The sequence below is a fragment of the Danio aesculapii genome, chromosome 1 (genome assembly GCF_903798145.1).
Source record: "Danio aesculapii chromosome 1, fDanAes4.1, whole genome shotgun sequence".
In the NCBI taxonomy this organism is placed as follows: Eukaryota; Metazoa; Chordata; class Actinopteri; order Cypriniformes; family Danionidae; genus Danio; species Danio aesculapii.
Genome location: NC_079435.1, coordinates 35,005,920 through 35,150,098, shown reverse-complemented (window position 1 = coordinate 35,150,098; position 144,179 = coordinate 35,005,920). Strand labels below are relative to the sequence as shown.

The 144,179-nt window shown below is 38.6% G+C and overlaps 1 protein-coding gene across 1 annotated transcript; it reads right to left on the bottom strand.

Moving 5' to 3' along the window:
* Positions 1-64,355: 64,355 nt before the first annotated feature.
* Positions 64,356-103,372, bottom strand: cxxc4 (CXXC finger 4). The gene is made up of 3 exons (XM_056479103.1): positions 102,998-103,372; positions 100,866-101,804; positions 64,356-65,505 (listed from the first exon to the last, which is right to left on the bottom strand). The coding sequence occupies exons 2-3, from the start codon at positions 101,688-101,690 to the stop codon at positions 65,461-65,463; spliced, it is 870 nt and encodes a 289-aa protein (XP_056335078.1). The 5' UTR covers positions 101,691-101,804; positions 102,998-103,372; the 3' UTR covers positions 64,356-65,460.
* Between the last annotated feature and the right edge of the window lie 40,807 nt (positions 103,373-144,179).

Sequence of the window (144,179 nt, the reverse complement as noted above, 5' to 3'; positions counted from 1 at the left end):
ATTCTCATGGCTATTATATTAAAAAATGCATCTAAAATTCAAATGCAAAAAGTTTCTAAAATCCAATCTTACTGCATTGTCAAGAAATATTAATTTGATATTATTGTTTGACACTATCTATCTAATGGTGCCTGTAACAGATCTTACACAAGGACCAAGCCAGATCTCAGCCAGATCTGTCTAATAGTATCTGATTGCAGACTTGAATATGCAAGCTGAGACACGCAATCTCAGACATGCACTCAATGGAGTTAGTGACACTGTGAAGGGTAGGGTTTAGTTGTGCACAATAAAAGCATTGCATGTTACTCAGCTTGCATCTGCATCAGACTTGGGTCACATAAAACATTACAGCGTTTTAACAGGGATTGGGCCAGATCTAAATGTATGGCCCAGAGGTGTCCTAGATAGATTTTGCTGTGGTGTCTGTCTGCCTTGTTTTTTGTGTGCCTATTGTGTCTGTGTGTCCTGTCTCTTTGTGTTCCCTGTTCAGCTCTGCCACTTGTGACTCACTGGCTTCAGAATTCCCTTGCCTGCCTGAGACAACAACCCTCAAGACTGTGCACTGCTGTGCTCTTTCCAAGACCCCTTTTACCTCCTGCTTGGTCCAGTCTCCAGTCCAGTTTCCCAGCCTGTTGCCATGAGCTGCCATCAGGGGCTGTCTTGCACTACTCACTGTCATCATCTTGTTGGACTGTTTATATTAATCGCATCCCTGTTTTCCCTGTCTGTCAATAAACCCCCTTAGCTCACTCTGCATTTAGTCCTCCTTCCAGAACCATGACAAACACATTCAGTTGATATAATGAGGGCCAGTTAAGAAGCAGTAAACATTAACGAGTAAAAGCATGAAGTTACAAGAATTTAATATTAAGCAGATCTAGAGTCTGGATAAAATATCAGCCTACTAATTCAAACTCATTTGTAAGAAGGTATAGATCCTACTTAATGTATCTATTAATGAGTCTGGCACAATGGTGTGGCTAAAAATGGTGTGGCATCTTCCTCTGTAACCTCCAACTGATTTCACACCCTTAGGAGCTGGTGTTTTGTATTAATGAAACCTTCACTATTTTCAACTTAGATGCACATTTTGCTTCACATTTTAAATGTCCCTTCTTGAGTGTTGGGTGTCATCTGGGCTTTTAGTTTTCCAGTTGGGAAAGTGGCAATTCTGCGTTATTTGTTCAATAACAAACTATTTTATGTCTGATCTTGTCTCAGATGCAACAAATGTTTACATTTGATGTTTATTCTATTGTTCATTTTGCAGTTTGAAAGAAAATTTAAGAGTGTAACTGCATTAATCTATGTTCATGTAATGGCTGTACGTAAAAGTGATGTTATTTTATTTGAGGAAATGGATTACAAAATTCATGATTTGTTTTTTAAGGGTCTATGTAATAATGTATGCATATATGAAACTTAAAAAAACAAGACCCTAACATTGTTCAGCCTTTATACAGATTGCTTTTTATGTGAAAAGGATGTGATGCTTATGTGCACTTCTGAGAGCATCTCTTTGTTTTAATTTTAAATGATAATCCAGATAATATCAAAATGACTTTCTTCTGTACTAAATAATTCCATGAAGAAAAAAACCTACATTGCAAAAGATGCAGTGGTGAACCATAGACGTGCACTCCCATTTACAAACTCTGAACAATTAAATATGGAACCGATCTGTTTTGTGGTTCCATGCTCTGCTACTTGCTTTCAACGTAAACAGAGCATCAACATTTAATTGGTAAAGTAATAAGATTATTTCAGAAAAGGTTTGGCAATTCATTAAGTTATATTCCTTTTTAATGATAATTTAAAATTTAATAATTGTGTGGCAGAGAAATCAGGATATGCAAATACTGTCACCACTAATTGGTGCTTAGTGACAAATTGCTTTAAAGCATATTCATTTAGTAGTTTTCAAATTAAGATCAAAAATGAAAAATAAAAAGCTTAATCGCAAACACAGACAATGCAACATTAATGATTTCTATAGAATGGCCAGATATATGTACTTCAGATAATGGTGTACAACCATCAATGCTACAGGTTTTTTCTAGATTTTTGTTGCATAATACAATTTAGCTTAATATTATACAAATAGTCTCATAAGTGAACAAAAAGCATATAAGCAAATAGAAAGTATTTGTGCCTCTATTCATCTTAACTGCAGAAATGATGAAAAGCAGAGGCAGTCATTCAAACAGAAAGCAGTGACAGAGAAAAGAAGCGTCATTTGGAGATATTTCACTCTATACTAAATAACAGTGCAGTTAAATTTGACATTTATTATGAAGTTATAGGTTTTGGGGAGTTTGTTACAAATGATTTGATGGCACAATCTGATAGGTCCTTGACATACAATTTGCCAGCCAATCATCTGGTATACTACCTCTGCGTCTATACTTGTTTGATTTCTTTTTTTTAATTACTATTATTTCAGAGCTTTCTTACTAACAAATAACACTGACAAATTCCATCCATTCATCGATCGGCTTTCTATGCAGCACTTTTGCAGCACAGTAGCCTAATTTCCATGAAAGATTTGCATGGAACTTTTTCTAATTGTTCATACAAAACAATTGCGAAATGACATTGTTTCCATTAACAATGATACACACCTGAATCACTGTGAATTTTTGGGGGGGTATTTTTACATGATTTCACAGCCACATTTATACTCTGGATAGCTCATATTCGACATGCCTATATGAGACTATAGTTCATTCTCAGTAATAAAGGTATTAAATATGTCAGTGGGGCAGTTCCTTTTTAAAAGTACAAAAGTGCACATTTTAGAGTATTACATATTAAAGTCACTTTGGTACAATTCTAAGAATTGAAATCTGCAAAACAGTTAAATAACGCACACAAATAGCAAAACATCATGGATTACCAGCAAAAGCCAGTCTCTTGCTCAAAATCCTTAGTTCATCTCTCAAAAATAAACACCCTTGTGCTAATGAATATGTCAGTACAGAATATAAGACAGTCAAATTACTTAATCATGTTTTCAATACAGTGTAATCTAAAGGGATGTTTTGATATAAATCATGGTTACAATTTTGATTACAAATATATTATAATTTTTTGTCTACACCTTTTGTGGAAATTTCATTGCAAGATTCACATCTTGCTTTTACACATTATGCTTTTACTATTTCTACTGTAATTTGTTGACAGACCATGTCATTACAATACAGAAAGCAAAACACAGCACTGCATTGCACAAAGAAAAAACTAAATTAAATGTGAACATAGGACGAACTCCTTAGAGAAAACTGTATAAAGTGCTGTATAAATTACAGTGCAGTCTTCTTCCACTTCCTTACTTTTCTTAGACAAAGAACGAACTGACCACAGGAGCTTAAATACACTGGACATAGTTGAACTAATTACACACAGGGGTGAGACACAGGTGGAAACACTGAAACATTTGCACACAGTGGGAAAACAGAACAAAGGTTTCACATGACATGAACACGGTACCTGTAACACAACACAGCACAGACACCCAACATTATCCCCCCTTTTGAAGGTGCATCCTCGCACCTTCATTACAAGAAATAATACAAAGGAGCCTAGAAGGGGAGGAGGTCAGGGATGAGTCTTAGGAGGAAGGAGCAAGGAGAGAGCTGGGGAGCCCTGAGTGGAGGATGAGGCGTCGAGAGGAGCTGAAGAGATAGGAGTCGAAGGGGAGACACAGGAGGGAGGAAGGATGCTGAAAGACAAAGAGTGGAGGACTTGTCCAATGAGGGGTCAAAGGAGGGGGGAACCAGGAAGGGAGCCGGAGCATACAACCAGAGGTGTAGACAGGGCGATGACGGAGGGACGAGGGAGCCTGGCAGAGCTGGTGGGCTGATGGGCCACGGAGGAGACACAAGGGAGGAGCGAGCCAACGTGAAGCCGTAGGGTCGGAAGGCCAAGGCGGAGTTTGCAGCTTGGTGGCCGGAGGTGACATTGCTGGGTGACATCTAGGTAGGCCAAAGCAAAACTTCCCCTTTTGGAGCTTGAGGGTAAGCTGAGGGGCTGGCTAACGGCAGAGTAATTGGCGCTGACCCTGGAACTAACATCTTCGGGGTTGCGAGACACTGGAGACAGGAAAACAGCGAGGAAGGGCTAACTTTGCTCCAGAAGTCAATGAGCATTGATTCAGTGTCCAGCACCAGCTCACCCTCAGCAGTGGGGAGGTGGGCGGGATCTCTCGCTCAGTTCGTCAACACACCTGCTCAGATGGTTTGCCGAGCTTCTCCTGGTCTGTGTAATTCCACTCTGCCGTTGAAAGTGATGGCTTACACACCGCGGGTGGCTCTCCATATGCGGTGGGCTCTGGCACACATTCCCTGCAAATGGGTGTTGGGCTGATTCACAGAGATGGTGAACAATGATTCACTCCTTGCCAGTGTCAACTTCACATAAGCGGTGAAATTGCCTCGAGGACCATCATCAGTCGACTTCGTCTGAATAGCTGGTGTAGTTGGCTAGGGACAAGTACAATATTGTATGGTCCATGAGGCTGCTTTCCCCTGCTCCAGCAGGAGGAGAATAAACTTGGGATGGTAGATGGGGTCTGTAGGAAACAAGAGGGGATGGGAAAGAAAACAAAGGGGCAAAAAAGACTATAAAAAAGACAGGGGAAACAATACCACAACTTTCAGTTTCGTTCTGGTCTTTTGTCACATTCTCTCTCCACAAACACACGAAACTCGAGAATTATCAAAATATACTGATTTATTTATTCACACTTCACACACTTGAAACGATGGACATGCCGGGATACACAGGGTTATGACAATTCAAGACAAGACAAAGTAGATGACATGACATACACGATATTTGGAACACAACACAGCACAGATACCTAACACTGTTGCTGCAACAATGGCCATGTTAATTTTATAATATTGTTAATATGTTGTGTAGCAGTGTTTGTATGCACCAGCTTGGCTCAGTGGCTAAAATAGCTAGTACTTTTTTTTGCCCATTTTGAAAAAAGAAATAAAATATACAAAAGCTGTCACTGGGGTAGTACCTTTTACAGTTTTGATTTTACAGTGACTTTGGTACATTTCTCAGATCAGAATTGAAATTCTTAAAACTACCTGTTCAATCTTCACATCAATGTGTTACTTGTGCACATCAATAAACAGTTTCTCATTTCTTTGAAAATACCTGGCTGGGCCAGTTGGCATTTCTGTGTGGAGTTTGCAAATTCTCCTGCGTGGGTTTCCTCTGGGTGTCCTGGTTTCCCCCACAGTCTAAAGACATGCAGTATAAGTGAATTGGGTAAACAAAATTGGCCGTAGTGTCTGGGTGCTTTTCACAGTAATATGTTGCAGCTGGATAGGGCATCTGCTGCTTAAAACATATGCCGCAATAGCTGGGGGTTCATTCTGCTGTGGTGACCCCTGATATATAAGGGACTAAGCTAAAGGAAAATGAATGAATGAATTATTAAATGATTACAAAATTACAGAAGTTTTGGTTGAACTATCCCTTTAACTATAAAACCCTGTCAGAATTAACTGTTTCTAGCAGACTAATTTTATATTTATTTCAAGAGTTCACATTTAGCTGATGATTGATTATAAAGCTTGGCATGCTGTTCCGGGAGAGAGCCCTGAGCTCATAAGATCCTCGAGCCCGGGGCTCCTTCCCATTTGCAAGGCAAGAGGGGAGTTTGAGCTCAGGTAGATCTCGAGAACTCCCCAAGATGCCTTAATAAGCTCGGGACAGTAGCCACATATTGAAGAACCCCCAAAATGCAATAAAGGTCAAGCAATAACCAGCTGCGGAATGGAAAGTGTTATAAAGATGGATAGAGTTTGCTGGAGCAAAGATGGAACCGGTGTAGAGCGTGAAATGTTTAGGTTAGAGCGATCACTATAAATGAAGGGGTGTATTGGCAGTCGATGTTGCAAATGCTATGTGTAATCCAGTAGCAGTGTTTAACTGCCGTGACTGGATGGGAGGGTGAGACAGATGTTATAATTTGAACACAGAATGAATGAGCTCTGCTAGAGAGAAAATGACAGTGATGAAATGTCAGGACAAGGTCAGCAGAGTGTCTCTGCTGCTGAAGAGGTGCAATAGAAGTCAGTATCAAAGAACTCTTACGTAGGCATTTAAACAGCTGTGACTGCTGGGGAGTGTAATAGTATAGATAAATGGAAGTGGATGTGAGCTCAGGTAGAGCGTCCCTGCTGCGGCAGTAGTGCAGAGGAGAATTTAAACTAAGCGGAGCATGCCTGCAGTTGCAGAGGTGCAATGGAAGTCAGTGGTGCAGAAGAGAATTTTAGCTAAGCAGTGGTGCAATGGAAGTCACTGGTGTAAAGGTGCAGAGGAGAATTCAAGCTAAGCAGAGCATCTCTACAGTTGCAGAGGTGCAATGGAAGTCAGTGGTGCAGAGGAGAATTTAAACTAAGCGGAGCATCTTTACAGTTGCAGAAGTGCAATAGAAGTCAGTGGTGCAGAGGAGAATTTAAGCTAAGTGGAGCATCTTTACAGTTGCAGAGGTGCAACGGAAGTAAGCGGTGCAAAGATGCAGAGGAAAATTTAAGCTAAGCGGAGCATCTCTGCAGTTGGAGAGGTGCAATGGAAATCAGTGGCACAGAGGAAAATTTAATCTAAGTGGAGCATCTCTACAGTTGGAGTCAGTGGTGCAACGGAGAATTTAAGCTAAGCGGAGTGTAAGGGACCAGGGGTCAAAGGAAACAGAACACAATCTGAAAATCCTCCATTTGAGATTTATTTCTCAACAGATAGGTTAACAGATAAGTCCTCAAAATAATATAATTCAACAGAAAACGAAGGAACATGAGGCCAACATAATCAACCAACACAAAATGACCTCACACAATGGAGAACCAGGCTTATAAAGGAAAGGATGAGCTCATTTAAATTACAAAGGGGAGAACACAAAATTCACGTGACTACATACAACACAAAAACAGAATAAATGCAACAATAACATCACAAAAATAATAAAATAAAACATTAACCATTATAAACAAAATCAACAAATTCAATGCAAAAATATTTAAATCAGGATATTTCAAATATCTTCCCCTCCTGCATCACTCAAGCTGTTTGTTTGCCCAGGCGGAACTATTTTGGATAATACGGCGTTCCTGCCCGGACTCCAATCTTTGTCACACCGGAGGCCACCCGGCCGCTACTTCCTGTCTCCAGCGCACCACTCGGTAGCTCAAAAAGAAACAAACATTAACATACAACGAAACTAATTTGTGTGCACTCCAAATTAATAACGAAGTAACAAAATGTATGGTTTCTATAAATAAAGAATAGGAAAGAAACTATTGTGTATTGTGATTACTATATGATATGATTACTATGTGATCTTGATGATAATAATTGTGGAACCAACATTACTACTTGCCATACACTTTTATACACATATACACTTATTTAACTACACACTTGCATGCCAATTTGCACATAACAGCTGCACATATAACGTTGTATATAGTAATCTGTATATTTGCACTCACTACTTCTATTTTTTTAAATATATTTATTATCTGTTTTTTTTGTCCTGTCTCTGTTATCCTGTTGCACTGTAGAACCTCTGTCACGAAAACAAATTCCTCGTATGTGTGAACATACCTGGCAATAAAGCTCTTTCTGATTCTGATTCTATAATAAATATGGAAAAAGAAACTATAAATGGAATAAAATGTCATGTCTGATCTGCATAGTTGTGTGTATGTTTGCGTGCATGGCTAAACACTCCTTTTCAATTGTAGAGTAACGCATCTCCCTTGGAAACAACTTTCAGCTGATAAAGGCAACTGGTCGTCTGGCCTCAGGCATACCCTGCAAGAGAACGGCCCCCAGGCCCCTCTCGGAGGCATCAGTCTGTACAACAAATGGCAGGTTAAAGTCAGGATTATAAAGGACAGCATTGGTCGTTAAAGCTCCCTGGATGTCTCGGAAAGCCCTTAACTTTTCCTCGGTCCACTGCAACTGATTCGGGCAACGTATCTCCAGCATATCTGTCAATGTGGCAGCTCTACTAGAAAAAGTTGGGTATGAAGCGATGGTAAAATCCTGCCATACCCAAAAAATATCACAAATCCTTGCGTGTTTGTGGCACAGGACACTTCTCCAGAGCCTGGATCTTCCCTAATTGTGGTTGCACCATCCCTTGACCTATGACATACCCCAAATATTCAGTTTCTCTCTTGGCCACAGCACATTTCTTCGGATTAACAGTCAGGCCTGCACTCTGAAGACACCTAATCACCTCTTGCAGATTCTGCACGTTCATCCCAGGTGTTGCTATACACAACATCATCAATATATGCAGCAGCAAAAGTCAATCCATGCAATACCTTATCCATTAATCTCTGGAACGTCGCACCAGCTCCATGCAATCCAAAGGGTAACACCTTAAAATGAAATAGGCTCCATGGTGTTCTGAAGGCGGTGAGCATCCTAGAAGACAAGCTCAGGGGAATCTGCCAATAGCCTTTAGAAAGATCCATTGTTGTTATATATTGGGCTCGTCCTAATCGGTCAATCAGATCAGTGATATGTGGAGTAGGATAGAAATCAAATGGAGAAACTGAATTTAGGTACCTGAAGTCGATACAAAATCGAATATTCCCGTCTTTTTTGGGCACGAGAACAACCGGATGACACCACTCACCGTGGGATGGCTCAATAATTCCCAGATGTAACATCATCTCCACTTCTTCCTTCAACTTCTCCTGGAGTCGCTCAGGCACTCTGTAACTTCGACGTCTCACAGCTGCATCAGATTTTAATACTACATCATGCTGGACTGTTGTACCTCAGACAGATGATCCAGTTCAAGATCTCCCCCATTTGGCTCAGGCAAATACTGCTCATCTGATTCCTCCTCTCCAACTCGGCAGATCATCAGTGACTTTAACTCTTGTGTAGCTCGAGGAGTCCAGTCTTTCAACAAGTTGACATGCAAGATTCGACTGGCCCGTGCTTGACCAGGAGTAAAGATCTCATAAGTCGTGGGACTGAGTTTCCTCTTAACCTCATAAGGCCCTTGCCATCTAGCCGACAACTTACTTTCCTCAGTAAGCAACATCACAAATACCTTCTGGCCAACTTGTAAATTTCTCTCTCGTGCTGCAGGATCATACCAAAGACGTTGCTGTTCTTTAGCTTTTGTCAGGTTGGTTTGGGCCAAACTGGCCATCTTCTCGAAGCGTTCCCTCATCTGCAAGACATGGGAGGCAATATTATTGGGCTCTTTCTGATCAGGACCGTCTTCCCATACCTCTTTGAGCAGAGCCAGTGGCCCACGAACATCATGACCATATAGCAGCTCAAAAGGAGAGAAGCCCGTAGAAGACTGAGGAACTTCTCTATAAGCAAATAGAAGATAGGACAGCCATTGGTCCCAATCCTGGCCTGTCTTTGTTACAAATTTCCTGAGCATCTGTTTCAACGTCTGATTAAACCTTTCGGTTAACCCATCAGTTTGATCAGCCGGTAAACCTGTTTCAGCAGTGTTGACATAAAAATGGTACCCTGGTAAGTTAAGATTTCCATAAGGAAACCGACTCTGGAGAATAACTGGACCAGTGAAGTGGCAACAGATTTCACCTTTACAGACCTTAACAGGAATACTTCTGGGTATCTTGTGGCATAATTCGTTATCACCAACATGAACCGGTTCCCTGATCGACTCCTTTCAAGGGGTCCGACAACATCCATCCCAAGTCTTTCAAATGGAGTGCTGATAATAGGAAGGGGTTACAAAGGTGCTTTCCTAGGACGCTGGAGTGAGACCTTTTGGCAGACAGGACAACTTTTGCAGAACTGGGCTACTTCTCCCTCCAAACCAGGCCAATAAAAGTACCATTTGATTTGAGCAGTAGTCTTATTCTTACCCAGGTGGCCAGCCCATGGAATGGAGTGGCTCAGATGTAATACAACCTCTCGAACACACGGCGGAACCACCAACTGTCTCCGTGGCCCAATCTGGCGATAAAGTATCCCCTTAACCCGCACAAACGTCACAGTCTTGTCACCCTCAGGTTTCTTCTCCACCTCAGGATCTTCAGATCTACTCAAACACTCCTCCAGACTGATATCACTCTGTTGCATCTGGATGATGTCTATTGGCAACTGGAAGTTTGCAGGCAAATGACATAAGACAGAGGGTTTAAAAGCATTGTATTTTACCTTTTCTCTGATCTTCTCTCTCCTTGACTTCCTCCTCTTTGCCACATCAGTCTCTTTTTCGCTCTCAAAGAAAGGTAACGTACTCAGAGTATGCACATGCTCTTCACTCTGGTGCTGGATGCAACAGTTCAAACAATATAGGCACATCACAACCCAGGATTATTGGAAAAGGTAAACTGTCAGACACACCCACCTTCAGCAAGAATGCTTGCTCCTTTACCTTCATAACGACACTGGCTGTGGGCAGCAACCTCTCATCTCCATGCACACAACGGATGGGCAGCTGATTTTTCTGGTCGATCAAAGCCGGTGGCACAAATCTCCTGTCCATCAGAGTCTGATCACAGAGTCTGTCTATTAAAGCAGACAAGAGTTTACCATCTGTCTCCACAACAGTCATCCTCAGAGTGGTTGAATCAGCTGGAACAGGGTTTTTCTCTGGGACAAAACAGGTGCATAAACTGTACAGAATTCTTTGGACAATTGGGTTTGATGTGCCCTTCTTGCCCATACAAGTGACATATTGGGGGTTGTCTTGAAGTCAGACTCGAATTGCCAGGTGCTTTACCCAAATAGGTTTTACCTTGTTCCTCAGGCCTCTGTCGGCCCTGCCCCATACCAAGAGAGCAATTCTCACCACCAGACTTCCATGTCCAAGGCTTACTCCCTCTAGCTGCCACAAAAACATCAGCCCATGAAGCTGCCTCTGAAGCCGAACCAGGGTCACGTTCCGTTATCCACACCTGTAGTTCGGGGGAGAGCATTCTGAGGTATTGTTCAAGTATAATAACTTCACTCACCTCTTCTATCGCCTACCCCTTAGGTTGTATCCATTTAGTAAACAGCTCTTTAAGGCGGCTATAAAGCTCCTTTGGACTTTCGAATGGATTTACAGCCAGAGAACGAAACCTCTGTCGATACGTTTCAACATGGATGTCATATTTCTTCAGAATGGCAGACTTAACTTTTTTAATCAGCTGACTCGGTCACGTCCATATTAACATAAGCTGCTCTGGCCTTACCAGTCAACAGTGGAATCAGATGCCAGACCCAGTCACTCCTGTTCCCTCTGCAAGCAACAGCAATACGCTCGAAGATGACCAGACAGTGCTCCACATCGTCAGTCTCACTTAACTTTTCCAGCCTTGGCATTAGAGAGGAGGGCAGGCTTATATCATCCACAGTTTGATCAAATTTATTCTGACGCACCTGAGTCACTGGCACTCTGAATTTAAAGGGTTTGCATCAGACCATCCTGAGGCCTCTTGATCATCACCCAGCAGATGAGTGGTTGGAGGAGTGTGGGCTTGAACCTCCATCTGTCACAAACTGAGTTGGTGATGGAGAGCTTTAAAGCGTCACTCCTGATCCACATACTCTCTCTGTCTGTCGGTCTCTCTGCCCTCTGTCCTGGCCATGTGTGCTCTAAGTAAACTTGCAAGCTCAGCCACTGAAACTTCAGTTACCCCTGTTGGTTTTCCTCCAACAGCCTCTTCAGCCACCACTTGGACCTCCTCATCATTATCTTCTCCTTGATGCAAAGATGGATTCTTTTTCTTTGTTACACGACTCATAGTGAAAAGGGGAGGGGGAGGAAAAAAACTGCCACGAGGGGCAAATAAACTAGCTTGTGTTCTAAACCAAACTCAACATCCCACTTCTGACACCATCTGTAAGGGACCGAGGGTCAAAGGAAACAACACAAGCCGAAAATCCTCCATTTGAGATTTATTTCTCAACAGATAGAGAAGTCCTCAAAATAATATAATTCAACAGAAAATGAAGGAACATGAGGCCAACATAATCAACCAACACAAATTGACCTCACACAATGGAGAACCTAGCTTATAAAGGAAAGGATGAGCTCATTTAAATTACAAAGGGCAGAACACAAAATTCACATAACTGCATACAACACAAAAACAGAATAAATGCAACAATAACCTCACAAAAAATAATAAAATAAAACATTAAGCTTTATAAACAAAATCAACAAATTTAATGCAAAAATATTTAAACAAGGATATTTAAAATATCTTCCCCTCCTGCATTACTCAAGCTGTTGGTTTGCCCAGGTGGAACATTATGGGTGCTCCCACAGGAATGCTAAATACTGTCAGTAGTGATATGTAGAGATGAAAGTGAATAAGGGCTCAGCTAGAGCATCACTGCAGTTGCAGTGGTGCTATGCATGAGTGTAGCTCCACAGAGTGCCTCTGCAGTTGCAGAGGTGTAGTGGTGGTTGGTATTGGGGAGTTCTGAGTGCTCCCGCAGGAATGTTAAATACTGTCAATAGTGATATGTAGAGATGAAGGTGAATAAAGGATTAGCTAGAGTGTCACTGGGTCAGTATGCAGGTGATGTGTGCTCCCGCAGAAGCATTTACTGCTTTATTAGTGCGGGGGAGTGTGACAATAGTGGTATTTGGAGTTGTAAGTGTATATGAGCTCGTTTAGAGCGTCACTGCTGCAGCAATTGAAACTTGGGACGACCCCTAAATGGGTCGGAGCTGTGGTGAATGAGAGTGAATAGTAGTATGGGATAGTTTAAGTTTGGAGGGAAAAAGTTAAAGGAATAAAAAAGGAAAGGGTAGTGAAGGGTTACTTTAATAAGAGGGGGAATAGGGGTATATGGCAGAGTCGTGCTTATACCTAGAAATGCATGTGGGTGGATGTTGGCTGGAGAGGATCAGCTGGGCTTCCCTGAGGTGGAATTGGTCTCCTGTGGTGTAAGAATGCTAAGAGGGTTTGGAATGGGTGTGTGGGGGAGAGGATATTAAAAATGTATATAGAATGTTTGAAATTGATCTGTTTGCTTTGCTTAATAAAGAAAGATTTCTTGCTCCTGCAAAGTAAGATCAGATATGGTGAGGTGGATTGTGGGATTGAAATTTGATGTTAGTTCAGAACATCTCAAAAACTAAAAAGGCTAGTGTGAATATGGCATCGAGGATGTGCATTTCCTATGTGAATGGATATGTATCCTTTGCGTAGAGTGTGAATGTATTTGGAATAGATGTGGAGTGTAATAGGTTGGATGAGGGTCAGCTTCTGGAGACGGCTGTCATGATCTCTGAAATGAGAAACAAGAGAGAATCAGAAATTAAATCTTTTACAACATAGTACATGTTCAGCAGACATAATAAATTGTTTTAGCTGATATCCATGCGAAGCATCTTAATAAGGGCATGGACATGGACAACTGTGAATGGAAGCGCCTTTTGTTAATGCATGGTATGCATGTTAATGCATGCAAAGATGGTGCAAAGAGGTGGGCATTCGTCCCCCCACAGAATGGCAGATGGATGGAGAGCTGATGATATGGGGTGTGGCTTGTATGGTGGTCCTGGAAGTACCTCTTAAAGACTGAGTAGGCGAAGTGATAGTGAAGTGGAGTATAAACCACTTAGTGATATAGAAATTTGTTTAAAATGCAAATGTATCTAACGCAGAGTCAATGGATGAAACATTACTCCAATTGTCAGAAATGTCCTCCTCCTTTTCATAAAAGTCCAACGAGAAGTTTGTTTCTTTTGCTGTTTTCACATGCAAACAATTTGCCATTATAAACTTACATATGACACTTTGAGTGTGGACATATGAGTCACTATGGCATATTACGATTGGACTTCTATGCTTGATGTGTTGAATGTTTTTTACTAGCTGGGTAATAATCTTTTCAGAAGTTAAATGGCTATCAGATGTGGCAGAATTTTATTTATTTATTATTTTTTTAATGAATTAATTTTATTTTTTAATATATCCACTGCCAACATCAAACCCTGAACTTAAAAAACGATGAAGTCACTTAGTAGAAACTGTGTGAATGGGATGTTTGTTATGGGCTTTAATTCATGAATAAATAACATTACATTTGGAATTGTAACATTACATTTGGAACATGATTAAAATCACAAGCATATCTGGCTCAATTCATTCACAACTGAGTCCATTCTTAAACTTTCAAGAGAGAGGGCGGGACTATCTTAAGTTTGTTAGAGCTTATTGGATGGTGACGCTTCTCCTTTCAGCTATTGGCTCAAAGGAGTGTCAATCAAAAGTGCAAAAGACCGGCGGCCATTTTGTTTTTCTCTCGGCTGCTGTTGTGAATTTTCCTCCCATCTCTTTTCCTCTCGGCTGCTGATGTTACTTTTCCTCCCCTCTCTTTTCCTCTTGGCTGTTACAGCGATACTTCTGGATATAGGTCTGCATTCCAAATAAAACACGGGAGCGGTCGGTAATTCTGGTGTAATTTTAACAGGAGTGGGCGGTCTCACAATATCGCTCCCGAGCGAGCGAGCAAGCAAGCGTGTGTGTGTGTGTGTTTGTTTGGTCCTGTCTATGTTTGTGTATGTGTGTGAATGAGAGACAGTGTGGTGCTGTGTGTGTGTGTGTGTTTATACAGACAGATTGTTATAGCCACCCCCCAAATTATAGCACTGTGTATGAAAAGCATCGTCAATGCACTGTGATGCCGAATCGATGGCATGATAATCGTAAGCGAACCGAACCGTGAGACCAGTATAGGTTCACGCCTCTATTCTATACAGTATGAATGTAAGAAGTATGAATGGAATTCGGACATACTACATCCGCCATTTTGTCATGGTCACCTACCAGCGTCAGTTGCGTCGCTTCACTCCCATTCATTAATTCTCTCGTGGGGCATCATGGGATAGCACAACATGCATGGGATGCACACTTCAGAATCTCGCCGGAAGTAGTAAGTCATCCAGTTACTTCTCGCATACTGATTTTCAATTTCTATGAATTCGGACAAACTACTCGGCTCACATACTGATTTTAGCGTACTGTATAGTATGGAAGTATGCGGTTTCGGATGCAGCCTAATGTTTATGTGTGAAAGACGCTACTCAACTAAACGCACTCCAGCGACTAGTTTGGATGATAGCAGTGCATTCCATGGATGTATATCAATGTATTTATATGTTGTGGACTAATGTTTTACGGATTGGATTGCCTGGAGCCTTGCAGTTGAATTAATTCATGCTGTAAATGTTATGGATCTGTGGACAGGCGGTAGGCTTGAGAGGTGAGTTTCTTTGATAGAAATTATTCTATTCACGCTAGTCTCGTCTTTCAAAAGATTTGTATAATGTTTAGTCTTTGTTGAAGTGTAGTTTTTGCAAGGCTTCCCCTTAAGGCGTGCTATGTAGGTTACTGCGGGTTCACCGCTAGGAGAGTGGTGAAAGTTTGGCTTCATTGCAATTGCTTGAATTGCCGTTGTCTTGAGAGTTTAGGTGGAGTTTGTGGACGGTGATCGAGTTTGGACTGTGATCTTGCTGGAGAATTGGGTTGAAGACACAGATGTTGTTGTTGATGAAGTTGTTGTTTGAATTGTAGTTCGAGATGTAGTTATTGTTGTTTTTGAAGTAGTTGTTGTAGTAGCAGTAGCTGGCTGATACGGAGCGGTCTTCAAAACAGAAATGGCTGTTAAATGGAACTTAGGGTATTTATAGTGTTGTTACTTTTACAATTACTTTTTTGTACCGTTAATATTTGTGTTCTGTAAATGAACAAAAGACATTGTGGTTTAATGACCTGGGGGTAAGTAAATGATGACAGAATTAAGATTTTTGGTAAAACTTATTTTTTTAACTTACTCTTAATGTATCCCTACAGCAATGGACATTTTTGCACAATATATTAAACAAGTTAATGTTATTTGTAAATATACTGTTGTTAGCTTATGCTTCTTCATTATACATTTACATTAACGAACATTATTGCATGTAACTTGAAAAATATATATTTAAATAAAGTAACTTAATAAATATTCTTCATTGTTAGTTCGTGATTCTCTGTGAATTACGCTACGGTTACTAAAGTTGTTGTTGCCCTTGTTCCCCGAGGGGGTTAATGGAAATGCTAAGTGGAAACTTCCACTATGAGGATTTCATCAGAAACCAATCATCTGAAAGAGTATAAAAAATGAGTTTGGCGGCATCAGCGTGCACAGCTGGCATCAATGACAATCAGTCATGCTATAAAGACGCGGCTAGTGCAATGCTCGACATCCTTTTCTAGCTGAAGAGACTTTCACACTCAACAGCTAAAGGACAATCATTCAGGCGAAGGAACATAGCATTTCCTGAGTTAGTTGCATGCTCTCTCGCTCTGCTAACGCGAGACTGGTAAAGATTTAAGCGTATTTAATGAGTTCACTGTGTTAATTCATGTGACAGTGGATGTATAAATGTGATAAAGCTATGATGTATCGAGAATGAATGTTAATAACCACATTTTGAGTGTTTAAAGTGACTTTCCTTTCTAATTGGCAGAGTGGAAAAGTTTTTCAGCATATTTACTGTGCTGTTTTTGCAGGTATTTTTACTATGTTTTGTTAATTGATGTTTGAAATCTTTGTTTTACACGAGTTGTGTAAAATGAGGTCTGTTTGCAAAGCAATATAATTATGCGTATATTAATGTATTTTATTTTATATTGTAATTTAAATGTTTGTTTTTGTATCATTTTTAATGTTTGACACTATTTTTCATTCTATTGCTCACTAATTTAGTGACCAGTGAAACATTATATTCCTTTTACAAGTTATCTGATGTATACTATAATGTTTGGTCTTGACTGCTAATTTTTGTGGTCTAATTATTTGTATTTATTTTCTTGTAAATTTTATTTTTGTCAATTTGTTTGCTATTGAATCCGCCGCTGACTGAGTTAGTTGCATGCTCTCTCGCTCTGCTAACGCGAGCCTGAGTGGAAAAGAGAGAGACCCGTTTTTCAGCATATTAACTGTGCTCTGTTTTTGCAGAATAAATCAAACCTGAGACCTCCAACGTTGCTGTCGTCTTATTAAAAACCACACAACCAAAGTAAAACTGCTACAGTAGCCCACAGCTCTTTTTGGGGATGATGAAGTACGGGCTGTAAAACCCGCTCTCCATCTCGACTGGAGGGACAGGCTCGATTGCATCCTTTGCCAGGAGGACAGCAATCTCCTCTCAAGATAGGTGCGGAAGCAGGACTGACCCTGGTAAAATACACGCCCGTGAACCTGGGAGGCTGTTTCGCGAACTGTATCGCATAGCCGAGTCTGATCGTACGGATGAGCCATCGCGATGGACTGGTCTGCGCTAACCAGGCAGACAGAGCCCTCGCAAGTGGTCCCACCCGCAAGATCGCTGACGTGCCAGCGGCGGGGCAGCGTGGAGTGAGTGGGCTCACCCGGGGAGCGCTGGGGTCCCATGGGAGAGTAGGAGACTCGTCTCGCACCCAAACTCTAGAGGAGGGGCTGGAAGTGGCAGAGAAAGGAGACCATTCTCTCGCACTCGCACTTCGCCATTGGCAAATTCACTGATCCTGAGAGCTGGAGGCCATAGCGTCCCAGACTGGCAGTGCTTGGGCTGTCACATCCGGGGAAGGGGAAAAGTGCTCTTTCATTGGAATTTGAGTGGCGTTGAAAAACGCCTTTGATGTTATTTGTGGAGCCCGGACCTCCGCCGGGGAAAGAGCAAGTTCCTTCTTCTCCGGATGGCCCATCTCAGGGACGCTTTGGGGTCGGTTTACCGGACTTAACGGCGCCCTGGGGAGGGGGCGCTGGATGCCTGTGGGGTGCTTGGCGTGGCTGCTTGGCTGGAAGCGCAGGTGAGCGGCGGAGCAGGTCAGAGGTGGCATTCCTGGACCACTAATGTGGCCATCGACCTTCCCAGGGCACACGCAGTCGACTTGGTGGTACGCAGAGCATAGTCAGTTGGGGTGCGGAGCTCATGGAGCAGGCCTGGGTTGAAACCTCCCTCGTGCAGCTGGGCCAGTGCCTGCACTTGGTAGTGCTGGTAGGTGGCCATAGCGTGCAAGGTGGAAGCAGCCTGGCCCGCAGCTCTGTAGGCTCTGGCTCAGAGGGAGGCAGATAACCTGCATGCCTTGGACGGGAGCTGGGGCAGACCCCGCCAGGAGTAGGCGTCATGCGGACATAAATTGGCTGCAATGGTGCGCTCGATTTGGGGAGTCTCTTCATACCCCCTGGCTGCTCCGCCATTGAGAGAGAAAGGTGAGAAAGAGAAAGGTGCCCTCCAAGACTGCGTGAGCCTACTGTGCACCTCCGTGAAGAAGGGGACGGGAGGTCTAGAAGGCTTAGCCTTCTTAGTATCCTCCATGTAGCACCCATCTAGTCGGTCCGGCCGTGGAGCTGGGGGATAAACCATCTCCAACCGCACGGCCAAAGCAGCCTGGGAAAGCACGGCTAGCATATCCGCTTCTGGATCTGGGGCCATGCTCGCCACCCCAGATGGGGTAAGCAGGTCCAGATCCTTGTCGGATAGTGATAGCCCCCCCTCTGATGCAATGATGGACATCTGGTCCTCGGTGTCATCAACCGAGAGGGCGACTAACCGTGAGGATGGATCACTACTCTCACTCGAATTTTGGATTGAGCGCGCTGAGGAGTGGGAGGTCCGCGAGCCAGAGGGCAACGGATTTACTCCTACTGTAACCCTCAGATTTGCCCGAGTGCCAACCGGAGAGCGGGGGACAACTGGGGTGGGTTGCCCTTTTGCAAGAGCGTTAACATGCTGGACCATCATCCGGGGACAGGGAACAACCACATCCAGAAACGCACAGTCGGAACGACATCTTTAAAAAGACGCGCTACCCAACCATATTGCTCTTTTAGGAAACTTGCTTCCTTATACCAACCGCTCTTGGAAGACCGGACCCAAAGGTGTCACAGTAATAAGGTACGGGGAAGGATCCAAAGATGCAAGTAAAAAGTTTATTTGACACAGTCAAAATAATCAGACAGGACAGGGAAAAATGAGTGAGAGAACAAGGGGTAAGGGTGGTAGCAACCGGGAGACAGACAGACGAAATCAGGTCCAGCAGACACTCCTCACAGTCCTGAGCACAGACAGACATACATGAGCAAACACAACGAACTGACAAGGAAACATAGAACTGTTGCCCAGATATAGACACACTAATGAACCTCAGCTGTCAAGCTAATCAAAACAGCTGAGTACCGGCATGACACGTGACCATAACAAATACACGTGGACAACCAAAACAAAATAAACCCACGTGACAAAACAGACACTCCGGAAAGCGCACAAACCTGCAACCGTGACAAAAGGATGCTAGGAAAGGGAGAAGAGTCCAGCTCGACTGTCTGCCAATGTGTATACGTGCTCTGGACCGGGAGAAGCTGCTTCTCAATCTCTCTCTGTGTTAGACAGTTTGGAGAAACCCTCAGTGACTCTTTCAGAAGCTCGTGAAAGGCTCTGAAAGCGAAAAGGATGTCGAGCACAGATGATTGGTTTCTGATGAAATCCCCTTAGTGGAAGTTTCCACATAGCATTGGAGTTCCCATCCGAAGGGGAAATAATGTTAGCTTGAACTTTATAGTTTTGACAGAACATATTGAAATAGCAAAGCTTAAATAGTATTCCTTAAATCTCATTCAAAGTTTATAATATTAAAAGTTATGGCATCTTTTTATATTAGTAGCAAATAACCTTTCAAAAATGTTAACAGCAGTGTGCAACTTTGCAGAAATGTATTTAATCACACTAGAATGACTGTAATTTGTCTTCACTGTATACTGCTGTTGCCTTTGCCTTTTAAGATCAGTTGCAAGCCTGTCAGTAAAGTAATTTCCTCAAAGCCTGCTCATCATGGACACATAGCACAAGCATGTTTGTATGCTTTGATGGCTTTATTATCTCTGTAGAAGCAGGGGGCAGACATAGTAAGGTTAAAGGGCTTGTGCTAATGTGCAAACAGAAATAGACACACCATCATTAGTGTAGCAAGCAAAAGATTTGAAGGTTAACCTAAAAAAGCTAAAGATTCATTAAGCTTCAGTGTGATGGACATAATTCTGACTGATAGTGATATGTTTTCACTGATAGAAAAGCATTTACTAAATGGTGCAAACTGCTGTTTTTCCTGTATTTCATTTAATATATTCACACAACACTAACTATAATTCAAGGATAATACTTCTTGAAAACAAATGAAAAAAATAACACCCAAAATTGTGGAATGGAATAAGGAAAAGATTTATATTCTAAATTATAGTGTTTGCGACATCATGTTTGTTGTACTCTAAAATAACTAGTAAAGATTCTCCATATTTTGTATTCTCCAAGTATAAAAATCAAAAACTTATATAAGGATATCTTTGCTGTCCTATCTTCATTTATAGGTGCGTTTCAACTGCATTTTAAAGATTGGACTACACTAAGCCAGGGCTTGGTCATTGAGCCAAGGAATGCAACCAGCTATTTGGATAAGGAAAATGGCTTGGTTTGTATTGTGGTAATGTAGTGAGTATTCATCAATCGGAATGATGTTGTTAATGCTGGGAAACGTAGAATTGTGTGTGTGGAAGAGAGATCGATTATAAGAGTTGCAACGCCTATTGAGCTAATGTGGGAAATGCTAAATGGCGGGGCAGAGAACGGCCCAATGATAAAATTATTGTCAATCTCTTTTTTAATTAATTGATTGACTGTTTCAGGATTGGTTGCGGATTGTAGATTAGGACAGAAGAGATTATAGGAGAGGATTCCTGTGTGGAATCCGTGGGTAACGTGGCTTGAGGTGACCAGGTATCCTGGGGGTGTGGTGTTGAGGGTGTGCAACTAGATATGTGCTTCTGCTTGTTTTTTTCTTTCAGGTTGCTGATACGAAGTGTGGAACTGGTTTTCTGGGTGGATTGTCTTGCTGGTGGAATGAGTCCAAGGTGTGAGTCTGAGGTGACATTGGTGTAGTTTTATGAGTTGTGGTTTATAGGGTATATGTCGAAAGTCACGTGACCAAACCGGATCCCTGGGTGGAACACTTCCGCTCATCGCCAGTTCATATGCACCATCGGTTTGTTATTGACAGTAGTGAGTAGTAAGTAGTGTTTTATACGTTATATAATAGGGTATATGCGCAACTTTTGCGTTCCAGTCAACCTGGGTAGAACACTTTTTCACTCTCCGCTAATATGGCGTTGTTTTATACAAGAAGCCTCCAGGAACTACCAAAGCTAAGCATCACAGATGTCCACCGGATATGCTCATTATCATCTAAATGTCCAGCCACCAAATTGGACAAAGGATTTAAATTGTATGCTTCATCATACATATTCGATTATGAAGGTATGTAAGCTAGCGGAATTGAAATGCTGTACAATGTCACTACGTTAACTAGCTAATGCTATAACGTTACTTAGTCTGCCGTATGGATCTACATATTCACATTAACACTTTGTGATTTTTTGCACCAGTATCAAATAAAGACAGGTTGACTGGTGATGTCAGCATTAGGGCAACCTGTCACAGGTCTATGAAGAAGTCAGAGAAGCCACACAGTCTGAGAGTAACGTTATGGATGGTGTGGGAGTTCTGTTTGTTCAAGTTCAGAAACTGTTCACGTAAACTATTGAGGTTACGTGGAGCAAGGATGCAGAGATCAGAAAGAAGTTGACGGAGTTCTGTGATGGTGATTTTCTTGACCGAGTGGACGGAGGAGGTGGCTGAGACATGAAGAGGTGGGTGAAGTGTTCTGATGTCTTGAAGTTGATGGTGTAGGTGATCCATGAAGGTGATGTCTGGCAGTAGCAGACCTCCTGCCTGGTCCTCGGGCTCTGTTGGTGCTTGGTGTTGTTGTGCTACCGCGGGCATTCCAGGAAGAGCAGTGTTCTCTTGTAGTTGTTGATGTTGTTGGTTATGATGAAGGCTAGTTGGTTGCTTTGTCTGAGAATTTGCTGTATATAGTGAAATTTTCAAGACAAAGATTCTTCAAGACGAAGATACTGACGTACGAAACTCTGGTTATTTATAGTTCTACCAGAAAGACTCGGGAGGCAAATAAACGTTTTAACATTTATTGAGAATGCATAAAACAATTGAAATTTCAGTTACTGTCCTTTATGTTTAGTCCTTTGGCCTAAGCACCATCGATGATGCAGGTCTTGTGAAGAGCTGGCAAATACTGCCTGAAGATAAACGAAAGGCGGAACCAACCTTTAAAAAAATATGTGATACCAGGACTCTGTTTTCAGGTGGGGAGAGGCTTGCATTTTAATGCTATCGAGAACGATTCCTAAGAATTCAAGAGACGTAACGGCCCCATCTTTTTTTCATTAAAAAGCAGAACGTCTATATGCGAAAAGACACTTTTGAGTATTCAGAGCACCGAGCTATGAAACGATGGATAATCAATAAGTAGGAAATCATCGAGAAAATGGAGCACCAAATCCGGTGTACAAACATTCAATAGAATAAAGCATAGGGCTTCTCAAAGGCAGTTGAAATTTTTCAGGCTGCTTCAACATCTGAAAGTCAGTCTCACTGCGAAGTAGAAATTAGATTGCCATTTAACTCCGAACATCGGCCAGTCAGAGGGATGGATTGGAATGATAATTTCATTCTATAATTTCAGCTTTAGCAAGCAATGCACCATATCCAGCTAACTTAATTAATTTAATGGCGCCATCGACTGAGGCGTAGTAAAGGGAAAATGCATTCGTTTACACTTGCGGTGCTGTTTGAATGATGAGAAGGCATATCAAAAATCAGGCGCTTTTTATCGGAGTATTTGCATGTTGCTAAACCTAAAGAATTGAATCTAAGTGGCGAAAAAGGGGGAGTTCCTAAAGGTCCAATCAGATAGCCTTTATTCAATTCCCTCTCGAGAAGGAAAGTAAAGACCTCCAGTTCAGTTAAGACCAACTGTTGATTTTTGGCAACATACAAAAAAAATTAAGAAGAGAGGTTTTTAAATAATCTGCGAAAGTTGGATCAGGATGGGAAGAGAGATTTTTAGTGAAAATTTCAACATCAATTGGAGTAGAAAGATGGTTGCTCAGAGTTATGTGGAGGCATTTTTCCTAGTGCTGAAGGCTGAAAGCGTATCGGGCAAACGCATTTCGGGTGCCGGTCCTTGCAAACTGCAAACATGAGAAAATCTACAATTATGAAAATGACATACTGATTCGTTAAAATTATTACACATTGAAAATCCATTGAACTTAGTAATAGGTTGGTCTTTTTATGTCAAACTCTGCTCTTGAAGGTTCAGCACTACGGACAGCAGCCAATTCTTTGAAACCAGTTGTTTTTGGACAAAAAGACGCCAAATGACCGTAAGCACTGGATACTACACAAGTCAAAGCTTTTTGTCCTCCAAAATTTCAAACCAGCAGTTCAGTGGCTACAATGGAACAATCTAATTTAGAGTTGAACATTGCAATGAAAGATACGGATTTTGCGGAAAAACTGTAGCTTTGTGATATTCGTAAAAGAGAGTACCTCTGTATCTTAAATACAGAGAATTAAGGCCAAGTATACTCTAGGTCCTCCCTGCGATTAGGAAATGCCTGGCAAAAGATAGCTCTATATATGCCGAAAGCGATTACAAATTTGCTAAAGGAGAGGTTGCATTGCAGTTTTTAAAAAGACTGTCACGTCACCACAGTTAACCATTTGCCTGTCATTCGCTGGAGTGGAAAGCAGCAAAGCGGCTAAGTTAATGTTCTTTCCTTGAATAATGTTGGTTCCCATTTTAGAGGAGATAGTAATGGCAGCAGGGTGAACGAAACGTCTACCAAATACTTTCACAGGAATAGATGTGCTCAGGTTGCAATCTGGAGATGGAGTAATGAATGTTTCTTATGATGAAGTTTGCGTAATCGGATGGTCCAGTGTCAGTGAGTCGAGCTGCATAGCAGATATAGACAGAATATTAAATCCGAGAGAAAGGGGAGCTGTTGACGCGGAGCCAGAAGAAGTCGATGGCATAGACTGGTATGGAGGCAAAGGCCAATTCAAAAACTCCTACCTTAGACTCGAATTCTTTGACGATATTAGACAGACTTTGAACAGCCTTTAGAAAGATTGCATTAAAGAGGTCGCTGGCTATGGAAGGTGTAGGAGAAGCCGGTGATGAAGTTTTAGATTTTTTTGTAGACCTGGGCGAAGACTTTGCGGTTCTCTTTCTGCTAGTTTGTCTAGGCGGTACTGGCGGAGCTGAAGTTGGAGATGTGTCCGTGAGTGTGTTAGAGGGGTATCCCAATATATTGAAAGCCAGTAGGAGCGGCACGTCGTGATTAAAAGGTGTGCCAACCGCTTTGTGTGCCGCAATAATTTTTTCCGAAGGCCAGTCTGCCCAAGAAGAGTCTTTAGATTGCAAGCGGGAGCTTCGGCGCACAAGAGTTGGTGAAACAGTTTCATCGTCCTAATTGAAAATCTCAAAATCTATGAGTGGTCTCTGAGACATGTTGGCTGACTTAAGGTTACAAGAAGCTATGATCAGTGAAGGAAATTGTTTAGATGGCTTATTTATATGACTCGCTTTATCATTATTGGCTGAATTGATAATTATGAAAAATGAAGTAGAATTAATCTTTCTGGTAGAAACTTCACTGAAGCTTACATTGAGTTAGGAATCATCTGATTGGTGAATCAAGCATTCGCTAATAGGGGACCAGTCGTGGACAATTATAAGCACTTGATCCTCTTGAAATTAGTTTATAAATGAACTTCTCAAATTTACAATCAAATATAGGTTATTATACACATAGTTATCCTGCAGTTTTTTTGCTTTTAGGTCATGTACACATAGGTCTATCTGTTCATGTTTAATGAAGTGTACTAAGTGTATGTGTTGTCCACGAAGTAATCAATGGTTGGCATCATTTCTTCGTACGTGTTGTTCTTGAGGTCCTCGATGGTTGGCACCATCTCTTCACAGGTCTTAGATAACATCAGTGGCGCTGCACAATCTCTAGTGGCCTCAGGATAAGCATCCCCAGGTGGAAATAGAGAACAAAGAAAATAATTAGTGTAGCTGCTGTTCATAATGTATTTGAATAAGAGATATTAAATATCAATGCGAATATGACGTGCTATAAGTGAAAATAGCAGTTATATAAACAAACATAAAAACATACATGTAAAGCATACAAGTATTTTTAACAAAATGCCTGGTGCATTAAGATTGAAGAAATGTATCCTACAGGTGGTTTGTAAAGCCCACTCACCTACACGAAGCACACTCATGCGTCATACCATTATGTGATTTATAGTGTGTATGCTTTACTGAAAAGATAGGTCTTTAATCTAGTTTTGAACTGAGAGAGTGTGTCTGAGCATTGGTCATTATCAGGAAGGCTATTCCAGTGTTTATGAGCCATAAATGTAAAGGCTTGACCTCTTTTAGTAGACTTTGCTACTCTGGGTCCTACCAAAAGCCATTAAGTTTTGAGAACTTAAAGAGTGGGTTGGATTGTAGTGAGACAGAAGATTGGTTAGATAAAAAGGAGCTAGATTATTCTCTAAAACCGACGGGAGCGCCCCCTCTCCGGTTTGCGTGTCTCTGTTTAAAAGCCAATAAAAACTGAAAGCATATGGGTAGAGCAATATTTTTTTTGTCTATGAAATCAGAGATGTTATACTTTCAGATCAAGCCTCCTGTTGCAATGTTTTCTCTCTTTAACAAGTTTACATATAAAGCCTAAAATGTTTACAACAACAACAAAAAAAAAACACTTTATTTGCATTACATTGCATGCCTTTGCATGTGTCTTTTATAAAGGTTGTTAGTGGTTGCTATGCATATGACATAATCACATCATGTGCACTGTGAACCTATCAGGTTTGTCTCTTGTGATGATGTCACACACAGCACGCTGTTTGATACAAAATATGTGCTCTTCTATGTATGTATGTGCGCTCTTCTCGTCGTAGTTTCTCGTCATCCGTATCGGAATATCATAATTTCTTTCACACACACAACACACGCATCCACATTTACACATACATGCACGATCACACACACACTGACACACTGAAGTCATGACTGCACAAAAAAAACCCCAAAAAAAACACAAAGCCCGATGTTTTGGAGTTATTACTTGCGTCTAACAAAGAGTAATTCTCCGACTCATCATCTGCTCCAGATTTCCAGTAAAGACGAAGCTGACTTTTGTGAAGGATTAGATCCATTGCAAGACACGTTAGTATATATATTATTTATAAATGCTTTGCTTTTGAGTATTATATGTTCATAAAAAATACTTTGCTTTGAGTATGAATATAAACAAAACAAACAGAATAAACCCGATCGTATGATGCGCTATTTACTCTTGCCATTTCACTTTATGCCTAGAACATCGAACTTTTCTACCTTTTTATTTACATTGTTTGCTGTAGTGCTGAAACGTGCTTATCATTTTACTTACCTTGAGGTCATTTTGAACACTGAAGCCCTCAGAAAGTCAAATTATTCTGTCTAAACTGTTTATAAAAATAAGTGTATCTCACAAACGAATTGATGTAATTAGTCCAATTCAGTTGTATATAGTTTCAAACTGTTTTATGCATGTTTTTTACATTGACAAGTTTGAGGTTGACATTTGTGTTATTTCTGTATATAGTAAAAACTAAAAAACTAGTAAAAACTGAGGTTTATTGCACTTTTAAGCTATTTAACTAGTTAATGTGAATTTATGACATACATAAACTTCAAGTCGGGCATGTAAGGATTTTATTGATATATGGCATTTGAAAATACTGAGATATATGGCATTCGAAAAGAATGACAGCACAGCATGTAAAATACTAAGATATACCCTGTCGGAATTGTTCTAAAGCAGGTCTTAAAGGGTTAAAGCTTTATAGGTTTAAGAAGCTATATTACATCAATACATAACTTAACAGGCAGCCAGTGTAAGAGGGTAATAGAGAATGCTGGGCAACCAGCAAACAGAGCATTACAGTAATCCAGTCTAGAAGTCGAAAAATCATGAATTAGCTATTGTGCATCTGAGATAGATAGCATGCTTCTTAACTTAGCTCTCAGTTAGCTTAGAAAGTTCAGACGTCTCATCAGGTTTTGTTGAAATATACAGTATAATTGGGTTTCATCTGCATAGCAGTAAAAGCTGATCTCGTGTTTTCTAATAATGTCTCCCAGAAGTAGTTTGTATTTTAGAAACAGCAAAGTGCCTAAAACCGATCCTTGAGACACCCCATACTTTACTGGCCCGACTTGTGAAAGCTGTCCATTCATATTTACAAACTGGTAACGGTCAGTAAAGTATCGCTTAAACCATTGTAAAGCCTTTCCCTGGACATATGTAAAATTAAGGCAATATATGAGGATATCATGGTTGATAGTGTTAAATGCAGCCCTGAGATCAAGTAAAATCAGTAGCGAGAGGCAGCCTCTGTCAGCAGCTAAGAGTAAATCATTGTTATTTTCACTTGACTGAAACACTTAAAGACATTGTTCATCTGTAGAAAGGAGTATAATTGGGCAGAAACAACTTCTCCTAGAATTTTAGACATAAATAAAAGATTTGAAATATATATATATAATTAGCTAAGTTGCTGGGATCCAGTTGTGGTTGCTTAATAATAGGTTTAATAACAGCTAGCTTGAAAGGGTTTGGAACATGTTTGCCCAAAAGATAAAGAAGGGTTGATAACATTAAGAAGATGTTCTCCTACTACAGGTAGCTGCTCTTTTAGTGATTTTGTTGGAATGAAGTCAAATATACATGTAACTAGTTTAGACATATTTATAAGTTTAACATTTTCTATTTTCTGTCTAAAGCATTTTATTTTATCACTGAAAAAATTCAGTCATTACTACTAATATGTGGTGATTAGATTTTTTTCTGAACAAATAACCAATTATTTGTTGGTTTAGCTATGGTGTTAAATAAAAATCTAGGATTGTTATGGTTATTTTCTGGTGGAGGTGCTCAGCCTTTTAGAGCCGTCTTATAGCTGGACATACTTTCTTTGTAAGCAATTCTATATTGAACGTTCTATGTTCAAGGGTATGAGTTGTTGTTTGGAGAGCGCGAGTATGATTGTTATACCATGGTGTAGTTTTATTCTCTCTAGTCTTTTTTAATTTGATGGGTGCCACAGTATTTAGTTTGTTTGTGAAGAAAAAAAGCATCCATTCTACTAGTTACTACATAAAGATCATTTGCATTTGTGGGTGCATTTAGAAACAGAGAAAGTTCAGGTAAGTTACTTGTAAATTTGTCTTTTCACGAGTTCACACTTGCAATAGTTTCAGAATGAAGCGTATTTGGCGTGCTGTCCGGGGAGAGGGCTCTGAGCTCGGGGAAGACACCCAAACTCGAGTTACTCCTCTTATCAGGAAACAGAGAGGAATAAGGATTCGAGCGAAGTATCTAGCCCGGCCCCAGAACGCTCCCCCCGGGATTGTAATGCTTAAGAGGTGAGGTGACGGGGTGGTGGAGGGATGCTAAAGTTGTAAGATGCTGCAGGTAAGACAGCTTTGGTATATATAGGGGTTTGGTCTAGAACTGATTGGATAATAGAATAATTGTCAATGACGTATTTGATACTGAAACTTCTGCGCGTGCTCCTCCCGAAATTTGTTTATAAAACATCACTTCACGAGTTCACACTTGCAATAGTTTAAGAATAAAGCGTATTTGGCGTGCTGTCCGGGGAGAGGGCTCTGAGCTCGAGGAAGACACCCAAACTCGAGTTACTCCTCTTATCAGGAAACAGAGAGGAATAAGGATTCGAGCAAAGTATCTAGCCCGGCCCCAGAACGCTCCCCAAAAATTTGCTTATTTGGTTACAGGACAGCAGCCAGACAAGTGTGTGAGCCGGGTGTGTGTCTCGGGAGGAGGCAGTTACTGTATTAATGGTGATGCGTTAAGTGTCTCCAGCAGGAGTGATTGCTCCCACGGGAGACAGGCGGTTACTGCACTAGCAGTGGTGTACAATAAGGTGTACTTCTCCCATGGGAGCTGACACTGCACTTGCAGTGGTGCATAATTGTAGGGTGTACGTCTCCCATAGGAGCGGTCACTGCGCTAGCAGTGGTGCATGATAAGGTGTACTTCTCCCATGGGAGCTGTCACTGCACTTGCAGTGGTGCATAATTATAAGGTGTACGTCTCCTGTAGGAGCAGTCACTGCACTAGCAGTGGTGCATAATAATGAGGTTTACGTCTCCCGAGGGAGTGGTCACTGCACTTGCAGTGGTGCATAATAAGATGTACGTCTCCCGTGGGAGCGGTCACTGCACTTGCAGTGGTGCATAATTATAAAGGTGCACGTCTCCCGTAGGAGCGGTCACCGCGCTAGCAGTGGTGCATAATAAAGGTGTACGTCTCCCATAGGAGCAGTCGCTGCGCTTGCAGTGGTGCATAATAATGAGGTGTGCATCTCCCGTTGGAACGGTTACGCGGATGCTGTATTAGCATTATTGAAATATATTATGCAAAGTGTATTTCGAAGGAAGTGCCTTGTAAATTATCAATGAAGGAATGTGTTGCAAGATGTGGTGGGATGGGCTCTAGTGGATGTGAAATTTTTATCCTAGAGGGGTTTTTGAATAAGGGTTTGATGGGCTTTTCTAATGTGAGAGCGGTCGGCTCGAATGTAGCACTTAAAGGCCTGTGAGGACCAGCGTCTGAGTGTTTGGATCTGCTACACTGATAGACCATTTTGTGCTGCAGTGGGGGCTGCGCCTATTCTGAAGGAATGGCTGGAGAAATTGTCGGCTGGAAAGCCCGACTTAATTAGGACGCATTTAAGATGCTTCTGGAACCAGAAACGAGTGACTGGGCGATTGCTATCGTCTGTAAAAAGAGGGTCTGAAAGGAAAGTGGCTTGTGATCTCCTGATATGTGAAAATGCTAGCAGTGTTTGGTATGGATGGATAGGTGATTGAAGGTTGAAAATGTAAATGTAATGGCCTCTTTTTGCTTGATCAGTTTTGCTTTGTTTAATGAGAAAAGAAATGGTTTCGTTATCCAGCGTTACTAGATCGGATATGGTGGGATGAATGTTTGGGTTGAACCCGGATGTAATGGTGAGTTCTGAACACCTTAAAAATCCAAAGAAGGCTAAAATAAACATGGCGTCGAGAGTACGTGCTGTGTGGATTGATTCGTATCCTTTGCGAAGAGTGGATATGCATTTAGTGAGTGTTTTCAGTGTTATGGGTTGTCGGGTGTCTTGATGTGTGGGGTGGGTTCTCTGTATGCCTTTCAAGAGAAGAGTTGTTTGCAAATTAGCTATGTGAGGTGCAGGGGAGCCGTAAATTAGTTTGTTGAAAAATTGAATTCCACTCAAATAGCCTTTAATGGAATTGATCTGGAGTTTTTTGATAATTGTGAGGTAGGATATGTAAGATAAAATGGAAAGTAGGGAAAAATCAGGAAACAGTATGTTATATCATGCATGGAATGTTTTAAAGCTTTTCCATGCTGTTAAATATGACTGCAGGGTTCTAGGTGCCACTGCCTGAAGGATAAAGTCGAGAGAGGCTCCAAGCAGGTTTTTTAAAGGATGATCTATGGAAATATCAGCTCTGAATAAGGAGGGACTTGGATTGGAAACTGATCCGCCTCTGGTGCCATATGTCTGAATTTCTGGAAGGCAAAACGAGAGAGAGAGTCAGCAATTTGGTTTTTGGACCGAGAAATGTGATTTGCAGTTAAAATAAACTGGTCACATGCTGAGGTCCAAGTTAGGCGTCTTAGTAGGGGAATTAATGCTAGTGAATTTGAACGGCCTTTATTTATACAGTGAACGGTTGCTTCATTGTCACAGTGAATTATGATGCGGGAAGCGGGCCATTCTTTACCCCATAGAGATGCAGCGACGACTAGTGGGTAGAGCTCGAATAGCGCCGATGATTTTAGTGGTTGCGGCAGGTCTAACAGCTGAGGCGGCCAAGTGGACGCGAACCAGCGTCCTTGACAGTAGCCTCCGAATCCGATTGACGGGGCAGCGTCGGTGAATAAATTAATGTCTGCTGGGGAGGATATTAGGTCACTGTAAAAGAAGGAGAGACTGTTCCATTGTTTGAGGAATAATATCCATAAATTGAGTTCGTTTAGGCTACTGTCATCGATGGATATTTTATCCTCTAAACCGTGAGCTGAGGACGCGAGAAATAAGAGATGAGAAATTAACGAGCGGCCTTGGGGAATTATGCGCATTGCGAAATTCAAATGGCCGAGAATTGATAATAGATTGCGCTTAGATGTCTAATAGGGAGGAAGCTACCAGGATCGTTCGATCAATTTTTTTCTTTTGGTAGGGACGCTTGGAATTTATTGGAGTCTAATTTGACGCCCAAGAATTCGATTGAAGTGCTTGGACCGGTGTTTTTTTCCTCGGCTAGGGGAATCCCGAGTTCAGCGAAAACCTTCTGAACTGTCAAAAGGTGCTGGGATAGCGTCTGGTGGTGAGATGATTAGGAAATCATCTAGTAGATGAATTAGATGCAGGATTTCCTAGTTGTTGGAAAGGATCCAGCAGATTGCTTCCGACAGCGTATCGAAAATCTTTGGACTACTTCTGCAACCGAAGGTTAGGCGGACCGAAAATTAATAATTTTTTCACCACAGAATGCCGAAAAGGTGCCAAAAGTCAGGGTGGATGGGCATGACTTTAAAGGCGGATGTTATGTCGACTTTAGCCATTCAAGTGCCGCGACCCGTGATTTTAATTAATGAAATAGCTTGGTCGATGTCATGATAAATCATTGAGAACTCTTCGAGAGGGATGAGACTGTTGATACTAGGAAACGGAGAGTTATGCGGGGAGGAAAGGTTGATTATTAAACGTTTTTTATCGGAGAATTTCCTAGTGCAACGCCAATGGGACTGACGCGATAAACTCTGAAAGGATGTGCGGAGAAAGGACCAATCATGAAATTTTTGTCTACTTCTTTTTTGATTAGACGGTGGACGACGTCGAGTTCGGCGAGAGCGGACTGAAGATTTGGACAAATAAGACTACAGGTGGGTAGGCTAATGACACCTGGATGAAAACCTGAAGACAGACCCGTTAATAGAAATTCGGTGAATTTGGGATCGGGATGTTGGAGCAATTCCGATCTTAGGCGAGAAACATTCACAGGAGTCGATAGGTACTTTCTAGCATTTTTATTTTCAGATTTTTTCACTGGACATACTGTGCGGGCGCTCACGCCTCCGCAGAAATTGCAAACATGCAAAAAACGACATTTCTGTCTCCAGCACCTGCCGCTATTGAAGCCGGAGCACGGGCTGGCGGAGGCTAGGACAGAAGAGCGGTGATCAGAAAAAAGGGGTGGAATATTTGGGTTTGAAGGGACGTAACTGGTATATCTGGGCTGGGCTGGGTCGGGGAGGGGAGGAGGGATGGGATTTATGAATGGGCATGATTCTGTGTGGTGGGTGGTGGATCGACAGACCGCGCAAGATATACTGCGGCAACCGAGAAAGACTTTACTATGAAGATCTGTGTCTATGGCTCCCCAGAATGAGGTCTGGTTCCATTGTGAAATGCGAATGGCACATTTAGCGGAGAAAAGGCGGTGGTAGGTATAGAAATGGAAGCCTCCGTATGAGAGCGCGAGCTCAGCGACTATCGCGAGATAATCATTGAGCTCACGCCTCCTGTGAGGATAGACAGAACAAATGACGTCTGTATATCGTGAGAATGCTATTGTAAATTCTGCGAATGATGACTGAATGTTAGCTGTGTTTTTTAAGGTTACTGAAAATTGGCCGCGATCTATCTGGCGGTCTGCCGATGTGGGTGAAATGGGTGAGAGGAGAGAAAAAAGATCTACATCCGAACCTGACAGGATTTGTCTCCTGATGGTGTTGGAGACGGGTGGAGGATCCAGGGCGAGGGCGTTGGGTGAAACGGGTAGAGGCGTGGCTGTGGACAGAGAAAAAGACTTAGTGTGAAGAAGTGGCTGTGGGATGTTGGAGGCTAGAGCCGTTCGCGGAGGCATGCTTGCGCTACTGCTGGCCCTAGGATCACCGGTGGAAGGAAAAGAGAAAAGAGGAGGGGCTGCCGACGTTAGTGACATCAGCGGAGGCGGCCTCACGCTGGAACTTGCGTCGGGGCCTGAAGGAAAGTTGTAAGCTAGGGCCGCTTGCGGAGGCATGCTCGCGCTACTGCTGGCCCTAGGATCACCGGTGGGAGGAAAAGAGAACAGAGGAGGGGCTGCCGACGTTAGTGTCATCAGCGGAGGCGGCCTCACGCTGGAACTTGCGTCTGGGCCTGAAAAAACCTGGGGAAGAAGAGGAGGAATTAGAGGAGCTGGGGTTTGAGCTGGGAGCGGAGGCGGCCTCGCGCTCGCACTACTCGTGGGAGCTTGGAAGGGATGGGGAGGCAGGATATGAATTTGGGCCTGTGCTTCCTGTAGCGACCCTGCGCTTGAGTTTGAGGGCCGCGGGCCAAGGATGTAGTTGGGGATGAGCTTCTGGTGCCGCTAGCGGAGGCAAGCTCACGCTATACTGGCGGCTCGAAGGAACGAGCTCAGAACCGGCGTGGAGTCCAACTTCCGGGGATTGAGATCCTACGTCATCTGGACCTGGGGCTCTCCCTAGACTCGCTGAAGGCCTGCTGCTGCGTCTGGGTCTGGAAGATGGGTTTCGATCCGGATGCTGGTATGGAGTTTTTTGGACCTGGCTGGATTTTTTCATGGGTTTGGAAAGTGTAGTGATGAAAGGAAGTGGTGCTCCGGATTGCAAGGCGTTATACATGGCCAGGAGGTCCGCCTTGGTGGTTCGGCGCGGAACGATGACGCCTGCGCTGGCCAATGCTTGGTGGAGGTCGGAGACGGTGTTTATCCCTGTGGCCGGGACGGAGGACATGGCTGAGGCAAATGATGAGGCTGGAGAGGATTGCCTTCTGGGAGATGGAGATGGTGAGCCCCGTCGTGATCGGACAGCCGTGATTCTGGCTGAACGGCAGCCTCGAGGTGGAGCCGCGGGCTGAGCTGGTGCGCTCTGCGGGGCTACGGAGCTCTGGGTACCGGCGGGAGATCTCAGAGGAGCCTCGGCAAGGAAGGCGTCGTCCTCTGCGAAGAGATTAATCTTAGACATTGTTCTGCGTCGTTTAGTTTGGATGCTAAAGTCGTAAGATGCTGCAGGTAAGACAGCTTTGGTATATATAGGGGTTTGGTCAAGAACTGATTGGATAATAGAATAATTGTCAATGACGTATTTGATACTGAAACTTCTGCGCGTGCTCCTCCCGAAATTTGTTTATAAAACATCACTTGTTGTTTTGGAATGTTCCACACATCACCTGTCATCGGGTTAACCTTGGAGCTCATTGGCCCAATTCAGCATGTAGAATCGGTGTTGGTTGTTGGCTGAAGAAAATGCTCTGGTGACTGGTTATTTAGCAATGAATCAAAGCGTGAAGTGATGTAGTAAACACTTAAAGTCAAGGTGAACTACGAATTAGCCTGCTGTAAATTTGCTACATTTCTCAATTTTTTGCAAATGATATGGAATATTAAATCATCAGACATATTTGTCAGAGTAAATCTCTCCTTGGTGAGCGACCATTACTTTGATAATGGAACTAAACAATAATGCACCAGAAGATGTGATTTTTCCATTGTGAACGAGATAACAGACTACTGCCACCCACAAGTTTAAAAAGACACGTCCTCCCATGTAAGAATGCATATCTGTAACCCATTATTTTAAAAGTTTATTTCAGAGCACCGACAATGCCTTTGTTGTGTGGGCGAAAGACTGAAACTACATGAAACTTTTGCAGTCAGATCTAAATTTATTGATGTATGAATGAAGCGTAAGGTGCTATTTACTTATTATTGGGTTTTTGTTTACAACTTTTTAAAAAATGTTACGACATTATGACTGGCATTTACACTACTCTGGCATCTTGACCCGCAAAAACAAGGACGAAGACTCCAAGACCGGAAAACACCAAGTTGATTGTCAGTCGACAGCGTTGGAGATCCTGGATGTGTGTCAGGCCAGTTTGTTTGGTGTGTTCCACATGATACCTCACATCAGGCTCACATTGGGAGTAATTGGCCGGATTCAGTATGTTGAATCAGCACCAGACTTCAGTGAAAAAGAGCTCTCTGATTGGCTATTCAGCTATGAATCAGAGCATGAGAACAAAAACTGAAGTGACAAAATATAGTGGTTACTGTCGTAACCCATGTTCCCTGAAGGAGAGAACAGAGATGTTGTGTTGACCGACACACTGGGAATCACCAGATGACCAATGACTCTGAAGAGTAAGAAAACAGGCCAATGAATGCCTATGAATTGGCAAAGCGCAGCTCCTCACAGTTTTATTGCCCACATGTAGAGGAAAGAAAGCCAGGTTTTTAACCAGTGAAGAAGCCAAATGCTCAACTACCAACTGGAGACCCAGCTGCTGTGGCAAGGAGATACGACTTATTTTTTCCCTCCTTCAGGGAACATGTTTTATAACAGTAACCGGGACATTCCCTTTCAGGTTGGGAACTTCATGTTGTGTTGACTGACACATTAAAAATATGTATGAGATATGAATATGTTTGGTTGCCGCAGTGGTATGTTGTTCCTCTATTGCAATGGGGTTCCCTAGTCTACAGGAGGACAATCTCAGTGAGGAGCTGCAGAAGTAGATGGAACCGGGAGAGGAGCAGTTTTTCAAGCTCACTGGTAGATGACGAGAACTCCTTGGTAAAGTCCCAGATGGTGTCACTGGCGTCTTCCTGGGATATAGACGCATTAAGTAAGCTAGTTTTGTCGACACCATGCATATTGGCCAGGTTTATTCAGAGGTGGCATTCCTGGACCACTAATGTGGTCATCGTCTCCCCAGGGCATGAGCGGCTGACTTAGTGGTCATAAGAGCATAGTCGGTCACTGTGCAGAGATTATGTATGGTGCAATAGTGCTCTCTATCTAGGGTATAGTTTCATACTCCCATCTAGTTGGTCCGGGGGTGGGGCTGGGAGTGATGACACCAACAGCAGGGTTGACTTGCCCTTTTGCAAGAGCGAGCTGCAATCTCAGTTGTGCAACAGACATCCTCTTGCAGTGAGCGGTCCGCATTCATCGGTTCTGCTGGACACCACCAGATATGTGGGACAGGAAACCACTGCATCCAGAAACACATGGTACAAACATCATCTTGAAAAGGATGGGTTGCTTTACCGTGTTGCTCTTTAAGATAAATCTGCCCATTTATTAAAACTGCTCTTTTTGTGAGACCCAACGAAAAGCCCAGGGTACGGGGGATCAGATTCAGCTTGACTGCTGCTGCCTGTGTTGCCACTTGCACTGGATGTAGATAACTGCTTTCTCTCAGGAATCAGTTTGGCTGAAGGTTCTCTTCAGCTGCTCGACAGGCTTCTGAAGTGAGAGATCTGGCTTGCTCTCCTCCACATGCGGGCGATATACTCAACTGATTATAATTAGCTGCACCTGTGAGGAGCCAGTCGACACAACTCAATGTTCCTGACCAGAAAGGGAACAATGCAAACGTTGCCACGAGGAAACATATAGGGACAAATAGTGTTGCCATTCTAAAATGCAATTTTAAAATGCAAACCCGCTTGTGTAAATACAGTCTAATAGGCTTTTGGACAAAGGAATCAACCTTTGATTTTGTTTGCATTTGCAAATGAGTGACATGCAAGTGAGTGCTTGAATATGCCAGCTCAAATCAACAGTAAACAATTAACAGTTTTATTATATTGTGCACACATTATAATATTGTGCACCCCAAAATAAAAATACAGCTGCCAAACATTTATTGTACTGCACAAACAGGCAATAAGACAATACTTTAATAGTAAAAAAAATTTGGCAATAATTAAGAAATTTAAATACTCTGGGGATGTTGACAATCAATTTTGGGGTCTTTTATGGCTCGTTTTCACTGACTGGTACGGTACGGAACGGTTCGGTTTGGTACGGGTCACCTTTATCAAGCTTGCGTTTCCACTAACAAGGGTACCCTTTTGGTGGGCGTGGTGTATGACAGAAAGTTTCAGTCGACGTCATTCTCGCTGGAGGAAATACAATAAAGCTGTACGGGTCATTCACATATCATATGAAAAGCACTTCTCACCAAACAGATGCTTCATACACATAAATACTTGTGTAGAAATGTTTATTACTAACCTTTCTATAAACATGAGTTGATTATAACAGCAGATCAATGACAGTGCGAAACAGCCTACTGTAACGTTTGTAATTATATTAAATAACTAAATAAATGAACATATATAAACACAAACAGTCCCTTACAGTCTCCGATATATTACCAACTACAGAAGAACTACACACAACAGACATTTCGTCCGTATTTAGGTTCAAAAACAACACAATATATAGCCTACAGTCAGCGTAAACCCCTCTTCCCTGTCTATAATCTTCAGCAGCACATGTAGCCTCTGTTAGAGAACAATTCCATCATTCTGAGTACATATTAGTCCAAAAGGTGATAATAACAATAATAGTTAAACAAGGCAGTTTGTTCACGTTTGCTGAAAAAATAATGTGCTCCTTTTTTTCCGGCTTCTCCTTTGTTTTTTCCACGCTTCACTCTCGCGTTTGTCAGTGTCTGACAGGATTGGGTTTCAAAAGCACGTCAATAATCAAGCGCATGTTATTATCATCAGCTCAAGAAGTTTGTTATTTCAGATATAATGTTAGACACGCGCGAGCGCAAGGAAGAAAGCGAAACCGCTCGCGCCTCAGACTGCCTCGTAAAAAAACTATGCAGCACAGGGTAAATCTGCTCTACTCCATGGCTTTGTGGCTGTTTATCAAGACGACGACAAGGTTTGTTTGAGCCCGGGTCGACCATGGCTCGTTATTATATGTATAAATCATTCCGCTGTTATCTCTCGGCTGTGCGTGTATTTCAAACATGGCGTTTTTTTTTGTTTTCATTCTGGCTTGTTGCGTAAGCGAATGACGTATCTCTGTAAACCAATAGCGTTCAGCTGCGCGTCTAGCTCCGCCTTTTGGTGCCCTTTCTCGTGTTTGGTACCCTTTCGAAAAGGTGCCGAAAAAGTGGTACGGTACGGTTCGGTACGCTTTTTGACAGTGGAAACCTCCCTGCGTTTTATCACTGCATGGCTCGCGAGCCACATGTGGCTCTTTGACCAAGAATATGTGGCTCTCCAGCTTCAAAATCATCTTCCGTCAAAAATATTTTAGAGTTTAAAAAATATAATCCTCACTAGTTTCCTATTGAAAATACAATTACAATTCCTTTTATAGTAATTTTCATAGAGAGAAATGAATAAAAACTCAGTGAACAATAGAAGGATGTTTCCAATCAAATCAATGTGTGGTGCTGTGGATGAACTTGAATAGCTACATCAATAACAACTTACTCTCCTGGAGCATGTAAAATCAAAAAAACATTGATGGCGAAAAAGAAAATCTATAAATTGTCCTTTCTTCATTCATGGACTTGCTCAACATGTGATACTTTCTATTTTTTGTTATGTATGTATATATATATGTATGTATGTATGTGTGTGTGTATATATATATATATATATATATATATATATATATATATATATATATATATATACTGTATATATATACTGTATATATATATATATATATATATATATATATATATATATATACTGTATATATATATATATATATATATATATATATATATATATATATATATATATATATATATATATATATATATATATATACAAATACAAACCCCCAATGGCTATTTAAAAAAATGCATCTACCAAAAAAAATCTAAAAAGGATCTTGCTGAAAAAAAGGTTCCCAACACCTGCTCTAGAATGACCATCAACCAATGAGAATCAAGCATTCACCAAACCAAATGTCAAATATTTCTTTATAACCTTTATGTTTTGAGTTGAAATGAGATAAACGTAATAATTTTTTTCTGACTATTATATTTATTATGTTGATTACCCTGACCTTCACATGACCTCTGACACAATCATTTTAGAATACATTCTGCATTTTTATATTAAATTACTATTCAGTGAAAATACTACATGGTATATGATACACACAATATGAACCACTCACACATGCACATACTCACAAAAATGCAAACACTATATTTATCCTTTGAGATGGTACGCTGCGGAGACTAAGTGTTTCAAAAGTGGTGAATCTCGTGAAGTGTATGCAAGGTCATGTCCAGTTTAATTGAAGATTATTTGCTTATTTACTCAAGCGCAGTCAGAGTTAAATACCTTGAGTCAAAAAGAGCACACGCTGTCAAACCCTGGGGTTCAGTGCTTCACACAATTAGAGATTATTGCTGACAGCACTTCCAATTATTTCACAGCTTAACTGGAACTGGATAGAACTTGTCGTTTCTCACTCAACATAGATGGTCACTTATGGGTTAACTAACACTTACATTAGCACTAGTGTTGATGTAATTTGACATATACTTGCAAAGTTTCTTATAGTCAGGACAATGTCTGTTGGTGGAGCAGTATCATCAGATATTAAGCAGACACTGACTCTACTAATACTCTTGAGAATCATGTAATTGCCAGGTAACTTCTTGTCAACAAAACTTCTAATAAGGACCATAAAAATTAAGTAATTCTAAATTTATAAGTATATTTAAATAAATAAATAATAAAAATAAATAAAATGTATAAATAAATTGATAATTATCATCATTGCCTGCTGAAGATATCAGTAGATAAATTTGGTTAGTCACAATATTTAGACAGGACACACACACACACACACACACACACACACCCACATATATATATATATATATATATATATATATATATATATATATATACATTATAGGTGTCCATAGATTATTATTTTTTAAATCTAGATTAATCTCATTGTAATCTTGGAATTAATCTAGGTAAAAATGGCTCATTTGAATTCTGCTGAAGGCATTCAGAATATCTGTGCTACCCAAGACTCAAGTACGAGTTTCTCAAGCCAGGTGGTGCATTAGACCAGGGGCTCATCTCCTGTTTCCAAAATGCATCACAAACTGCTTGAGAAACTGTTCTACTATGATACATGAATTTTGTACTGTAGGCCTACATAAGCTCGAAACAGCGATTTTTGATTACCTTAATCTAAGTAAAGTCATAACTTTACTATACAGAAATGGAATTAAGATGTGGAGTATGCATATGTTAGTGGAACTATTGAAGTAAACACCCTGATCAAACTATCACCATCATGTAGGACTTTTCACCATATTTTCCGACAAGATCCACACACGTGGCTGTCAGTAAAGGACCGCACGCACACACAAAGTTTTTTCTTTCCAATTGGCATGCATAATTAAATTCCATAACACTCTCACCAGTCCTTACTCCTTATTTGCGTCTAATACACCAGTTTGTCACGGGGCATGATTAAAATGGTCATGAGTGAAAGTGGAACTGGAACTTAAACAGTGATAGAGCTATGCTTTGGGGGTTTCTGCTTAGCAGCAAATAAAACAAAGCCTTCTTTATACTCAAAACCAAAAAGCTGCTTATAAAAAAATAAATGTAGTATTGTAGTAGTTAAACAAATAAAAAGAAAAGAACAATTTAGTTTTTATATGGAACTCATCAATTTTTAAGTATTTTTTTATTTTCATAAAGACGAGTGTCCACCTTTTCTTCAGACAGCACAGATCTGCTTGATTTGACTGTCACCTGCCATTTTAGTGGATCTGAAAGCAGGAATTATCTCACTGAAATGGCTTATGAAGGAACGTAGGAGCGCGGGGCATAAAGTAACGCGAGGTTAAATGTAACACAGAGTTTTAAGGTATACACAGAGGTTTTCACCACAGTGTCGGCAGATGTCTTCCTGCCAATTATTGAAAATGTTCGGTGAAATTTGGATAAGAAACACAGGAGAAACCATTTTTGCAGCATAAAAGTATTTTTTATTATAGTCAATATTTTTTTATTTAAAAAAATCTGTGAAAGTATGAACATGAAATCTTATATTGTTGTGATCACCATCTTCTTGGCTAAAAGATGAAACCATTTTGAAAGATGTAAAAAACACACAGTGACTGCCAGCCGGTTTTGAATCAAACACAACACAGTGGGGTTAGTTGTAACAGGGTGTTACAATTAAGCCACACACTGTTGAACACCAATTAAATTAACACAATATTTTTTTAATTTTGTGTGTAATTTTGAGAACTTTTTAAATAAAATGATTTTTAATAGAATTTTTAAAAAATATATATATTTTATTACTAATACTACAAATAAATGCATTGTATAATTAATAGATAATAACCCAAATAAATTCAAACGTGTTTATCCAATAAATAAATAAACATACTGTGCTATGTAGAATATAAAATAAATTGAGCTAGGTACAGAGAAAATATAGCTAATATTTAAAGTAAACTAAATTTAAATTAACTGTGTGTAATCTGCCTTTTTAAGCATGTGTTGTTACAACTGTCTGTTACAACTTGCCCCTCAGGTGGGGTAATATAAAATAGTAAAATTTTTAATCCTGGCACTTTTGGCAACACTGCACAGAACCATAGGTCCGGCGATCATACTTTCAGTGCTCATTTGTAGGAGAGGCTTGTGTTTTGTTGGTAAAAAACAAATGGTTTGTCTAACCCCAAAACTTTATTATTTGACCAAAACCTAGAAGTGTTACTTTGTGCCCTGCTCTCCCCTACTGCAATGGAGCTCTAACAAATTTAACATTTTCTAAAAACCGGACATTTCCACTACCTATTAAAGTCTCACAGGGCTCGAAATTACCCTTTTTTTTGGTAGCACCAGTGCTTTTAACTTCAAAAATTTAGGCGCACCAGACAAAATTTAGTTGCACCCACCAAAAATGATGAGCACTGTTACTACACGTTTTATATCAACAGATTCTATTATATATTAACACTCTAATCACAACTAACAAAAACAAAAATCTGCATGCGCTCACCGGCCCTGCACGCACTGCTTGACGTGAATGAGATGAACTGAATTAACAATAATAACTGTGCTGTTCTCACGGGTGGTGTCTGATATTGCACAGATGATATTGACACACAACTTATTATTTGCATACGTCATCTTAATAACTGTAACGGTCTTTTCATTTGCTGCAATATTAATTTTATCTCTGTAAATGCATGCTTTTTAGCGATGGTGAACGCGGTGTCAGTCGCACGATTGACACTATCGTGACGATTAGATAAAGGATTAAATAACGTTATAACATCTCGTGCTTAATGTGTAGATTCAGTGGCAAACACTGTTACCTGAAGACTCCGTCCCACCGGCTTTACAGTGAATGCTTTAGTCATTTTCACAGCGGACTTTAAACACTGGAAGTCTTTTATCCACTCTTCGAAAAGGGTAAATGCTCGATTGACATTCATTACATGATCACTGATCAGATGTGCCATTATTTGTAACTTTGGTGGTTTCTAAAACTAAATCTGTCAGTTTTGTTAATATTCTCTGGTATCCAGCCCTTTACATTTTCATGGCTTTAGCTCAGTCATCTGAACTGAGTGATTGACAGCTGGTATTAACCAATCCATTTGCATTCTGGTCTAGCGCAATGGGCCAACAGGAAGAGCTTGAAGGCGGGGCAAGCATTGCGGGCTGTTTAGAGCAGCAAGTTGACATGACGACTGTTTTAAACCATTCCTGAGTCCTGCGTTTGGTGTTTTTAGGTGCAAAGATGCTTAATGTGTTAATGCCTCCTAATTCCGTGCATGTGGTGAACATTTTGTGTCAAAACTAGTTGCACGACCTCAGGACAATTTCGAGACAGCTATAAATGTACCGATCGCCTCAGTGATTTGTTTTGCCCTGTTGAAATCTGTAGGAATTGCCTGTCTGAATGCTGCGGGGATAGTTGCATGTAGTGCGTGTGTTTCCAGTTTTTGTCTAATTTTAGTTAGTGATTCCGTGATGTCAGTGTAAATGAGTTGACATGCTCAAATATTACCATTAAAAAAGCTTGCTGTCATAGCAGATGTTATTGTTTTTTTCCACCACTCTCTTGCCATCACCCTCATAACTTACAGGGAAACCAAATTGCTCCCAAACACCAGACCCGCTGTTGGTTATAGGAGGATAACATTAATGTTACTAGCCATTTTTGCAAGCTAGTGCAGCGTGTGCCTGACTGGAGTGGTGTTTGTTCGGAGGTGGGCGGGGAAGGCAACATGTCACAGGATTTGGGAGGCCTTGTTGAGCACTGTTGCACTGAAAACATTATATTTTGTACACTTATTCTCTTTTATCTTTTTAGATATTAGTCTGAATCGTTCGGTTTGTAATGCGTACCGAACCGAAAGTCTCGTACCGAACGGTTCAATATAAATATGTATCGTTACACTTTTAATAAATATGTATATATATATATATATATATATATATATATATATATATATATATATATATATATATATATATATATATACACAGAGGTGGAAAGTAACAAAGTAACGAACAGTATAGCCTGAAATGATCATAAACTGCTCACAAATTTGGAGGAACTAACAATGTAAGAACTGTAATATATAGATTTTTTTCAATGAAACAATACGGCCGAAACAGTGTGTTGTGATGACGCAACCTTGTCTAAAACACTTCACTGCACTTGATCCGCGATATAAAGATCTTTACTATGCGGAAATAAAGCAGTGCGCACATGATATGATCCAGACCGCGATGGATGCGGGAAGACTTCTTTCCCACTTGCGCGTGTGCAGCGCATAGGTAGCACAGAAGCAGCGCACGCGTTTGCCTTTCACACCGGCTGCATCAGTAGCATGCACCTGATCGGCGACTTGTGCACAGATAAATCTATCTCTGTCTATGTTACCTATCTATCTACTGTATATAAATACACTTTAAATTATTACTTTTCAACTTCATCCTATGCTGTTTCCTTAACCTGCAACTCTTTATTTTAAAAATTATATATATTATAAAGAACTGTATGCATCTCAAGCTTTATGAGGTGTCATTCATGTCTTTTCAGGTGCACTCAGAGGACAATCACCTGTTAACATGTAATTTTGTTTTTGATTGTCAGCATGATGTAGGCCTAGTTTTAATAAAGTTTTGGCGGTGTGCTTTGGGTCATTGTCCTGCTGGAAGATGAACCGTCACCCCAGTCTGTGGTCAAGAGCACTCTGAAGCAGGTTTTCATTCAGTTTTCATTCGGTTTTTCATTTCATTCATCTTTCCCTCTATCCTGACCAGTCTTCCAGTTCCTGCTTCTGAAAATCATCCCCATAGCATGATGCTGCCACCACCATGCTTCACTGTAGGGATGGTATTAGCCTGGTGATGAGTGGTCCCTGGTTTTCTGCAAACGTAACGCCTGGCATTCACTACAATGAGTTCAATTTTAGTCTCTTCAGACCAGTTTCTTATGATCTGAGAGTCCCTCAGATGCCTTTTGGCAAATTCCAGGTGGGGAGTGACTTCTGTCTGGCCACTCTACTATACAGGCCTGATTGGTGGATTGCTGCACAGATGGTTGTCCTTCTGTAAGGTTCTCTTCTCTCCACAGAAGAACGCTGGAGCTCAGACAGAGTGACCATCGGGTTATTGATCACCTTTCTAAGGCCCTTCTCCCCCGATCACTCAACTTAGATGGCCAACCAGCTCTAGGAAGAGTCCTGGTGGTTCCAAACATCTTCCACTTATGGGTGATGGAGGCCACTGCGCTCATTAGAACATTCAGAGCAGCAGAAATCTGTAATTTCTGTAATCTTCCTCAACCTGGTGCCTCAAGACAATCCTGTCTCGGAAGTCTACAGACAATTCATTTGTCTACATGCTTGGTTTGTGCTTTGACATGCACTGTCAATCAAAAAAAAAAAAAGTTTAATTATTAATAAAAAAAAAAAAAAAAAAACGACACCCATAAATTAAGCTCAAGTACATTCTATTTCTTAATTTTTTTTTTATCCTTTTTCTGTTCGTCCTTGTAAAGCGCCATTGACACAATCAATATTAAAGGAATCGCTTCAGAAATAAAGGTGACTTGACTTGAGCAAATGCTTTTGAGATTGGCATCAAGTACTACAACACTAGGATTTGGTGTAGTGTGTTTAAATTCTACATTATATTTTTATTATCTTTGGCAATTGTTTTAGGCTACAAAATTCCTAGAACATGATCAGGATGGAAAAAAAATTGTTAACAGTTAAGAATCTTAATATTTTGTTATCAAAATCAAAAGTATGCCATAAGAACCTTTTTTTTTAAGTTCACTTTGTGTCCAATGTATTTTAAAGTTAGATCTAAAATGGTTTGTTAACTATCATATTGCATAGGTAAAGTGCTCAGTGTATAAATACAGTTGGGCAAAGAGCATACAGTGGGCAGTGGACACCTCTGCCCAGAGATCCAGGCCTGGAAATTGGTTTTGATAATATGTTATTTGTTATAATGGATGTCATGGGTAAGGAAAAAATGCTGATCCATTTGAAAAATTGCTGCCAAATCCAAATTTTCTCAAAGCAAAAGGCCAGCTGACCCTATAAAACCTCCACTGCAGACTGAGCTATATTGCTTCAGACTTGACACTTAAAGAAAACAAGAAAGTGCTCCAAAAATAAGTACCACATATCAACAGTTGAGTCTTCTTATTTATATTTTAGAGTCTTCATATCTAATGAAAGATATGAAACCATCTATTAAAATATCTAATAGGCTGATTACAAAGTTTTGATCAGGTGTGAAAATATACTTTTGTATAATCTAATTTTAAGCAATTTTTTTATTTTTATAAAATACCAACTTATTTAGAGTTGTGGGGATCCTGGATTTTTTCACTGTGTGCACAGCAAGTAGAAACTTCATTTAGCATGTTTTAAGTCAATTTAGCAGAAACTTTGAAAGATATAACCAGTTTTAAATCGTGTGATTTGCACCATCAAAGACTAAAATCAAGACCAAATCTGAACTTTTTGTATCACAACTCATTCTCATCATTTACAATATGAAACATGAGTTCATACTAAGAAGGTCATGTGCCCATTCAAAATAATTGAGAAAATTATGGGTTCCAGCCATAAAATAATACTATAATTCTGATCTAACACTTTCGAAATGCATGTTGTTATGATCCTTGAATCCAGCAGCATTCAGCAGACAGTGATCTGTGAGAATGTAACAAACTTCTATCTGAGGGAAACTTTACTATATTTTGTCTTTATCTTAAAATTGAGACTTTTAATATGTATTTAAATTATTTTGTCCTTTATATGTCTGACAGGATATGTCTAGATCCAGGTAAATAAAAAGAAAAGTAAAGTAATAGTATAACAAATTTACCATCAACTACCCAGATAGCAAAAAATATTTGGCCCACCTTTAGGGGGGCCATGTATACAAGGCACCAATCCCACAAAATGCTGTTTGAACAAGAGGGCATACAACACAATGTAATTGATAAAGCACCCACCTCTAATGAGTCAGGAGTTGGGGGCCCTAGAGGAACTCTTTTGGGTTCACCAGTGGAGAACTCACTAGAATGGCACAGCAAGCATTGACACAAAGTCAGTTCTCTTCCGATTAACTGGTGTTAGGCAGTAAAAGCGAAGGAATCAAATCTACCCTGAAATTATAGAATCATATGAATGTGTTAGGTGAGTGTGTCAGGCCCAGCCCACAGCTCTAGAAATGTTTGAGGTGCCACTGGCTAACACCCAGGAGGAAGCAACACTCATTGTTGACTGTGCTCTCACCTCCAAGTAGGCATTGCAGCAGTCAGAGTAGGCTGGGCCACCTGGGTGAGTGACTGAAATGGGAGGGACTTTAGGGACTTTAGGTGTGGTACACATTAATAAAACACAAGAGGTTACTGTGAGGTTGGGGTTAGGGTAGGGGTAGGTGTAAATGTTAACAAAACACAACAGGTTACTATGAGGTTGGGTTTAGAGTAGGGGTAGGTCTAGACATTCATAAAACACAATAGGTTGGACTGTGTCATGTAAAAGAACTGAAAGTTTAACCCATTTGGAGCTGGATTCAACCTTCTTATACGCTTCTCCTCACCACTGAGGGGCATGGCTATGGAGTGAAATTTGTGACAAATATATCACAAACAAATTCACCATTTTGCAAACATATGCAATCTGCTTTGCAAAGAATCATAACTCGCAAACATAAAACACTTAATTGTACTTAAATACACTTAAATACATAATTGCATGTATAATTTGAAGAAATATCAAATCTAGTGCATACAGCTGCATACCTGCTGATTTTCTAACAAATGCATCCAGATTGATTTTCTCACAAATGCATAGAGTCAGATTTTCTCACAAATGTGCTTGGACTGTTTCCTCGACCAAAACTGCAGATGGCCCCATAAGCCTTCTTGCACCTCTCCTGAGCAGAGATGGTGAGTGGAGATGGCAGTGACCTAAAACTTTAGTATGGAGGGTGACAGCTTCCACTCGAATCTAACCTGAAGAAAGTATGGCACAACACTAATCGGTCAAGTTCAGGGGTTTTCTCATTGAGAAGTACACTACTCAGTGTAGAGAATACACTCTAATGTCTTTGGTGTTTCATCTATGGACCGTAGGTGGAGTTTGCACAAATGTTAATGTGTTCGCTGAACGGGTCTCCACAGACAAGCCCTGACTTGGAACATGCAGTAGAGAGCCACACCACATTTATGGGCTGTAAAACCCACATTTCATCTTAGCTGAAGGGACCAATTCAGTTTCATCCTTTGGCAGAAGGACAGCAATCTCCTTACACAGGATAGGGGTGGCTGTGGAATGCACAGTCTAAAAAAAAAAAAGGGGTGGCTGTAAAAAACAGTCTGAACTTAGGAAGCTGTTTGTCAAACTGAATCGCATAGCCAAGTCAGATTGTCCAAATGGGCCAAAAATACAGGCTGTGCAGAACTAACCCACCTGGCAGAGCCCATAAAAGTGACACCAAGAAAGCAATTGCTGATGCACAAGTTGGTGTTGCACCAAACAGGAGTGTGTGCGCACGATCTGTGTCCCAGAGAGAGGCAGGTGAGTGCACTACAGTGCTTACCTTGCTCCCAGGATCCTGCAGAAAAGCATGAGAGATGCATAACACTTACATGCTTGTAAGTTAACCCCAATGGCCTTTTTCAACTGAAAACAAATTGCCAGCCTAGGAAAGCAAAGCAGTCATGTCTGATACAAGCCCCTCATGTGCAAGCGCCACAGTAGGTGAAAACATCTCCAAACTTTTGCCAAACTCTTCTGAATGTGAACATGCATTACTCCACGAGGACTCCATCCACACATTTTATTCCCAGACGTGTGGATGTGGACAGCATAAAGAGATTATGACCATCATACACTACCACAACTATGTGCACAACTAACATAACGTCTTGAAAAAGATGTAATTGCAAAAAGGCCACACATGAATATTGCCCTCATGAATTACATTTCATTGGCCCTTTTTCATACTCAAGTCTGAGTGATTGGTCTTCCAAGTGATTCCTCATCTGTCAGTTCGGAAACAACTCAAAGTGACCAACTATACAAAGAGCTTTAAAATTAGCATAAAAAGGCCATTTAAATGTAATACAATAAGGCAAATGATAAAAAATTAAATGACTTAACTAGAGTATTAAAATGAGCCAATCTAATAAAAGATAATAAAAAGTGATGAGTTAATATTCAAGATTATTATTTTTTTATTATTTGGGAAACCTTTGGGGGAGGGGGAGCTAGAGGGGGACACTTCAGATGCTGTATTGCCATTCAAATTTAAAATCAAATCTAACAAATATTAGCATCCTCAATTCGGTTGTAAATGGCACACGACAAAGCAACGCACTCAAACAGAGGAACCAGGCGAAGGTCAGCACACCTCCCTCCCCCTCCTCAATCCTACATCTCTCTCTCTCTTTTATCTCTGCCTGTATTTCCTTCTCTCCCATTCCACACACAGACGTTTTGACAAACAGTTTTATCGGTTACGTCATATTTCTTCCCTGTTTTAATCAAACAGTTGGGTGGCAGGCTGACTGGCAAGCAGATTAATATCACCATTGATCAGATTGGAGGGAAATATTCTCACACATGTTCTCTTATGTCCTCTCCTCTCCAGAATACCCATCCCCTGTAAATAATTTGACCATTATCTCTGCAGTTTCTGAACCCTTTATATTGTAAAGTTAAGTTTTCATAATGCATGAACGTACAAGTGAAGTCCTATTAACTAATTTAAAGAGAATCATGTGATATGATTGATCGCGGCTGATCTTTCATCTGCAATCTTTGATAAACCAATCAGATTAATCCAAACCTACAATAAATAGCCCATTTCACCTTTCTTCCCTTATCTTCATTTTTGAAGAATCCCCCATCCACCCCATCTTCCCATTTTTTCTTTTTTATCAGGGGAAACTCTCAAGAACTACCTGATCTCGGACCCCCTCACATGCTAATTGACCAGACGGAAGCCATGGGCTCAATTATCTCCAAGCTCAGGGTTCTCTCCCGGGACAGCAAACCTGCTATTAGTATCAAACAATATCTAAGTGTGAGCTCTTGAAACATGTTAAAAAGTTTGGGGTCACTAAGATCTTTTGAAACAAATTAATCCTTTTTTGGCATAATGCAAGGATGCATTACATTGATTAAAAGTGACAGTTAAGGCATTCATAATGTTAGAAATTATTTATATTTTAAATAAATAAAAGCAACAGAGCACAGTACAGAAAGAATGTGGTAAAAGAAAAAGAATTTTGTCCACTTGCATTCATTTAGAATGCTATAAGACAATGTTATCTAAACATATTGATTAGCAAACCACACTATTTTACATTTTCACTGCTCTAGGTAGATTGTGCTGTGCAATGTGAAAATTAGTTGTCTCTTGAGTTATTTATTTTGCACATATCTGCAGAACTTTCTATTACCATTTGTGCTTAATAGGACAGCATTCTTACGCTAATTTGACCTGCTTTGTAATGTTTGCAGAGTAAGCAAAGTTTGATTGCAGATGCCTTTTATAAAGACATCTTGTTCCTCTCATCTGTTTTTGCTGTGCCATTTTGATGTGACATTGAAGGCATGACCATTCTGGTTTCTGCAACTCTGTCTAATGTGATGTTTAGGGGTCAGTGACAGCAGTGAGGAATGTTCAGTGATCTGGGGAAAGACAGGCCTGCACATAAGAAATAACCCAACATTTTTGGTTACTAAGTGTACAGTGAACCAATAACCAGGGCCTTTGGCAAAAGTTAACTGCAAGGCTCGCAGTGTGTGTGTGTGTGTGTGTGTGTGTGTGTGAGAGAGAGAGAGAGAGAGAGAGAGAGAGAGAGAGAGAGAGAGAGAGAGAGAGCTTAGCGAGGACAGATCTGGCTGGTGGAGATTGTGAAGACAATTTCAAGAATATACGGTATAGGTAAATTGCACTCATACTAATGAAAGGTGAGGAGTGGTGGAAGAGAAAAAGAGATTGAGCAACCTTTTTCAGGACTGAGGGGAAAGCACCAAGAGCTTCTTAACTGCCTGTTATTTGTGCCCTTGTGTCCTTGCCACTTTTCATTAAATATTTTGGATTTCTTTTCTCAAATTTGAACTTTAAGAGGACTGAGAGATGTGTTCAGTTTGTATGGAAAGGAAGAACAGAACCAGATAGAGAGAGGAAGAGTGAATGAGAGAAAGAGAGGAGAATAAGATTCCCCCCACCCCCCAGGATTGAGCACCTGTGTCATTGTTATGCTTGTTGCCTAGTAACAACATTCTTCACCGCCCACCACAGAAAGAGTGGAAGCCATGCATGAAGACCGGGAACAAAGAATCTCATATTTCATGGACATTTTTAAGGAGTTTATGTTAGGGATGTGACTGAATGGTGTCTGCGTTCTGGTTTTCAAGATTTATGACTGTAAACAATCACATTATTTTAGTTTTACTTTTAATGTATTACATTTTAGTTTAAATAAAGAATTGATTTCAGTAAAATATCTAACTGGCTATTTAATTGTAAGATAAAACAAAAATAAACAATTAAATATTATAAAAATGATAATATATATTTTCGAATATTTTCAGAAAAGCAAAACGCGTGAAAATATGAAGGCTAGAATGACTTTAAATAGTTAGTTTACATCAACGCTAATGGTCTCTCTATTTATGTTTTGACTTACAAGAGTTTTGGGTGAATAGAGAGAAACAAGAGGGACAGAAATCCCTCAGATTTTACTCAATTACCTAATTATTATTGGAAATTAGTCTATTTTTATTTGTGGTCCTAATGTTAACTTAAATCTTTAGGGGTTGGAATGACAATATTACTGAATGGGCAGCAGAGGTGAAGGTATGTAAATATGAAGCATGTCACTGTGACTGAAACCACATGTCTTTTCACATTTAAAGAAAGTGAAAAACTATTTTTGAATGGAAGTAAATCAACACATGGTAGGTCATGTAACAGTAAAAGCATGAAAAAATGCAGTATATTTGATTTTACTCTAGGCTGATATGTTATTTCAGTTATTAAAAAATAAACTTAATTGTTAATAACTATAATTAAGATTTATTGCTTTCCTGATTGTTTGCAGAGAGAACCATAGCAGGCCCTGGTTCCCACACACAAACACACACATCATACCTGTCAACCTGTTTTTCCCGGGATTGTCCTGTGTTTTACCATTCTATCTCATTCACATTAAGTATTTTCCTGTTTTTCTACTGTAATTTTATTCTTTCTATGAAGGGTGGCAATAAACATGATCAAGGAGTAGATCTTCCAGTAAAAACTAAATTAAAATAAAAAACGGAGCAGACCCTCTCTAAACACATGGGACGGCCAAACAACCAGTGGACACTCCTTGCTCTTAAATGTGAAGGGTGGTTCAAGACAAATATGCTTTTTCATTTTATTAAGGCTTGAAAATATTTTGAAATAAATATACAGTAGTTTTCCCTTACAGTTGCCATAGACCTTCCTATGGAACCTTCAGATCAGTCAATGCGTGACTGTTAAACGTGCTCTATAGTGATAAAGAGATGCTGTTTCCCAAATGCCTTCTGTACACATAATTTGAAGAGGAACAAAAGTGGTCACTTTGCATAAGGGTGCATCTTTAAACAAACAAATACACATAATAATAAGTAAACATCACCATGTATGTCTTTGTGTGTTTTATTTTAAACACAACAAATGTTATATTTATATGGGTTTCTTTCGGGTGACGCAGTGGTGCTTTAGGTAGTGCTGTCGCCTCACAGCAAAAAGGTTTCTGGTTTGAGCCATGGCTGGGTCAATTGGCATTTCCATGTGGAGTTTGCATGTTCTCCCTGCGTTTGCGTGGGTTTCCTCCGGGTGTTCCGGTTTCCCCCACAGTCCAAAGACGTGGTACAGGTGAATTGGGTAAGCTAAATTGTCCGTAGTGAATGAGTGTGAATGAGTGTGTATGGATGTTTCCCAGAGATGTGTTGCAGCTGGAAGGGCATCCGCTGTGTAAAACATGTGCTGGAGAAGTTGGTGGTTCTTTCCGCTGTGGCGACCCCCCAGATTAATGAAGGGACTAAGCCGAAAAGAAAATGAATGAATAAATGGGTATTTTCAGTTAATTATTTTCATTTATTTATTTTTCAATAATATATATAAATGGTGGAGGCTGGTAGCGTCTCGTTCCGAACGTTTCTGGAAAGACACTATGGGAGATCGCTAGATGAACAATCACTCTGAAGGGTAAGAAAATGGGCCAATGAATGCTAATGAGTTGGCAGAGCTTGGCTCCATAAGTGCTGGTGGTTAATTATTAGTAGAGTATATAACCAGGTGGAGTGAGCAGTTACATTTTTAGCCACTGAAGAGCCGAACACTCAGCTATCAGTCTTCCACGCTCTGTCTATGGACCACACAGGGAGGGTCCAGAGATTTGGGCGTGGGTGCCAGAGGGTGCCCCGTTCGTAAAAGAGGAGGTCCTCTCTCAAGGGAATATGCCAGGGAGGGGTCGTTGCGAGGAGTATGAGTTCAGAAACCCAGGTCCGGTTGCGCCAGAGAGGTGCAACTAACAAGAGCTGCTTCTTGTCCTCCCTGAACTTGCACAGAGTCTGTGCAAGTAGGCCCACTGGGGAAAATATTTTTGCATCCCCAGGGCCAGTTGTGAGCCAGCTCATCTGTGCTGAGGGGGGCCTCAGTCAGAGAATAAAACAACTGGCAATGACTGTTTTCAGGAAAAGCAAACAGGTTGACCTGGGTTTCTCCGAAGCACTCCTATAACAACTGAACCATGCCGGGGTGGAGTCTCCATTCTCCTTGAAATAGTAGCTGCCGTGAGAGTGCATCGGCTGCACGGTTCAGCTCACCCGGTACGTGAATGGAACACATCGATTTCAACTGCGTATGACTCCAGAGGAGCAGATGGTGAGTGAGCTGAAACATGCGACGGGAGCGTATACTGCCCATACGGTTTATATACGCCACCATTGCCATGCTGTCCCTCCTGACCAGCTCGTGTTTCCGTTCCAGAACTGGTAAAATTGCAATCAGGGTTCCGTCCACGAATCGCAGCAGCATGCTCATTGCACAAGGCCCCCTAGCCCATTCTTGAGGCATTCATCGATACAACAACATGCCTGGATAGTTGTTCTAAGGTCACCCTAGAAAGGCAAGATCCGGACTGAGGGTGCAGTGGCACAGCGGGGTCACATGGTGCACACCTGCGTGACAATGCCCGTCTGGAGACCCGATTGGGAAGCCATCGCTGAAGTGGTCTCATATGAAGCAATACAAGCTACATTGCAGCAGCTGTTGATGCCATATTCCCCAGGAGCCTTTGAAAAATTTTCAGGACAGGACCAGCCTGGTGCACTCATCTAAAAGATCTTAGAGATTGAGAGATTAAGAGAGATCTTAGAGATTGAGTCCAGCTCCATCCTGAGATAGGAGATGCTCTGCACAGCGGAGCGATTGCTCTCCTCTCAGTTGACTCAAAGCCCCAAATGGTCAAGGTGCCGGAGCATACTGTCCATGTGTATAATTAGTTGATCTCGGAATGAAGCCAGTATAATACAGTCATCGAGATAACTGAGTATGTGTATACCCGCAAGCCGAAGAGGTGCTAGGGCACCCTCCACAAGCTTGGTGAAAACCCACTTTCTTCGCGGTCCTTTAACCGGACTTAACAGCACCCTGAGATGGGGGTGTCTCCATCCTGCAGGGGGCTCGATGCTGCCAATTGGCTGGTGAAGTGGGCTGCAGAGGTGGAGCAGGTCTTGTGGCCGCAGGAGGATGCCCTCAGCGAGGAGCAGCCTAGGTGGATCGGGCAGTGAGGAGAGCAGTTTTCAGAGACTTCTATTACAGCACGGATGATCGTAATGCCAACCCCTCAGTACGGAAGGGACAGCCTTAGCTCCAGCCAGCTGAAGGAGGATAGCATCACACAGATCTGGCATGTACATGGTCCTTCTCGGAGGTGCGGGATGTGCTTCTGCATGAGAGTGGCTGCTTGTAAGGCAGCAGGTCAAAATGCTCAGAACTAGGATTGGTCATTACTCACTGCTCTTTTTTTAATGAAGTACAGACTAAAAAACCCATAAAAAGCCCAGCTGGACGGACCAACTTGATTGCGTCCTTCGCCAGGAGGACAGCAGTTTCATCGCGCAAGATGGAAGTGGACACAGGGCTGACCTTGGTGTAATATATGCCTGTGAACTTGAGGGACTGTTTAGCGAAATGAACCGCATTGCAGAGTCTGATTGTCGGAATGAGCCATTGCTCTGTGTTCTTCTTTTAATGTGATGAACTCCCTCTGGTGTCGCTGAACAGGCCAATCTGAGATATGGGTGTGTTAAGAAAGCAAACTTTGTCAACGTCAAGCATATCTGCCAGGTTTTAGCCAGAGGTGGCATTCCTGGACCACTAGTGTGGTAATCGTCCTTCCCAGGGCACTCGCAGCTGACCTGAGGCCTCATGTATCAACGCTGCCTGCGCACAAAAACTTTGCGTAAGCCAGATTTCACGCTCACGTTTGGATTTAAGAATGTGCGTTAGTTCACGGCAACTTCATGTCTGGGGTATGTGCATTTCTTGTGTGTGTTTGTTTTATTTCCATTGGCGACTCCTCGAGGCAATTATGTTAAATTGCACACTACAAAGTATCTTTGAGCCGTGCAATGGCAGCTGTATTGGACGGGATCATACTCATGTCTAGCAGGTATATAAGGTTTCCATACCATGCAGTTGACCAGCCAAACATTAAAGCGCAATATGCAGTGATCGCCGGTTTTTCCAATGTAATCGGAGCGATCGACTGCACGCACATTGGAATAAAGGGGCCATCTGAAGATGAATTTGGATGAATCAGAAACATTTCCATTCAATAAATGTGCAAATAATATGTGAAGCTCAAATGCGCTTAACATAATACACACACATATTAATGATTGCTACTTGTCTTCCTCGTGATGAAGAGTGGGCAAAATCTGATATGTTGTGGGGAAAAAAATAAGAATGAGTTCATCAGACGCTGGATTCGAACCGAGTCCATGATCGAATGTGTTAAAACATGTTGCCATGCGCTTTACGAACTCCGCCACTCACGCTGCTATTGACATTACAAAATTTTACACATTTACAGCTTTGTGCGTACGCAAAGTTTTAGTATGATTTCAACGCAAGTCTTCGTACATGAGGCCCCTGGTGTTTTCAGAGCAAAGTTGGTTGCAGTGCCTAATTAAGCCTTAAACCTTTTAAAATTATATATATATATATATATATATATATATATATATATATATATATATATATATATATATATATATATATATATATATATATATATATATATATATGTAACTTCTTTAATTAGTGTAGTCTGTTGGGAAAACTAGTGTGTTTTGTCACTTTAAGACAAATGGATTAGTTCTTTGTGTTTTTATATTCATGAGATTATATGATAGATACTTTCTTGGTGGTTCAAATCAAATAGTTTTCTACTTTTAAACAATGAATGTGTTTATGAATATAAATTGATCTGTGGAAAGCAGTTATTCCTATTCAAATTGTACACTGACGTTTTATTCAGAACATAAACTTGTTTATGTGAAAGAATATGAGAGCAAACATTTAACAAAAGTGAGCATATTGTGCATATACAATTGTGCATTATTATTCTAATCTGTACACAGTTGTTGCGATTATTAAAATCCTAGCAACAGACATTTTGGTTTTATTCTGTTCAAATTTCATTCTGGTCTTTTACTGGGAGTTTTTTTTTTTAAGGGTGAGTGGTCATTTGGGGTTTTAAATGTTAAAATATGGTTCTAAAGAAGTTTGGGAATTACTGCTTTAAAGTATCACCAAATTTCCTAGGCACACTTTGACATAGTTCTTCAGCATAAAAATAAAGTTGCAAATGTTTGTTTGTTTGTTTGTTTGCTTCTTTGCAGCAAATCATTTTGATTTTCCAAAACACATTGATGGTGTTTAGAACATAATTAATTTATTTAAATAATTGAGTATTGTGTGCCTTAAAGATGCAAATAACTATTCTAAACAAATCTTTGTTTGTTTTGTTAAGCGTCAAGGATGCCTAAGAATTTAAAACAGTACTCTATATATTGTAACTTTTTAAATCCCCAAAAACTTATGTCACTTGCAAAAACAATACTAAAATGCTAAACTGTGCTTACAAACATGTCCAAGTTTTTGCCATCTCCACACTTTGACAGTAAACACTACAATTCAGTCATTATATGTTTAAACCGTTCACCTTTTTACCTTTTGGAGATGTCTGTCATCCAAGTGTGAAGAGACAACAGCATTTTCTCCCCTCTTCTTTGCTGTACCTGCTTGTGATCACAGAGCGGCACTGCTAGGGCTGTCATACAGGATCAGAGCTCCACTGATTACTTCCACTTTGTCACCTTCATCAGGAAATGATTCTGACGCACACTCACACCCCAGTCTCTCCACATCAATATGTGTGCTGTGGAAAAAAACTGCAGACTGGAAATAAATAATGAAAAAGAAGACCATGCTCTAGCTTTGCACACTTTCTGAGCCATGTCTTGGCTTTCCCCCTACTCTCTCTCTCTCTCTCTCTTTGTCAGCACTTATATCACCTTTTCTGTTAAAATTAAAATCTTAAAATGAAAGCTGTACTGAGAAACCCTGGGTGGACCATTTAAAAAAAAAACATTGTTTATGTATATCTGTAAGCAGATTCTTTATGGCTGTTATTATAACACTCCCTGTCCTATGTCTCTATTTACAGTATTACTGTTTAGTGCTTTGCTTTCATACGTCACACCCTATCCCTTTAGTTTTTCCTTTTTTTATTAGTGTTTAATATTTGTCCCACACTCTTTTAATCTTGTCATCTTGTTTAGCCTAATTGTTTCACACCCTATATATCCTTTCATGTTAACCTTTGTCGATAGTGTGTTTCTTTTGAAACGTCCACGTGTTCCCTGCTTTGTATTAGTTTTGTAATATTCTGGACTGTTATTAAACCAGTTGAAACTGTGTTAGGATCATCACCTCTTCTCTCAATTTTGCACAAGAGACATTGGACATTAATAATTATATAATTTTTTTGTGATCTCTTTAAGGCAATGGTTTATTTCCTCGTTAAAACCAAATTAATAGACTTTTGAGACTTTGTTAAAACCCTAATTTGTGATTTTTTTGTTTACAACTGTTAATAAAGGGGCAGCATGGTGGCGCAGTGGGTAGCACACTCACCTCACAGCAAGAAGGTTTCTGGTTCGAGCCTCGGCTGGGTCAGTTGGCATTTTTGTGTGGAGTTTGCATGTTCTCCTCGTGTTTGCGGGGGTTTCCTCCGGGTGCTCCGGTTTTCCCCACAGTCTAAAGACATGCAGTACAGGTTAATTGAATAAGCTAAATTGGCTGTTCTGTATATGAGTGTGTGCAAGAGTGTATGGGTGTTTCCCAGTTTTGTGTTGCGGCTTGAAGGGCATCAGCTGAGTAAAAACATGTGCCGGATAAGTTGGCAGTTCATTCCGCTGTGGCGACCTAAGATTAATAAAGGAACTAAGCTAAAGAAAATGAATGAACTATTATTAAACAAAAAATAATAATAATAAAGCATATTTAAAAATAACGACTACCAGTTGTTCTTAATGTCAGGCTCTGTAAACTGAGTGAAAACAAAACAAATTATTTAGTAAAAATATTGATAAATGTGTGTTTTTACAGTTTGCACACAGCTGATCAGTTGTAGTCCATGTTCACAAGTAACATGAATTTTGTACCTTATGGTCTAATGTTATATTTGTAACAGTAGTAATAAACAACATTGGTTACATTATTTTGATGGCTTACCTTTACATTTTTACATGTATTTGTTTAGCAGATGCTTTCCTCTAAAGTAGCTTACAAATGAGGACAAAATAAGTACTTTAAATCAACAGGAAATCAACAATATGTAATTGCCATCTTGGTTGGCATTGCATGTCACCTTTTAATTTTTATTTAAAGAAACAAACAAACAGAGACAAAGTAAAAATGGGGAGTGCTATTATTGGAGGAAGACATGTTGACAAAACAGATGTGTCTTCGGTTTGTTTCTTAAAAATGACCAGAGCCTCAGCTGCTCCCTTAGGGTTCAGTAAGCCTTTCAACTAAGATGGAACATTAAAGGTAAAAATTCTTGCAATTTATTTTATGCCTGAGTCTGTTACAGCTATGTGAAGGAATTTTACCAACTCATCCTTGTAAAATTGTTGCAATTCAGCCACATTGGAGTTTTTTTTTTTTTTTTGCATGATCCACTTTTTTAAGGTCATGCCACAGCATCTAAATTGGATTCAGGTTATGACTTTGACTAGGCCACTCCAACATTTTTATTTAGTTTTTATTTCCCTTCAGCCATTCAGAAGTGGACAAATGGCCGGGCATTCTCATTCAGGATATTTTGGTACACAGCAGAATTCATGGTTCCATTTATCACAGGAAGTCTTCCAGGTCTTAAAGCTGCAAAACAGCCCAACACAATCACAGTGCCAACATATTTTACTGTTGGTATGATGTGATTCTGAAATGCTGTGTTACTTTTTTTAAGCCACACAAACCTTTATGTTCTTTTGGCCTCAGCAGTGGTTCTAGTCTTGGAAATTAGAATTATTGGCCAATCTCTTTCTTAACACTCATCTTAACTTAGGAATGTGAGGCCTGCAGTCTTTTGGATGTTGTTGTAGGATATTTTGTGACATCTTGGAAGAGTTGTCACTGCTCTCTTGGGGTAATTTTGGTCAGTCAGCCACTGCTGTTCGCCACTGTTCAGTGTTTTTGCCGTTTGTAAATACTGGCTTTCACTGTGGCTCTCTGCAGACCCAAAGCTTTAGAAACAGCTTTTCCAGACTGGTAAAATTAAGATATTTTAAAATTAATCTGAAAGTTCCTTCAGAATATTGACAATGTTTTGGAATTCTTTTCTGAACATCTCATGAACCTTGCTGTCTAGAGAAGGGAGAGTCAGAGAACTATCAGATCTCATCTAAAGTTTGTATCGAAGACGAACGAAGGTCTCAGCGGATTGGAACAACACGAGGATGAGAAATTAATAACAGAAATTCATTTTTGAGTGAACTAACATTTTAAGGTTTACACAATGAAGCATTTGCCAAATTGTCAATATACAGTTATTTCAACCGGCACAGTTTCAACCGAGGGTGCTCTTGCTCTTGTTTGATAGTGCTTACACCCTCTAGCATCCTTCTGGAACTGGGCCTGAGGTTAGTAGAGTAAGATGACATGGACTTGTAAATTTGCATATTAGGAGCATGTATGTTGGAACACTATCAAATTTGTTGCTGACATTAAGCGGGCAGTGTACTGACACCTCCAGCACTGACTGCTATTTGGCACGCAATTACTGTTCATTTTCTTATCAACAACAACACAATATTGAAAATGGACCAATGAAATTAACTGTTAGCTGAAGTGGTTTCAAACCATTATGAGTTTTCTTTTTTATATTTTGGAACATTAAAGAAGATATTTTGAAAAAAGGTGTAAACCTGTAACCACTGATTTTCTAGCAGGAAAAACAAACACTATGGAAGTCAATAGTTGCAGGTTTCTAGCTTTCTTCAAAATATCTTTGGTGTTGAACAGAAGAAAGAAACTCAAACAGATTTGGATGAAGTGAAGTGTGAATAATTGATAACAGAATTTTTATTTTTTGGTGAACTATCCCTTTAATAATCGCTAATCTAAGTGAAGTTATTGATAAAGTTATATTTATAATTTTACAACAGTATTTGTCTTTTTCTTGACTCCTCTCCCACATTAGGTCCATCTTTCTTTTTTCACATAAACCCCCTTGGCGCTCTAAAAGTTGTGTGCACTAAGGAAATGCCAGTATTCCTAGCACAGCACAGCATGATCATTCCCTGCAGAATCCCTGAGGGATTACTTAGACGACTGCACCATCCCTGGGGTGGGCATGCCTGCAGGAGACACTGGGTTCAGACCCAACAGAGCCACCACAAAAGAACAAAAAAATCATAGACTGAGAAGTATCTTCCTACACTTTTTTTGTTGCTCACTGGTGTATTTATTTGATATGTTTTATTTGTTTTAATATGGATATTTTATGTGGACTGCTTAATTTGTTATCTTTAAAAACAAAATGTATAACATTCTAAGATCTTTTAACTTTAAATATTTCAACATAATAGAATGAGATTTTTATGAGCAGTCTAGAGTGGGCATCAAACACTATATGTTTATGTGTTTGTTTATTTATTTATGCAATGCAGAATTGTAGAATCAGGGAAAGTGTTTCTTCAAATCAAGGTGTGTGAATGGGCTGAGGAACAGAAGAGGATTAGAGCCCCTTCTGATGTGGTTTATTAATCGCAGCATTCAACATGTTCTTGATGGCTCTTATCACCTTGTGATCACTGGCTGAGAGGATTTGGCACAGACGAGGCTGCCGCCAACTGCAGTCATATTCCTTAGGCTCTCTACTGCCAGCTGTTCAAATGGTTCATATTCTTCTGTCATTTTTCAGGAAACATCCTTTCCTGAAAAGCAGAGAGGCTTGTGAAGAGTCGATAACAAGTATTTAACGTGTATTTGACACTTTCAACAGACACAAAATAGGTTAATTCAGAAATATTAATTGAGGTAAAAGCAGTTAAAAACAAATTAGGTTTATTCATTGCTCATTTGTTAGTAATGTTTGAGAAAATGTGTTTAAATACTGAACAATAAAAATAGATTTGAACAATGAATAATAAATTACTAAAACCAAGCGAAAGGAAATGCAATTAGAAGCTATCTGTTACTATAAATAAGCAGAAAGTAATAAAAATAATAACAATAATAGCAACAATAACAAATTAATTAAAATGCAGTAGATACTGTGGTCATAGAGATTCCAACAGGCTCAAACGTGTCTTTAATAAATTTTTTTTACTGTTACATGCCACTATTAACTGGAAAACAACAACAATAAAGTGTAGATCAATGCCCCATGCATGATGCTGTTTGATAGCCCAAATAAACTAAAACACCTGAAACCCATGAAACATGAATAACGATAAGATTTGTCCTCTCTCTCAATATATATATATACATACATACACACATATATATATATATACACATATATATATATATATATATATATATATATATATATATATATATATATATAGATAGATAGATAGATAGATAGATAGATAGATAGATAGATAGATAGATAGATAGATAGATAGATAGATAGATAGATAGATAGATAGATAAAAATGTATTTCATGAAATTTGAATGATTTTTAAGTTGCCTTGCTAAGACGTTAATTTTACAACTTTGAAGGCGATTTGCTCAATATTTTGAGAACAATATTGAGAATACAGATTCTAGATTTTCAAACAGTTGTACTTTATTTCAGGCAAATATTGTATTATATTAATAAACCATACCTTAGTGGGACGCACGCACACACAGTTGAAGTCAGAATTATTAGACCCCCTATTTATTTTTTTCCCCAATTTCTGTTTAACGGAGAAAAGATATTTCCCAACACATTTCTAAACATAAGTTTTAATAACTTATTTATAATAACTGATTTATTTTATCTTTGCCATGATGACAGTAAACAATATTCATTCATTCATTTTCTTTTTGGCTTAGTCTCTTAATTAATCTGGGGTCGCCAGAGCGAAATGAATCGCCAACTTATCCAGCATATGTTTTATGCAGAGGATGCCCTTCCAGCTGCACCCAATCACTTGGAAACATCCACACACACTCATACACAATGGTAAATTTTAGCATACCCAATTCATCTATACCACATGTCTTTGGGGGAAACCAGAGCACCCGGAGGAAACCCACGCGAACACGGGGGAACATGCAAACTCCACACAGAAACGCAAACTGACCCAGCCGAGCCTCGGACCAGCAACCTTCTTGCAGTGAGTCGAACATGCTACCCACTACGCTATCGCGTCGCCAGTAAATAATATTTTACTAGATATTTTTCAAGACTGTTCTATACAGCTTAAAGTGACATTTAAAGGCTAGGTTATTTAGCTTAACTAAGGGTAATTAGGCAGTTGTTGTATAACGATGGTTTGTTCTGTAGACTATCAAAAAAATACATAGCTTAAAGAGGCTAATAATGTTGACCTTAAAATATATTTTTTAAATTATAAACTGCTTTTATTCTAGGGGAAATAAAACAAATAAGACTTTTTCCAAAAGAAAAAATATCAGACATACTGTGAAAATGTTCTTGCTTTGTTAAACATAATTTGGTAAATATATAAAAAAAAAAAAAAAATCAAAAGGGGCTAATAATTTTGACTTCAACTGTATTTAGCAAGTGCATGCGGAAAGTTTTCATTGAGCTTAAATTTTTTCACATTTTTTTATGTTACAGCCTTATACCAAAATGGATTCAATTTCCTCGAATGTGTCAACCCTGGGACCTTATATAGACAGGTGTATGGCTTTTCAAATCATGTCCAATCAACTGAAATAACCACAGGTGAACTCCAATTAACTTGCTGAAAAATCGCAAAAATGAATCTGCGGTCATACTGGGCTTTTGTCCCCATAGACTTCCATTCATACCCACGCGAATGCGTCAGACCGGAAACGCAGGGTCATGTGTTAAGTTTCGCAGTTCGCTGCAGTGCAAAGTTAATGCTTGGTGAACTCTGACCTGCGAAATCGCATCACTTGACATTGTGAGACCAATCAAGGATCAAACAATGACCTCTCTGAACAGAAATTTAAAACATGGAGCAAATCGCTCGCTTTATTAATGTCTAATCATCTTGTTTAAATACTCCCCTTTTCGCAGCACCGTACGACAGAATTTCGCACACACTAAAGCTACGGTCACACTGGGCTTTGTTTGTGTGAAATTCTGTCGTGCAGAAAAGAGGCGGGATCAAACAAGATGATTAGACTTTAAAAAAAGCGAGCGATTGCTCCATGTTTTAAATTCTGGCCAGAGAGGTTGTGTTTTGATCCTAGATTGGTCTCACGCAGTCAAGTGATGCAATTTCGCAGGTCAGAGTTCACCAAGCTTGAACTTTGCACCGCAGCGAACTGCGAAACTTAACGTATGACCTTGCGTTTCTGGTCTGACGCATTCGCGAGCGTATGAATGGAAGTCTATTGGAGGAAAAGCCCAGTGTGACCGCAGCTTAAAGCTACGGTCACACTGGGCTTTGTGTGTTCGAAATTCTGTCGTTCGGCGCTGCAAAAAGGGGCGGATTAAACAAGATGATTAGACATTAAAAAAGCCAGCGATTGCTCCATGTTTTAAATTTCTGTCCAGAGAGCTGCTGTTTTGATCCTCGATTGGTCTCACGCAGTCAAGTGATGCGATTTCACAGAAATGAATGAATGAATGAATAACAGAGTTGCTGTTTACATTTTAGACCAGTAAAGGCTTGCTAGTTTGGAACCATGTGTCGAGCTATCAATATCATTATCTATTCCAGAAAGCATTTTCTTTCAGTTTTCCAGAAAGAAGGTCCTTTGTTCCATGTTCCACACAAAAATTATTCCATCCTTGCGATATCCTTGATTCCCCCAAACCACCGCCTGCCCCCAAACCCACCCGTTCCAAGCATTACAAACCGCATGGGATTTCAGTGTCTCTTTAAGGCTTAACGCCTCTGGGAGCCATTCTCTTTTCCATGTGACATTTCTGCATTCTCTGGGAAGATGGGATGACAATGTCTGTTTTTTTCCTGTGTTTTCTTCCCACTTTTTTATCCCCTGTGACAGCCACATAGAAACAGAGGAAATGTATGCTTATATTAGGATAAAAGATAGAAACACTATACAGATGTAAAAATTGTTCAAATTATGGCATCAAATAATGTTTTTTTTCCACAGTTTTTTTGTTTCCTTTATTATTTTAACACATAAAAGCATCACAACAACAATATACAAATTTTCAATAATCTTTAAAACAAAAACACACTTACACATGCAACATTAGGGTAAAGACAATGAGCAACTGATTGGATAATTCATATCGGAATGTGTCATTTACTGTGTTGTGAGACTTAAAATAGCATGTCACAAATCTTACTGTGATTTCCATAAACGTTTTGTACTGGCTCGCTACCTACATTTAGGTAGGCTTTTTAAAGAATTTCAACCAAAACTAAGTGGAATGCTATCGAACTTTGAGAGACTATACAAACAACCTTAGACCACTGTCTCTCAGCATTACCAAACCTTTAAAAGTGCACCGTGGCAACAAGATAATGTGCCACACAAAAACTTAACACAGCTGAAAAGAAAGAAAATTCCTGGCTTTTGCTTACTGTTCATACATAGTCTGTCAAATACAAAACACATTAATCAGAGAGGTCACAATAGCTATGTTTCCATTCAAATTGATTTATTGAAAATTGAATTAAGCTGGAATATCCAATAATAAAATATAATGCATTTTTTCTAATCAGATAAAAAGTTTATCTTAGTTGTGCGTATACGTTTTTAGCAAATTTTCAAAATGATGGTGATAGTATAATAATAGATGGATGAAAACATAGCTAATGTGTGTCTCGAACTTGTCGGTTTGGGTGAAAAGAGGTATTTTTAAGATCATTTCTTAGAAAGGTGTAACGTGGTGGCAATTACGAGGTGAACAATTACCTTTATGATTATTGCTCCAGATTTAAAAATATGTTTGTGATCCTGTTGGCCATTAGCCCACTGGCTGACATTATTTTCCTCTGTTTGTAATGATTGTCTACTCAGTTCTTTACAAGAACACCTGCAACTTGCACAGCCAAGACACTGAAACACATTGATAGACACTGAAAAATATACATTTTGATGCTGCCAAAAGGTACAATAATAATTACACAGGAAATAAAATTACAAAGTTTTTTTGTCTTTCTTCGTTTAGCTTGTCCAACCCTCTCATGCTCTGTTATCCACAGTCTGGGTTTTGTTTTGGGTTTGTAGCCCTGCAAGTTCCTTTTGTGGTAAGTCTGTTACATCACTCCATATGATGTCACTTATTTGAGAGTCCTAAAAGAACCATCGAAATGCTTCCCCGCTGTTTACTGGTGTTCTCTGGTAAAAACAAACAAAAAGTACAAAGAATCAGTATCAAAAGTTTACAATAAGTTGCATGGCAAGTTAGTTACATTTTCAGGTTTTCCGTAAAGTACATTTAAATTTATTCTCTCAGCTCATGTAATTCTATAAATAATACACTGAATCCTACATCTCAATGTTTTTGTCTCGATGTCCCAAATAAACATTATATTTCCTCACAACATTTTACACAGACTGCACAATCAAAGAGTTGACTGTACTCGAAATGAAAATTCTGCAATTATTAGCCATCATGTAATCACAAACATTATAAGAACTTTGATTCAATTGGAAACACAAATTGAGAAATGTCTGTTATTTTGTTGAATTTTTTTTATACCCCAACTATTATGCTTCTCACCTTAGATAAACAGCACAGTGACAGATGAGAAGGATGCTGATTTACAATTAGAGATACTACAGTAAGAACTTTTGCAATGGTCATTTGATGTATTTGTTGTGTAGTTAATTCAAGCCTTTCTGCAACAATCAGTCACACACTATGTCGTTACAAAGTTCACACGCACACACACACACACAAACATCTTGAAACAACAGAGTTTTGGGTGGTTTGACATAAATCTTTAGGAATTCAACTTAATTAGTGTTTTGAAGGTGAACAAAAGGTTTATGGGTTTGAAATGACATGAGGAGAGTAAATGATGGCAAAATCTTACTTTTGGGGTAAAGTGACCCTTTAATGGGCACTCTAAGTATTTTATCTATTTATTTTTTGACCTATTCCCTCCGAGCAACTTTTCAGTTGTTCTTGTTGTTGTTGTTTTTAAGATAACTTTTGCACAAAAATTATATCATGCAATGCACATAACATAAAGCATGTGATGATCAGTGGTCATTGTATGAAATTCTATCTGAGGTAAAGGAAGGCCTATATGGTCAGTGTGAGTTATGTTTTATGACGCACATTGGTATTTATATTCAGAAATGTTGGTTTTTCAAGTGCCACTGATTCATATACAGGCATTATAGCTTGTGCTCTATTAGGCTATGATTTGGAAAAGTAAAAAATAAATAAACACATATATAAATAAGCATTTTTGTGGATTCTGTGATAAATATGAATAAGTAATCAAAAGGTTAAGATAATGAGAACATAAACCTAAAGTTTTAGCATTCAGTGGAGCATTCACCAGCTTTTCTTAATCAAAGGACCCTTTTTCATCTACACAAAAAATTTACACAAGTAAACAATTCATCTACACAAGTAAATTAAAAAGTGTTCAAGGCCAAAGATGATATAGGCTTTATTAGTGGATGGTTCATAATTAATAAACAGACCATGAGATTTTGGAGTGTAAGGACACCATACTCAGCAATCCAGTTGAGAGACACAAAAAAATATAACGAACAGTAGGAGTTTTATTGAACAAATGTTCAGGTTTCATTTTAACATTTCTATTTCTTGCTTTTACAGAGAATGAACATGTCATTCCTCTCATTAAAATGCACTTCCACCTAAAAAATTTATAAGAAAAAAACTAATCTTAAGCATCTTAAACAATGAATAACCACATGACACTTGAATTAAAATAACAAGAATACCCTTAACAGAATTGAAAATGTAAACAGTAAAATAATAAAGTAATCTGCTCATATTATTCACTGTGCATTGCAGAGAAATCACTATTACTGAAGACATAACCTAATTAAAATGCACAGGCTTCACAATTTCCTCAAAAAATGTTTACTTATCAACTCAACATTCCTGTTCACACTTGCTATTCATGAAAAAACCCCAGCTCTGCTGGTATTTAAGTCCCTGTTGTATTTATTGACAAATGAGATTTGAACTTCTGAACTTCTTGTGACCTCGTACTCAAAAGCAATTTCAGAAGTAACATGAAAAAGCTAATATATAAAAATATGTAGTATTAATTGAATTAGCTATATAGAATTTAGAACCCCTTGTTAGCAACATCGGTGGCCATTCAGATAACTCCTTAATATAAACATAAGCGTGAATCATAAAAGTAAACTAATTTAAAATTATAATGCACAAAACTGAAAACTTAATTCAAAGTTTTCCAAATGGCAAACAAAATCAGTATTTCTGCTCATATAAAAGTAAAAGTGTTCTTATATGTTTTCCTTTTGCTCTCGTTTCCACATTCTGCACTTGCGTGATGGCATTAAAGTTTCAGTTGAATCCCTATGGGCTTTAATGTCAAAATTGTCTATAAACAATCAGTCTGAGATGGAGTTTTTTTTCTACGATCAATTCCATCCATTTCCACCTGGAAGTTATTTACTTTCTCGCTCTTTAAAACGTTACACTAATATGTTGAGAAAAAGAACAAAGTTTTTAAAATGGACTGACATGAGGTGAAGTTGTAACAGTTGAAGTTGTAAAATGTGAGTGAGAATGTAGCCTGGGAGAAGTGCCAAAAAAAAACAACTCGGATTAAACATTCCATGTCCTTTAAAGAAAAGCTGGAGCATGCATAAACTGACACTAATCTTTAACAATGTTGTCAAATGGAGAGCATCCAAAACAACTGCTGTAAAACCTTCATTTTCACTGTCTACACTGTGACCCAAAAACAGTGTTTTCAATTTTACACACCTGGGAGAACGTTTTTAAAAAAGGTCCCTAAAAATGTCCTCACAATGTGGAAGAAAGCTGAAACAGAGAGAAAAATATTAATTTATTTCTTTTCTTTTCGGCTTAGTCCCTTTATACATCCGGGGTCGCCACAGCGGAATGAACTGCCAACTTATCCAGCACATGTTTTAGACAGCGGATGCCCTTCCAGCCGCAACCCATCTCTGGGAAACATCCATACACACACTCACACTCATACATTACGGTCAATTTAGCCTTCCCAATTTACCTGTACGGCATGTCTTTGAACTGTGGGGGAAACCAGAGCACCCGGAGGAAACCCAGCCAACGCAGGGAGAACATGCAAACTCCACACAGAAACACCAACTGACCCAGCCGAGGCTCGAACCAACAACCTTCTTGCTGTGAGGTGACAGCACTACCTACTGCGCCACCTTGAGAAAAATATGTTTTCAAAAAAATTTTTTTAAGTAAAATGTATTCATATGGACATGGACTAAGGCTCCATTATACGTATGATATATTGATATAATAAACAATCAGATTGCAACTACACTTCTTCTGAAATCGACGTTTAGATGAATATGCAAATGACAGTTGAGAAAACAGCAGCTAAGCAGCAATGTGGATATGTTTGCAAAAGCCTTGCACTTAACCACATCATTCATGAATTATTGTCTTGTGGTTGTTGTTTTTATTTTGTTTGCTTAATGAAAAATTATTCAGGTAAAACAGTTATGTACATGACAAAGTTTGACCAAATTTTTCAGACAATAATAATAATAATAATAGAGTCGGTTCATTCCACTGTGGCGACCCCAAATTATTAAAGGGATTAAGCCAAAAAGAAAATGAATGAATGAATAATAATAGAACCTGTTGAATATTTATATATTTTTAAAATATATTTTTTGAAAATTCAGCAATAAACAAACTAGAATATATATATATATATATATATATATATATATATATATATATATATATATATATATATACACAGACACACAGTACACCTGTCTAACTGCTCGTTAACCCAAATTTCTAATCAGCCAATCACATGGCAACAACTCAATGCATTTAGGCATGTAGACATGGTCAAGACGATCTGCTGCAGTTCAAACCGAGCATCAGAATGGGAAAGAAAGGTGATTTAAGCAACCCAGGCTCATTCTGAAAACGTAGTCCCGTGGACATTTCTGGAGGCCGCGAAACACGTGCAGGGAGGTACGTATTTTTGCAGTTTTTGTTTTCGCAAATCCTCGAGAGGCCGCTGTGCGTGCTCAAATCACGTCCAACTTTGAGGCGGATGGGCTACAGCAACAGAAGACCACACCTGGGGCCACTCCTGTCAGCTAAGAACAGGAAACTGACAATTCAATTCGCACAGACTCACCAAAATTGGACAATAGAAGATTGGAAAATTGTTGGATTGGATTGGTATTTACATTCGAAAGGTAGGGTCAGAATATGGCGTCAACAACTTGAAAGCATGGATCCATCCTGCCTGGTATCAATGGTTCAGGCTGCTGCTGGTGGTGTAATGGTGTGGGGGATATTTTCTGGCACTCTTTGCTCCCATTAGTACCAATTGAGCATTGTGTCAACACCACAGCCTACCTGAGTATTGTTGCTGACCATGTCCATCCCTTTGACCACAGTGTACCCATCTTTTGATGGCTACTTCCAGCAGGATAACGTGCCATGTCATATAGTGTAAATCTTATTAGACTGGTTTCTTGAACATGACAATGAGTTCACTGTACTCAAATGGCCTCCACATTAACCAGATCTCAATCCAATAGAGCACCTTTGGGATGTGGATATATTGGAAATGGGAAATTCGCATCATGGATGTGCAGCCGACAAATCTGCAGCAACTGCGTGATGCTATATGATGTCAATATGGACCAAAATCTCTGAGGAATATTTCCAGTACCTTTTTGAATCTATGCCACAAAGAATTATTGCAAAAGGGGGGTCCATATATAAAACATACTTAACAACATAATATTTATATAACCTTCAGTAATTCGATACATGATCTAACTAAAAAGGGATCTAATTTGGAAAAAAAATTATGTATTTAAAATGTATATAAGTATTAGAATCGGCCATTAGTTGCTATCACACATAGTACACAATCACAAATAAAAGGTTTAAATAAAAAAATCATAAAGATCTTCAAAAATTCTACTAGTGCCTCAAAAAGAAAAAAGCTTATTTACACGGAAAAGCCTAAATGTTTTTCGTCAATGTGCAGAATCAAGAGACTAAAAACTCTTCTAAATTACAAGTCCTTGTGTCATTACAGGTTGCAGGAGGATGACATCTTCAGTAAACAAATACACAAATGTCTTCATGCAAGAGCAGTAGAGGAAACAGAAAGAAACATGGACAAAGGGTTTGATTTGCATACCGTGACTCCTTTCTCACACATATTTTGTATAACTGCCAACCACAAAAAAAATAATCCCGCCATTGATATTTTTCTAGAAGTGAGAAAAAAAACTATTTTTTGAAAGAAATATACTAACACAAGTTGTGGCGTGGAGTAAGAAAGAAAAGAAATATTTCTCCAAATCCACATATTCCCCCATTGATCAGTCCCCAGTGGAAATGTGGCTCGCTATAGACAGTAATGACCCTGATGTGCGTGGCCGGCATGTCTGCGTTTTGTTAAGTCTCGCACTATCGATCTGGTTGAGGCTTCCTGAGTGCTGCTCAAATTCACTTCCAGCCGTCTCTCCTCGCCTCACTGCTGTGACCAGGCACAAAGAGAGCTCAATTAGCACAGCTCCACGACGGCTCTCGGCCGCCTGCGCACTCCATCAAAATCACTCCATCAAACCACCCAGAGAGAGAGAGAGAAAAATGGGGGATGGAGAACCAGATACAAAAGGAACATTCTAGTAACTTTAAGCTTTTATTTCCAATCCAAAAACACCAGGACAAAATTGGGAGCATACAAACTTTAGCTTTTGTCAGAGATACAGGAGAAATTGTTTTCTAAATATATCCATGCCCAATGTTTTTTTTTTTAAGTCTCTTCTGCTTATTAAGCCTGCATTTGTTTGACCCAAAACAGTAACATATTGATTTGGGTTTGGTGAAGAGAAATGACTTCTTTAAAAAAACATTCAAAATCTTTGAATAGAGTTTGTTTTTATTTTTAATTTGGAATATGAAAAGTGATTAAATTTTCGTCTAAAGATATTTTGTCTATAAAGATATCAGTAATTTCACTTTCATAGCAAGTAATATGTTATTTTCAATGTCTTATATGTGAGAAAAATTAACATAAACACATGTTTTTGAATTTGAACCCTTCATATTATGACATGTAATTTATTGCTGTAATTTCACAGCTGAAATTTTAGCATCATTACTTCAGTCACATGATCATTCTGATGTTTCAGAAACGTTTAATAACATATCAATATTTAACCAATAAAACTGACCCCTTCGTTTTGTTGTATATACTGCATGATCACTGTGATAATGCATCAACGACCAAATTTATTGATGTCTAGTTAATTTGAAGTTTCATTTGCATTTTATTCTGAGTCACATTTGGCTTTACACAGGATCATGGATTTTCTACAATAAACAAAAGTTAAAATCAAACATTTCAGTAATCGTTTAACTGTTATTTCAACACAGCAGTTTGTCTGGAATATGATTTCACTTAAAAAAAAATTAAAATAAAAACTCCACAAACCTAAAACATTTTTTTCTTGCTCTGTAATCCAAATTTTACATGCACATGACTATGTTTTATGATACATATGTTTTTGTTTGCATATATGTGTTTGTTTTTTGTTTTTTTGTGAGGAATAGAACCCTATTCCAGCCTTTGGCAATTTTTATCTATTATCTCAGCATACCAACAATCTCATAAACATTTTCATATTTATTCAAGAAATGCCCCCAAAAGAAGCATTTTAATATACAATGTACATGCAAGTCAATGTAATATATTTCTGTTTATCATTATTATTATTAATAATGATAACAATAATAATAATGGTGAATATTATTGTTAAATCGGAGCGACAGAGTGGGTAGCATGATCGCCTCACAGCAAGAAGGCCGCTGGTTTGAGCCTTGGCTGGGTCAGTTGGCATTTCTGTGTGGAGTCTGCATGTTCTCCCCGTGTTGGCGTGGGTTTCCTCTGGGTGCTCCGTTTTTCCCCCACAAGTCCAAAGACATGGTATAGGTGAATTGGGTAACCTAAATTATCTGTAGTGTATGTGTGTGAATAAGTGTTGCATGGATGTTTCCCAGTGATCGGTTGCAGCTGGAAGGGCATCTGCTGTGTATAACATATGCTAAATAAGTTGGCGGTTCATTCCGCTGTGGCAACCTCAAATTAATTAAAGGTACTAAGCCGAAAAGAAAATGAATAAATGAATTATTGTTGAATATACAGTGCATCCGGAAGGCATTCATAGCACTTCACTTTTTCCACATTTTTTTTGTTTCAGCCTTATTCCAAAATGTATTACATTCATTTATTTCCTCAATTCTACACACAATACCCCATAATGACAATGTGAAAAAAGATTTTTTGAAATTGTTGCAAATTTATTAAAAATAAAAAACCTGAAAAGTCACATGTACGTAAGTATTCACAGCCTTTGCTCAATACTTTGTTAATGCACCTTTGGCAGCAATTACAACCTCAAGTCTTTTTGAATATGATGCCACAAGCTTGGCACACAAGCTTGGTCTTTGAGAATTTTTGCCCATTCCTCAATCTCTATCAGGTTGGATGGGAAGCGACGGTGTACAGCCATTTTCAGATCTCTCCAGAGATGTTCAATAGGATTTAGGTCTGGGCTCTGGCTGGGCCACTCAAGGACATTCACCGAGTAGTTGTGAAGCCACTCCTTTGATATTTTGGCTGTTTGCTTTGGGTCATTGTCCTGCTGGAAGATGAACCTGAGGTCAAGAGCACTCTAAAGCAGGTTTTCATTCAGGATGTGTCTGTACATTTCTGCATTCATCTTTCCCTCTATCCCTCTATCTTTCCCCCTATTTCTTCCAGTTCCTGCTGCTGAAAAACATCCCCACAGCATGATGCTGCCAACACCATGCTTCATTGTAGAGATGGTATTAGCCTGGTGATGAGCGGTGCCTGGTTTTCTCCAAGCGTAACACCTGGCATTCACTCCAAAGAGTTCAATTTTAGTCTCATCAGACCAGAGAATTTTGTTTCTTATGGTCTGAGGCCCCGTTTACACTAGTACGTTTTAGTTTAAAACGGCGTTTTAAAATAAAAACGATCCGTGCACACACTAGCGTTTCACCCAGTGTTCCTGAACAACTCTCGGTCCACATTACACCGCTGGAAACGCACATCACGTGACCACACACACATTCTGGCATGCACTGCAGCGTGCTTTGAGCACATACCCATATGAAAGCTGTTGGACTGTTCATCAAGGATCTACCCCTGGATCTAATCTCACTATATTTGTTTAACGTGATATTTAATTCATCTTGTTGTCTCTATCTAACGACATATTCCCTGACTTTGGTCTTTTGAATCTATTACTTGTTCTCAGGTAATATGTTGACTGAGCGCAAAGATAAGTTAGGATAGTATATTCATGAATGTAACTGCGTACACTTTATTTTCTCTATTGTATAAACTTACTGTACATTATACTTTTATAATGGTCATTATTTATTATTAAAACTGATATTCAATGAAAGAGAGGGTATGTTTCGTATTTTAAATGAAAATGAAAGGAGGCAGAAATTTTATCGGCTCCGTTTTGTTATAAATATGCATGAAAATGACAATCATATTATGCAGCTACACGACACCTCAACATTTTGATGTCTGTTAAGTTGATAATATCAAAATGAAAATAGTCAGTTCATCATATCATGTTTTCATTTTATTGTTAAGATAATAACATAGCCAGGGTGATGTGAATGACTATACTTGGGAGATTGTTTTCCATATCAAACGTGCAAAGTCTGAACTTAAAAGGAGAGGATGCAAGACTGAACTGTGTGTAGGCTACTTAATATTGAGGAAAAAGCCCCAATCAAATAGGCGAATGTCTGCAGCCCCGCCTCCGTTTTCAGATGTCTCCGTTTTCCCCCATCCACACTGAGATGGAGCAGCAGCGTTTTAGATTGAAATCGGCCTCTCCAGCGTTTTCAAAACGCTCCATTTTCTGGGCTCGAAAACTCCAGCGTAGTGTGGATGGATGGCATAACCGTAGCAAAACTTAAGCGTTTTAAAACGAAAATGCATTCGTGTAAACGGGGCCTGAGAGTCCTTGCCTTTCGGCAAATTCCAGGCAGGGAGTGGCTTCTGTCTGGCCACTCTACCATACAGGCCTGATTGGTGAATTGCTGCACAGTTGATTGTCCTTCTGTAAGGTTCTGTAATCCTCAGACAAAGTGATGATCGGGTAATTGATCACTTCCCTGACAAAGGCCCTTCTCCCCCGATCACTCAGCTTAGATAGCCTGGTAGCTCTAGGAAGAGTCCTGGTGGTTCCAAACATCTTCCACTTAAGGATGATGGAGGCTACTGTGCTCAATGGAACTTTAAGAGCAGCAGAAATTTTTCTGTAACCTTCCCCAGCCTTGTGCCTAGAGACAATACTGTCTCAGAGGTCTAAAGACAATTCGTTTGTCTTCATGCTTGGTTTGTGCTTTGACATGCACTGTTGACCCGGGGACGTTATATAGACAGGTATATAGACATGGCTTTTCAAACCATGACCAATCAACTAAATTTACAACAGGTGAACTCCAATTAAGCTCCTGAAACATCTCAAGAATGATCAGTGGAAACAGAATGTATCTGAGCTCAATTTAGAGCTTCATGGGAAAGGCTGTGAATACTTATGTATATGAGATTTTTCTGTTTTTTTTTTATTTTTAATAAATTTGCAAAAATTTTAAAAATATATTTTTTCACATTGTCATTATGGGGTATTGTGTGTAGAATGTTGAGGAAATAAATGAATTTAATCCATTTTGGAATAAGGCTTTTGTAACATACAAAAAAGGAAAAAGTGAAGCGATATGAATACTTTCTGGATGCACTGTACTGTTATGAAAATGTAATGGCTTAAATACAGTTGAAGTCAAAATTTTTAGCCCTCCTGCAAAATTGTAATTTTTAAAAAATATTTATTAAGTGTTGTTTGATGGAGAGAAGATTTCTTTAACATAATTTTAAACATAATAGTTTTAATTAAGCTTAAAGTGCAATTTATAGACTTAACTAGGTTATTATGTTAATTAGGCAGATTAGAATTATTAGGCAATTTGTTGGATAACAGTGGATTTTTCTGTAGACAATGAGAAAAAAAATCTTAAGGGGGTCTAATAGTATTGACCTTAAAATTGTTTAAACCTTAAAACTGCTTTGATTCCAGCCAGACTAAAAGAAATAAGACTATTGACCTTATTCTTTGCGTATGAGCGGGTGCAGCCATTTGAATCTCTTTGGCTGGAGACTTACGGTCTCATTCACTTTCATTCATTTTAAGACATTAAAAACAGCCCGTTATGCTGCTTGATGTTGCAAACTGATATTTTCTTATTATAATATTCTGCTTTGACTGTATAGTCATGGACACAGTTGTTTATAGAGCAAGTTTGTTTCTGCTGTTTATTATTCCTTGTCATTTCTCCCATGGGCAACTAAATCAGAAGTTATAAAACAATCGCAAAAATGAGCACACTTCCGCATTTTAGAATAGGATCAATAAAATATTATAGAAAATACTGATAGCATTTCCTTGCAACATCACTTGGAAAATATTTGAAAAAGAATACAAATTTTGCAAGAGGGCTAATATTTTGGCGTCAACTGTATATTCACAATAACATCATAATAAAATTTAACCTGTAACCACCCAAACATACAAAAAAATAAATGTTGCATAAGAACACAAACACATAAACAATGAAACTCTCATATGTTAACATGAAAATATTACTCCAACACTACACATTTACAAACAAATGCACCCCAAATTAGTTTTACCAAAGGGATTTGAATAATCCGCATGACTGAGAATTGAATTGATTGATAAAGAATAGTCTTACATTCTTCTCACAAAGGAAGACACGTCAAAGCCAAAATCAGGCAGACTGAATGAAAGCGAGTTGTGCATGCGGTGGGGGTCCTAACAGCCATTGACACTGATTGTGGATGGCAGGTGCAGTTAATGACAGGGGCCGTGCATGTCCTGCTCTGATTGAGCTGAGCGAGACTGGAAGGATAGAGAGGACGGATGAGGCTGGAAGAGATGCTGACTCATAATCAAACACTAATCAAATGCCAAACACACACACAAACACACACATATATATTCACCCAAAGACACATGCAAAAAACGAACAAAGATTCTTTCTCTGCATCTTATACACACACACACACACACACACACACACACACACGCACACAAACATCTTATCCAATCCTGTCCTGTCTTCCCAACCCCCAGCAGCCCTGATATGGTGATTCGTGGAGGCCACAGATAAACCACTCAAGACCATGAGGATGATAATGGCAGATGCTGCAGAGACTCAAATTCAATCAGCACTGGGCTGTCAGCATGGATGAGCTGAAGAGTGAAACACACTCGCTGATATATGTTAAAGACACATCAGCTGCAGTAAGCTAAAAACAGCCCTTCATTTACTACAAAATTATGGCATCATGTACTCATCCTCCTGTTGTTTTAAACCTGTATGAGCGGAACACAAAAGAAGATATGAAAAGTATTGCATGCCCATACAAAATAAAGAAAATGTGTCCAAGTTTTTTCAAAACTTCTTCTTTTGTGCAAGACCAGTGACACAGGTTTGGAACAGCATAATGGTAATTCAATTATATCATATTCATTTGTTTATTTATATATGAAAATGAAGTAGTGTATCCAAAGTTAATGACACTCAAAGTACATAAAAAACAAGTAAAACAAGTAGTCGCAGTATCATTAAAAATATAGAAAGAAAGTTGCCCAGCAGGCACAGGACGTCAACGGGACATCAGATTGACATTGTACCCCAACATCATGGAGGCATTGTATTTTGTTTGGAAATGAAAATCAGGTTGACGCCAGAACCCAGCGTCAGGTGGACGTCAATGCCCCATGTCCAATCTAAAATCAACCAAATATCACTGTTGTTACAGCTGGACGTTGTGTGGACATTACCACTATGACGTCTCTCAGACGTTGGATTTTGGTTGCCATACCTGACGAATAAATGTCAGTATTTGATCAATGATTTCAGTGCGAAATAGCCTACAGTAACTATGTAATTTTATAAAATAAATAAATAAATGCGACATACAGTATATGAACACATACAGACCCTCACAATCTCCGATATGTTACCAATTACAGAAAAACTACACACAGCATACATTTAGGCCTTATTTGGGTTCAAAAACAACATGAAATATAGCCCACAGTCAGTGCAAACCTCTCATCTGTATCTTTAATGTACACCAGCACATGTAGCCTCTTGTTAGAAAGTAATTGCATCATTTCGAGTTCAAAATGATCCAAAAGGTGTTGATAATAGTTAAACATGGCAGTTTGTTCATGTTTTAGGTTGCTGAAACAATCATTTGCTCCTTTGTTTTGTCTGGCTTCTCCTATAATTTTTCAAGCGTCACTCTTGCGTTTGTTCGTTTCTGAAAGGATCGGATGTCAGAAGAACTTCAATAATCATGTGCGCATTATTATCAATAGATGGCCTTGTAAAAAACAATGGGGCACAGGGTAGATTCTGCGCTTCTTTTTGGCTTTGTGGCTATTCATCAAGACGATGACAAGGTTTGTTTGAGCCAAGATTTGTTGTCCTAGGTACCCTTTCGAAAGCATACCCAATAAGTGGTATGGCTTTTTGGTACATTTTGACAGTGGAAACGGCCCTAAAAGGGTACCGTACCATACCACTCAGTGGAAACGGGCCATAATTGTGGAAAAAAGACTGCAATTTGCTAGGGAGCATAAAGGTTGTACTCTGGAGCAATGGAAGAAGGTCAAGTGGTCTGATGAGTCCAGATTTACCCTGTTCTGGAGTGATGGGTGCACCAGGGTAAGAAAAGTGGCAGATGAACTGATGGACCCATCTTGCTATTGCCTGCCAAACAGGCTTGTGGGGGCAGTGTTGTGATCTGGGGATACTGCAGTTGCTCAGGTCTTGGTTCAGCAACATTATGTGCCCAAAGATTGAGTCTAGGGTTGGGTATTGTTTTCATTTTAATGATTCCGATTCAGATTAATCCCATGTTGAAGCAAAAGTTGCATCATACTAGAGGTAATTCCTCGCTTGCAGAAAATATATTTGTCACGTGTATTGGATTTGGCAATGCTATCATCTTTTTTCACAAAGTTTAAACAAACTTTTGAATGTTTGCTGAGGTCAGTTATAGTGCTGATTTTAATGAACAGTGCATGTGTGTAATAAGATAAGGTCCTGGCAGATAGATACAACTGTAAAATGGTCACTGAGATTCTCAATTCAAAAAAGACAGGAATCGATAAACAGAATCAATATGTGTGCATTATAGGAAATCCCCATTTCTTTTTAAAGTTTGGAACAGGTTCCTAAATACCCAACCCTACTCACTATCTGAATATACTGAATAACCAGGTTATACCATCAATGGATTTTTTTCTTCCCTGATGGCACAGACATATTGCAAAATGACAATGCCAGTATTTATGGGGCTCAAATTGTCAAAGAGTGGTTCAGGGAGGATGCAGCACCATTTTTACATATGGGTTGGCCACCACAGAGTCCAGAACTGGAGAAGGCTGGAGAAGGCTTTGTACAGTGGTCAGACTCTCCCATCATTTAGTAGAAGCATTCAATTAAGGCATGCAGAAATGTAATAACCAAATAAAGTCAATGTGTACCTATGAATGTTAAATTACAGATTTTTTTTGAGAAAAAGTATTGGGATATCACAGAAGTAGAGAACCTCAAACATCTTCATGACAATCTATCACAAAAAAAATTTGGTTTAATATTAAGAAATAGTGACAGAAATGAAGGCCTATAATATATATATATATATATATATATATATATATATATATATATATATATATATATATATATATATATATATATATATATATATATATATATCACAATATATAATCACAATAATTATTTTAATTGATAACACAATTCAGTGGACTATTTTAATAGGAATACAATGGAATTTGAGATAAATTGAAGAATTGTAAAAAATAATATTCACACAATTTCACAATTACATACAGTATTAAAGCCATTTGGAAGTACAAATAACATTTGTTTTCTCACAGTAACATATTTAAAAAAATTATGTGGAGTGGTCCTCCACATTGCTTTTCTATTAGTTCTAAAAGGAGGGAAAAGTGTAAGAAAGCGAAGGCTGATAAGGAAAGAGAAGAGAAGTGGGGGGTTTGGTTCAGTGACAGTGGCTCAGACCCTCGTCTCTTCACCAGATGAATACCAGTCCAGGCAGAGTGCTGATGTGCTCCAGAACGCTCATTATAACGCACAGCCCATACGTTGCCCTGACATATCCATTATTTATTAACGTATGGACTGGGAACCAGGCCACCATTCATGACTGCAATCCTTTGGAGGCAATTCTGACAGGTTCTTTCAGAAATAAATAAATAATCCTTCACTTCTCTCTACCTTCATGGCTTATGCTCACAACACAAGAATAGCTCATATCCTCAGACTGTTTCTGCCGCTGAACCTGTAAACATGTTTCACATGCTTTCACTGCTCAACCTAAAATTGAGAGATAGTAACATCATCCAAGCTGATTAATCCAAGCCATATTTTGTTAATATTGTACATAATAATATTGTACATTTTATATGCAATTATTAAACAGAGACTAAAATGTAATTATAAACGTATACTTTGTCAACACTTTCAATAGTAATTTTGCTGAATTTGCAATAGATGCTTTACATCAGTGATTTATTCTGAACTTTGATTTTCTGGAAAATTTATTCTGAAAAATTTATTGTTTATGTATTATACACACAAAATTAAACAAAAAATCTAAATAGATAGTACATTTCACAAACTTCTTCAAAGGATGGCAAGAAAGACACTGAAATAAAGGTCAAATTTTGAAATTTTAAAATTATTAGTATAAAAAGTAAAATTAATGCAGTATGTTGTTGTAAAAAATATATACCTCAGCATTTGTTTTATTTTTTGGTTATTAAAATATTTTTAAAGAAAAATTTGAAATTACATTTCTCACAAATCAAAGGTAAAATTTTGAAGTCTATATATTGATAAATCAGAGACTAAGCCAAAGGAAGATGAATAAATGAACGAGAACGTTTTTAAAGAACATTTTAAAATTACTTTTCTCATAACTTATTAACTTGGTTATATTTTTATTATGAATTTGATAAATACAATTTAAAAAATAATAATACATAAAAACACAAATAAGGAATTCTATACACTTCATTCAACATAACACAAGAATATACTTAAAAATTAAAAGAAAGTATATTATAAATAGATATTTCCAATGGTAATATTTTTTTAATACACCTGCTATATTGTTTTTTTTCAGCCATAAACATCTACACTCATACTCCAATAAACATTTTAGGAAAAATGTATGAATAATTAATTACATACTGCTGTCCTGTGATAACCTGTTAATTGTTGACCTGTTAATCGATAACCTGTTAATTACCGGTTATTACCTATTTAGATTATCTGCATTATCGTGAGTCCAAAAAAAAAAGATAGAACAATAAATGTTTAGCTTAAATGTATTTGCATACATTAATACATCCTATTCAATTAATTATTGTTTGAGCAAAAAGCAATGATTAATGTAATGTCAATCAGTGTTCAAAAACAATCATTAATACTCGTAAAATATTAAATATTGTTAATTTTCAGCTCTGGGTTCACCTTTGGGCCGCTTCAGCCAATAACAGATGTGGGGATAAATAGCAAGACTCCTTTTGATTAGACAATTAGATAAACAACAAATGCATAAAAAAATGTAATTTATCGCGCATGTCTGCTATACATGTACGCATATACTATATGTAATCACAATAATTTTGCAATATATTACGCATGCCACACCAAAACACTTGTAAATTGTCAATTAAAATCTTAACACTTTGCTAGTATTCTTCAAAACACTTTGAACACAAGCTTTACCACTTGTCAGCAAATAATTTTAATGAACTAAAATATATAATAAGAAATACTGTGAAAAATTTCCTTGCTCTGTTAAACATCCCTTGGGAAATAATTTTGTAAATCTATATATTTTTTTCAAATGTAAAAATTGCCAGTCAACATCATTAGCCCTCTTAAGTTTATGTCTTATGTCTTATGTTTGAGTTTACTCAAAAATGAAAATTTTGCCAATATTGACTCACCCTTGACTTGTTCTAAATATTAGTATCCTGCAAAATAACTGGAAAAATATTATGTACAGTGACCATGGCAAAGACAAAATAAATGAGTAATTAGAAATTGTTTATTAAAACTATTAGGTTTAAAACACAAGCTGAAAAAAACTTCTCTCCATTAAACAGCACTTGGGAATTTTTTTAAATAATTAATATTTCATTCATAATGATTTTGTCTTCAAGTATATACCAAATTATGTGCAAAAAGTTCAATTTGATGTGCACAACAAAATGGGACGTCGTGTCTTTGATCCATAGGTGATCAATCTGGCCTGTCAAACATTAAACTGAATTATCAGTACTTTTATTTTTTCAGCACAGAATTGTCCTTCAGCCAAGCTCCTATCTAAACATCATCACTCAATAAGGTCTAAGATCTGAAAGTGCAGGTCTCATTGTTGTCTTCTTTTTTCTTTATATTATTCATCAATATCTTCGCAATGACAAAATGCTGACCAAATGAATCAATCCCAGCACTTGACCCTTAATGACTGCATGTAAAAATGTATAACCGATAACCGAAACAAAATCCCAGAAGGAAAGGGAAATTCTACAGATTCGAGCAGTTTAGGATTGTGAGAGCGAGCCGAATATTCAGGGCTGCTTTTCAGACAGGGAAAAATAAAGTTTCTGTGGTGCAGTCAGCCCAAACTGATGCGTTATATATTGCCTGTCACTCCATTCTGCAGGAATATTGGGGCGTTGCCGAGCTCAAACCTGGAAGGTACAGCAATCCATCACCAACATTCACAGGAGGAGATCTCATCTCAGTGTTGGTAGCCAATATCCCAGACGCGCGAGTAGCATATAATGGAGACCTGGTTCAAGGCTGCTACAAACACACCGTTTATCTATACTGTCCATGATCTAAATGAAACTAAAATCGGATCACAGAATGATTCAAATTAAATGGGTAAATATAAAGGCAATCATATTGAAGCACTGTTTGCACATTTTTTTTAATGATTGATCTCACAAGTAAGTTAGCTATTTTAATCACAGTAAAGTCAGCATGAAATGGTAGTTGTGAAGATATTTTGTTGCCAAAAGCCCTATTATGACAGATTTCTCAGTGTGATAAATGACAGAAATTGAATTTGTACAGAAATTATAAAAATTTTATTATATTCAAAATAACTAAAATGGAAAATAATAACTAATTTAAAATTATTAATAAATACTACATATTTAAATTATGTCTTTGTGCCAATGATTAGAAAACACATAAAAAAGAGGAAGATTGTAGGTTATATTATAAATTATTATAATATAACCTATATATTATTATTATTAAATATTATAAAATAATAATTAATTTTTAAAGTTTCTTTAAAATATGAAATTTATAACTGTCAAAATGTTACTACTAGGTCTACTTGAGAATTTTTGTATGCATCTTTGTGATGCTGTTGGCAACACCACAACAGCATAGGGCCAGATTTACTAGCAAACTATGCCAGCATAAAACACTTTGCATTATGATGTAATTATGTCAAAAGTGTGGACTGCATTTAGGCCACACAAAGTTTAAATGTATTTAATTTTAATTGATAATTTGTTTGATGTGTTTTCCCTTTATTTATTTATTTTCTCCCTTTAAACAGTTTTGAATATTTATTTGTTTTAATATGCTCCCAATTAAGGAAGCTTATGTTGTTTCTTGCACATGAAAAAACAGCAGACAGCTCCTATAATTTGGTATTTTATTTCTTTGTTTTGAATGATATGTAAGTGAAGTCCTGATAATGATGTGGTTCCATTAATATATGGGCCGGGTTTTGTTTAACATCTGAGCACCTAAAAACTGTTTCATTTACTTATAGATTGAATTCATTTTCGTATGGACAAGTGCATTTTTTCTCTTGTTTATAGTTATTTCACTTTAAAGGTAATGCAAAGAACCTATTCTTTGACAAAATGTCTTTACTGAACATACACAGTGGAGCTTGAGAAAAATACCCATTTTAGAAGAATGTTTATGCATCTGTATCTATATATAATTATTTATTTTGTTTTTGCAAATAATGACTTCTACATTATGCTACATTATATTGGAAGAATGCTGATTTACCCACCCCTCATTATCATCAGCTCTGGTCATCTTGGAAATGAATTGCTTTGTTCTGAATTGTTGACAATTATATTGTCTTTTCTTTTTTCATTTGTGCATTTGTGGATTGGTACATTTAGGCTGTACCAAAGCCCAGAGGTTAGAGTGCATGCTGTAGTATTTTACACAGCATGACTAAACCTTATAATATCCAACTTTACCCGACTCAGGGTAAAATGATGTAACAAAACTCTAGCATTTTAAATGCTAGAGTGAATAAAGAACTGGTTACTGAAACTGAAATGAACTGAAACTTTGTTCTAGAAACATATCTATAAATGCCAACCTTTAATGTATTTGAGGAGCAGAGTTTTAGCCTCAAGTCATCTAATCTATGACTTAAGTAACTTTCATGTTCAGCTCTTTTTTATAACCTTATATTATGGCCACGTAACAGACACACAAACAAAAAAAATAATTGAGTACCCAGACAGATACAATACACTAAAGCCAGAAGATTGACGAAAACATAATGTGGCACACTTACTGCCTCTGACAGATAATATAAAGTCCATGCTTCCAATAGATTCAAGATTTTGTAAAAATGTTATCATTTTTAAAGCCAGTATAACAATGCAATGTTTAATAATATTTTTTTTTTTAAAAAGCAGCAACTTTCCTAGAACTTTTTTTTGACAACAAACTACATTAAATAAGCAGAATAACAAGTTTTAGTACTTTCGTGGGACTGAACCCTCATGCTAATTTGCCATTTAGCAAATCTGTTCTATAATGTGTTGAAGGCCAGTGCATCTCATTCACTAATAACTGTGTTGAATTGATTATTTCATATTTCTGTATGCTGCTTAGCAGATGACAAAGTATCCCAGTAAAATGCAGAAGTTATTTTTGAATAATATTTGAGGACCTGGGCGACACGGTGGCACAGTGTGTAGTGCTCTCACCTCACAGCAAGAAGGTCACTAGTTTGAGCCTCTGTTGAGTTAGTTGGGATTTCTGCGTGGAGCTGGGCCAGATGTGTGGAGTTTGCATGTTCTCCCCGCGTTCGCGTGGGTTTCCTCTGGGTGTTCTGGTTTCCCCCACAAGTCCAAAGACATGTAGTAAAGGTGAATTGGGTAGGCTAAATTGTCTGTAGTGCGGGAAAGAGTGTGTGTGGGTGTTTCATGGTGTTGGATTCATACACTGGGCATACACTGCGTAAAACCTGTGCTGGGTAAGTTGTTGGTTTGTTCCGAAAGAGTGTCTTATTTACTTATTTACAAATGAAGCTTGGTACACGAGCTTATCACAGCTATCAGACCACAGAGTAATGAAGAAAAGTGGAATTGTCTATTTACTGTAAAACATCATCTATTCAGACAAGGACAGAAAGAAAAAAAAAAGAAATACTGAGAAGTGGTGTGAAGAGAGCAGTTAGGAGAATTTCTAGAATGTACAGACTATCCATGGTGTCTCCTTAGCACATATTTGACCTTGTAAAATAAAAAAGAAAAACCATAAAGTACATCTGGAGGTCATGGACTATGATTCACTCATTCAATACTTAACACACAGTCAGACAGGAGCGATGATACAATCAAGATGGAGACTTTTTCAATGCCTCATGAGAGCAAGTTTAGATTTAAATACACTGAGAACATGATACAAATCCAATGAAATTCACAAACTCAATTTTTTGTTTTAATTTAGTGTATTTATTTATTGGTTTAAAATGAGGGCCATATTTCACACGTTTCTTAAGAAAAAGTGTTGTCGAGTTTAGTGCACATGCTCTCCATGTTGAGCTGTGGTGCTTATGCTTTTGATACAAATTCAAATCTGGTTTGTGTATTTTCTTATTTATTATGCCCTTCCCATTGCTCTTTCTAATTATGACTATATGCATACAACCTAAATGATCCATCATCAGTGTACAAAAAATGTAAAAGTAAAATGAAATTAAAAAAAAAACTGTCTACAGAAAATTGCTGGTTTAAGTAAACATGCTATGCATATTCTCTTAATCACTACTGACCTTCTCAGGATTCTTTCTGTGCTAAAATTATTCAAATCAAATCAACTTAAATAAAAAATAAGTAAAAAATAAATAAATTTGAATCTACAAAAAATAAAATAAAATAAACAAAAACAATCAAAAATAAATAATTAAATAAATAAATAAATCAGACACCCTAGTTTTTCATGATTTTTTTTCGCATTTAAATTCCCAGAAATTTGCGGCGGCACAGGTGAGACGTCCTTTTCGAGAGACACTCAAATACATCATTTACGCTGTGTAAGCAACGACTATAAGTCACGTCATACATTTAATTGCAAACTGAAATAAATATAATTTGATAATATGGTTTGGAATTTGATGTTTTATAAGATTATTTACAGTTTTTGCTATTATTTTGCATTTAGTTAGGAATTTTTCAGGATCGCAAAAATTTGTGACTTTTTGTTGATTTTGCGTTGGATTCAGCGATCGCGGATTCGCAAAAAACTAGGGGTCTGATAAATAAAATTGGCTATAGAAAAATGCTGGTTTAAGTACACATACTATGCATATTCTAGCTCTCATTTTTTCTCATCAATAAAATAAAATTAAATAAAATAAAGTGATATAAAATAAAATAAAATAAACCCGGTTTTCTGTGAACACTGTCTGAAAAGGCCATTCTTGTGTAACCAAGATTTAATTAAGAGCCCTTCATCATTATCAGCATTATCATCATTGCTCGCAGGACACGACCCCATAATCAGCGATTAAATAGCTAAAAGCACGTGAAAAACTGAGAAATGGGTTTGACGTCAGTGTTGGCTGTTGATCTACATCAAGAATATGAAGAAGAAGGGTATAAAAAGAAAAATTCATTTTTAGAATGAGGCGGAGAGACACAGAAAAGGTACAAGAGGGGATTGTGAGAGAGTGAAAGGAAGACAGTGGCAGCAGGGTGCTTTCTAAGGGCTCTCAGGGGACATTTTGTGGAAAGCTTCCCTCCCTGTGGCGGCCCGCAGGCCTTTAAAGAATGGCAGCGGGACGTCAGTCACTGGCATCGGCGCAGGAGAGCGAGAGAGTGCAGCATAGCGATGAGCCATGTGGGTGTATCGGTGCGAGGGCTAAGCGATCTGAACAGATTGCCTGTTCTCTGAAATGTTAAATCAAAATGCAAAGCAGGAGTTGACCAGCCTTCCTCTCTAAACAGATTCGCCAGCATATGTGTGGAAGCGTGGACAGCTTCTTGGGGAGCGCTAATATTTTAAGGTAATTAAACTGAACTTCTCACTGTCTGTGAAGCCCTTGGTCTGTCTCTTTGCAACATCCGCTATTTAGCCAATTTGAAGACAGAAAAAAAAGCCCAAGTATAAAAATAACTGTAAAGTTAAGCTAGATCTATAGTCACAAATTACTGTCAATCTGGCTTGTAGATTATGAATACATAAATCCATTTATTAAAAAAAAAAAATGCCATAGTATAAAATGACCTCGTTGAGATCTTGAGTAATAGCTCAAGATTTTTTTTTGGAGAATCATTTTTAGTGAAAAACATCTCCTAAACTTAATATTTAATGAAGGGAAAAATGTGGAGATGAAAAATGAGAGAAAACCCTACTATGTACTAAATAAAGAGGTTGCTTAGGTGTCCTACTCCTAACAGGTATATATATATATATATATATATATATTTTTTTTTAAATTAGCATTACAAGCCACAAGCTGGAATATCTACCGGGTGGGTGAAATGTAACAAGGCAATATTTAATGGCTACAGAACTTGAAGTATCACTAGAGTCACACATTTGAACACATTTCATTTTTAAATAACACAGGCTGCCATAAAAGGGAGTGTTAGAAATATGGACTTTTGTTACCAATTTTTAATGGCTTGCTACTTTTCACCCACCCTGCATACTCTGATACAAACTATAAACAAAGTATAAACAAAGAACTCTCACACACCTCCAAGTTAATCTGGCACCTATTAATCAGTTAATTTCTTTAATTATCTGACAGACACTCATCTATCTTCCTATATTTCAAGTTTACAAAAGGTTAGGTGTTCTAAAGTGACTGAAAGCCTCCAACAGGTAAAGGTCAAAGGGACAACCCTTTCAGCCATAGCAAAAGAAGTTGGTAGCTTCAAATGTGGCAGTGTTTTAAAACTCAAAATCTCAGATAAAATGCTAGTTGTCCACAAAAGACAAATGCACAGAAAATTAACAGCACGGCTGGAACTGCTCACTGGTACAGCTCTAAACAGAGTAAGGATCTGCCTCAGCGTACAGTGACTCAATATTTAGGAGAATGTGGAGTGAAAACTCCTCTGCAGTGATCAAACCTCACATCAGCAGAAAGAATCAAAAGACTTGAACAGTCATAGTTTAGCTTTGGTTTTCTGCAGCAGGAGTTTGGCTTCTTATACAGCTACATGACACAGTCAATACCAGTGCTGCACAAAGTACATAATCCAGGCACCTGAGTTAAAGTTCACACACAATAATTAAATGTTTCTCCAGTAAATTAATTGTGAAATACTTATTGGCGAATGTTTATGCAAAAAACTTAAACCAAAAGCTGCCATATGTCTACTTATAATTAAAAAAAAAATTCAAGTGTGCTAACAAGTACAAATAATAAAATATATAATCTACCAGGCGGCATGGTGGCTCAGTGGTTAGTACTGTCACCTAGTGTAGTGTATGTGTGTGAAAGAGCGTGTATGGGTGTTTCCTAGTGATGGGTTGCAGCTGGAAGGGCATTCGCTGTGTAAAACATGCTGGATAAATTGGTGGTTCATTCCACTGTGGCGACCCCTGATTAATAAAGGGACTAAGCCGGAAAAAAAAAAAAGAATGTTAGTAAAAAAATAAATAAATTCATTTTAAAAAGCCTTGCCCAGTTGGTAAATTCAGCGTATCATTTACTGCAGACTCACTCTGAATGGATCATTTGAATCAGCAAGATTTTGTTTACTGGTGGAGAAATGGATCATTTGAATCTGTGAGTTGTTGACTCGAGAACAGATGTGGTCAGAAAAGTCCAATTAACAAATTAAATGTTCAATACAATTTGTGCACTGATTTAAAAAAATGTGTAAAACAGCTCATTGAAGCTAAAAACATTGAAATAATGAAATGACCTTGTGTCCTGATCTAAACCTGACTGAAAATCTCTGGAAAATCCTTGGCAGCAAAGTTATGGCTAAGAAAATAACTAGTCAATGAAGAGCCTGAATAAGACCAGGATCAGAGCAGAACAGTGTGACAGACTAGTGATGTCCCTCTACACTTCCTACTCATTATTATCTGGTGTAACCTGTTTTAATGTATCATTGTGCAACAATTGTTGCTGGTCTCTATCACTGTGATTTCCACAAAACAAAGTATTTCGTGCTTAAATTATTTTTTTAAACATTGTTGTGATGTAGGCATTACTACCTAAACTAAAATAGGCATTACAAATAAACATATATATATAATCTGTGTTGTCGAAAAGAATCACTCTTAATGTACTAAACAATTTTTTTTTTTATTAATTGAATAATTAAGGCGGTTTATAGTTGCGGTTTATTCTATTGTGGCGACCCCACATTAATAAAGGGACTAAGCCAAAAAGACTGAATGAATGAATAAATGAATAATTTAGTTTCATTTTCCAAAAATATACACTAAATGGTCCTAGAGTTAGATTGGATGACACACCATTTTTAGAAGCGGGATATACACTCACCAGCCACCTGCTCCTTAACGCAAATTTCTAATCAGCTAATCACATGGCAGCAACACAATGCATATAGGCATGTGGACATGGTCAAGATGATTCAAACCAAGCATCAGAATGGGGAAGAAAGGTGATTTAAGTGACTTTGAATGTGGCATGGTTGTTGGTGCCAAACGGGCTGGTCGTAGTATTTCAGAAACAGTTGATCTACTGGCATTTCATGCACAATCATGTCTAGGGTTTACAGAGAATGGTCTGAAAAAGAAAAAAAAATATCCGGCGAGCGGCAGTTCTGTGCACCCAAAGGCCTTGTTGATGCCAGAGGTCAGAGGAGAATGACCAAACTGGTTCCAGCTAATAAAAGGCAACAGTAGCTCAAATAACCACTCGTTACAATCGAGGTATGCAGAAGTGCATCTCTGAATGCACAGCTTGTCAAACCTTGAAGCAGATGGGATACAGCAGCAAGAAAATACCACAACTGATGCCACTCTTGTCAGATAAAAACAAGAAACTGAGGCTACAGTTCACACAGGCTCACCAAAATTGGACAACAGAAGATTGGAAAAACATTGCCTGGTTGCTGATGAGTCTTGATTTCTGCTACAACATTCAGATGGTAGGGTCAGAATTTGGCATCAGCAACAGTTCAGGCTGGTGAAGGTGGTGTAATGGTGTGGGGGATATTTTCTTCGCACACTTTGGGCCCAATAGTACCAATTGAGCACTGTGTCAATGCCACAGCCTACCTGAGTATTGCTGCTGACCATGTCCATCCCTTTATGACCACAGTGTACTCATCTTCTGATGGCTACTTCAAGCAGGAGGCATTACTAATCAAAATGCTGGCATTAGTAATCAAATGCAAGTTCATTTAGAACCTTTTCCACTATTTTATTTTCTTACATATTCAACTTACAAAAGCTAAACTTTTAGCATCTGGCAGAGGCTTTGAAACAGAATTCACCATCTCTTCAAGGAACACATTTCAGCAATGCATTGTATTGTGTTTCCTGGGATAGAAACTCATAGTTGTGGTGCTATAATGCAGTGAACGTTACACTTATCTCATTTTTTTTTGCACTGATGAAAGGGAATTATGCATTATAGCCTATATTAGTAAATGATCCTTTGGATTGTACTGTATTTCAGGAAAACGACAACCTACATGGCTATATTGGAGGACAGGATGTTACTTACAAAAATAAAACTGCTAATCTTTAAATGACAACTGAAGATATTTTAATCAAGACAAATTTCTTCCCTTTAATGAAAGTCTAATCTCCAGAAAATCGTGATGCTTCAATGTTACAAAGGCATAAAAAAATCATATAAATTTAGAAGTTTAATCCAAGCCTTCAGTGGTCTTCCTTATATGATGAACAGGTTTAATGTAGGTTTTAATTCATGTCTCTAACCATTCATCAGCAAACAATTTTTACAGAATTCAAATTTCGTCATGTGAGCTCAGCCATGCTTGTTTGACATGCATATAATGTGAATAAACTTTTTTAGAGATTAGGTGAATAGACACAAAATTTTATTTAAAACATCTTCATTTGTCTCTCGAAGATAAATACATTTATTTAAAAAGATACAAAGGTGAATAAATGAATATTCATTTTGTGGTGAATTAGCTACCAACCACTTTATTGTATTAACTGTCCAAAAAAAAAACTTTTAAAAAATTAGGATATTATAATAATACATAGCTCATTTTCCCCAAGGAAAATAGCAAGACATAAAGCGCTGAGCATGAGCACACGACAGCCAAAGCCATCACACCACAAAATATCTCTGTCAAAGTCACAGCAACACAGTGGTAAACCACAGACTAAGGAAGGGAAAGATTTTGAGGCAGCCGGTTACATTCCCATGCAACCCACAAACAGCGTAAAAAATTGTTGGGACTGAATCCAATAACGTCAGTTTAATTGATGTATGCTGTAAAAGATAAGAAATAATAAAAACATTGAAAATTATGTGCTAAGAAGCCATAATTCATTACAAAAATTGACAAGGATTGGTTTTATGGTCACATAGGCTGATCCTCTCAAGAAACAACAGCAAGACACAAAATCAGAAGATCCCCTTACATGCTGTATATATAGCCTAAGCAAGCAAAACATACAGAATCATTAAGGTCCCTATCCCCCAACACCCATTCAATGTTTTGCACAATTACCATGTGCGATCAGCTAGAACCTTTCTGTATTATTAGAGACTCAGTTAAGATTAGGCTTTCAATGCTTTCTTTGTATCAGTAAACACAAAGTGCATGACATTTTTTCATCACCTGAGCTCATCAGACAAAAAAGGAAAAAAAACATAAACACACAGCCCACTGTGAAGTAGAGGTCTGTGCAGGACTGATTTTTTAGTCCAGCTCCCGCCAGGTTTTATTCCGCAACTGACCGCTCCTGATGTATATTCTTTGTATTCTTTGTATAGTCTTCGTTCACTCACTGCAAAATTTAAATTGGGTACCACCAAAAGACAGCAGTAACAGACAAAACTTTAGGTTGTGCAAGGATTGTAAGCTAAATGAGAGTTTTGTTTGTCCCTTTGTGATGAGACAATAGTGCAGCCTTAAACCTGAGGTTCCAGTCTTCTGAAGCTGGTCGCACACCAAATGTGTTGATCAGCACCGCTCTGCAATGTACATATGACAGTTGGAAGAAACACAATTGCCGGACACGCACATTCAGATGTTATTTAAAACGAAACTATTCAGATGGTTTCTTGAGTCGTAGATGCATCATCTGTCCAACCAAATGGTCTTTAGAATTTGAAACCCAATCCCTACATTGAAAATTATGTTAAAGCTGTGTCAGAAATCATTATTCACAAAGTTATATAATGTATAGTGAGCGAATATGACAAATAAATATGCTATCTTCAGGAGCCACTGACGTCTAGTTTATGTAAAGCAAACCACCCCACTGGTTTAGAGACAACATATCACACGACAACATATCACACTGAACGTGATAGAATTTTTCTATGTTTTTGGTTGCTTTTCTGGACATAGAACATCACGTGACCGCTGCTGTAAATGGACAGTAAGAGAGCTCTGAACATATCTAAATTTGTGTTCTGAAGATAAACAATATGAATCAATATGAGGGTGAAGTAATTAATAACAGAATGGTAATGTTTGTGTAAACTAACCCTTTAAAAGTATGAGATGCCAATTTTCTACAGAATGCTGCTGACAATTTCTCTTTGATAGCGAGTTCACAGACTTGAGTTCAATATCCAGTGATTTAAGCAGTTCAGTGCAGCTCACAGTTAGTGATGTGAATTCAAAGCATGATTTTAAGTTTTGTCAATTTCAACATTAAAGTGATGGAAAATTAAATAATGAAAACTTTTCATGTGAGAATTTTTTTTATTTTTTTTATTTCAAAGTTTACAATTGAATAAATGTTGGGTTATGCTCGTCTACAGCTGAAGTATTGTTATTGATATCAACAGCCAAAAATTGATCAAATGCTTTAAAAGAAAAATTTTAATATGCAATTTGAATCTATTCTTTCCATTAGACAGACAAAAAAACATGAAAAGCCAAAATACCTCTATCTCTAAACTGAGCAGGAAAAATATATCTTTTTGCCTGCAGTATCTTGACTTAATTGCAATTTAACACTAAACATATTAGCATTTGTTCAAAGTACTTTTATTAATTTATTTGTTAGAGTGTACATTTAACAGAATCTGTAAATATTACTGAAATGCATTTGAAAATGCATGGCATGTTGTTATGTCGCGTATGGTCTTCCATGTAAATCCCAAGACCCCATCTGCGTTGACTTTTCTCACATATTTTCAAACAGGTCACTGCAATGATGGGAAACCATTTAACTTCTCAGCCAGAGCCTGCCATCAATAATTTACCGTCAACTGTTTAAAATTTAAAGGGCCACACATTAACGTTCCCAGCACCTAGACTTTCACCCTGACCATCCTCCACTGATCTGCCACCCTCCCCATCCTATAAAAGGCCAGTGATAATGAGTTGCTTTCCCCACTCAACTGGAGATGTTAAATCAAGCCAGGTCACAGGACAAACAGGCGTCATGGGGAAGGGCACAGGCCAGGCTTGTACGATTACATTTTGGTCTTATCCATTGGTTTAATGAAAACAATATTTTTTTTAAAAAAGGAAAAACTATTCTAATATTGATAAAGGGGAAAACTTAATCAAATTTAAGAGTCCAAATTTTGTGAATTGCTTTTAAAGGGTAAGTGCTTTGGTGCTCTCGGTCCAACTACATCATACATCTATATTGCACTTAAAGAGAATCACAGAAAAATGAAAGGTATGCCATTTATTTTCACCCTTATGTCAGCTCAGACTTGTATATATCAGTCTTCTGCAAAATATAAATTTTATAGATATTTTGAAAAGGGTTTTTAACCAGTTTGGACAGAGAAAAAACACTGAGAATATCTTAATCAGCATTCATTCATTCATTCATTCATTTTCTTTTCAGCTTAGTCCCTTTATTAATCTAGAATCGCCACAGTGGAATAAACCGCCAACTTATCCAGCATATGTTTTACGCTATGGATGGCCTTCCAGCCACAACCCATAACTAGGAAACACCCATACACACTCATTCACACACATATATACATTACGGACACTTTAGCTTACTCAATTCGACTATACTGCATGTTTTTGGACATGTGGGGGAAACTGGAGAACCAAGAAGAAACCCATGCAAACATGGGGAGAACATGCAAACTCCACACAGAATTGCCAACTGACCCAACTGAGGCTCGAACCAGTGACCTTCTTGCTGTGAGGCGACAGCACTACCCACTGTGCCACCGCGTCACCTTAATCAGCATATGCTCTATAAATATCTATAATATTACTCAAAGAAAGAAAGTCACATAAGTTTCGAATAACATGAGATTGAGTAAATGTTGCTATAATTTTATATGTCATTCACTTACACAAATACAGTGCCATATTACACTTAAAAAATTTACTTTTCTGCTTGTTCAAACGAATTAAATTGTGTTGAAACAACACAAATCTTATGTTTTTTGGGACAACTTAATGGTTTTATATTCAATCCATTTAAATTGGTTAAAATTATTACGTTAACTTAATCAATTTGTATTTGGACAACATGAAGGAATTGTGTGGAACCCAGCATTTTTACAGTGTAAAAACAGACCATAGATCTCATACTATATTTATACTGTAGTATTCTCGCAAGTTGTTTCTCAGCTCAAGTAAAGTGTTTTACAGCCAAAAATAGCCCTATTCACAGAAGAAACAAAATACTTTGTCTTGCACTTAATTTCCTCGAGCAAAAATTCAATAATTTATGCAGCATTTAAGCAGCGGAACCTCTTATAATCACTGAGGTGCAAAGCACTGCTGTAGTATTAAATCTCTCCTGATGTATTATAATAATAATAAAAAAACATTTTACATTTTACACTACACAACAGTGTTGTTTTTACAGTGACAGAAAAAATGTCTTTAAATGGTGATTCATATCTTTAAGTGGTCATAACATAGACAATCAAAGTTCTTTTGACATAAAAGAGGTCTTTGAAAGCATAATGCAAGCAAGTTTAAAATGTCCTTAAAACATTTAATCAAGCTGCAAAGTTTGCTTTCAAAGCAGCCTGTTATGTTACAAGCATGCATACTTTTACATAGCATTGAGAATTCCATTCAAAATGTTACATCTTTATAGCCTATACTATACTATAGGCACTGCACACTGGCATTCACTGGCCATATCGGATGTGAGCGCTACATCACGTCGTAAGCAAACAGATCTGATTCTAACTGTATACACATGAGCATTAATTTTCTGATATTCTTCACATGATTGAATTTACTGACAAAGACTGAGAAGTGAAAAGGCTTAGGTTTAGATGTGTCTAATTTAAATAGCTCATTTGCATCTAGTTAGTAGATTTCAAAAAAGTGGATTGTTTAATTAAAATGATGTCCCAGATCACATTGGAGGATTAAAGATGAAGCAGTCAGTCAACTGTACAGGATCTGACAGCAGCCACACTGCAAACTGTAAGTAAACAATTTTACAAAGCTAAAAATGATGTTTTACTATAAACGAATGATGTTGTCAAAACACTGATGCATTAGTGAAGAAGCCTTCATACTAGGGCTGCATGATATTGGAAATATATGTGATATTGCTGTTGAGTATTGCGATAACGAGGTTCCTAATGATAAAACATTTCCCCAAAAATGCTATTTTTATTAACTTTAAAAAAAATAATTTATCTATGTAATGAAATTACAATGAACATGTAAAATATATTTTTTCTAATTAGTTCTAATTTACACTAAAAAACAAGGTGCAAACATTCAAAACGCTATAAATGAATGAAAACCTCAGCAGATATTTTGACTCTGATTGGCTGTTGTCAATTTTCTCTCTTGTTCTTACTTGTTCTTACTTGTTCGCCATTAGTATTTATTTTCAGCTCTGGGTTCACCTTTGGGCCGCTAGAGCCAAAACCAGAACAGCAACTACTGGGAAAGCGGGAATAATGATAGGCCCCATCTGATTGGTCAAGATTGAATAAACAATCAATGGATAAAATAAATGTAATTTGCCATTGTTATATTGAAAATACTATCATTGTGATAACGATAATATGGGCATATATTGTGCAGCCCTACTTCATTCTATTTCCTATGCATAAAAGTGTACAATTACTGAAAAGCCATTTATAATAAATCCAATAATCCATATAAACAATGGGACATTTTAGTAAGAGGTTCAGATTCAGATCAGAAGTGTGTACATAATCATTTTCCCCATAAATATATATTTTGTTTAATTTTTTAATCACATACCCGCACACACAAACATTATTACCATTATAAGCGAGCCTCATGTAACAAAAAAAAAATAAATATCTATGTCATGACCCCTTAAACATACATTATATGTGACTAATTACTGTAAATAACAGAGAAACCAATGCCTTGGCTAAATGAATCATGGTTTATGTATGCACACTGCATCTCGATCAACATCTTCAACAAAATAAAAATCTACCACAGAACCAATCCTCAAACTGTCTGACTAACCTGGAGCATTACTGGACCCAAAGCAAGCTCAGGAAGCGTTAGGAAAGATAAGATGACTCTGCTAGACTAATCCATTCTGGTGTGTGAGGCAGAGAGAGAGCGAGAGAGAGAGCGAGAGACTAAGAGAGAGAGAGAGAGAGAGAGAACAGCAGAGCAGTGACACGGGGTAATCCTCCGGGGTCTTGCATTAGCGCGCTAAATTAAAGGCGGTATTAGATTAAATTGGCTCTCCGATTTCAGGGGTGTAAGTAAAATTCTAATTTGCATTTTCCACTGCCGCTTAAGATATAATTAGTTCAGGGTGATTCCCAGGTGCAAAACACTGACAGCAACATCCAGCTGCTTACTGGGAGTTTATCATTTATTAGCAGCAAAAGGTGCAATCAGCTGGGTCTACATATATGTGTGTGTGCTTGTCTGGGTGTGAGTCGGTGTGTGTTTCTGTGTTGTGTATTGGAAGCAAGTCCGTTATTAATTGAAAAAACAACCAAACAAAAAAACAAGTGTTTAGCCTATATGTGTCTGCATCTGTACAGGCATATGGGTTTCCTATGCTGGCCATTACACATGTTGGCTCAATTTAAATTAATGAAGGAGCTGTGTGTGGGTTGAGGATGCAAATCAGTCTTACTGCAAACTCAGATCATCCTACATTTCCTCACACAAAGAACACAACAACAAAGAGTGCACTGAGTATTCAGAAGATCACAGAAAACACCTTAACATTATTTATTTGATCAGGTTTCTTCCTATATATGACATGATGTCTTGCAAGTGATTTTACAGTATACAGTAGAGCTGCACAATATATCATTTTAGCAACAATATCTCAATGTGTGAATATGCAGTAGTTATTTAGTCATTTCAGTTTATTCAAAATGAAGTGACAGTTGATCAATTGCTTGTGTTTTAAGGCCTGTGTAAATTATTTTTTTTTTATATTAACAAAGATGAACTGTATTGAATTATTTACACAATGAAGTATATACAGCTTTACTGTACATTTGATTCTTTTATTTCTGTACCTGTATAATGTTAGACTGCTTTATTTGTATAATTTACTTTGTCTCAGCTGGTAATTTGTGTTTATCATATTTTATGCCCTACAACATCATCCCAATCTATCTAAAATTATGAATTATGTTATCTTGTGAAATATCACAATATAAATTGCAGAAAATCAAATTATTGCAATCTAGGTTTTTTCCAATACCATGCAGCTCTCGAATACTGTATGGATACTATGACTTAAATATATCATTATGCTCACTAAAGCTTGACTTAGTAGTAGTGTGTGTGTGTGAATGAAAGAGTTTATGGGTGTTTTCCAGTACTGGGTTGCAACTGGAAGTGCATCTGCTGTGTAAAACAAGCCAGCAGGTACATAACGTGATAAGATGTTAATATGAGGTTAGATTTAGGTTGTGATGTCAGGTGACCAAAATTCAATGTCTAGTCAGCGTTAAGGACAATGTTATTTTGACGTCACATAACGTTGATAATTGGTTTATTTTAGGTTGTATTTAAAAGTGACCAAAATCTAACGTTGAGCCAACATCTTAAACCAACGTCATATTGACGTCAAATACTGACATTTTTTTGTCAGGTATGACAACCAAAATCCAACGTCTGATAGACATCATAGTGGTAACGTCCACACAATGTCAAGCTGTAACATCATTAGACATTGATATTTGGTTGATTTTAGGTTAGACATTGAGCTCGGCCTGACATTGGGTTCTGAACCCAATTTTCATTTCCAAACAAAATGCAAAGTCCCCAAAATGCTGGGGCTCAACGTCAATCTGGCATCATGTTGGCCAGAGTAGTTGGCGGTTCATTACGCTGTGGCGACCCCAGATTAAAAAAGGGACTAAGCCGAAAAGAAAATAAATGAATGAATGAAAAGTGACCAAAATTCAACATCAAGTCAACATCCTTAACCAATGTCATATTGATGTCAAATACTGACATTTTTTCGTCAGGTATGACAACCAAAATTCAACGTCTGATAGACATCATAGTGGTAACGTCCACACAATGTCAAGCTGTAACATCATTAGACATTGATATTTGGTTGATTTTAGGTTAGACATTGAGGTCCGCCTGACATTGGGTTCTGACATCAACCCAATTTTCATTTTCAAACAAAATGCAACGTCCCCACAATGCTGGGGTTCAACGTCAATCTGACGTCATGTTGATGTCCTGTGTCTGCTGGGTTATGCCAGAGTAGTTGGCGGTTCATTCCATAGTGGCGAACCCTGATTAAACAGGGACTAAGCTGAAGGAAAATGAATGAATGAATGAATGAATGAATGAATGAAGTAATGTTTTCTATCGTAGAATATTTTGATATGTTGTTAATTCCTTTGATGGCAAAGCTTAGTTTTGTAATTAAATTAATAATAATAATAATAATAATAATATCAATAATAATTTAAATGTACTTTTTTACTGATCAGTGACTGTATATATATATATATATATATATATATATATATATATATATATATATATATATATATATATATATATATATATATATATATATATATAATAGTCTATTGTCTTTCATAGCTCCACAGGCGACAATTGTGGGACATAATCTGTGAAGTACAACTTAAACAAAATTACTATTAGCTCTTCTGTATAGAAAGCACCAGACATTCCCATATCAATCAATAAAATATAGCAGTTAATCTCCGTATAAGTTTATCTAGACTAAATAAAACAACTTCATTACTATTTCCACTAATGGAGTTTGTGCTTCTGACCTCAAAACTGTGTTTCACAATCCCAAAAAGACAACTTACTGAAAGTTACAGTAATAAAGTTCCAAAATTTGAAAACATTAAGCCAAACATTAAACATATCAGAAGAACAACAAAGACAAGGACTTGGTTTTAAGAATACAATAATTCCCTGACAGCACCAGGACAAAAGGCTGTATTTTAAAAATAACATTTCAAAATCAAATAATGGACACACCTTTTACTCCTGTTAACCACACCAACAAAATCTGTGTTTAGCAGCTTGTACATTCAGGGTTAATCAATGTACATGGAATTAAAACACATCTTTAACCTAGCTGCATAAACACTAAAACACACAACAATCAACCTTAACCTGCCCTCAAGTCAGCACACAAGAAACCTGCTGATAAAAAAAACACAAAAATTTTGATTCAAAGCACTGAGTTGACCGGTGAAACTACTTACATAAATAATTTTGTAATATATAAGTACTGATGTGAATATGCTTTAGGCCAAGAGTGGCCAAGTTGGGTCCTGGAGCGTAAAGTTTCACTCCAGTAACTAAACATGCATAAACAGGCTAAGTGATCCTAAATTTAAAGGCAGGCAGTTTTGTTTTTTGTTTAACATTGGATGCAGGACCGAACTTGGCCACTTCTACTTTAGGTCTTGTTTATACCTGGAATTAACATGCCTTTTCGAATGCATCTCCTGCAGTCACTTTTACAACACTATTTTGCTAAAGAGAAGGTCATGTTGATGTCACACATACAAGTCAATGTCAAAAATTTTAAACCTTTGTTTACATGCAATGTGGACACATTGGTCACAAAATGCACTAGAACACATTAAGCTACATAGTGTTTTTTTTTTGCATCCCTTTGTGTAATTAGTGAGATCAGAAGACGAAGATCTCTTTACACTTGTATTTTGAGCTGTCTACCTCACATCAACAAAAATGAATGTTTATCCCATGTGTAAACTATATTCTGTATTTACACACCAACACACTCAAAATATAGCATTTTCTTTGGACCAAAATTTTTATCAGTTATTAAAGCCCTTAAAAATATAACATTTTGGTGAATTTTCATGTCATAAGGAATTTTGTCCTAAATAAAAAGAAATGTTGGAAAGAATTGTTTTTGTTATTTCCTTTGCAGTGTATAAAAACACCAGGAAGAAAATCCCAACTTTCCATGTCCCAAGCATAATAGCAGAAGCTGGAATTTTCCCTATTGCTCTCATTGTGGGGGAGATCGACTAGCCTCGTCAGGAGACAGTTTCTATAATTGGTTAAAATGACCAAGTGCAGAGAAGGATGGCTCTCTGCTGAAAACCATTTCCCAGCTCAGCTTGGAGCAGAGCCAAGCCCTGGGTTGTTCGGATGCGTTCCAGCCCCAGCCTGACTGGCAGCAATTAGGGGTGTCTGAGCCAAGCTCAGCTTGCGCTCCGCACAAACACCCCTAATTACTGCCAATTAGGCTAGGCGGGTAGGCAGATTTGAGAAGCCGGGGGGATGTTCAGGCATGGGTGGGCATGGAAACAATTTTCAAGGGCTTAGAAACGTGACTAGAAGGAAAGGTTAATGCTTTTGAGTGCACGGAGGGAAGGAGGGAGGGAGGGAGTGTAGTGTCTGAGCCGTCGTCTCACCTCTAGTGATGAGCCAGGCTTCTTTTTTAGCTCCTCGCATTTCCGAAACTTGCAGATCTGGTGGCCCGTCTTACGGTTCCGACAACTGCTGCACACTCCACAGTTGATTAGCCTCCTGCAGGGCGCACAGACCCCACACCTTTTCCTTTTCTTTTTCGCTGGGTTTCCGCTGGATGCGGAGGAATTATTCTGTGGGCAGTCTGCCAGATTGGCAATTTGAAACGCACTGTCTGTAACGGCTGCTGAGGCTGCGGGGGAGTGAAGGGCTGTCATGACGATGACCCCGGGAGGTAATGAGATGCCCCCTAAAGCCGGAATAGCGGAAAAAGTTCCAACACGTTCCGGGAGATTCATTATCTCTGCTTCAGCAGCACCGCATTTCAGCTTGTTCATGCATTCTCCTGCTAAAGGTCTGCAGTGTTCAGGGGATAAGCTAGAGAGGAAATTATTATTTGCCATTTGCAGCGTCTCTGGCGGCACGCCAGGTTTCCCCGGCCTTTGGGAGTCGTTTCTATGCATGCTGGTCCTATTAGGGTTTATTGCTGCTGATTTCCTTCCCCAGAGCATGCCGTTATCACAGTTCCAAGGGGACACGCCGATTCTGGCGCTGGGAAAAATTGGTGTCGTTATGCGGGCAATCTTAGCAGTCTGTGGAAATGCCCCATTGGTTTTGTAAAAGTTTGCAAATGACCTGTATCTTTCCATTTCTGCATTGTAATCCAACAGCTGGCTTAATCCACCGTCCTGAAGATTATCCTTTTGCAAGAGTGACACGTCGGTGCTCTGGCCGCTTTCAATGCAAAGTGCATTGTTGAGATTAGACATGACTGTTAAGTTTCAAGCGCTCACAAGAAATTTTTGAGGAAGGGTGCCAGTTGTTCTTTTCAAGGTGAAGCTTGTTAGACACAACACGTAACCATCCTGGGTTTATCCTCTCCACTAAAACAAGAGAACAAAATTATGGATAAAAGTGACAAACATTTGCTGTGAAACTTCCAAGTGACTTAAATCTAGGAAATTTGCATTACTTGTATTTAAACTGTCAATTTAATGTCTTTATCCTGACAGCTTTTGTCATAAAAGTGGAGATTCTTGTAGTTCTAACACAATTTTTGCATAATATTAGTAAATAAAAATCATAAGATATTTTGTCAGCACAGAAAGATAAAATGTGAAAGCTGTGAAAAATAAAGTGGCATATTAACAATGAGCATAACAAAAAGTTTTGTCTGTCAAACTATCCTCTATATAAACATACTGTCTCATATCATGCTTATGAAAATATGTGGAAAAAAACGAATCATATATTAAGATTCAATAAATGATCCAATGATGCTTTGTGAGGCACACTCCAACCAAGCTTCTATCGTTGACAACTGGAGTATGTGTGGGGGATCCATTTCCGATCTCCCAGTCTGGCTGGGTTTTGTTGCCACAGATAAAAGCCCATTAGACACATCTTCCTCTACTTGCATTACCTTTCACTAGGCTCTCTCACTCGCTGCAAGAAGACTACAGAAATTCAAAGCATTGTGAACAGCTGGTTTTGAATTTAATAGTACATCTCCACCTGAGAGACAACACTGGATACCCATTCATATCTAAGACCCTGTCATTAATCATCTGAGACCTCACATGAAGCCAGTAATAATGTTCTTTATTAAGTTTGTTTAAGAGGCTCACGCTGCTTTATAACTTCCTGATTAAAAGCAAACAGAACAAAACTGAGTAACAGATATAATTTTACACTTACGAGCACGTGAAGTTTTTGTAACGATTAACCAACATGCATTGTATTAATGACGCAAATGATTAATCTTCTATTATTATAATCGATTAGTTTTCGGTTCAGGAGTAGCTCAAATGTGCCATAAAGCGTCGATTTGAAAGCAGTAAACAAAGTTCAGGAAATTAGAAATATCCGATACTTAGAGGAGAAAGAACGAGGTCGAGAGTAGACAACTGAGCCGTCGATTACAGCCCGAGACATTCAGATCAAATTGCATAATGGGATTTAATCACTCTGGCGCCTTCAAAACCACCCGAAATAAATAATAAAACAGTGGACATTCAGAAAGCATGCGCCACTATCGCTAAGCGAGAGAAGAAAAAAATGAAAGAGCATCACCTACCAGACAATCCAGACACCAGGGCAGCACATTACTGCGATGAATGCACAATAAACACACGCCGAGGGATCACCACAAAAACACCATCTTTACGCACAAAACGCCATTCTTCACGTGAAGAAAAGTAGACGGAAAGGTATTTGTTTGCGATGGCGTCCGGGTTGAGCCTGTTGTCCGTGGAGCGATGACTGGAGGTGAGGTGTCTCCTGTCGCTGTGTGTGGCTGATTGGTGCTGAGGTGAGGAGGATGGGGATGTGTGGACACCAACTGATCATTGGCTGGAAATTACTATAGAAACACCAGGAGCTCTGGGGAGGGGGATGATCATCAATCTCCACCGGGAAACAGCGTGCTTTCTGTCGCTGTCTGTTTGCTAACTCTTTACATTATAGTCTTGCAGATTACATGTAAGTAGCTTATAACTAATTACAGGACTAAGTGTATTTCAAAGCTGCGACGCAAAATGTTATCATAACTGGGTTTCTCTCTAAACCTGTAAAGTCTGGCAAATAACTGTTTTAAGTAAAAAAATAAATAAATAAAAAAAGCAAACAAATTCATGTCTGAATTCTTTGTCATGTAACCTGTGCTTCAGGTGTCAATAAAAACAAATAAACAGTTTTTTCTTATTATTATTATTATTATTTAATGACTAACAAATTAGAACAAAAAGCACAACTGGAGTCAAAGTTGGAAACTCTGATTAAAAGATTGAAGATTGAATAATGCTTTTGAAAAGAAGTGCTCACAAAAGCTGCTTGATTTCATTAAAAATACAATACACTGATAATATTGATAATATTATTTCCATTTTGATATAAAAGTTTTCTACATTTTAAAATGTAACTTGTTCCTGTGATTCAAAGCACATTTTTTGCATAATTAATCTTCAGTTGAAAAAAATGTTCTGGCTTATATTTTGTGAAACCTCAAATCTCACCTCCGGGTGCTCCGGTATCCCCCACAGTCCAAAGACAGGTGAATTGGGTAGGCTAAATTGTCCATAGTGTATGTGTGTGAAAGAGTGTGTGTGTGGATGTTTCCTAGTAATGGGTTGCAGCTGGAAAGGGCATCCGCTGAGTAAAACATATGCTGGATAAATTGGCGGTTCATTCCACTGTGCCGACCCCGGATTAACAAAGGGACTAAGCCGAAAAATAAAATGAATGAATGAATTTAATACAATTGTAAATGACTTTTTAAATAATTTTTAATTCTTTCTTATTGTATGTAGTTTCAAATGAAATTATTACACAAATCATTATTGATTTTATAACTACTACCATTAATAATAATAACAACAACAACAACAACAATAATAATAACAACAACATTAATAATTAATATGAGAGTGATTTCTGAAGGATCATGTGACTGAAGTAATGTCCTGAAAAATGGAGAAAATTTATCTTTTAAATCACTGGAATAAATTATTAAATTATATTGTAAACTACTGTTGAACAGTTAAATTATAGTGCAATAACCTTTCACAATTTTACAATTTGTACTGTATTTTTTTATTAAATAATTGCAGCCTTGGTGAGCAGGATAAGCTCATTATATATAACACAACCACTTTAAAAAATAACCAAAGAGAACAGACTTTACTGTGTCTAGTGTAATTACTCAAAAAGTACAAAATAACCTGGCCTGCAAAGTAAAAAAGATAGTTATACTGTGTATTTTACCTTGAAATGAACAAACCATTTTAAATTGTATTTTTTTAATGTTTCTCTTTCTTTGTCTTTTTATTACAATTTTACTTAATATTTTTCCACAACATATTAAATTGGAAGTAGCAATTTTGGACTGTGATCTTAGATTAGTTCCAGTTTGGCTTTGGTACTGACTAACCTAATATACATTTGAAATCAGAATTTTTAGCTCCCCTTTATTTTTTTTTTATTTTTTAATTATTTCCCAAATTATGTTTAACAGAGCAAGGAAATTTTCACAGAATGTCTGATAATATTTTTTTCTTCTGTAGAAAGTCTTATTTGTTTTTTCCGGCTAGAATGAAAGCAGTTTTTATTTTTTTAAAAACATTTTAAGGTCAAAATTATTAGCCCCTTTACACTATATATTTTTTCCGATAGTCTACAGAACAAACCATCATTATACAATAACTTGCCTAATTTCTTTTTCCTGCCTAGTTAACCTAATTAACCTAGTTAAGACTTTAAATGTCATCATTGCACAGATAAAAAGAAATCAGTTATTAGAAATGAGTTATTAAAACTATTATGTTTAGAAATGTGTTGAAAAAATCTTCTCTCTGTTAAACAGAAATTGGGGAAAAAAATAAATAGGAGGCTAATAACTCAAGGGATTTAATAATTCTGACTTCAACTGTACATGTATATTCACAAGCATCTTCTTTTCCATAGGCTCAATTGACTTGAACAAAACAAAAACTGTAATATTGTGAATAACTATTTTAATTTAAAAGAACTTTTTTGTGTAAATAGATTTTAAAATGTGATGTATTCCTGCTTCAGAACTGAATTTGCTGAATTATTACTCAACTGTGGTGTCCATCAAAATTTTGATTTTTATCTGTACATATCTGATATTTTTTTGTAAATCTGATAAATTATTATAAATGGTCGTTAACTAAGAAGTGGAATGTTATGCAATGACCAAGTCAATCCCCTAACCTGAAACAGATTGAGTATGTATTTCACTTGCTGAAGATAAAACTGAAGGGTAAATACCCCAAGAACAAGCAGGAACTGAAAACAGTTGCAGTAGATGCCTGGCAGAGCATCACCAGGGATAAAACCCAGCATCTGGTGATGTCTATGCATTCCAGACTTCAGGCTGTAACTGACTGCAAAAGATTTGCAACCAAGTATTAAAAAGAGAAAGTTTCATTTATGATTATATTTTGTTCCATTACTTTTGGTCTCTTAGCAAGTGGGAGGCACATATGCAAACTGTTGTAATTCCTACACAGTTCACCTGATTTGGATGTAAATATCCTCAAATTAAACACTCACTTCTGCTATTGGTGAGTATACACTCACCAGCCACTTTATTAGGTACACCTGTCCAACTGCTCATTTACACTAATTTCTAATCAGCCAATCACATGGCAGCAGCTCAATGCATTTAGGGATGTAGACAGGATCAAGACGATCTGCTGCAGTTCAAACTGAGCATCAGAATGAGGAAGAAAGATGATTTAAGTGACTTTGAACGTGGCATGGTTGTTGGTGTTGATGGGCTGGTCTGAGTCTTTCAGAAACTGCTGATCTACTGGGATTTTCACGCACAAATAAATTCTAGGGTTTACAGAGAATGGTCCGAAAAAGAGAAAATATCCAGTGAGTGGCAGTTTTGTGGGCGCAAATGCCTAGTTGATACCAGAAGGAGAACAACCAACAACTGGTTAGAGCTGATAGAAAGGCAACTCGAATAACCACTCGTTACAACTGAGGTATGAAGAAGAGCATTTCTGAATGCACAACACGTCAAAACTTGAGGTGGACGGGCTACAGCAGCAGAAGACCGCACCAGCCACACCGATATTTGCATCATGATAGTGATGCTATCGTATCAACATGGACAGATATCTGAGGAATATTTTCAGTACCTTGTTGAATCTTCGCCACTAAGTATTAAGGCAATTCTGAAGACAAAATGGGGTCCAACCCGGTACTAGTAAGATGTAACTAATAAAGTGGCCGGTGTCTAAAGTAAAGTTACGTTTTAACTATCAGAAAGCAACAAATGCAAACACATTCAAAGGCAAGGGAATAAACACTAAATGGACACTAAAATGCATGTGGTAAATTTGGGAACAGAAAAAAACAGAAATGCTATGTGGAAAACTTCCACTATGGGGATTTTGTCAGAACCCAATCATCTGAAAGAGTATAAAATGGGCCAATGAATTGCCAATGAGTTGGTGGGGTCAGCGTGCACAGCTGGAATAAATTACATTTAATCTCATGTAAAAATGCTGCTCGAGCCAAGCCGAGGCATCCTTTTTTAGCTGAAAGAGCCTTTTACGGCTAACAGCTAAGGGGCAATCGTTGTGGCGAAGGAACATGGCATTTCCGTTCCCTCCACTAGGGGAACGTGGGTTACTTTAGTAACCGTTGCATTCCCCATTGGGAGGGGAACTTCAATGCTATGTCGAAAAGGTCCACTATGTGGAAATCTATGGAAAACGTCACAATGATTGAACTTTACCATGTCTCTGGTGAGAGGTTATGCCAAGCTCTCAGTGTGAGCACACATGCATCATTAGAGGTGCTGTCTTCCAACGTGTTCCCTGGCCCTTACTTATCTTACTTATTAAGAAGTTTTGCAGATTTAGATATATTTTTTGAGATTCGTAAAAATGCACCTAGTTAAATGCTAGGAATTTTAAATACGACAGTACATTGGGAAAACATGCAGTCCTGATAGGGAGGACGCTGCGGAAACCACCTGCTGCCCAAATGGGGAGACCTGGTGGTGAGAAGACATGGACTAGCCCTGAGAAGAGGGAGTACTCATATGAAAAGATGGTTAGCGGGGAGGAAACGGCTCCCCCTGGCTCTAATAAGTGAGGGAGATGGCATCCACTATCCAGTGGGCCAACCTCTGTTTAGATATGGCACTTTCCTTCTGCCGACCACCGTAACTATCAAAGAGCTGTTCAGAGGATCTAAAGAGTGCGGTCCACCTAAATTCGCAAAGTGCGAACAGGACACAGCGATAAAAGGGCTGGGTCTGCCTTCTCCACGGGCAATGCTTGCAGGCTCACTACCTGGTCCTTAAACTTTGTGTTAGGAACCTTGGGCACATACCCACGCTGGGGTCTCAGGAGAGAGAGTAGAGAGTAGAGTACGTGACAGTAGGCCAGCCCGAATTCCAGGCACAAGTCATAAACCAAAACTGCCTCCAGGTCCCCGACCCTCTTAATCGATGCCAACGCAACTAGCAGAGCTGTCTTCAAGGACAGAAATCTCAAGGATACTGAGTCGAATGGTTCGAACAGATCTCCGTGCAGGCTCATAAGCACTACAGCAAGATCCCAAGAGGGCATGAGAGGGAGCGGGGTGGACCTAATCCCCTCACGCCTCTGAGGAACCAGATGATGAGGTTATGCCTTCCCACGGTGCTGCCACCCACCGCATCAAGTTGAGCGGAGATGGCAGCCACGTAAACGCTCAACCTATCCTGAAGGAAAGAAAGCACAATGCATCTGCATAATTGTATCTGGCAAATTCGGGGGTCTTCTCTGCGAGAAGCGCACCACTCAGTGAATAGATTCAACTTCAGTGTGTAGGCATGCCTCATAATGGGTGCTCTAGCCTGAGTGATGGTATTAACCACTGCCATCGGTAAGCTAACTAAGTCTTTAACGAATTAATCTAAGTCTTAGGGACCACACGTGGAGGTTCCAGAGATCTGGGCAAGGTTGCCAGATGGTGCCCTGTCCCTGAGAGAGAAGGTCTTCTCTCAGAGCAATCTGCCAGGGAGGGGCCATCGTGAGGAGGGAGAGTTGGAGGGAGAGTTCTTATATCCAGGTCCGGTTGGGCCACAGAGGCGCAACTTACAAGACCTGCTCCTCATCCTCCCTGACCTTGCACAGTAACTGCACGAGCAGGCTCACTTGGGGAAATGCATATTTGCGCATGACCCGAGGCCAGCTGTGGACCAGTGTATCCGTGCCGAGGGAAAAGAACCACTGACACTGGGCATTTACGGAGGAAGCAAACAGGTCGACCTGGGCTTCCCCAAAGCACACCTATATCAGCTGGACAGACCCAGGGTGGAGTCTCCATTCTCCGCACGGTTGAGCTCACCCAGAATATCATCGACGTGAAGCGATTTCAGCTGCGTATGACTGCAGAGGAGCAGACTGCGAGCGAGCTGAGACATGCGGCGAGTATGGATACACCCCATGCGGTTGAAATACGGTACCATTACCATGCTGTCCATCCTGACCAGCACGTGTTCCTCCTCCAGCACTGGTAAAAAAAACGGCGCAGAGCTAGAAACACTGCCAACAGCTCTAGACGATTGATATGCCAATGCAACTGGGCATGCCCGCAACACATGACACCTCAGCTGTTGCTGGAAGCATCTGTCGAGATGACAATATGCCTGGACGCCTGTCCCAGAGGCACTCTGGCCTGTAGGACCACAGGGTTTCTCCAAGGGCTGAGGGTGCGGCGACAGAGCACAGTGACAGACACTCGGTGTGTGCCCGTGCGCCATGCGTGAAGCCAGTGCTGAAGTGGTTTCATATAGAGCAATCCGAGCTGCGTGACAGCGGCTGTGGATGCCATATGCCCCAGGAGCCTCTGAAAAGATTTCAGGGGGGCCACCATTTTCCAGTCAAACTCTCTCTGTTCAGCATTAGCTCGGCATGCTCTCCGGAGATTCTCTGCATGGGGGTGTTTGCTTTTCTCTCGGTTGACCTGAAGCCCCAATAGGTCGGAGCACCCTGTCCCTATGCATAATCAATTGCTCCCGCGAGTGGGCTAAAATCAACCAGTCGTCGGGATAACTGAGTATGCAAATGCCCGTGAGCCAAAGAGGCGCTAGGGCACCCTCCACAAGCTTGGTGAAAACTCACGAAGACAGAGAGAGCCAGAAGGGAAGGACTTTGTACTGCCAGGCTCGACCTTTGAATGCAAACCGCAGAAACAGATGACGAGGAAGTATGGAGACATGAAAGTACGCATCCTTCAGGTATATTGCTCAAACCAATCCCGAGGATGAATGCATTGGATGATGCACTTCTGCATAAGCATCCTGAATGGCAATTTGTGAAGACAGCACTTTAAAACGTGCAGATCTAGGATTAGCTGTGGCCCACCGCTCTTTTTGGGTATGATGAAGTACAGGTTGTAAAACCCACTCTCCATCTCGGCTGGAGGAACCGGCTCGATTGCATCCTTTGCCAGGAGGACAGCAATCTCCTCTCGCAAGACAGGGACGGACACAGGGCTGACTCTGGTGAAATACACGCCCGTGAATTGGCAGGCCCATGCTAACCAGGCAGGCAGAGCCCTAGTAAGTGGTATCATCGGCACGATCGCTGACGTACTAGCTGTGGGGCAGCGTGGAGTGGGAGGGCTCAACCAGAGGTGTGCTTGGGTCCCACGGAAGAGCAGGAGGTGAGAGACTCACTCTCACCTCGCACCCAGGCTTCAGAGGAATGGCTGGAAATGTGAGAGAAGGGAGACCATCCTCCCACACCCTGCGAGCCACTGAGGAAGTGTGCCGATCCTGCGAGCTGGAAGGCATAACGTCCCAGACTGGAAGTGTTCGAAAAATGCTCTTTCTTTGAAATTTTGGTGGCGTTGAAAAACGCTGTGGAGCCCGGCCCCCTGCCGGGGAAAGAGCACGTTCCCTCTTCACTGAATGGCCCGTCTCAGGGATACTATTTGCTTTTAGGTACCCTTTGACAGTGGAAACGGCCATAATAGCGTACCATACCACTCAGTGGAAACGGGCCATTACCCAACTCTGACGGTAACACCTATCAACAGAAAGCTGTGAGAAGAAACAAGATGTTTGAAGATCCCAGAAGATCCAACCTGGTAATAAAGTCTGGCTGTCCACTCAGGATCTTGACCTTTCCAACCATCTATGCACCAAGAGAGGGAAATTCTGAACTTGCAATGCTGTGGCAATTGACTTGAATACTTTATTGACCCGGAGTGGTACTGACTGAAGGAAATATCCTGGATCCCCCGAAAGGACATTCTTAAAACTGAGTGTCTGGAGGGCCACAGCCCTGGACAGTTTAGTTCTAACCCTGCTTTAATGACTTCCATGTAGGTTTTAAACTAGCCTGAAGGACTCAATTAGTTTGATTAGTTGTGTTTAATTTGGGTTAATGCTAAACTGTGCAGAGCTTTGGCTCTCCAAGAATTCTAGACCCTTTCCCCCTGAGTGAAATCACTCTTATCCAATCTGGTCAGTCTCTAAATTTGCAGAGAGAGAGAGAGAGAGAGAGTATGTGAATGAGTGCAAGCGAAGGCTGCGTGGATTGTGTGCGCACGACGATAGACACCATGTGCACGTTTAGCCAATCAGCTTTTTTACAATCACTCTCATTGGTCAGTAATCGTTTCACACGCAGTAAGCAGGGAAAATAAATAATGGCACAGTGGCCTACTTAAATAATATTTATATTTTCAAAATGGCAGAGGCAGTAAAGCATATTTTCATTCTATAAAACCAAGAGTAAATCTGATGAGCCTGATCAAACAAGATCTCGAGAAGATGAAACTGCTTCCCTGGATCAGGATAGCGGGAGGCGGATCAGCCAGAAAACATGACAGAAGAGGTAACTGTGGGCTCTTCTTGAAGATTAGACTAAGGCTCAATCCCAATTCTATTTTTGTACCCCTACCCCTTCCCCTTGGCCCTTACAACCGAGGGTGAAGGCGAAGGGCTTCAAAATTTACCCCTAAGAATTGGGACAGCACTACAGCACCTGCACACGTCATCATATGTTATCACGATCTCTTGCTTCATATGAGATCAGATGATCGCGACTGCTGTAGTTATTACAGTTGTGCTATATTTTAGTATTTATCTTCAGGAAATCACTGAAGGCATATATTATACTATCATAACGACCTAATGTGGCAATAAGAGCGTAACTATACTGTGCATTTACAAAGTGGCCATATTCATCAATGCAAACACACCAAAAACAACATTAACATTACATCAGATGCTGTAAAAAGCCCATTCCCAGCCACTAAATATTACTGACAGGGTATTTGAATGTCATCGAGTGGCAGAATGTTGTGGGACTCCTATACAGGAGTTGTGATTATGGATTATAGATCGTGAAATTTAGCTGTTTTTATTTTAGTGTTTTTTTTTAAAAGCATGATGGTAAAACATGAACGTGGTTATGAATATATTAAAACATATGCTTGTTTGTTGTAAAAATTCGTAATAATGACAAAAATACTAATTTGTGGATCTCCTTACTTCTGGGTGCAGTGATTCTGCTGTTGTGGATGGTGTATTCTGGGAAATTTTCCTACCCCTTGGTTTCGATTGTGGTCCTGAAAAATCTTTATTCAAAGCGGTGTAGGGATGGGCATTTCTGACCATTCTTGATTTCGATTAATTCACAGGTTTGACAAACGATTAATCGTTTACTTGGGGGTGGAGCTTAAGCAAGAGGTCTGGGCATGTGTGCATCATAGCAACAATTAAATAACATTCAATTTAAAATATATATATTTTTTATTTAAAGTCCTGTTAAAAATGGTGTTGAATTGGTGCCATTAAACTAGAACCGCCACTGACGTGAGGCGTGTAGGTTTTCTATATGGCACATTAAATTAAATTAATCATAAAGCTGAGACACAACATGAAAATGTTATATTACAAATTGTGTTTATCTACACAAAATGCATGTGAGCTTGAACTACATAACCAGAAAGTAGTGGATGTGGTTCTCCCGTTACAGGGCGCTTTAAAACAACGGCAACTGAAGCCCCGCCGGAAAAAAAAACGTTATTTTACAGTATTATGCCCTTCAATATGTGTCTTATTATTTCTATAAATATTTTGGATCCGTTTTTAAACTATAACCTACCTTTTTCTGTATTGTAGACAACAACAATAAAAAACACACACATGATACTCTATATTTCAGTTATTTTATTCAACTGACATTTTTACCAAAACAATATTTTACTTCAGCAACATTAACAAATGTGGATCAAAAAAAATTTTTTTTTTGTTTAGTTTTTTTTGTAAAAGGTTCGCAAAAATCTGTTTCACCAAAACTTAACCCAACCACTGTTAAGTAGCACATAGCCTAAACTAAAATAAGAAGCTAGCATAATTTGGCTGCGTAAACTTAAAATAAAAATGCCTTAATATTTTTTACCACAGTTAAAAAACTTAAAGATTAGGTAAAATAACCTAAATAAAATAAAGCCGGCCTAATTTACCTATGCTGCTTAAAACAAAAACAGCCTGAATATTTTATCATGCATGGCTAATAAAACTTAGCAAAAGGAAGGACTACAAATTTTTATTCAAAAAGATCAGTCGGTCTACACGCTCTGATGAAAACCGAGTGCGAAGTCTATGTACAATTAGACGGTGGAAAAAATGCGCTCAGCAGGCACAAAAGTTGCAGAAACAGCCAGGTACCACTGGGCAAGGGTGCTTAGCCTTGCATATCGAGACTCATTTACTTTGCACAACAATAAAGGATCCGGGTTTAGAGAGATTCATGGCTCCCTGAAGTAGTTTTCGATTTTGGTGTCATCCGGTGAAACATCACTCATGCCGTAGTCCTCGCCGAAAAGAGTGTCGAGACATGGCGCGCACATGACAGCCGAAATTATCACACATCAGACGAGCACATTCGCATGGTATTTAAAATGAAACTATATCAGATGGCGCTCTGTGGCGTGGCAGAAATATGAAGTGTCCGTCATGGCTGGGCACTGCTGTGTACCCTGACAGAAACATACGTTTAGAATTCTGAAATGCGTGAGGCCGTAGCGCGACGCGACGCTTCTGGTGTGTGACCCCCTATACTGGATCTGCGCTCAGGTCTCGCGTCTAGACCGCAACTCCCTGCAGCCATAACCAATCAAATATCAAACTACCGTCCAAATACCAGCATAACCAATCAGAAAGAATAAAAGGAATTTAATTTTAGAGACAATCCATCATTGTTTTCATGCTCAATCTTCGCTGATGCGTTCGATTAATCGATTAATCGAATAATTGTGCACATCCCTAGTGTATACCCCTTCCCCTTAGCCCTACACCTTCAAGCTAAAGAGAATTGGGACACCCCTACCCCTTGACGTGAACGCGCAAAACGAGGGGTAGGGGTAAGGGGAAAGGCTAAGGGGTAGAATTGGGATTGGGCCTAAGTGAGTCATTTAATTATATTTTTACTTGGCACATAATAGTGAACTGAATAGTGATTGCTCATATGATTTATGTTTGTAGCTACATGTTTTTATTATTTATGAGTGACGTATAACGTTATGGCAGACAATAATTGAAGACTTTTCAGACTCTTCTGATTACTGATCACCATCACTGTTGCACTCTCTCATTAACATCCCCATAAAGGACTCTCACCTCCACTACACCAGTGTCCGGTCTATAGTTTAAATCCCTGAACTTACCAGATTCTTACCTTGTCTTTACTGCAAACCTGAAAGCTCTATTGTAAATTACACTGAAAACTGGAGCAATGGCTGCTGAAAATTGGCCATCACAAGAATAAATTATATTTAAAAACATATTAAAATAGAATGCAGTTACTTTTTAGATCATAAAAGAATTTACAATTATAGAACTTGTAACTTTATTTTCTATAAATATGTATTTTTTAACATCACCTTTTTAAAATATCATTGTCTTTTTTATCATTATGATATCCTAGTGCATAAAGAGCTAAACACAACAAGCAATAATAACTGCTGGCTCAGTATAAACACAGCTTGTCAAAAATGTGACCTAAAGTGTGTTTTGTATATATCGTGTAAACGACATTTGGCATTTTTTTAAAGCTCATCTTATTCATTAAGACAGAATCAAACTAATCACATTAGGTTACACACAAAACATATATTTTAAAGAGTAATTTCAGATTAATAGAAATAGGAAGAGAAACTCTTTAAGATAACAATTGCACACTACCTCTATTTATAGGGCTGGTGATGTGAGCATTTTTAGATAAATGCTTTTCCTGGCACTTTGCCGTTTCAGACCATTATGCATGGACACATCTGTGTCAGTCCAAACCTCCCTAACTGCAGACACATTTTATCTTATGAGCGTCCCCTTAATCCTCGAGGGAAATCTGTGGAGATGCTCCTAACTGTCAGCAGACACAGATGACAAAACCAGAATGTTTGTAGTTTGGGAATGGAATGGGCCAAACATGGCAGCCACATGACTGGCTCAGTGCCAGTCTCTTCCTACAGGTATGTGTGTATGTTTGTATGTGTGAGAGCGAGAGAGAGGGGGGGCTCTCTTTTCTCTTGTGCTTTTTTCCCACAATTTAGCAATTTTACAAAAAGGTTGTATTTTTGTTGTGGGTTTCAATATTCTGGAAATTAATTGTATACAAATATATACACAGTGATCCACAAAGTTACATTTTTGTTAAAAAACAAATATGACATTTAAACAGCCAAATAACACATTCTTGCAATGATGAAGAAACACATATCTGATTTTTGGTCAAGTTGAGTCACACACTAAGAATTATTAGCCCCCTTATTTATCCTCCCCCCCTGCCCCACCCTCCCCCCCCCCCCCCCCCCCCCCAATTTCTGTTTAATGAAGAGAAGAAACATTTCTAAACATAATAGTTTTAATAACTCATTTGTAATAACTGATTTATTTTGTCTTTGACATAGTGACAGTATTAATATTTTACTAGATATTTTCTAAAAGAAACCTCTATAAAGCTTAAAGTGACATTTAAAGGGTTAATTAGGTTAAATAGGCAGGATAGGGTAATTAGGCAAGTTATTGTATAACGATGGTTTGTTCTGTAGAATATAAAAAGATATATAGCTTAAAGGGGTTAATAATTTTGACCTTAAAATGGTTTTCAAAAAATTAAAAACTGCCTTTGTTCTAGCCAAAATAAAACAATTAAGACTTTCTCCAGAAAAAAAAAAATATTATCAGGCATACTGTGAAAATATTCATACTGTGAAAAGACTGTCAATATTTGTGGCACATATTCAACATATCAGGTGGGCAGCAGAATAAAAACAATTGTTCAGTTCATTTTTTTCACTAAACAAATTTCACTGTTGAAGGATGATCCACTGAAGAGCAGCTCCAACAAATCCTACCAAGAAAGACAAAGGAATCCAAACAGAGAACAACCAGGCTCAGCCGGGGGGATCAGTTCTCCTTTGGCCAAAATGAGGTGCTGAGATGCAATTTAGAAAGACTATAACTAGGGATGAACCGATACCACTTTTTTACAAACCAATACGAGTACGAGTATTTTAATTTGTGTACTCGCCGATACCGAGTACCGATACCGATACTTCATAGATTTGGTTTCAATTAAGTTTGTTTGTTCGTATTTTTTTTGTTGTTGCAGTTTTGCCTATACCAAGGATGAATACAAAAACCAAGCCAAAAATATACACACATTGTAGATAACCCTGCGAATTCAGACCTTATTGATTAACAATTAAGCATGGACATTTTAAAGGGTGAGTTATCCTTTCGCTTACATGCGTCCACGACTTCACACATTACACAAATTGTGTGCAGTGTACATTACCTTATGGAGTCACTCTCATTGCATATTGGGGACACATGATAAAACCCTGTTATGCGCGATTCTTTCATATTCATGAGTCCTGCCTTTGATCCGCGCGTCAGGTAATCAAAAAGTAGGCTACTTGATGTTTAACTATAGGTGGGTCGTGGATAAATAAGATCAATATCCATAAACACGCAACGCATACTCTCATTTTAAAAATCACGCGACCATCATCTTACATTGATTATTAATAAATAATCTTATTTTTATTAAAACAAAAGTGATTTAGCAATGCCTCGCCGTTGACAAGCCAACTGCAGAGAAACAAAGCAACCATCGTGGCAATGGCAGTGATTACTTTTTCTGAAGTTCAGCTCTCCTTTTTTGCACTTGATTATTATGCGTTTCATGTTAAAAAATCAATAATGAATATGCCTACAAGAGTGTATCCTGTGTGTGTGTGTGTGTGTGTGCATGTGTGTGTGTGTGTGTGTGTGTGTGTTCGTCTTTTATCACTGAAGCCGCTCTCTTCTAAAACCGAAAGTTGCTTCATCTGTCTGGCAATATTTCGGCTTTTAATTGAATGAAAAGTTAATTTAGATGAGCCAATATTCAAAAAATGCAGTAAAGTAGCTGCGACGTGCGGCCACACATCGAATCTGAGGTCTGGTCTTTCTCTCGCTGTCATCCAGACATCGATACTGAGATGCCACACAAGTCAAGTCGCAAAACTGAGGCTGGTACCAGCTGACAGAATAGCTAAAGCCTTTGCGAAGTCTGTCAAAATACAGCACTGAAATTAACAGGCATAAATATCTTTAAGCCAAAAAGCCTATCTGTAGGATATCTGTAAAAACGCAATTAGAGCCAGTGTTATGTAGAAGTTGTGTAGCCTAGTAATTATATTAATTATAATAAAATGAAAACCAAAATAAACAATTCATAGCATTTTTATTTGATAAAAAATACATAGAAACACAAAAAAAGGATGGCTAGTTTGTATTAATATACTTTAATGTTAATAAAAAATATGCTAAGCCTATTTAAGCTTAACGGCTATACACTGCCAATAGGCAAGCCATTCAATAAATATTATTTTACTGTGTACTGGGTTATAATGTATATTTTACAATCAAAACTACATGTAGCATGTCTCGCTGTCATTTAAAACATGCAATTCATAAAACACCAGAGCTGTAGGCCTGTGCATGCAGTGTGTAAACTTACAGGGAGGTACGGTTCAATAGTCATACTGTGCACCACGTTATTGAACTCCAATGTCTCTGAGGGAGATTATGTTACCCGATAGCCAATATTAACTTGAGAGATTTAAAAATAAAAAGCATTTAAAAAAACAACAACATGCAAATCGGCAACAAATAAAACTGGTCCCGTGGAGTTTGGCACTTGTCATCTTGCCAGTGCTGCATAGTGTGTATCAGCGCGTGTCAACTGCCGCTGGTGAGAGAGAGAGAAAGCGCGCATGAGAGCTCAAGCCGGTATCGATATAGCCAAAAGCAAGATCATATCGTTATAAATATTCCATTAACGATATCAAAATATTTATACATTTGCATGGTGTTTATTGAGATTGTGTGATCTGTATAGGCTGTCTGATCTTTACAGAAGCTGTAAACTGACGTACGCGCGGTGTCCACAGCTGTTGTTTAGCTCTGATAAGGTGCTTTTATTTAGCCTGTAGTCTTTAGCTTTTTTACATAATGTTCCATTACTTAAAAATTCTTTCATTTTTTTTATTTATAGTTTATATTTAAAATAAGTGCTAGCTTGTTTAGCTGTGATCATTATGCAAGGATCATATTTCATATTCGGTTTATTCTTCAGTTGTCCCGATACCCAATACTGGTATCGTTATCGGTGCATCCCTAACTATAACTATGTTTCCATTCATCTATTTTTTATGCACATTTTGGATATGTGCCAAAAAATGCTTAATGGAATTGCCAAGATGTGCATACATTTTGTTTGCACAACTGAGTAAGATAATATTTTTTATTCAATAAGAGTAAATGTTCCATCATGTGCATCAAAGAAGTAATGTGATTTTGTTTTAACACGACAGTACATTGGGAAAGTGTGCCAGTCCAATAGAAAAGAACGTTGTAGAGACCACTTGCTATTGAAAAGGGAGACCCAGGGTCAATACACACATATATGGCTATCCCTATCCTTGTGGAGCCCAACATATAAGTAAGATGGTTAGCTGGTAGGGAAGACACTGGTCCACCTAGGACGGGGGAACTCACTGCAGCTGACTAATGCATATGGGCTCACCAAGCGGAAATCAATCATAGCTGGCACCGATCCCCAAAATGCTGGTTGACCAAGCAGCCTTAACAGACAGTGTACTGGGCCAAGCATCCAGCTCCTCTGCCAAGTTGGGTGATGGGGGCCTAGGACGAACTCTCTAGACTTCGCCAGATGGGGACCTTACTAGCAGTGCAGAATAAGTGCACGCATCTCCAGGTAGGGAATTTTTTTTTTTTGACACAGAGTTTAATTTTCTTTCAATTGGGCAGTGTTACCCGGAGACACGCTCCACTCTAAGATTGTAAAATCTTGCAAATGTGTTAGGTGTTGCCCAGCCTGCAGCTCTACAGCTCTACTCTGCTGTTAAAGAAGCGCTGCATGCTAAAACCCAAGAGGAGGCAACACTCCTTGTTGAGTGTGCTTTCACCCCCAAGGGACATGGCTCGCCCTAGCAATGATGCGCAAGGGAGATGGCATCTACTATTCAGTGGGCCAACCTCTGCCCACTTGCTTGTTGAGCCACAGTGGTGCAACAAGCAAGACCTACTCCTTGTTCTCCCTGACCTTGCACAGGGTCTGTGCGAGTAGCTTCTCTGGTTAGAGTGCATACTGCACAGACCCCAGGGCCAGCAGTATTCAATTAATCTCTTTTATTTTTTATTATCACACTACAGCGCTTTTACAATGTAGATCGTGTCAAAGCAGCTTGACATAGTTCTAGAAAATTGAAACTGTATCAGTCCAATTTCAGTTCAGTTCAGTGTTAATTTTTTTACTTAAAGTCCAAACCTATCCAAATACATCAATGAACAAACTTCACCAATTTCAGGTGTGAGTAGGTCATCGTGGGTGTACAGGCTGGCTCACATGATCAATGCAGAGACTCTGGGAGTCACTGGGGTCCTTCAGGAATCAGAGTCTCATGCTCTCCACTCCTCCATGACCGCCACAGTATCTGCTCAGGATATGGCCTGGTCTGGGGTTATGGAGACCTCTAGAAGTCCTCTATGGTTGGCATCATCTCTTCATATGTGTTGATCCTTGAGGTCCTTGATGGTTGGCATCATCTTTTCACAGGTCCTGGGTCACTCCAATGGCGCTGCACAATCTCTAGAGGCCTCAGAATTAGTATGCCCAGGTGGAAATAGAGAACAAAGAAAACAATTAGCATAGCTGCTGTTTATAGTGTATTTAAACAAGAGATATTAAATATCAATGCAAAAAAGAAGTGCTATAAATAAAAATAGTAGTTATAAACAAACATAAAAAGAAACATGTGAAGCATATCAGTGTTTCTAAGAAAATGTCTGGCGCATTACGATACGAGGAGTGTGTCCTACAGGTGGCTGTCAAGCCCACTCACCTGCATGGAGCACACTCATGCATCATACCATTATGTGTGTCTGAGCCTTGGACATTATTAGGAAGGCTATTCAAGAGTTTAGGGGCCATAAATAAGAAGGCCCAACCTCCTTTAGTTGACTTTGCTATTCTTTTTTTATTTAATGGGTGCCACAGTATTTAGTGTGTTAGTAAAGATAGCATCCATACTGCTAGTTACTACATCAAGGTCATTTGTGTTGCGGGTGCATTTAGAAATAGAGAAAGATCAGATAAGTTATTCGTAAATTCGTCTTTAGTGGACGGAACAATAGTTCCCCTTCTTAAGAGAACTCCAACGTGTGTCTGTAGTAAACAGACTTTGGGAGTTCATCAGATGACCTATCACTCTGAAGAGTAAGAAAACGGGCCAATGAAATTGAATTGGCGGAGCTTGGCTCCACAGCCGATCTTGATGAGTCATCAACGCTATCAGTCAGCTGTTGGAGTCAGCTCACCAGAATTGTTGCTTCAGACCCGATCACGAGACTGAAGACACGCTATCTGCCAACCTGATTTGAACAAGTTTACTCACCAGTGCGAGAGAAGACGTGACAGCGGCGGTCAATCTGAGATTTCCTCTCCCCTGAGTGTTTCGCTGGTGTGCACAAAAAAATGCAGTTTCCATTTAAAGAGGCAGATACCCTTAGAGAGCAACACAGTCAATCAACGTGTCTTTTTCCAGCATGTCGATGCGGTACTCGCGAACAGCTCATGCTCTCACTGTGAGGGCGTGACTGTTGCACAGCTAAGATCGGGGCTTCACCCACCCCCATTGCTGGAAAATGAATCTTCCAGCCCCCGTCACCTTCTTCCTAGGGGCGCACATGTCCACACAGTGGTCCGGAAATGCCACCCTGGCTTACCCTGGCAGATATGCACCGCGCTGACAAAGTACGCTTTCTTAGTATGCCCACATCCCAGGCAGGCCTTCTCGGTGACACCATCGGGGACTTTACCCAGGAGTCCTCGGTGGTGAAAGATCAGCCGTGCGCGATGGAGCAGGTCATCTCTTGGTGGGATTGGGAAACTGCTCTCCCCATCAGACCCGTCTGCGCCGGCTGTTCCTCGCAACTCCCCCCGGGCGGTTCCAAAATGCTCCGCCATCACAGCCCATTCCACTAGCTAGTGAACGCACTGAGCTTTCACCTCTTTCTCAGGACGCTCCGCTTCCCGGGGTGAGCACTCCCCATCCTGAAGCTGCCCTTCCGTGGGTACATCAGCGATCGTTCCGGTGATGCTGCTCATTCGGACTCTGTCAGCCTGGTTAGTGCTGCTGAGCCCGTTGTACTAGCTCACGCAGATGGTCAGACTCGGCTATGCATTTCAATTCGCTGTTGGCCTTCTGAGTTCACGGGTGTGTATTTAAGTGATCATTGCTATGCCACCCCTGTCTCGCGTGAGAAGATTGTTATCCTCCTGGTGAAGGATACGATCCAGCCAGTCCCTCCAGCCGAGATGAAGTGTGGGTTTGCGCCCCCTTCATCTTATCCTGAGAAATGACTGCCCCTTATATATTAGGTGGTGAGCCTGCAAGCGAACCCAGCCTTTTCATTGCTATGTCTGCGCACTGCGCTTAATGTGACACGAGAGCATACGTCTTTAAGCAGCTCTTTTCTGTTATGATCAGCAGAAGGGAAGTGCTGTATCAAAGCAGAGGTTGGTCCATTTTTTTGTTTATGCCATCACCTTCGCTTCATGTGCCAGGGCGAGCGGTGTCCCCCGGGAGTGAGAGCACACTTTTATAAAAAGAATAATAAGCGGTGCCTCTTTTTCAGCGTGAGTACACAGCACCTCTTAAACAGATCATGTAGAGCTGCGCGGGGCGACATCTAACACATTCTCGAGATTATATCCTTGAGTGGAGTTGGTTTCCCTCCGATTACTGGTTACCCTGGTCAATCGGGACGAAATTAGCTCAGTGTCAAAACACGCTTGCTGCGCCATGCTCCCTAACCCGGAGATACGTGCGCTTTTTCTATTCTGCTAATAAGTTTCCTGCTCTGCGAACCCTACAGAATTCCTCAAAGGCCCCCAGCACCCGACTCGGCAGTGGAGTCGAGTGCCTGGCTCGGTGTGATGTCTGGTATGTCCATTTCGGTCTACCCACATACTGAGGTTCGGTGCCAGCTAAGTGCAGTCCCCTGTTTTGGCGACGGCATACGCATTATTACCATGGTGTGTTACCCCTTTCAGGTGGACCCGTGTCTTCCCTACCCGCTAACCAGCTTATCATATGTAGCACTCCCCCCCATTAGGGCTAGTCCATATGCTCTATTACCATCAAGTCTTCCCTCCTGGGTAGCAGGTGGTCTCCGCAGTGTCCTCCCCCTTTGGAGACTGGCACACTTTTCCAACGTACTGTCATATTTCAAAAAATCCCTAGTCTTTATTAGCAAGGTAAAAGCACATTTACGGCCCCCGATCTAAATTCTTAATTACTCCCATGTAATGGTAATTTTCTGGGCCTAGGGGACGGAAGGAAGGTTGCGCTTTTGGTGATGTCAGTGTGCGCTCATGCTATGCTTGGCAACTGCACATCAGGAGAGTGCGGGCTTAGCTGCTGTGGCGTTTTCCATACTGTCTCCCAAAGTCTGTTTACTACAGACACATGTTAGAGTTCAACAAACAATCACTACATCAATAGGGTTGTAAGTTGTAAAACTCTATGATGGGAGTGTATAATCCCAGACAAACATGGTAGCAGCAATCAGTCATCAAAGTTAGATCAGCTTTGCCATTGCATTACCATGTTGTTACTAGGCTTTAAAATAACATAAACAAAAAAAAAATTAAAAACAGGTTTACTTGCCATCCTCACAAAACCCAATTTTACACAGTGGAACATGTTTCTGGATCAGCAACTTTGTTGATTCTGAAACACTATTCAGTTCAAACTAATTTGAGGGACAAGTGTGGTTTATGGTAAATTTAGACATATGACCAGGGTTACATTACATACTTATTATTCACCTAATATTTCTCTTTTATTTTAGGAATAATTTCTAAGCAGAATTAGGTTTAAACCTAGGGATTAGGTTTCAATAACAACTTTTGTACAGGAATGATGTTTTTAGGATTAACAAAATATGTTGTTTCAGGAACATGTCCAACTCTGCAAAATCAGAACAACCTGTGATCTTGACACCCAATGTAAGACTTGGGTTAAATACAGGAAATATATCATTTAAGTAGATAAGTAGTCAATTTGTCAAGAGCAAACGTGTGGTTATTTGCCATTAGACAGGCCCAGTGACTCACTGGTCATGCACTACTCTTAACCCAACTCAATGCTGCCATCTGCAGGGCTCTCTCTTTCTACTGAGGTTCCACTACTTAATCATCAACACCATTTTCTTTCTTTACCTACAGTTTTCTTTCTTTAAAAACTAATAAGAACATTCTCATTTTTTATGACATTTATAGGAAAATTTACATTTTGTTACAATAACTTACTGTCAGGCTGATCTAAAGCTGAATGCGTGCTGTAATTCTGTCTTTGTTTCTGTGACTTGTATCAACAGATTTCAATCATCAGCAACATACAGTAAGCCTAAAATTTCTAAACATACTTGTTTGCACCTGTCTTGTGCACAAACCTGAAACTAACAGCACTAGTTAATGGATCCACTTGGTGGCAACACCAGCACATGAGCTAATCATTTTATGAAATGTTCAAGGACAAAGACTGAAAATGACGAGAGGTGAGAGTTGCAAATATTGCTGCATCTTGTTATAGGAATGCACTTATAGACCCTTTTCACATTTCCGGGTTTTTCAGCAGCGGAAGTCATCATAGTTGGGAAAACTTAGAGCACGGTGAATGGAAGAAAACAACAACAAAAAAAAATGCTAAATGGGTTGCTAGTTGCTGTTTGACAGATTTGGGAGCTTTGCAGTCTGCCCTATATCAACTTTCTCTACTCATTTTTCAAGAATAGCTACAATTAAATACATATTGGGCATATTTTAACTTCTGAAATCAACCCAAACTATAGAAAGGTGTTCAAGTGCTGTTTTATTACAAAAGAAAGAAAGAAAGAAAGAAAGAAAGAAAGAAAGAAAGAAAGAAAGAAAGAAAGAAAGAAAGAAAGAAAGAAAAGTAAACAGCACTTCAGCTTGACGAGACGCGAGAGTTGCAAATATTGCTAAATCTTGTTATAAGAATGCACTTATAGACCCTTTTCACATTTCCGGGTTTTTCAGCTGCGGAAGTCATCATAGTTGGGAAAACTTAGAGTGTGGTGAATGGAAGAATACAACAACCAAAAAAATTATAATCTTATTTGTTCAAATAATAAAGGGAAAAACTCTACAATGATGTTATAAAGACTTTCAGAAAAAAGAAAAAAAAAATGTGTGAAACTGATGACGACTGGAGGAGAGAATAATAGACACTTCATTAGAAATGACTCGCACAAGCGGTAATTCGTTTTTTGTAAATTGAAACAAAGATGAATGAATACATACATAAATACATATAAATGTGCATATGTTTTTTTTTTTTTTTAATACTAAATACTAATCTAAATACTACAAACTTTCAAGACTCTAAGATTTTGATGACCGTTAAATGCCTCATAACAGGCTTGTGAAAAGGCTCCATAACTTATTATTTGCCAGGTACACAGTGTTGAGAAAAAATAAATAAATAAATAAAAAATAAATAAAAAATAAAAAAGGTTGTAATAGAATATTTTCCAGAATATTATCAGCTACATTATAGACATTTCACTCATTCACTATCCTTCCATTTAGTGCCTGATTTATCAGGGGTCGCCACAGCAGAATGGACCACCAACTGCTCTGACATATGCAGCAGATGCCCTTCCAGCTGCAACCAAGAACTGGGAAATACCCATACACTCTCTCATTCTAACACACATTCATTCATTACAACCAATTTTGTTCAACCAATTCCCTTCTAGCACATGTCTTTGGACTGCTTCCGGAGGAAACCCACAGGAACACAGGGAGAACATGCAAACAGAAATGCCAATTGGCCCAGCCGGGACTCAAATCAGCAACCTTCTTGCTGTGAAGCGACAGTGCTAGCCACTGTGCCATCATGCCACCCTATGAATATTTCTTGTAACCCTAAAACAAACACTATCACTCTCATATACATACACACACACCATCATCTTTCACACACACGCTATCATTTTCTCACACATACACCATCCTTTCATGCACACACACTATCCTTCTCACACACACCATCCTATTAACTATGCAATATACTTTTTACTCACTCTCATACACACCATCCTGTTACATGCGGACTAGCAATCACACACAGAAACTTCTCACTTACACATTATATCTCTCATAAACATACCATAACACACCTTCTTTCTTTCTTTCTCTCTCTCTCTCTCTCTCTCTCTCTCTCTTTTCGTTTCCTTAAGTGTCACAAAAACATGCGCACACACACACACACATAAAATGCTTTTATCACATAGTCTCCATGCTGTCACATACATGCTATTATTCTCCCGTATACACACCATACTTTCACATACACATACTGTATGCACAGACAAATTCACACACAAACTCATAAAAGAAAAAACAACATTTGAATAATTGTGTCCTATTTTCGCTGAATAGTTTTGCATTCATAGCATGTAGCATATTAATGTCATTGTGCTTTCAGCTAATAATGACATGCAGGGACATAATGACATAATTCAGAATGTGTATTTATATGTGCAGAAATCCATTCATTCATTCATTTACCTTCGGCTTAGTCCCTTTATTAATCAGCGGTCACCACAGTGGAATGAACCACCAACTTATCCAGCATATGTTTTACACAGCAGATGCCCTTCCAGCTGCAACCCAGTACTGGGAAACATCCATACGCACTCATTCTCACACATACACCACAGCCAATTTAGTTTATTCAATTCACCTATAGTGCATGTCTTTGGACTGTGAGAGAAACCGGAGCACCCCGGAGGAAACCCCTGCTAACACCAGGAGAACATGCAAACTCCACACAGAAATGCCAACTGACCCAGCCAGGACTCGAACTAGTGACCTTCTTGCAGTTAGGTGACAGTGCTAACCACTGAGCCACTGTGTCACCATGTGCAGAAATAATATTTAGAAAACTTGTGATAACGCCCTTTAAATTCTAATAGTGCTATTTATTGGTGTATTTTTGTAATTAACATTTCTTGCCACCAAGAAAATATCTATAAATCAGGATGTGGTTAATCACTCTGAAGCTGTGAGAAAATGTGTAGATAATGGTGCTGACATTGGTTATATTTACATGCAATAATCTGTTAAAAATGAAGTGATGATTCAATTAGATTAAACACCCTTACAAACAACCAACCTGGGGTGCGTTTCCCAAACAACGAAATAACTCGCGGCTGAATTATCATAGTGCAATGCATCGTTTGGGAAAAGAACGATGTAGTAATGAGTGTTTCCCCAAAACCGTAGTTTCTTTGTCGCAAATCCATCGTTTACACGACATTAGTTATAACGTAAAACGCCCATAATAGTGCTCTAAACAGAGTGGTAACAGCTTCTTTAGAGAAGAACCCCATCATATCTTTGTGCAAATTATATTATTTTACACACACATGCATTAAAAAAAAATCCAATATTAGTTTTGGTAAAAACATGCACTCGTTTTCCATATTAATTGAAATATGTAAATGGCACATATAGGGCCTATGTTTCCTTTGCAAATATAATTGAGAACATTACATATTCTATTCTAAAGCATAAAATCACTCACAAAAGCTAACACGTATTCTAGTATCATATATAAATCATATAAATAAATAAATAATGAGGCTATTTATTAAGAAAATAAATTTTGTATTTATTATTTATTAGAAAATGAAAAAATCCTACTTTAATAATAATAACAATAATATTAATGATTATGATGATGATGATGATGATGATGATGATGATTTGAAAAGTCTTTACTTTTACAATTTGACACATGCAAACCACTGCAGAAATGTTCTAACCAACAGGCCCATGTCATATACAGTACAGATACTTAATAAATAACCTACTATAAATTAAAAGCATTAACGTATTATTTTAGTTTTTACAAGCTTTGGAGACATAACAATCTCTGCTTTGTTATTCGTACTTTGTTTTGTCTTATAATTCCAAGTTTAAATGTTAGAATGTTAACTGGGAACTGAGAATAGAACACAGCCAGGAACTCTGTTTCTAACTACCTGTACAGCTCCAGAGGTGTAGTTGCAAGCATACAAGCTTGCGACGCAGTTTGCGAATGTTCATTGGAACAATGGATTTGGGAAATGCCAAATCAACAAACTATGTTTGTAACAACAGAACTTGCAACCCTAGTTGGCTAACAATGGTTTTCAGAAATGCACCCCAGATTAGATCACTTTAACAGAGCTCAGTACAATTGGCATTTTGATTGTATTGGAAGGGGTCGCCTGGACCTTTACACATGTTACTGAGAGAACACGGAATGTGTGCATGTGCAGTGAGGTACAAATGGCGCAATGACACACAATGAGCGGAACAAGCACTTGTTTTTTTAGAAAGAAGTGCTATATAAATACTGTATTGCTACTCTAAATTTCCCTTACCTTTCCCTTAACCGTGGACTGGAGTACATTGTTCTATAGCAGCCCTCTAACCCTTACACTGTAAAAAAAAAAAAAAGTGTTAAAAAACAAACTATTGTGAATTGCAAAATAGGACCTCGATCTCTGTTCTGTCAACTTTTGATGATGAAACTCTACGATTTAACAATGTGACTTTTAGTGATGTTTTATAAACAAATTTCGGGAGGAGCACGCGCAGAAGTTTCAGTATCAAATACGTCATTGACAATTATTCTATTATCCAATCAGTTCTTGACCAAACCCCTATATGTACCAAAGCTGTCTTACCTGCAGCATCTTACGACTTTAGCATCCAAACTTCGACGCAGAACAATGTCTGAGATTAATCTCTTCGCAGAGGATGACGCCTTCCTTGCCGAGCCTCCTCTGAGATCTCCCGCCGGTACCCAGAGCTCCGTAGCCCCGCAGAGCGCACCAGCTCAGCCCGCGGCTCCACCTCGAGGCCGCCGTTCAGCCAGAATCACGGCTGTCCAATCACGACGGGGCTCACCATCTCCATCTCCCAGAAGGCAATCCTCTCCAGCCTCATCATTTGCCTCAGCCATGTCCTCCGTCCCGGCCACAGGGATAAAAACCGTCTCTGACCTCCGCCAAGCATTGGCCAACGCAGGCATCATCGTTCCGCGCCGAACCACCAAGGCGGACCTCCTGGCCATGTATAACGCCTTGTAATCCGGAGCACCACTTCCTTCCATCACTCCACCTTCCAAAGCCACGAAAAAATCCAGCCAGGTCCAAAATACTCCATACCAACGTCCGGATCGAAACCCATCTTCCAGACCCGGACGCAGCAGCAGGCCTTCAGCGAGTCTGGGGAGAGCCCCAGGTCCAGATGATGTAGGATCTCAATCCCCGGAAGTTGGACTCCACGCTGGCTCTAAACTCGTTCCTTCGAGCCCCCAGTATAGCGTGAGCTTGCCTCCGCTAGCGGCACCAGAAGCTCATCCCCAACTACATCCTTGGCCCGCCGCCCCCCCCTTAAACTTAAGCGCAGGGACGCTACAGGAAGCACAGGCCCAAATCCAGATCCGGCCTCCCCATCCCTTCCAAGCTCCCGCGAGCAGTGCGAGCGTGAGGCCACCTCCGCTCTCAGCTCAAACCCCAGCTTCTCTAATTCCTCCTCTTCTTCCCCAGGTTTTTTCAGGCCCAGACGCAAGTTCCAGCGTGAGGCCGCCTCCGCTGATGCCACTAAAGTCGGCAGCCCCTCCTCTCTTCTCTTTTCCTCCCACCGGTGATCCTAGGGCCAGCAGCAGCGCGAGCATGCCTCCGCAAGCGGCCCTAGCTTACAACTTTCCTTCAGGCCCCGACGCAAGTTCAAGCGTGAGGCCGCCTCCGCTGATGTCACTAACGTCAGCAGCCCCTCCTCTTTTCTCTTTTCCTCCCACCGGTGATCCTAGGGCCAGCAGTAGCGCGAGCATGCCTCAGCAAACGGCTCTAGCCTCCAACATCCCACAGCCACTTCTTCACACTAAGTCTTTTTCTCTGTCCACAGCCACGCCTCTACCCGTTCCACCCAACGCCCTCGCCCTGGATCCTCCACCCGTCTCCAACACCATCAGGAGCCAAATCCTGTCAGGTTCGGATGTAGATTTTTTTCTCTCCTCTCACCCATTTCACCCACATCGGCAGACCGCCAGATAGATTGCGGCCAATAGCGGCAGGTGCTGGAGACAGAAATGTAGTTTTTTGCATGGTTGCAATTTCTGCGGCGGCGCTCACGCCCGCACAGTATGTCCAGTGAAAAAATCTATAAATAAAAATGCTAGAAAGTACCTATCGACTCCTGTGAATGTTTCTCGCCTAAGATCGGAATTGCTGCAACATCCCGATCCCAAATTCACAGAATTTCTATTAACGGGTCTGTCTTCAGGTTTTCATCCAGGTGTCATTAGCCTACCCACCTGTAGTTTTATTTGTCCAAATCTTCAGTCCGCTCTCGCCGAACCCGACGTCGTCGACCGTCAAAAAAGAAGTAGACAAAAATTTCATGATTGGTCCTTTCTCCGCACCTCCTTTCAGAGTTTATCACGTCAGTCCAATTGGCGTTGCCACTAGGAAATTCTCAGATAAAAAAACGCTTAATAATCGACCTTTCCTCCCCGCATAACTCAAAAAAATTGATCGAACGATCCTGGTAGCTTCCTCCCTATTAGACAGCCCCACCTGTTCTAAGCGCGAGCTATTATCAAGTCTCGGCCATTTGAATTTCGCAATGTGCATAATTCCCCAAGGCCGCTCGTTTATTTCTCATCTCTTATTTCTCGCGTCCTCAGCTCACGGTCTAGAGGATAAAATATCCTTCGATGACAGTAGCCTAAACGAACTCCGTTTATGGATATTATTCCTCAAACAATGGAACGGTCTCTCCTTCTTTTACAGCGACCTAATATCCTCCGCAGCAGACATTAATTTATTCACCGACGCTGCCCCGTCAATCGGATTCGGAGGCTACAATCAAGGACGCTGGTTCGCGTCCACTTGGCCTGCCGCAACCACTAAAATCATCGGCGCTATTCAAGCTCTACCCACTAGTCGTCGCTGCATCTCTATGGGGTAAAGAATGGTCCGCTTCCCGCATCAAAATTCACTGTGGCAATGAAGCAACCGTTCACTGTATAAATAAAGGCCGTTCAAATTCGCAAGCATTAATTCCCCTACTAAGACTCCTAACTTGGATCTCAGCATGTGACCAGTTTATTTTAAATGCAAATCACATTTCTGGGTCCAAAAACCAAATTGCTGACTCTCTCTCTCGTATTGCCTTCCAGAAATTCAGACATTTGGCACCAGAGGCGGATCAGTTTCCAATCCAAGTCCCTCCTTATTCAGAGCTGATATTCCCATAGATCATCCTTTAAAAAACCTGCTTGGAGCCTCTATCGACTTTATCCTTCAGGCAGTGGCACCTAGAACCATGCAGTCATATTTAACAGCATGGAAAAGCTTTAAAACATTCCATGCATGTTATAACATACAGTTTCCTGATTTTTCCCTACTTTCCATTTCATCTTACATATCCTACCTCACAATTATCAAAAAACTCCAGATCAATTCCATTAAAGGCTATTTGAGTGGAATTCAATTTTTCCACAAACTAATTTATGGCTCCCCTGCACCTCACATAGCTAATTCGCAAACAATTCTTCTCTTGAAAGGCATACAGAGAACCCACCCCATACGCCAAGACACCTGACAACCCATAACACTGAAAACACTCACTAAATGCATATCCACTCTTCGCAAAGGATACAAATCGATCCACACAACACGTACTCTCGACGCCATGTTTATTTTAGCCTTCTTCGGATTTTTAAGGTGTTCAGAACTCACCATTACATCCGGGTTCAACCCAAACATTCATTCCACCATATCCAACCTAGTAACGCTGGATAACGAAACCATTTCTTTTCTCATTAAACAAAGCAAAACTGATCAAACAAAAAAGAGGCCATTACATTTACATTTTCAACCTTCAATCACCTATCCATCCATACCAAACACTGCTAGCATTTTCACATATCAGGAGATCACAAGCCACTTCCTTTTCAGACCCTCTTTTTACAGACGTTAGCAATCGCCCAGTCACTCGTTTCTGGTTCCAGAAGCATCTTAAATGCGTCCTAATTAAGTCGGGCTTTCCAGCAGACAATTTCTCCAGCCATTCCTTCAGAATAGGAGCAGCCACCACTGCAGCACAAAATGGTCTATCAGAACAGCAGATCCAAACACTCGGACGCTGGTCCTCACAGGCCTTTAAGTGCTACATTCGAGCCGACCGCTCTCACATTAGAAAAGCCCATCAAACCCTTATTCAAAAACCTCTCTAGGATAAAAAATTTCACATCCACTAGAGCCCATCCCACCACATCTCGCAACACATTTCTTCATTGATAATTTTATTATGCACCACTGCTAGCGCGGTGACCGCTCCTATGGGAGACGTACACCTTTATAATTATGCACCACTGCAAGTGCAGTGACCGCTCCTACGGGAGACGTACACCTTTATAATTATGCACCACTGCAAGTGCAGTGACCGCTCCCATGGGAGACGTACACCTCATTATGCACCACTGCAAGTGCAGTGACCGCTCCTACGGGAGACGTACATCTTATAATTATGCACCACTGCAAGTGCAGTGACAGCTCCCACGGGAGACGTACATCTTATTATGCACCACTGCAAGTGCAGTGACCGCTCCCTCGGGAAACGTACACCTCATTATTATGCACCACTGCTAGTGCAGTGACCGCTCCTACGGGAGACGTACACCTTTATAATCATGCACCACTGCAAGTGCAGTGACCGCTCCCATGGGAGACGTACACCTCATTATGCACCACTGCATAATCCTCTCTGTTTCCTGATAAGAGGAATAACTCAAGTTTGGGTGTCTTCCCCGAGCTCAGAGCTCTCTCCCCGGACAGCACGCATAATACGCTTTATTCTGAAACTGTTGCAAGTGCGAACTCGTGAATTTACATTTTTGTAGTTTGAAGTAATATAATGTATAAAAATAATATATAGACAAATAAGTCAAATAACAGAATATGTATAAGAATGGAACGTACTGGCAGTTGACGTACTGACATATAGTATATTACTTTAAAAAAATGAAAAATGTTAATAAAAGTCACTTTTTTCGAACTTTTCATTAAAAGATTGTTAGAATAAACGTTAACGTAACATGATGCAATTCAAAAGCATAATCAAATGTGGAAAGAATATTTCTTACAGTGGGAGATGGCTTGTTTTGGTGCATAAAAATATAAGCTGTTTGACACAAACTTCCAATGCTTATCATCTCTTAATTTGGACCTGAAATTGATTAATTCTAAACCTGATCTTTAAAACAAAGAAAATGAATCATGAATCGTATGTACAAATACGTGAAAACTCTATATTCATGGAGTGTGCACCACTGCAAGTGCAGTGACCGCTTCTACGGGAGTGTGCACATCAAAATATCAAATTCATGTTAAAGCTTATGACAGACTCACCCATCAACCTGATCACTTTATTTGTCATTCATACAAAAATCAGCTAATTTTATTCTAAATAAAACAGATGTTCAGGTAAAGGTAGCATGTTTATAAGAATCTCCTTAAATCAAAAGTTCAAAGTAAGAATCAGGTACACAATTCAGTCAAATCAGGTGCAAATTAGTCGAACATCATTAAAGGGAAGGTCACAACTTCAAATAAATGGCTTGGTTTGGTCATAGTGTCTGAAGTACATGGTACCAAGATCAAACGAGCTGCCTGGGGGAATTAGCAGAAATGCTGTAGATGCTTATTAGTCTGAAAACGTTAAAACCCATTTTTAAGGCTTTTATAAATCAACTGTTCTACAGTATTTGAGATAATCTGCAAATGGCATAGGTTTTACCTCACAGGTTGTCTCTCCAGGCATATGGTTTATGACATATTTCTAATAATTCCTTAAAGAGTTCAGTAAAGTATACATACTGCAGCAGTGTCTGTAACTGGTGTTCATTTGTTTATAGTTGTAGCAGAAACACATTAAACTATGCAGTGTCTAGTTCCCCATTTAGAAAGCCAAGGATGCAAACAAAGCCATGACATTCTCTTTCATAAATTTACTTAATATATGGTTTCCACAACTGACAATATGTTAATATTAATATCATATAACACAACAACTATACTACGTGTAAACATACTATGAATTCAGTGTCAATTTACCAGTTCATGAAAACAATTCTAGTTGTACAAATGACAAAAATGTAGAACTGGCAGGTTTTCAGAAACCAGAACTTGGATAAGCACATAAGGCCCTATCATACACCCAGCGCAATAAGGCAGGTGCAAGACGTGTTTGCCCCGACGTGTTACTATTTTCAGAACAACTCAACCTTAATTTTCACATTTTCCACCACGTTGTTTAAATAGCAAATCTATTTGCACCACTTTCTGGACTGATGGGTCTTCCGGTCTGGAAAAGAAATGTGTTAAGGAGCATTATTGGCGCGTTGCTATTTTGAGGAACTAAAATAGACCAGCTGAAAGCAGGTCTAAAGTCCAGTGCAGAGCGTGTTAGTTGTGCGCCTCGCATACACATTGCTTAAAACATGCAGAATGTATGGCATTACGCAAATATCTTTAAAAATGTAAAAAAATTAAAGGTTTAAAATATTACTTTCTGCATAAATATAAAAACCACTGCTTCCATGCCTTCTTTATCTCTGGGGCTTTTTTCAATTTATTCATGACAACTTGCTTTTGTATAATTTTATTATTATTAGCAGTATTATTTTATGCATATTTATATTTGTTTTATTGAAAACAAGCTAAGATTTGCCACCTGTCAGGTTTTGGACCATATGAAGCATAGGACAAGTGTTTGGATATCTCGGTTTTTGACCACACTTATTATTGTTCATTTATTCGTTTGCTGGAAATTAGAGCTACATTTAGAAATAGTTTTGAGCGCTTAACAAACTAAATTAATTATATAGGCTAATGGATGTCTGTGTATGGAACAAAATCAATGCCAAAAGTATTGAATTAAAACGCTTGTTGAATAGCACAAACTGAAAAAAAATAATACACCGTATTAACAAGTTCTTGCATTTTAATGACTTGAATTGCAGGGTTTGTATTTTTAGGTCCTGAAATTTAACATAGCTGTTTATTTAAGCTGTAAACATTTCAACTAACAATATTTCAAACACGTTTTCGTACTTATAAATTCAATAATTCATTTTCAATTTCCAGGATTCACTTACAAAATATTCAATACCCTTTAAAAATACGGTGTATAATATTCAAAAGGTAATTTTCAGTTCATTTTATTTCAGTTCAAATATTCGCTTCCATAAATTCAGTGGCTCAAATTCGACTGTTAAAATTCAACATTACATCCGGGAACTGCAGGAAAAGCAATAGATTGCAGATTGAAGATCGCCAGCTGCTTTTCCACCAGCAGGTGGAGATGGAATAATTTAAGATTTTTTACCCAGTAAATAGACGAGAAAAAGCTAATAAAGGCACAAAAGTAGCATTTAATATTAATATCAGTGTCTTGGACATTATAAGTAATAAAATGAGTATGAGTAAAATAAGTAAATGATCTTTTGGTCATTTATATTTGCCCTTATGTAACAGAAGCCAGTTGGTGATCGCGTAAACCTCACTCCTCGGATTCAGCGACAGACGTTGTTCTGCAGTGCCATTCACAGACTCTTAAATGGGCAGGTGCTCATTTACGCTACGTGGTAGGGATGTGACGGTCGTGGAAATTAGCTAAGTGGGGGTGGTGACAGTCGCGTGATTCTCGCTAAGTGTGTGTGTGTGTGGGGGGGGGGGGGTATGATTATTAATAGGTATGATTAATATAATAATGGAAACACTCGATCTTGTGTTATCATGCTTGGCCAAATGTCACGACTTTCACTTTTCACATTCATAACTATGCACAGGCCCAGATATCATCTGAAACTCGGTGTTCCCATCAAATATTGGCAGCCATCCAGCATCTCTCAACCAGTATTGACGTGCGGTGCTGGCTCTGACCGGCCACCAGAGCTCGCGGCCACTCGTTTGCGTTTGCCGCGTACAAGCCGCACAGGTATAAAAAAACGCCAAATATTTCATTCATTCATCAATTCATTCATTCTCCTTCGGCTTAGTCTATATTTAGAGGTCGCCAATCATTTTAAATAATAAAGTAAAAAAAAAAAAAAAAAAAAAATATATATATATATATATATATATATATATATATATATATATATATATATTATAGGCGTGCAGTAAGCCTATGCTACTACATAACAATAAAAACAATTAATCTGGACAAACTAAAGGCACCATGGCAGAACACCAAAAATTAGAAAAATGAAAGGCAGGCAGTGTTAAAAAGAAATACTAATTTAGAACCACGGATGACTTATTCAAGCGCAGTAGCCTAAATAAATGTTATAAAATAACAAGAATAATAACAATAATAATAATAACAACAACAACAATAATTTAAATAATGAAACTATAGCCTACCCCAATCCTGAAAAAAGCTGCGTTTAAACAGCACAAACACTTCTAATAACCCCTTAATGCTTATGCCATATATTAGACGGTTCTGTATTAATAACTGAAGACGCTCCTTTAATGCATTTGCTCGCTATGTTAAATTATTTTATATTACACGTCCCATCCATACCCAACCTTAAATCGTACCTGAACACTGTCTTTATCTAACACTATCTGTCCAACAGTTGCAAGTAAACTGTTTTGTGTGACATTCTCATAAAATCTCTCTGGTTTTGAATTTTGTATGATTATTTTATTTCCTTTCTCTTACGTTTATATTCTTTAGCAGCCAGTCAATATTACACTTTACATCTATGGAAGAATGAGTTATAAATATAGAGAATGTAACATCATATTCATCAAAAGACGGTTTATGTGCATTAGAGATGCGCGGTTGGCGGTTTCAGCCGCGGATAAACCGCGGATCAGGCGGATGACCTGACGAAGAATAATATTTTAATTAAATTCGGGCGGGTGGCGGGCGGTTGTACCAATCAAATAAAAAAAAAAAAATATGTATAAATTGTTAAATATGATCTGACCATACCTACATCCAAAAAATCGAGCACACTTTGAAATAGTCAAATTTTCATCAGGTAGTAATATGTCTAGTCGAGTCTATGAGCAACAAGTGCTGTGAGCGAGCGCTCCTTCAGTGCAGCAGGGCGCGTTATAGAGGCCAGGCGCTCTCGTCTGAATCCTGACACTGTAGATGCTATTTTATTCCTGCATAGTGCCAAGAAAATTCAAACTAGACCTAAGGTCAGGCATATTAAACCAATTAGCCTATGTTATCTAGACTACACATAGCCCATGTTTAATATAAACTTTTGAGTTCGGTCAGCTGATAATTTTACGTTCATATTGGTTTAGACTTCTATTCTAGACATGTTGTGTATTAGTTATTTGGCCTCGCTTTTACGTTCTGAGGCTTAAGGTTATTTTGCCAGAATTTCTTTGTCGCAAGCACGAGGCTGAATCCAGCTTCTTATTCGCAGCTTCTTATTGACGCTATGCGGTTCACCTTAAAAACCGCGACGCTTCCGTTTTTCAGCTTCTTATTCGCGCTCAACTTAGGGACCGTGTTTATTTGTGTTCCTTTTTGAAAAACGAAAAATGCTAAATGAAACTGATATAAGACAGAAAACGGGCTGCAAGCATGAAATCTAAGTACATCATTGATTATTATAGACAGTGCCATCGTTTGAGTACAATATATTTCTGTTTTTTTTTTCAGAAATATTGTCCTTTATGAAGACTTCACCTGACCCACCTATGTATAGACAGTGCCTGCCTCTGCAAGGATTTTAGATACAAAATAATTATTTTAATTTATTCAAGTTGTAAAAGTTACTGCATGTTTTATAGTGTACTGCATGTTTTTTAGTATTCTATACTACAATACTACAATTTGTATTAGACACCCACGCCTGTATATACAATTCTGGTTTTGTTAAACCTATTGTTTCAAAGAACAGACAATGCACTTTTTATACACATTTTTATATACCTTATACAAATGAATGTGAATTGAACTAAATGAGCTATTGCATAATTAATTACTTTTCCGTGTTGTCTTTAATATTACACAACAGGCTAATAGTATATATATCATGCATCTGCATATGTATAAATATGTATAATTCTATACCATTGAAAAGACAGACCTTAAAAAAAATGTAAAAATACAGACATTTCAATAAATGCCCAGTTGGAGGTGCTATATATCAAGTTTTTTGCATATTCATTTATTGTTTTACTTGTAACCTATATGTATTTGTGTGCCTACTACATACTATATATGTGTGTACTATAAACTGTGTGTGTGTATAAATATTTTAACATTAAAAATGTTTAACACTAAAGACAGTAATATTATGTTTGTGTTATAAATTTATACAAAATAAATATGCTAATACATAATGATTTAATAATAATGATTTAATAATTGTTATTATTATTATTATTATTAGTAGTAGTAGTAGTAGTAGTGAAATAAAAATATTTTACAATGAACTTATACATATTGTACTGATTACATGTAAATGCCAATTAATCTATATACCTTATGAAAATGTATAAATATGTACCTATTTATAAATATGTGTGTAAAATATGTCTCTCTCTCTCTCTCTCTCTACATATATATATATAGTATATATATACGCACACACAATAAAATACATTTTCTTGTGTCTATGTTTATTTAAGTGTGTGTATATGTACTCATTCATTTTCTTTTCGTCTTATTACCTTTATTAAACTTTGGTCGCCACAGCGGAATGAACCGCCAACTTCTCCAGCAGATGGTTTACGCATGGTTTACGATGCCCTTCCAACTGCAACCCATCTCTGGAAAAGATCCACAGTCATACACTATGGACAACTTAGCCTTCCCAATTTAGTTATACTGCATGTCTTTGGACTGTGGGGGAAACCGGAGGACCCAGAGGAAACGTTTGGAGAACAAGCAAACTCCACATAGAAAGGCCAACTAAATATATATATATATATATATATATATACATATATACATATATATATATATATATATATATATATATATATATATATATATATATATATATATATATATATATATATATATATATATATATATACATATATATATATATATATATATATATATATATATATATATATATATATATATATATATATACATATATATATATATATATATATATATATATATATATATATATATATATATATATATATATATATACATATACATATATATACATATATATATATATATATATATATATATATATATATATATATACATATATATATATATATATACATATACATATACATATATATACATATACATATACATATATATATATATATATATATATATATATATATATATATATATATATATACATATACATATATATATATATATATATATATATATATATATATATATAAAGACAAATTAACTATGAACATATACAAATTGACATGAATTTATCAGTACTACTATTACTACTACTACTAATAATAATAATAATAGTAATAATAACAATAATAAAAATTATTATTATTTTTATTATTATTATTAATAAGCTTATTGTTGGTATTTTATTTAAAAAAAAGATATTTTACTAAATGCTTATACATATTGTACTTGTCTATCACAGTAAAATAATACACAAATTAAACACCAGCATTTTCAGGCTACGTACCACTAGTTAATTTTGACACAGCAGAACAGTTGTTCCAATGCACTCTTGGCACATTTGGTGGCGCTGTATCTCAGCGGTCATTGAGAGATAGTTGAAAATCTTATTTGGGTCTTGTAGACAATCTTCCCATCTATCAGCAAACCCAGAAAAAAAATCAATGTACTCTACCAATTTTAAGTTATTGACCTCTGAACCTTGAACAATACAGCGAGGCAAAAACTGCAATGTACCGTTGCACTCTGGGCACAATTGGTGGTGCTATATCTCAGCAGTCTTTGAGGGTGCGTTGAATATCTCACTGGGGTCTTGTAGACAATGTTCCAATCTATCAGCAAACCCAGATTCATACCACATTGCTGTACCAATTTTAAGTTATCGACCTCTGAACTTGCCAAAAATCGCAATACAGCGAGGCAAGAACAGTTATGTACCATTGCACTCTGGGCACAATTGGTGGCGCTATATCTCAGCAGTCTCTGAGGGTGCGTTGAATATCTCACTGGGGTCTTATAAACAATGTTCCCATCTATCAGCAAACCCAGATTTATACCACATTACTGTACCAATTTTAAGTTATTGACCTCTGAACTTGCCAAAAATCGCAATACAGCGAGGCAAAAACAGTTATGTACCATTGCACTCTGGGCACAATTGGTGGCGTCTTTTCTCAGTAGTCTTTGAGGGTGCGTTGAATATCTCACTGGGGTCTTGTAGACAATGTTCCCATCTATCAGCAAACCCAGATTTATACCACATTACTGTACCAATTTTAAGTTATTGACCTCTGAACTTGCCAAAAATCGCAATACAGCAAGGCAAAAACAGTTATGTACCGTTGCACTCTGGGCACAATTGGTGGCGCTATATCTCAGCAGTCTCTGAGGGTGCGTTGAATATCTCACTGGGGTCTTATAAACAATGTTCCCATCTATCAGCAAACCCAGATTCATACCACATTACTGTAACAATTTTAAGTTATTGACCTCTGAACTTGCCAAAAATCGCAATACAGCGAGGCAAGAACAGTTATGTACCATTGCACTCTGGGCATAATTGGTGGCGCTATATCTCAGCAGTCTCTGAGGGTGCGTTGAATATCTCACTGGGGTCTTCTGGACAATGTTCCCATCTATCAGCAAACCCAGATTTATACCATATTACTGTACCATTTTCTGATTATTGACCTCTAAACTTGCCAAAAATCGCAATACAGCAAGGCAAAAACTGCTATGCACCATTGCACTCTTTGCACAATTGGTGGCGCTATTTCTCAGTAGTCTTTGAGGGTGCGTTGAATATCTCACTGGGGTCTTGTAGACAATGTTCCAATCTATCAGCAAACCCAGATTCATACCACATTGCTGTACCAATTTTAAGTTATTGACCTCTGAATATGCAAAATATCGCAATACAGCTATGTACCGTTGCACTCTTGGCACAATTGGTAGCGCTATAAGTCAGTAGTCTTTTAGGGTGCGTTGAATATCTCACTGGGGTCTTGTAAACAATGTTCCAATCTATCAGCAAACCCAAATTCATACCACAATACTGTACCATTTTCTGGTTATTGACCTCTAAACTTGCCATAAATCGCAATACAGCAAGGCAAAAACTGCAATGTACCATTGCCCTCTTGGCACAACTGGTGGCGCTATATCTCAGCAGTCTCTGAGTGTGCGTTGAATATCTCACTGGGGTCTTGTAGACAATGGTCCAATCTATCAGCAAATCCAGATTCATAATACAATACTGTACCATTTTCTGATTATTGACCTCTAAACTTGCCATATATCGCAACATAGCAGGGCAAAAACAGTTATACTATTGCACTCTTGTCACAATTGGTGGCGCTATATCTCAGCAGTCTCTGAGGGTGTGTTGAACATCTCATTTGGGTCTTGTAGACCATGTTCCCATCTATTAGCACACACAGATTCATATTACATTACTGTACCATTTTTTGGTTATTGACCTCTAAACTCAATAAATCATAATACAACAATGTACCATTTCACTCAATTGGTGGCACGATATCTCAACAGTTTTTGAGGGTGCGCTGATTATCTCACTGGGGTCTTGTAGACAATGTTCCCATCTATTACCAAACCCAGATTTATACGAAATTACTGCACCATTTTCAGTTTATTGACCTCTGAACTTGTCATATATCGCAATAAAGCAATACAAAAACAGCTATGTACCATTGCACTCTTGGCCCAATTGGTGGCGCTATATCTCAGCAGTCCTTAAGGGTGCGCTGAATAGCTCACTAGGGTCTTGTAGACAACATTTCAATCTTTCAGCAAATCCAGATTCATACCAATTTACTCGATCTATTTTCATTATTTAGATATTGCCTAATCAAAACACTTCGGGAGCCGCAACGTTACTCCATCCCATTATTTTCCCTAAATCATGCCACACTGGTGTCATTCCTTTGTGCTTGATTTGTGCCCTTAAAATAAACACTTCATTCATTTTTATTGTTTACATATTGCTTAATAAAAACAATTCGAGATCCGCGATGTCACTCTCAATCCCATTATTTTCTCTAAATCACACCAAACTGATGACATTCGTTTCTGTTTACTCGATTTGTGCTGGATCGTGGAGTTAAATAAACACTTTATCGGTTTTAGTTGTTTAGATATAACCAAAATATTTGTTCGGTGGAAATGAACATCGGATATTTATATTCGTTTACGAATTTGTTATTTTCTTTTCCTCACAGCTTTTGCTCGTTTGTGCTGCCAAAACATATTATTTGTAGGCCTAAAAAAATATTAGATCGTTTAGAGGTCTCTTGACTTCAGTTGCTCCCTATTTACCAAATAGTCTTGTTTCCTTTGTGCTGGATTGTACCTAGGAAAGTTTTGTTAGTGCTGCTTCTAATATTAAAATATTAAATATTAAATTAAAGATAATGCCATCACCAGCCACCCCACATGTATGATATTCTAAAATATTTTACTTTGTATGTGCTGATATAAGTTTTGTTTTTGATGCTTTATTGTTTTAGATATTAAAATAGCCTAGGCCAGTAGGTTATTCTGAGATCTTTTTTTTTTTTATCTAAAAAAGCGAGAAGCCCGACCAACATTTCCAACACCGCATGCATTTCTTTTCGTCAAGTAGCCAGTTCTTTGCTGACGTGCTTTTTTTACGGAGGCTGCATGAGAGAAAGCACATCTTGTTTATTTTCTTTATTTTACAAATATGCAACTTTGATGTTATTGCGTGTACATATTTTCCATGGTTATATAGACCAGGTTCTAATATTGCATAAGTGGGGGCATTATTTTACCGTGGTAAAGTGGAGCATTTCTAGGCAAGTTAAGGCTTTATTATTTAGTAATTAAATTTCATAGTTATAAAATACATTTAAATAATATTTTAACATTTTTAATTATTTATGATTATTTATTGCACCAAAGGTCATTTCAAAGGAACATTAAATGTTTGTAAACTTTTTAACTGCTTAATTTGTGTGTAAAGGCCTGATGTAAAAAGCTGTTGCTGTATTTGAGCTTTACAGTTTACAACCGTAAATCAGTTTACAGCATGTTACCGTAGTGTCTGAAAATGGTTAATTACTGTAAAAAAAGTAAACAGTTAACTACTGTAAACCTTTTAATTTTATCTTAAATATTTTATTGATATTATATATATATATATATATATATATATATATATATATATATATATATATATATATATATATATATATATATATATATATACATATATATATATATATATATATATATATATATATATATAAATATATATATATATACATATATATATATATATATATATATTTAGTACTATTGACATAAAAAGACACAATTACAAAATATTAACAAAATAAACATTCTTTATTTAAAACATTGGAGATGCTTAAAACATTTTTTTTAATTGTAAAAACATTACTTTTCAATCATTTAAATTATCTTATTTAAAAAAAACATTTAAAATGACAAAGCACATGAACATACATGTAAAAAACTAATTTAAGTGTCTGACCTGCATATTGTTAAGAAAGCCAATTGTTCTTAGTACTACTGACATTACACCAGACACAATTACAAAATATTCAATTTTTTTAAACATTAATAATGCTTAAAGCACTTAAGACAAATGTGCAAAAATTACATTAAGCATTAAAATCAACAGATTGGTAAGCTGAAATTGTTCGTATGTATGTGTGTGAATGAGAGTGTATGGTTGTTTCCCAGGGATGGGTTGCGACTGGAAGGGCGTCCGCTGCCTAAAACATACACTGGATAAGTTGGCGGTTCATTCCGCTGTGGCGACTCCAGGTTAATAAAGGGATTGAAAGAAAATGTATGAATGAATGAATGAATGTTTTTAAGTCACAATAAACTAATAACATATGCTGTCAAGACTATTTGATCATTTATTTTTACAGTTGGTGTACAGGTAAAAATTGCAAATGCATAAAATTTGAATCAGCACAAGAGTTCGAGCCCCAGCTGGGCCAGTCGGCATTTCTGTGTGGAGTTTGCATGTTCTCCTTGTGTTGTCATCGGTTTCCTCCAGGTGCTCCGGTTTCAAATACATATATAAGTGAACTGAATAAACAAAATTGGCCATAGTGTATATGTGTGAATGCAAGACTGTGTTTCCCAGTAATGTGATGGGTTGCAGCTGAAGGGCATCCGCAGCTTAAAACATATGCTGGATAGGTTGATGGTTCTTTGCATGGGTTTGCATGTGGGCATAGTTAGATGTCTTTTCCAAAAAACTTTAAACATTTATATTATTTGAAATAAAAACGGAATTTAATAAGGACTAAATAAAAGAATAAAATACTTTATACCACTTGTTTGGTGCCGAAGCCATGATCCATCTGTGTTTATATCCTTGCATACCTTCATTTAAAAAAACAGTAGTGAAACTGTGCATATTATCATTGCTATAAAAAAGTATATTAAGTCGGTAACTTAGACAGTAATGCAAAGTAACAATAAATAATTGAATAAATAGCATAATGAAAAGAATAAGTGCGACTAAACTCAGTCACCAGGTCTAGTGCCCCTGTAACTTTCTTACATCAATAAACTCATTGGGTTTGAACACTCATAATACTTGCACAAACATACAAAATTCACAAATACAATTTTTCACGAATCAATTTATTGCAAAGTTTATGAAATAGAAAGAATGCAATTAATAGAGGTATTACATCTGTTAAATAATGAAAATATATTATATGAAAATATATAAAATATTCTGTAAATATGCAAGAAAGATAGTCACAATTTTATGTAAGACCTTTTAATTTAATTAGGTAATTACATACACTAATATTAATGGACAGATTATACGTCCAATGAACCAAT

What these genes read in the sequence shown, in the direction of transcription:
- cxxc4 (XM_056479103.1), bottom strand. Translation starts at nt 101,690, where the DNA reads ATGTCTAATCTCAACAATGCACTTTGCATTGAAAGCGGCCAGAGCACC. An exon ending in AGCCTGGCTCATCACTAGAG is followed by an intron (nt 65,506 to 100,865) that starts GTGAGACGACGG and finishes TGTTTTTACCAG; the next exon opens with AGAACACCAGTAAACAGCGG.